The 123,674-nt window shown below is 45.3% G+C and overlaps 5 protein-coding genes across 13 annotated transcripts; 2 read left to right on the plus strand and 3 right to left on the minus strand.

Annotated features, from left to right (window-relative positions):
• Positions 1-7,643: 7,643 nt before the first annotated feature.
• Positions 7,644-28,505, minus strand: LOC125428688 (zinc finger and SCAN domain-containing protein 20-like). Of its 5 annotated transcripts, none has more exons than XM_048489215.1 (8): positions 28,410-28,505; positions 24,230-25,056; positions 19,301-19,397; positions 19,125-19,207; positions 15,319-15,433; positions 13,257-13,364; positions 10,936-11,064; positions 7,644-8,465 (listed from the first exon to the last, which is right to left on the minus strand). In XM_048489215.1, the coding sequence occupies exons 2-8, from the start codon at positions 24,806-24,808 to the stop codon at positions 8,068-8,070; spliced, it is 1,509 nt and encodes a 502-aa protein (XP_048345172.1). In that variant the 5' UTR covers positions 24,809-25,056; positions 28,410-28,505; the 3' UTR covers positions 7,644-8,067. The 5 variants fall into 5 exon arrangements, with proteins under 5 accessions (XP_048345172.1, XP_048345170.1, XP_048345169.1 ...); XM_048489213.1 differs by having other exon boundaries at positions 8,319-8,465; positions 10,302-11,064; positions 15,319-15,427; XM_048489212.1 differs by having other exon boundaries at positions 8,319-8,465; positions 10,302-11,064; positions 15,319-15,430.
• Positions 28,506-37,215: 8,710 nt separating this feature from the next.
• Positions 37,216-77,469, minus strand: LOC125428535. 3 transcript variants are annotated; one of them, XM_048488776.1, is made up of 14 exons: positions 77,264-77,469; positions 71,309-72,230; positions 68,317-68,437; positions 66,288-66,370; positions 64,596-64,722; positions 61,676-61,783; positions 59,020-59,154; positions 51,415-51,490; positions 46,345-47,062; positions 45,020-45,140; positions 43,706-43,788; positions 43,074-43,200; positions 40,705-40,812; positions 37,216-38,842 (listed from the first exon to the last, which is right to left on the minus strand). In XM_048488776.1, the coding sequence occupies exons 2-14, from the start codon at positions 72,017-72,019 to the stop codon at positions 37,935-37,937; spliced, it is 3,426 nt and encodes a 1,141-aa protein (XP_048344733.1). In that variant the 5' UTR covers positions 72,020-72,230; positions 77,264-77,469; the 3' UTR covers positions 37,216-37,934. The 3 variants fall into 3 exon arrangements, with proteins under 3 accessions (XP_048344733.1, XP_048344734.1, XP_048344735.1); XM_048488777.1 differs by having other exon boundaries at positions 71,309-72,235; XM_048488778.1 differs by lacking the exon at positions 77,264-77,469 and adding an exon at positions 76,950-77,051 and having other exon boundaries at positions 71,309-72,235.
• Positions 77,470-79,886: 2,417 nt separating this feature from the next.
• On the minus strand, positions 79,887-91,141 carry LOC125429927 (zinc finger protein 397-like). Its single transcript, XM_048491528.1, has 8 exons — positions 90,289-91,141; positions 88,043-89,004; positions 86,531-86,648; positions 84,655-84,737; positions 84,053-84,179; positions 83,145-83,252; positions 80,604-80,977; positions 79,887-80,538 (listed from the first exon to the last, which is right to left on the minus strand). Exons 2-8 carry the CDS (start codon positions 88,751-88,753, stop codon positions 80,155-80,157), a joined length of 1,905 nt encoding a protein of 634 aa, XP_048347485.1. The 5' UTR covers positions 88,754-89,004; positions 90,289-91,141; the 3' UTR covers positions 79,887-80,154.
• Positions 91,142-108,628: 17,487 nt separating this feature from the next.
• On the plus strand, positions 108,629-117,193 carry LOC125428805 (zinc finger protein 3-like). Of its 3 annotated transcripts, none has more exons than XM_048489468.1 (4): positions 108,629-108,747; positions 112,112-112,349; positions 113,921-114,050; positions 115,628-117,193. In XM_048489468.1, exons 2-4 carry the CDS (start codon positions 112,272-112,274, stop codon positions 116,377-116,379), a joined length of 960 nt encoding a protein of 319 aa, XP_048345425.1. In that variant the 5' UTR covers positions 108,629-108,747; positions 112,112-112,271; the 3' UTR covers positions 116,380-117,193. The 3 variants fall into 3 exon arrangements, with proteins under 3 accessions (XP_048345425.1, XP_048345426.1, XP_048345424.1); XM_048489469.1 differs by having other exon boundaries at positions 112,120-112,349; positions 115,631-117,193; XM_048489467.1 differs by having other exon boundaries at positions 108,632-108,747; positions 112,120-112,349.
• A 1,917-nt stretch (positions 117,194-119,110) lies between these two features.
• LOC125428848 (zinc finger protein RFP-like) lies at positions 119,111-123,660 on the plus strand. Its single transcript, XM_048489549.1, has 2 exons — positions 119,111-120,065; positions 123,321-123,660. Exons 1-2 carry the CDS (start codon positions 119,622-119,624, stop codon positions 123,507-123,509), a joined length of 633 nt encoding a protein of 210 aa, XP_048345506.1. The 5' UTR covers positions 119,111-119,621; the 3' UTR covers positions 123,510-123,660.
• The last annotated feature ends 14 nt before the right edge of the window (positions 123,661-123,674 follow it).

The following is a 123,674-nucleotide window of genomic DNA, read 5'->3' on the forward strand; positions in this document are numbered from 1 at the left end:
TGGCGGCTCGGAGGCTGGCAGCTCGAGGAAAAGCCCGCACCGGCTCCAGCGTAGGCGGGTGAGAGGGAAACCGATGGCTAACCCAGACGGCGAACTGGTAGTTGGGCGCTACCCGCCTACCAAACTGCACTGCAGGGCGGCGGCAAGGATCAGGGCGGCGGCTCAGCTCGTGGAGCTTCACAGTGCAAGGGTGGGCAAGAAGATTTTAGCCGCGTCTCAAACATGATTCCCTACCCTCGGTCCGCTAACCCAACTCACTAGGGGATGAAATGGGGGAGGTAAAAACTAGATATGGAGAATGGCAGAGTTTTAAAAACATGGACTAAATGGAGCGTTTTCAGAGGAGAGTGATGAGGATGATCGGGGGCGCTGAGACTCAGCAGAAGTTGTTGCCTCCGTTTGTTATTTGTTGTAAAAAAAAATTTTTTTTTGAAACCTTTAAGTGGAAGAACATATTTAAAATTCAATTTTATTTTGTTAAATGTAATCTGGAACCCACACTAATAATTTCCTCAGGACCACGTAGCCCAGTGATGGCGAACCTTTTCGAGACCGAGTGCCCAAATTGCAACCGCAAACCCGTTTATTTATCGCAAAGTGCCAACACAGCAATTTAATCTGAATACTGAGGTTTTAGTTTACAAAAAACTGTTGGTTCCGAGGCATGTGTTACTCGGGAGTAAGCTTGGTGGTAGTCGGTGGCTTGGCTTTGAAGCAACTGAGCAACTCTTCCAATGGGTGAATCAGGACCCTAGGAGGGTTTACTCAGAAGCAAGCCCCATTGCCAGCAACCGAGCTTACTCCCAGGGAAGGGTTGCGCTTTAGTTCTTCGCATGAAAATCAGTGGGGTTTAACAACACTTTACAGGGTTACCTACACTGCTTCCTAAAACTAGGTCTTAGGTTAAATGCTAATAATCGAGCCCAGTGGCCCAGGTCAGCCTAGATTTGGGGGGGGGGCACTCTGTTTGTGCGTGCTCACAGAGAGGGCTCTGAGTGCCACCTCTGGCACCCGTGCCATAGGTTCGCCACCACTGACGTAGCCCTTTGGAGCTGCATGTAAGCTTGGACACACTACTTCAGGAGGAAATAAAAAAAAGAATTTGGAATCAAATTCCTGGGGACAACAAACTGTAGACAGAGAGGAATAAATAGTATTTTGCACCTATTATGTTTATTTATAAAGAAATAAGAGAGTGGGCAAACCCTGACATCTCCATTTAAGGACCAGGCAGTAGGTGACGTGGAAAACTTCTACCTGAAACCTGGAGAACAGCTGTCAGTCAGAGCAGACCTGAACGGTTTGATTCATATAAGGTGTGTGTGAAAGAAAAAGAAGTTGAATCTTTACTGAAGGAAGGGGGGGGGGAGGAATATGGCTCCATGGTTCAGCATCTCCTTCGCATGGAGAAGGTCCCAGATCCAATCCCTGCCATGTCCAGCTACAAGGCTCAGGTAGGAGCTGATGTAAAAGATTTCCAGCCGAGATCTTGGAGAGGTGCTGCCAGCCTGAGCAAGCAATACTGCCCTTGATGGACCGATGGTCTTTTTCAATATAAGGCAGCTGCAGGCGTATCTTCACAAAACGCGCAAGCTTTTGACTTGTCCAGGACTCTTCGTCAGAGTAATTATTCAGCAGGGAACCACAGTGGCTTACAGCATCATTCTCCCCTTCCCCATTTTATCCAGGCAACAACAGTCCTGTCAGGTAGGCTGGAGTGAGAGAGACTGATGGGTCCAAAGTCAGCCAACAAGCTCCCATGGTAGAATGGGATTTCAAACGCAGGGTCTTCCGGATCTCACTCCAACACTACACAGCACAACGCTGGTTCTTAAAATGGCTAAGAATGCCAACAAAAAAGTCTTGGGTTCAAATTCACCTTCTGATGCAAGTTGGCTTTGCCCTTTGGTTCCAAATAAAACTGCAATATGGGAGGAATACCCTGTAGAAGATGTATAAAAATGCTTTGAACACCCCGACAAAGTCCTGTGCTGAATAACAAGTTTCACTCTCTTTGTCTCTTGTTCTTTCAAAACTGAAAATTCCTCTCAGTGGGGAAAGGCATCTGTGGTAACTGTTAGATTTTTAAACAAAATGAAGATTCGCAACTTGGAAAACCCCTCCCCAAGTTCTCAGAGCTTTTAGAGGTTTGAACAAGTCAATTTCTCCCTCTGCCCCTTTTCTTCCCTTTTTCTGATTCTCTGGTGCTCTCAATATTCTGTCCTTTCTGAAGCATGCTCAGTCCTAATCGGGCCATTTTAAGGGCTTTTTCACGCAGTTAATTTGTGAGTGTGTTCAGGACTGTCAAGTCGCTTTTGACCTGTGGCAACCCTACAAATTAACGACCTCCATAACATCTTATCATTAACAGCCCTGCCCAGGTCTTGCTGACTGAGGGCCGCAACTTCTCCTAGCGCCGTGGTGGCGAACCTTTGGCACTCCAGATGTTATGGACTACAATTCCCATCAGCCCCTGCCAGCATGGCCAATTGGCCATGCTGGCGAAGTATGAATCCATAACATCTAGAATATAAGGTCGCCACACCTAGCATTAGTGTCTTTTCTAGTGTGCACTTGTCTACTCACAATGTGACCAAAGTACGATATCCTCAGTTTAGTCATTTCAGCTTCTAGAGAGGGTATAGGTTTGGTTTGATCTAGAATCCATTAGTGGGTTCTAGATCAGTCATTCCCTCCACAATTCCCCCTCCCCCCTTCCAATTAGGTAGAAAGCTCTTGAACCTTTGATTTATTTTTATTATATTTATATGCCATCCTTTCCCTTGAATGCTTTCCGTTGGAGGTCCACTTTTGCATTTCGTATTGATGGCTTCGGCCTGATTGCTTACGCTTCATTTACTTTGATGCAGCTCACATGTTTCTGCCTCCTGATTTTCTCCTCTGGCAGCATAAGGTAGGTTAGCATGACATGCTCAAGGTCACTCAGCAGGCTTCCATGGCAGAGCGGGGATTATAGTTAGATACAGTATTTTCAGTGTTTACGACTCAACCTTTTTGGAGGGAGGGGTTTCCTTCCCAGCTTGCTGAAAAAGGATCGCACTTGGTGGCAGTTTGGAGATCTATGTCTTTATTGACCGAAAGTATTATTCAGGACATTTAAAGAGAGGGAGAGGCCCTGCCTTCAGGGCTACAGTCTAACCTATTAACTAGGCAAATGTTTTAAAACCACAACAGTTTATACAGTCTACCCTGCTCATCACTAATAATGGAGGGAAAGAAATGTGATTTCCCTATCTCTCCAATCTCAACAGATGTCAACAAAACCAACTCTTCTGCTTTGGAATGGATGGTATCGCACAAGCCCTGCAGAAACAGAAACCCCATGTTTTCCTTTCTCTAAGACAGGGGTCTGCAAAATACTGACCGTGGGCCACATCCAGCCTGCCAAATGATTTAATCCAGCTGGTGGCTGCGTGCCCTCCTCGTCTATCTCTGCTGCAGAACAATTGGTGGCAGAAAGAAGTCCATTCAGTGTTGAGCTTGGCCTGGCAGGGTTCAACTTTATATTGCTGGCTCTGCCACCAAAGTCCACATGACTTCAGAGCAGAGCCGTAGCGAGGGGGAACTGCACCCAGGGCACATGTGTGCCTCTGCGCCCCCGCCATGCCCCCGCCCCAGTGTGCGCCCTGGGCAAGACGCCCCCCTGTCCCCTGGGCGCTACGCCACTGCTTCAGAGGCAGAATTGCAGAACTGGAGTCAGCAGAATAAAGCTGGACCCAGCCAGGCTGAGCCCGCAGTTCAATGCTTGGACCTTGAATATTTGTAAAATATATGTGACCCCCATACTGAAAAGTGTGGAAACCCCTGTTTAAGCCCCTAATTACATAACAGGCTGTTCTGAGGTATGTCTCTACATCCACTCGGTGCCCTGCCTAGCACTCATGCTGGAATTTAGATTCTCAAAGAATGCGGAAGCACAATTCAGATCGGGACTGCAGAACATGAGGTGTTCGCTCTTGTCTTCATGCCATTTTCCTGATCTGAAACAGTCCCGGGGAACCGTGATTTGCCCTTTTGTGGATTCTTACATGTAGGTCATCTATACCTGTATAGTCCCAGTAGCAGCTCCCCGGAGCTATTTCAGGTTGGGAAAACAGCATGGAGGGAAAATGACCCCCCACCCCCACCCCACTGCCTTTCTAATATGAATCTGGCTTTCATGTATCTGGGAATTACATACCAATCATGAAACTCCCACTACATAGTGGGTGGGCAGTTTGAGGGACGGTTCTGCATAATATATAGTTATGCCTTAACTATGCAAACCAATAACTTCCAGGGTGGATGGCAATCTTCTGTGGTCTAACTCTTTTTTTTTTTCTAGCAACAGTGAATATTTGGATTCTCTTAAGGAACCGGCAATCCTGGCTTCATCTAGCATTTTCCTCAAAAGCTTAAGACACACGTTGCTTGACCAGTCTAATTTTCAAATCAGCAAGAGATTTTGAACAGAACGGAAGAAACATCTCTGAAGATGCCAGCCGCAGATGCAGGCGAAACGTCAGGAGAAAATGCTAACTAGAACAAGGCCATACAGCCTGGAAACCACACACATCACCCCAGTGATTCCAGTCGTGAAAACCTTCAACAATACAGAAAGGAAGAAACATCTCCATGCGGAACTCATCACCATCAGATGTGGATGTGGTTAACAGCCAGTTGCTTAGATGGTCTTAAAAAGGAAGGATTGAACAGACATCTGCCTGTCTTAGTCACGATGACTAAATGGAGCCTTTATGCACAGATGCATCCCAGAATCAGAGCTGGAAGGGGCCATACAGGCCAACCCCCCTACTCAATGCAACATCAGCCTAGAGCATCCCAGAAAAGTGTTTGTCCAGCCACTGCTTGAAGACTGCCACTGAGGGGCAGCTCACCCACCTTCCCAGGTAGCTGGTTCCACTGTTGCACAACTCTTCCTGTAAATTTTTTTCCTGATATCCAGTCAGAACCTTTTTGCTCGTGATTTATATCATTATTGCGAGTACTGTCTCCTTCTGCCAATGGGAACAGCTCGCTGCCCTCTCCAAAGTGACGTCCCTTCAAAAATTTAAAGAGAGCAATCATGTTTCCCCTCAACCTCCTCTTCTGTGGACAGAACATCCCCAAGTCCCTCAGCCTTTCGCTATAGGGCTTGGTCTCCAGGCCCCTGATCATCCTCTTGGCTCTCCTCTGCACCCGCTGCATTTTGTCCACATCCTTTTTGAAGTGAGGTCTTCAGAATCGTATGCAATATTCCAGGTGCAGTATTGTATGCAATACTGACCCGTGCAGCGAAGATGACTCTGACATCTTGCGATATGTGTGTTGCTAGAATTAAATCCTATAGTTTAATCACTGGGGTGTTGTGTGGTTTCCGGGCTGTATGTCCGTGTTCTAGTAGCATTTTCTCCTGATGTTTCACTGGCATCTGTGGCTGGCATCTTCAGAGGATCTGATAGCAGTAAAGAAAGAGGAGTATATATACCTACGGAATGTCCAGGGTGGGAGAGAGAACCATTTGCCTGTTTAATAAGTGTAAAGGGATTAAGTGTAAACAGTTGCAAGTGTAAACAGTGATTAACAGTTTAAGGCTAGCCTGAGCTCATCAGATTCAGGGTCTGCAACCTGTGGCTCTCCAGATGTTCATGAACTACAATTCCCATCAGCCCCTGCCAGCATGGCCAATTGGCCATGCTGACGAAACTGATGAAATATATGAGCTGGAAAACCACGGAATACAGGCTTAAACTAACGAGCTCGGCAGCTCACTTTACAGAAACTCCAGAAATGGGTTCAACAAACACGAACCATCGGGTTCGAACAAATTGGCTTTACCAAGGAAATCCCGCTGGATCGTATCGGGTTCTAGCCCACCTAGTAGCCAAATATGCAAGAAAAAAGAGCGGCTAAAGCGAACACCGACCTGTTGGAATGGGAGACCACCAGAGGCCACTACACAGAAGAAGGCAATTGCAAATCACCTCTGAATGTCGCTGGCCTTGAGAACCCCAGGAGAGGTTGTCATAAGTCAGCTGCAAGTTGAGGGCACTTTAGTATACACATAGCCCATTGGCTTCACTGGGCTTCCCTGAGTTCAGTACAGGGGCATGAAAAGTTCTCCCCATCTACTTTATCTGTTGGTAAGAAATGCTGTCAAATCACAGCCTTCATTGCTTATTATACCCGGGGTTTGTAAAAGGCAAAGAGAATGGACAAGAATTGGTTTGCCATGACTCCTCTGCATGCCCAACCCTGGGCTTTGTTGGTGGTCTCCCATCTGACACAAACCAGGTTGACCCTGCTTCGCTTCCAAGATTTGGCTAACCTGGATAATCCAGGTCAGGGTCAAATTTAGCTTCTCCCTTTATAATTTCACAAAGGACTTTGTGCTGGACCTGTTTGGCTTTTGCCAAACGGTTCCTCTGTAAATTTTTTACTGGGCTGTTCAATCACAGTTGCATTTAATTGACCTGTGGCATTGATCTGTGTTTTTTATTTGATTGCTTGAACATTACTTAAAAAAAATGTTTTAACTGTTTTATGGCGTAAACTATAAGAAAAAAGCAAGGAAAACCTGTCTTGCCAGTGTGAAAATTACAAAGTTTTTAATCAGCTAAGCGCTGCATCCACAACATTCAGGGAATGAATGTGGGACATATGTCCATAAAGAGAGGCGCAGGGCTCCCCTTTTCCAGGGTGAAGGCCACTGGGCAACTCAGTTCCAAACCATCCATTCTCAAGAGAGAAAGCCACAGGGAAAAAAGAAGAAGAGTTGGTTTTTATACTCTGCCTTTCTCTTCTGTAAGGAGTCCCAAAGCAGCTTACAAACTGCTTTCCCTTCCTCTCCCCACAACAGGCACCTTGTGAGGTAGGTGAGGCTGAAAGAGTTCTTTAGAAACTCTGACTGGCTCAAGGTCACCCAGCAGACTTCTTGGGGAGGAGGAAGAAGAAGAAGAAGAGTTTGGATTTATATCCCCCTTTTCTCTCCTGTAGGAGTCTCAAAGGGGCTTACAATCTCCTTGCCCTTCCCCCCTCACAACAAACACCCTGTGGTGGGTCAGGACTGAGAGGCTCGAGCTGTGAGGCCCCAGCCCAAAGGTCACCCAGCTGGCGTGTGTGGGAGTGTGCAGGCTAATCTAAAATTCCCCAGATAAGCCTCTAGCTCAAGAGCAGAAGCCGAGGAGAATCAAACCCAGTTCCTCCAGATTAGATACACGAGCTCTTAACCTCCTACGCCACTGCTGCTCCTGCTGCTCCTGGGAATTGAACCTGGTTCCACTGCTCATGTGAATGAGTGCGGAATCAAATCAGGATTAGAGCCCACCCTCTTAACTACTACTAAACCACACTGAACCTGAGAATGTGTCTGGTCTACAGTGTTATTCTAAGCGGACAGTTTCGAGTGGAATCATGTTGGTCTGTAGCAGAACAGCTAGATTTGTCAGATATGAATCTGATGAAGGAAGCTTTCGTTCTCAAAAGCTCACCCCCCCCCCCCCAAAAAAACCACCTGTGTTGATCTCTGAAATGCTACTGGACATGAATATAGCTACCTTACGCAAAGTTACCCCCTCCTTCAAATCGAGTGATTCTCTTGCTTGGGAAAGGATGCCTAAGAAAGTCAAAGACACCCGGGGCTCCAGACAGCTTTCTTTGACTAAAACAAATAAATAAATGCTTGCCAGTGTGAAAATTACACTGCTTCCACCACGCCTTGCATTCTCTGATGAGTAACAAAGATGAAAACAGCTGGCTTATTTCCACCCCCGCAGAACCCTTAACTCCCGCAGTCGAAGCTCTGCTGGTGTCCTGTGTGGGTTCTCTGATGTTTTACCAGTGTATCTTTGCGACTAAAGCTCCTTCCACACGCTGGACACTCGAAGGGTTTCTCGCCCGTATGAACTTTCTGATGTCGCTCTAGATGAATGCTCTGGTTGAAGGATTTCGCACAGTAGGAACATCCGTAAGGCCTCTCTCCGGTATGAATTCTCTGATGGGACTTGAACGATCATTCAGACATGGCTTTCCCGCGCAGTCAGAACATTCATACCTCTTCTTCGGTGTTTAGGCGCTGGTTTTCATCAAATGTTCTCTCTGCAAGAAGCTTCTTCTCCCATGGGGGAATTCATAGTGCTTCTCTCCTATAAGGATCCTCTGATGTTTATGGAGGTCTCCCCCAGGCATAGGACATTCTTGGAAGTTCTCTCCAGTAGGCATTGAATCATGATGATCTGCAACAAGATTTTCTCTCATACTTGGAGATCCTTTGGGACTTACAGACACTGCAGTTTCAACCCTGGCCCCTGCATAACGCCTTTGAGGTTTGGATGTCTGCTCGTGAATCTCAACAGTCTCCAGCACATTCTGTTGAGTTAAATGTAGCACAGTTCTGTGTGTTTCCTCAGCTTCTCTTCTTCCATAGTGGGCCTTCTGCACCTGAAGCTTAATTCCCTTCCTTCCACCTGCAGAGACAGAGAGAAGAGTCTTGTAAACCCTTGCTCAAGACCACTGGTTCCTGTCTCTATTCACAACACCCCTCTCTCTGTATTGCAGACTGGTGATTTCTTTGGGGCTACCTTTAAAATTCTGTTTCAGTGGTACTCCTGTGTCAAGGAATACTGAATTTTGCCACCCATCCTATTGCACAAGGGTGAAAATTTTATCCTATTGCACAGGAGTGAAAATTTTATTTTATACGGATGCCGCAATTGACAAATCATATACACTTGCTGATTCAAGGCACCCAAACCAGATCTTCTGTGTTTGGACTCATGAGTTCTCCCCAACACCACAGTTTCCCAGTTGGAAGAGCAACAGAGACAGTTCTGAGAAGTGCTGTGCTGTGAACCATCGGCGTCTAATTCATCTCTTCCGCGGCGGCCGTCAAGTAGCTTCCAGAAAGCCCACAAAAGCAGGGTGTGAAAATTAGCTTCCCATCTCTGAACTTGTGTTCTTTAGAATCTGGCATCAAGAGGCACACACTGCCTTTGAGGTTCTACTCAACTGTCATGGCTAATCACTGTTGGTGGCTCCATCATAGCTGCTAGCTGTGGTGATTAAAAGGAGCCTCCATATTCCGAGGATATCCATCTCTGAATGCCCACTATAGGAAATAACATCAAGAAGGAGGCCTTTTGCTGTCCTTCACGGAGAACAGGTTGAGAGATAAGATGCTGAACTAGGAGGCCTAATGGTCTGTCCCAATAGAACAGTGGTTCTCAACCTGTGGGGGTCGAACGACCCTTTCACAGGGGTCGCCTAAGACTCTCTGCATCAGTGTTCTCCATCTGTAAAATGGATAAATGTAAGGGCTGGGGGTCACCACAACACAAGGAACTGTATTAAAGGGTTGAGAACCACTGCAATCGGGCTTTCTGCAAACTATGCAAAACTGAATTGTTCAAGAGGGCTTTTCTATGCATGCAATAGACTTGTAGTGTACTAAATGATTCATAAAGTTATCTGGAAAACATTATTTAGGGTCTATGCTACTGCGTATAGTTGCCAAAACTAGGATCCTACTGTGTATTTTCTGCATCATTTATTGTGGCATATTAATACTTACCATTATTTTATTTCTGCGTTTTGATTCTGATTGGTTCTACAACCCTAAACCTACTGTATTGTTTACTGAATGTCCTAGGCCCGTGGTGGCGAACCTTTGGCACTCCAGATGTTATGAACTACAATTCCCATCAGCCCCTGCCAGCATGGCCAATTGGCCATGCTGGAAAACTGATAAGTATGATCCTGCTTTATCTGGGTCACTCCTATCATAATAAGCCGCTGTGAGTCCAAGTGAGAAAGATGGGCTATGAATAACATAGGTAAATAACATAAATGTTCTCTAGACCTCTCTGCTGTGAGTTTAAAGCCCAAATGGCCATGGCTAAAGTCAATGACAGCAAAATCCATAAATGAGCACCACAAGGAGAACTTTTAAAAATCTGTTCTGAATCCAATTTTAATTCATTATACATGGAGTTTTAGTGTTATGTCAAACTGGGGGAAAAAATCCCATCTGGCATAAAACCTCTACTATGTCCTCCCACCCCTACCAAATCGAGTCTAATTTTTTTCTTAATTGAAAACAGCTTCTCCCAGGTAAAGTAGTCACCACTCAGAAAGTAAAAACAGTTCATGGTCCTACACAGATAGGCAGAGGATTAATGGCTGCCATTCTTTCCTAAGGGCACCCTTGTGTTCTTCATCGCCGGTGAGCTTCCTGATGTTGGACCAGGGTGAATTTCCAAGTGGAATTCTTTCCACACTTGATGCATCTGAAGGGTTTCTCTCACCTGTGGGTCATCTTATGCCTCGTTAAATGATCTTTCTTTTTGAAGCATTTCCCACACTGAGGACATTCAAAAGGTCTTTCTTCCGCATGGGTTATCTTGTGCCTTGTTAATTCTTCTTTATCAAGGAAGATTTTCCCACACTTGGGACATCTGTGCAGCTTCTCTCCAGTGTGGCGTTTCTGATGATTTAGCAAATTTTGCCGGTATCGGAAACTTTTCTTGCCCTCAGGACATTCACAGAGACTCCTTTTGGTGTGAACTCCTTGGTGACTCTCAAACGACTTTCTAGAATGGATGCTTTCCCCACAATTGGGCCATCTGTCTGCTGCCTCACCTTGACTCTGATGTCCGGCCAAATTATCTTCCTTCACACATTCATAGAGTGTGCATTGCTTTTTGCCTATAAGAGGTACCGCATGTTGCTCAAGGACACATTTTTGCTGAAGGTTTGTCTCCAATACTGGACATTCACCAACATACATCTGAAAAGGTCCAAGCTTGTATTTTCTCTCACACTTGGAGAACAAGGGCTTCCCTCCCTCTGCCTCTACTCTGTAAGTTTTGCTAGAGGTAGCAGAAAGACCTTCTGAACACTCTGTGTATTCCTTCTTGACTTGTAGCCCTTGGGACTCACATCTCTGCTTGTGGACTTCAGATGTCCCAGGAATGTCCACTTGGGTTGCCTCTGTCGATGACTCCCATGTCTCATTTGGACCAGGTTCATCCTCCTCTGAGTACTCCTCCTTGATCCTCTTCACATCACCTGAAAGAGTCCAACAAAGGAATTGGTTCATCTTTTATATCAAGATCTCGAAGGGAGGGGAGGGGCCATGGCTTAGCGGTAGAGCATCTGGTTGAAATACAGGAGGTCCCTAGTTCAATCCACAGCGTCTCCAGTTAAAAGTGACAGAAAGTAGGGGATGTGAAAGACCTCAAGCTGTACCCAGAGAGGTCCTACCAGCCTGGGCAGACAATACTGACCTTGTTAGACAAAGTGTTTGATGCAGTAGAAGGCAGCTCCATGTGAGATCGCCTCCTTTCTAACCTTCCTGCCCAGCTGATGGTGGATCTTTCTGCTTAACTGATGTTTATCTATTTTATTTATACCCTCCCTTGCTCCCCAGTAGGGAACCAAAGCAGCTCCGTCATTTTATGCTCACAATAACCAATTGGCCTGAAAATGTGTGTCTGGCCCAAGGTCACTCAGCAAGCTTCCCTGCATGGGGATTCAAACCTGGGCCTCTCAGATTATGGGATGAAACATAAACACTTCTCCATAAATGCCTGGAGCTATATTGTACCTATTAAATTCAAAATAAAAAAAATCTGGTTTACATTCAAATTCATTTTTAACATACTTTTGATCACATAAAATATTTTAATCCAGGGCCCCTTCCGCACACGCAAAATAACGCGTTTTCTAACCACTTTGACAACTGTTTGCAAGTGGATTTTGCTATTCTGCACAGCTTCAAAGAGCACTGAAAGCAGTTTGAAAGTGCATTATTCTGCATGTGCGGAATGAGCCCAGAATATTTTAACCCTTTAACATGTCCACCACATATGCTTAAAAAGTCCCTTTTTCTTTATTACATTTCCAACAGGTTTGCAATATTCCCTTATATATCTTAGCCAATTTTGATGGAAATCAATACCATCGGTATAACATTTTATAATAATTTTCCTTTAAATTCATATAGCTGGTAAATTTTAAATTTCTCTTCCAGACTTTTTCCCACTCTTCCATAGTAATTGTTTTGTACAAAGTCTGGGACCACATGGTCATGCTTTCTTTTACTTGTTCAGACTCCATTTCAATTTGTTGCAACAACATATTTTTTTAAAAAATAAGAGATACTTCTTATTTACATATAGTATTCCATAATTGAGATTCTTTATCTTCAAAACCTATTTTTTAAATCTTATATGTATTTCTCCTTTAATTGACAATAAAGAAAACACTAACAGTGCCTGGAGCAGTCACTCAGTTTCCAATATATAAAGTTTTATAATTTATAAAATACAAGGTTCTCTGATATTTATTCACACCTGATTTTTTTATTATTTCTGATTATTTCTGATTATTTCACACCTGATTTTTTGCCGGAAGATTCCCCTTCTCAGCAGACATTCTGTGTATAGAGGGAACCAGAATCTGATTCCAGACCTGGTGATTTTTCCCATTTGCAGATCAAGAAAATTTAATGATTCCTTCCTACTCCTGTTCCCTGTTTCATTTTCCCTGCCTGCATGTCAGTAACTTAAGGGCTGGCCTGCTTAAAAAAAACTGGTCAGGGTTACTTGCTTCATATAGTTAATTAATTACAAACATTAACAGGAACTAGAAACTTTATTTATTTTGATAAGAAGGAAGCCCAGCACCATGTTTGGCAGACTTTCTGCACTGACATGAAATATCAGGACATATGAACAGACGTTTGGCTTGTTCAACATCATTCCGTCTCCCAGTTATGGTAGTAATTCAGAAATCTGTGCAAAATACTACTGCCTTGTTTTGTTTTTTTCAGGAACAGCAGCTGGAGCAGTGATTTTCAACCAGGGTTCCGTGGTACCCTGGGGTACCATGAGCATGTCCCAGGGGTACCGTGGCAATTCTAACCCCCCCCCTCACTTTTGTGGTGTCTCCTACCGGCGCCAGCAAGGACATAGAGCTGGCTCGGGGCAGGGCCTGCCACAAGATCAGCAGCCACTTCCTGCCCTCCCCCCCACTTCTTCCCTTCACCCTGGGAGGGGAAGTGGGGAGTGGTGCAAGCAGGGGCACTGGGAGGGGAAGGTGGGGGGGATGGCAGGGGTACCGTGAGATATGAAGAGTGAGGTCAAGGGTACCATGACATCGAAAAGGTTGGTAAACACTGAGCTGGAGGATTCTGCCAGCCTCCAAGACAATGTCAGAGTTTTTCCTGAATTTCCCAAATAACATTATCCGTTCCTTACCTGGATCTTGGCCAGGGAGTCTCTCTTTGTCCTCCAGGAATTGGACCAACATTTCTTCCTCTTTTTCCATGTGGGAGGCAAGGCCAGATTTAGGAACTAAAAACCCCTCTAGAGCAGAGAGATAAGAGAAAAACGGAGAATTATTCCTGACACATCTGTTCACTTTTAAATTCAATTTTTAATTCAAATACCGCAAGGAAAAAATAAAAAAGTAACACAAAATAATGTAACAAACAATAATTTTGTCCTTATTTATAACTAAATACCAGACAAAAATTATTACCTTTTCTATATGGCACGGTGACCAGACGTCCCGCTTTTGGCGGGACAGTCCCGCCTTAAAACAATTTGACCCGCATCCCGCGGGTTTTTTTGATGTGTCCCAATTTTTGGAAGGCTGCCGCACCGCCTTCTGGGGTGCTCCTGTTTCCCGCCCTGTCACAGGGGAGCACCCCAGAAAGCAGTGTGCTCCTCTGGCTGTGCGCACATGTGCGCGGGCGCGTCCACCCGCCTACCCACCCATCCTGGTTTACAAAGGTGACCATCTGGTCACCTTACTATATGGCAATCTGCAATGTTTAATCTAGATACCCCCCTGTGACAGCCACTACACCAGCTCATATCCTTCTCTCAAACCTATATGCATGCCTAGAAACCAAAACATCCCACCCTGGAACGCAAAAGCAGAGGGAGCAAGCAGGGAGGGGTGTCCAGCCTTCAGGTGGGCCTTAGAGATGTCTGGTATTACTTCTGATCTCCTGGCTACAGAGATCCATCCCCATGGAGACTATGACTGTTCTGTGGCATTATGCTCCATTTGAGTCCCTGCCCAAATTCCACTTACTGTATATACTCGTGTATAAGTCGACCCGCATATAAGTCGAGGCACCTAATTTTACCACAAAAAAACTGGGAAAACTTATTGACTCGTGTATAAGTCGAGGATGGGAAATGCAGCAGCTACTGGTAAATTTCAAAAATAAAAATAGATACCAATAAAATAACATTAATTGAGGCACCAGTAGGTTAAATGTTTTTGAATATTTATTTCAAAGAAAAACAGTAAACTAGCTCTATAAGTGGAAAAGAGGGTCAACAAGAACAATATGGTATCAACAATAACTTTAAAAGTACAAAAACCTTAGCTCAATCAGCAACCAAGCTAAAACACAAGAGTTAAAATCCTTCAAAACTGGATTCCTCCTCCTCATCTGTATGTCCAAATGTAACCCAACTTAGATTTAAAGAGGAATATTATCAGAAATGGAAAATCTATTCGCTTCCATTGTAAACAATGGGGGATGGGGCACCCACTTTGGGGATCCATAACTTTGATCCCCTGACCCAAACTTCACCAAACCTGGCTGGTATCATAAAGAGACTCTCCTGATGATACCAGCCAGGTTTCTAATTAGTTCGATTCGAAGAGGGTCCAAAGTTATGGACCCTCAAAAGGGTAGCCCCATCTACTATTAGCTCCCATTGAAAACAATGGGGAATGGGGGCACCTCCTTTGGGGGTCCATAACTTTGGACCCCCTAAACCAAACTTTACCAAACTTGGCTGGTATCATCAGGAGTGTCGTCTGAGGGTACCCTGAAATTTTGATGCTGCCAGCATAAGAACTGCGCCCTCTGCTGGCTGGCAAAGTAAAAACACACAACAAATTTTAATGACCCGAAGATAAGTCGAGGGGAGCTTTTTCAGCATTAAAAATATGCTGAAAAAGTCAACTTTTACACGAGTATATACGGTACCTCCAAGCTCTACCTCAAGTATCCAGGAATTCCCCGACCCAGAGAAGACAACCCAAGAAAGGTGAAGAACGGGCCATCAGCTGTCCATTCAGGTAAATTTCAAATGTCTACCCATCTTTTGGTGGGCGTGTCTGGGACAACATTTTGCCCACTGAATGTACTAAAAACCCTTAAGGACTTCTTCAGATCAGATGCATATAAGTGGACTCTGTCTATAGAAAGACACAGGCACACACAATGTCAAATTCTAACATTTATGGTGATGTTTTCTGGATGGACTGCACCTGAGCAGAAAATATCCTTACCCAAAGTATTTAGATTCTCACTGTCCTCCTGCAACACTTGCCAAAACATGGTCTTTGGGCCTGGCTCCGTCTGACTTGGCTTGACTACACCTGTGTCCCCAAAGGTCATCTGCTTCTGGGAATGGGGAAAAAAAACACCCTCACACAGATCTTGTTACATGATTAATAATGTAAAGCTCCAAACAGAAAATTGCACACTGGAACTCTGAAATCCAGAGCCTTTGAAATATACAGTCCTTAATCCACTCACAAAAGCCAACACTTCTAGCATCATCTAAGAACCAGAGTCAACAAAAGGCCTGTTGATAGTCACTCCATATGCGTGGGTGGGTGTGACTAAAGGGCCATCATGTGACAGCTGACCTAAGGCGACCCCTCATGAGGTTTTCAAGGCAAGAGATGTTCAGAGATGGCCTCTGGACTGTATTGATGGTCTCCCATCCAAATATTAACCAGGGCTGACCCAGCCTGAGCCACCTAGGTCAGGGCTACGTATTACATAAATCTACAGGTTGTGCAAGTGTAACCCGTGCCATTTTAGTATTTTATTTATTTCGTTGGATCTTAGGGCCCAGGGGATAAAAGCTCACTGAGCTGAGTGCAATTGGTAAGCTTGCTTGCTTATTACAAATTGCAAGAGCCCCACCCTCCTCAATTGATCTGGCGTGCAGTAGGAGAAGGAAGGCCTACAGCTCAATTGAGGGAATTACTTATTTTTTCAGGTCGAAAGTGAGGGAAGACCTGCAGCAGCTACATCAGACGCAGAAGGCCAGATGAGAGAAAGAAGCCCTGCTTTACTAACAGTTTGGACTTTATTGCTATTCTTTCATTACTGGACACTGTTAGTGGTAGTAACTGTTCTGAGTGCTTTTCCTTAAAACAGCACTGAAGATTTTGTACAATTGAGTTGTGCTGTATATATGTATGTATGTATGTATGTATGTATGTATGTATGTATGTATGTGTGTGTGTGTGTGTGTGTGTGTGTGTATACACACACACATACATATACATACATACATACATACATACATACATATATATATATGTATGTATATATGTGTGTGTGTGTGTGTATATATACGTATGTATGTATGTGTGTGTGGTGTGTGTGTGTGTGTATACACACACACACTCACTATATGTTCACTATTATTTATCCTTAAACGATAGAAAGTTGTGTTAAGATTAAAGGTTTGTTAATTTGTTCAAGCAATTTCATATTTGTTTGTTAAGTCACAGGGTGCTGTCATATATTATTTCCTAGGTCTCCTATGGAGATTGATGTGGCCAAGGATAAGTAGGTTACACAAGCACCAAATCATTGCTGACCCATGGGTTGACATTACATCACAACATTTACTAGGCTGCCTATGTTGGGGGGGGGGGGGTTGACACTGCCTTCCCAGCAGTGGTGGGATCCAAAAATTTTAGTAACAGGTTCCCATGGTGGTGGAATTCAAACTGTGGCGTAGCACCAATGGGGCTGGGCGGGGCATGACGGGGGCGTGGCCGGGCATTCCTGGGCGGGGCTGTGGCAAGGATTCAGCCACTGCGCCCGTCCTTGGGCGGGAAACGAATGCACACAGGCGCAGGCTGCCACGCACGCCGGTGCACCTCCTGCTAGACTGCTTCAAGTTCTGCACGCTACTGCTGAGAGGAGGGGCATAACTAAGGCAAAAATCACATGGCAAAATCACCAATTAGTCACCCCCTCTCGGCACACGCAAATAATTGGTAACCTACTCTCGGGAACCTGTGAGAACCTGCTGGATCCCACCTCTGGCTCCCAGCCATCTGCAATTTACCCTGAACAAGCTTGGGGTACTCGTTTTACCAACCTTAGTAAAATCAGTTTTCCTGGAGAAAATGGCTGCTTTGGAGTGTGAACTCAATGGCAGGATACCCCACTGTGGTCCGGGTCTTCCCCAGCCTCCATCCCCAGAAGTTTCCCAATCAGGCAACTTTGCCCCAATGGCCAGGGGAAACCTGGCAAGTCTACTTGTGGTTTATGCATGTTTACAGCAGAAGAAAGGGGACTACCCAGAGGTGGGATCTAGCAGGTTCTCACAGGTTCCGGAGGGTAGGTTACTAATTATTTGTGTGTGCCGAGAGGAGATTACTAATGGGTGATTTTGCCACGTGATTTTTGCCTTAGTTACGCCCCTCCTCTCAGCAGTAGCGCGCAGAACTTGAAGCAATCTAGCAGGATGTACACCGGTGTGCGTGGCAGTCTGCACACATTCGTTTCCCGCCCAAGGACTGGCACAGCGGCTGCGTCCTTGCCACAGCCCTGCCCAGGAATGCCCCACCCCCGAATGCCTGGCCACGCCCCCATCTTGCCCCGCCCAGCCCCATTGGCGCTACGCCACAGTTTGAATCCAACCACCATGGGAACCTGTTACTAAAATTTTTGGATCCCACCACTGGGACTACCTAATTTTTTTAAAACCTCAGGAACTACCAGTCACAAAAATGGCAGCTCCGTGAGCAGGCCAGAGCAGATAGCGGTGGGCTATCTCAGACAGGATTCTGCTCTGGTCCATGATATGAAGTGGCAGATTACTTGTTTGCATGGTAGATGATGAGTCGGGATCAGATATCCTTTATATAAGAAAGCATACTTTTCAAAGGCAAGTGAGATGTTGGCAGCTATTTCACGCTCCGTGAGAAAGGCGGAGGAGCCTCAAAACCCTTAGCATTCAGAGTGCATTTATTGCTAGAAGAATTGTCAGCAATTATTGAACAAGTCCTTTTTGAAAAAGTTGGCAGTTGGCACATATAACAGACATTTGAACCCGGAGGTCTGTCCAGGACTTTTATTACTGTGTGTGTATTTCTATACCGTGTCCATTTATGTTAAAAGGATACACTTCATTTGAATGTGAAATTGACTGTAAACTGGGGACTGATTTATGCTTTATTTGTACTGTACATAGGATGAATGCATTTCAAATATATTGATAAAAATGATAATTGGGCTGAGCTTCTATGTTTATGTGAAAACTAACTAGTTTGAACGCGCATATTAAACTAAGAAATATTTTAATGTTGTGATTGTATTTAGCATAGCCTGGTTACAAAGCTGGTGTAACCCCTCATTTTTTTAACCCCTCATTGTTTGAAACTCCATGGGTAAAGCCAGCCACAAAAATGGGTACAAAAATCACAGCTTTTCAGAGCAGGCCTGCAGTGCTTGGGTGAGAAGCCCTTTCTTTTGAAGTCTTCCCAAAGCAAATCGCTATCACCACCCAAAATTATAACCTCCCTCTCCCCCCACACCTTATATCTCCAAAAGACAAAATATATCATGACTTACCAGGGACAGATACCACAGATCAGGGTGCCCATCCTGGTTACCATGGTAACCATGGTAAAGGACAGAGAATAAATGCAAATTAAAAAAAATAAAAACAAGAAGAAAAAAATAGCCTCCCCAATTGTAGTAAAGAGATGAAGGAAAAGAAATACTCCAGTGGGAAGACAATTTTATTCCAATATACTAATAACCCTTACACATTTTTCCATTGAGTTTTCTCCTAAAGTGTGAGCATTGCAGCTTTTATATTTCGCAGATCTCCCAAGGAAGCTCAACGCAAAATGCATAGGGGTTGTTATTATATTGGAATACAATTGTCTTACCATCCTGGTTAAATCTGGAGCATTAGATTAGATTAATGCAAGTCATACTTGTTCTGGGAATTTTTTTTTTCAACTTGGAAGCTGAATCTAGTGGATTTCCGAGAGTCAGTATTTAAAACCTCTAGTTGAACAATAACAAACATTTATCTGGGACTTCAGCGTACCTTTTCTGGCCCAGCTTCACCTTTTCCCTGTCCTTCAGGAGAAAGTGGTAGTGAGAAGTGACCTGAGTGTTTGGTTTCTCTGCCTGAGAGGAAAGGAAGGGAGACTTTAGATGGGGAATCAGCCTGCTGTCCTCATGGTGACCAGATAGGGAATGAAGACTGAGTGGAAGCCTTACATAACAAATGGATCTCTCCTTTGCTGTTCTGCGTGTCTTCTTTGTAGACCTTCCTCTGCACAGAATCCAGGGATTCCTCATCTGCACTCAGAGAATCCTGAAACAGCAAAGAGGATCGCACTCAAGACAAAGCTGGGCGTGTAATGGGAAACAAGGGTCACCATTTGCTACCTCAGATCCTTTTGGGCATAACTCGAGGGAGCCATTTCTGAACAAATAAGGCTCTTAAGAGATCACTGATTTTATGCTAGATTGAAAACGGGTTAGAAGGATAACAGACAAATGCTTGATCCTGTTGTCAAAGATGAGAATGATATTTCAGTATAATTTTTATTTTGTGAGAAATAATCTTAGGAAGTGTTTTTATGTATCTGGATTATTAGAATTTATATTAAATACAGTTAGTATTGGTAACTGTTCTTTGATTGCTATATAATATAATATGTATAACATGGTTCTCTCTCTTGGTCTTTAGAACTAACTGTAACTATCATTTGATTTCTGGTTTCGTTTTGTCTGCTTTGTTAATTTCTGTTTATATTTTTTTAAAATTATTTTTAAAAAGAGGTCACTGAGCTGTGAGTTTCAAGTCTGACAGTGGAAGTGGGTGGTGCCTCTGGACTTTTAAGAAAGAAAGAAAGAAAGAAAGAAAGAAAGAAAGAAAGAAAGAAAGAAAGAAAGAAAGAAAGAAAGAAAGAAAGAAAGAAAGAAAGAAAGAAAGAAAGAAAGAAAGAAAGAAAGAAAGAAAGAGTTTATTTATTTATTATTTCTTTAGATTTCATAGACCGCCTCATCCCCAAAGGACTCTAAAAAGTGAGCTGGTTTTTATACCCTGCTTTTCTCTACCTGTGTCTCAAAGCAGCTTACAAAACAGGCTCCTTGTGAGGTGGGTAGGGCTGGGAGAGATATGAGAGAACCGTAACTGACAGACCTGTGACCAGGCTGCTTCATGAGGAGAGGGGAATCAACCCTAGTTCTCCAGATTATAGTCCACTGCTCTTGACCATTACACCACACTGGCATAGTGGGACCTGCATACTTTGAAGACTATATGCTCCCTAAAGAACCTACCTGACCACTTCAGTTATCTTTGGGGATCCTGTTTTAGGTGCCCTTGCCATTTGTGGGTAGGCGAGAAGGGACCTTCTTGGTCACGGTTTGAGAAATCTGTGCCCCTCTACCATTGTCTACTGCCATGAGGTTCCCTGATTCCCCCTTACTGGTTGCTGTGAATGTTGTTTTAACATAGGTACTGTTACTAAAGTTTATTTGTAATGTCTTTTAACTGTTCTCTGTCACCTTGAGGACCCTTATTGGGCAGAAAAGGGGGGTACAAGTGTTTCTCCTAGATGGCTCAGGCTAGCCTGATCTCATCAGATCTTGGAATCACATGGATGGGAGACCACCAAGGAAATTCAGGGTAGCTATGTAGATGCCCATTCCGCACAACACATATAAAACATTTCGAGGCTGGAATATAAAATGTTTCCTGCTGGAATTCCGCACAGCTTTTTCTTCAAAACATTCATAAGATATTTTATTTTCCCTCAAAAAGTTTATTTTGAAAACACCAAATAGCAATTCTTTCTCCCTAAGATGCTTTCAAAATGTTTCCTGCTTGCTGTGCAGAAAGCAGGAAATGTTTTATTTTTCCTACCCGAATTGCCAGGTCCCACTTTCATTTTATCTGCAGCTTGTGCTTGACATTTTGTGCTGCTGCAGAGATTCTCCATGCTGTTGGTCATTTGCGGAAGGTTTCTTACTGAGGTTTCTTCTGCTGGCAGTTCATCTGCACATGATTTCACTGTATAAAGTACATTCATAACGTTCGTTTGGACTGCGTTTCCATGCACGTGTCATTTTTCCTTTTTGTTTTCAGTGAGACATCTTCAAAGCTAAGACAATTTTGAGCCATCGTAGCGTCAAAGATGTCTAACTGAAAACAACAACAAAAATGACGTGTACAGGATCACCAGTCCAAACTGGCATCATTTGTGTACTTTATATGGTAAAAGCATGTGTGGATGAGCTGCAACCAGAGGAAACCTCTGTTGGAATCCTTCAGTAAATGGCCAGCGGTGTGGAGAATCTCTGCAGCAGAACAAAATGGCGGGTACAACAAAATGAAACTGTCAAGCTTTATCAGGCGGGAAAAAATAACGGTTTTGCCCTGAAACCAGTGGCGGGATTTAAATAATTTAACAACCGGTTCCGGTGGTGGGATTCAAATAATTTAACAACTGGTTGTTTACAAGCACCATTTTAACAACTGGTTCTGCCGAAGTGGTGCGAACCTGCTGAATCCCAATACTGCCCGAAACACTTTATTTTCCTGTGCTATAAGGGAGAAAAAAGCCTTTTAAAAAATGTCTGCAATACGTTTTAAAGGTTCTGTGTGGAATGGGCCAGAGACTACAACAGCAAAGCCCCTTTTGTTTGTCTCTAGCCTTGAAACCCCCACCCCAGGGTCGCTGTGATTTGACAGGGCTTCCCACCAGCACAAAGGTTTTAAATAAATGATAAAGTTGGAGACAGAATTCCAACAGGTGCAGCATGACCTCCACCGATACACCTGCCTGCTGGGAAAAGCTACCCAGGGAAATTTCAGTTCTGCCATGCGGGTATTAAAGCTTTCTTATCCTGCCAGATTGAAAACTCAGCAACCCACGGTTACCAGTTTTGGAATCAGACCCTCCAGCTGTCCCCTGGAGACCCCATTCCCATCCCTTAGCTCCGTCTCCATGACCATCCCCCTCAGCCACCAGAGGGCTTTTAAAACTGGAAATCGCTGGATGGCTTCAGTGTAATGGATAACAACACTGGAATTCCAAAACCCATAGTCTTTTAAAAATACAATTCTTAATCCACTCACAAAAGCCAACATTTCACCCTGATTGAGTGTCAACAAAAGGCCTGTTAATATGTATGCAATACATGTGCGTGTGCGTAAAATGCTGTCACTTATGGTCGTAGCTGACTTATGGCGACCCCTCATGAGGTTTTCAAGGCAAGAGCCATTCAGAGATGGCCTCTGCACAGCCTCTGGACTTAGTTGGTGGACTCCCATTCAAATATTAACCAGGGCTGACCCTGATTAGCTTCTGAGATCTGACGAGATCAGGCTAGCCTGAGCTACCTACGTCAGAGCTACTCAGTACATAAAGGTAAAGGTAGTCCCTGTGCAAGAAGAAGAGTTTGGATGTATATCCTGCCTTTCTCTACTGTAAGTAGTCTCAAAGGGGGCTTACAAACCCCTTTCCCTTGTTCTTCCCACAACAGACACCTTGTGAGATAGGTGGGGCTGGGAGAGGTCAGAGAAAATTGTGACTAACCCAAGGTCACTCAGCAGGCTTCATGTGTAGGAGCAGGGAAACAAATCTAGCTGACCAGATAAGAGTCCATTGCCCATGTGGAGGAGTGGAGAATCAAATCCAGTTTTCCAGATTACAGTCCACTGCTCTTAACCACTACCCCACACTGGGTCATTATTGACCCGAGGTGACATCAAATCACAACATTTACTAGGCAAACTGTTTATGGGGTTGTTTGCCACTGCCTTCCTCGGTCGCCTATATTTTATCCCCAGCAAGCTGGGTACTCATTTTACCAGCCTCAGAAGGATGGCAGGCTGAGTCCACCCTGAGCTGGCTACCTGAAACTGACTTCTGTTGGGATTGAACTCATGTCATGAGCAGAGATTTTGACTATAGCACTGCAGCTTACCACAGTATGCCACGAGACTCCTCCATACTCAATACATACATTTGGATTAATCTCTTGTGGCAGAATAAATCACTTTTAGGCAAGCAGGAATAAGCTGAATTTCTCTTTACAAGTTTCTGGCTCCTTTCATTGCTGAGTAATCAAGGGAAGTGTGCAGGTTTCAAATCTCTTGCAACTCTAAGACAAAAAGGGCTAGGGACAGACTTTTCTTTAATGAAAAGAGGAATGAGAACATTATTGCAACAGCTGACACAGCAATCTATCTATTGCCATTTTTAAAGCCTTAAATAAGTTCTCCATGGCAAGGAAACCAATGTGAGTAGCGAATAATGTCCATGTGGAAACAGATCTACCGACATCTACAGCAGCAAGCCAGGTTGGTTTTCTTCTCATCAGTGATTACTTTGAGGGAGTACTGTTTTCAGAAAAGGAACATATATAATATTTTAAATTAAACTCCGGTATAGTAGCAACCCTAAATCTACGTCAGAGGTTGTTGTGAGACTCAGAAGAACTGGAAAGGATTTCATGAAGGAAAAATAGCTAGAGGATTCATACACAATAGATGGGATTCAAGATTGCTCTGAACAAATCATTCGTGAAAGGTCAGAGAGGAGGATGAATTGAAACTTCATTACCAATTACCAATGCTGTCTCTTGTTTGTCATAAAATATTTATCTAATGTAAAACAAAAATACTACGTGGGTAGTTAATTTCATAATAATGTTAGTGCAAAAAAGAAAATTCTGCAGCACAGAGGTTCTGCCAAACTGCAGAATCACCAAAACATGAGACTGTCCTGAACATCTTCCTGAAATATCCAAAAGCACCTATCTGAAATGGCCTTCAGGAGAGTTGAGTTAAGGTGGTTGATACGCTGTTTCCCCTAATATAAGACATCCCCGAAAAATAAGACATAGTAGAGGTTTTGCTGAAGTGCGAAATATAAGGCATCCCCCGAAAGTAAGACATAGCAAAGTTTTTGTTTGGAAGCATGCCCGATGAACAGAACACAGATAAATAAGACATCCCCTGAAAACAAGACATAGCGCATCTTTGGGAGCAAAAATTAATATAAGACACTGTCTTACATTCGGGGAAACACGGTAGGAGCTCACCTGTCCTACTGATTCACTGGAAACCAACAGGCCTTCCTATCTTTTAGGTTCTGGGGAGGTTCTGGGGATTAAATATAAAGTCCTCACCTGCCATTTCCAGTTCTTAGCACCACTTTGATGGTTCATGACGAAAACATCCACCAGGGCCGCAGCTTGGGTGCCATTCTCGGGGCTGCTGGCTTTGATCCAGCTCCGCAGCTCCGGCGGCAAGATGGCCAGGAACTGCTCCAGGATCAGCAGTTCCAGGATCTGCTCCTTCGAGTGCCTCTCCGGCCTCAGCCACTGACAGCAAAGCTCCTGCAGCTGGCTGTAGATCTGGCGCGGATCTTCCACCTCCCGGGAGCGGAACTGCCGGAAGTGCTGGCGCAGGGTTTCTGTCCGGTTGGCTTCCCAGTGCAAGATGGCCGCCTTCACTTTCCTATAATCTTCTCGGTCTCTGGCCTCCATGTTGCCCAAGGACTGTTGGGCATCTCCACTCAGCGCTGGCAGAAGTCGGGCTGCCCATTCTTCCCTGGGCCACTGGCAAGCTTTTGCCACTTGCTCAAAGGAGGCCAGGAAGGCCTTGGCATCCTCCCAGGGGCTGGGCTCCTGAATTATCTGGATTGCTTCTCCAGCTCCTCTGGGTCCCTCTTCTCGTTCTAGGCCTGCAGAGTTTTGCTTCTTCATTACTTTGACTTGAGGCTTTACCACTGCAAATCCAAAGAGTTACTAAGAATCCTGCTTAGCAGGCTGATTACAGGCAGAAAACCGGTTTTGTTTTGGATCTTACTAGAAACGCAATTCAGGAAACGGATGAACTTCCGCCTTATTTCCTGGCTTTTATCTCTGCAAGAAGATGACAAACGATTTTCAACTGTCAGAGGCCACCAGCCTGTTCTGTAGTTCCTGATTTGCAAGGAGAATTTCTCCCTGGCCTAGAGAAATATCCAATGGAATGGTTAAAAATGATAAGCAAGCAACAAACCATTAGCACAGACCATCTCTCAAATGTATTCTTTTATCTTACCGAAGAGTAGGCCAATGACAAAAAACAGGACTACATAAAGAATTTGTTTTGCCATTTTTGAGGTCTAGAATGGCAAAAAGGTTGAGTCAAGAATTCAGAAGTCTCAAGTATCCCACTTTAGCCATGAATGCAGTAGAAACCCTTGACTAGATACTTTTCCTATCCAAAGGTTTTGAGAAGGAATGACACCTGGCGAGAAGATCAAATGCAGTATTGTATCTCCCGAGGGCAGCTGACAATTTAAAGGGCAAAATGTGCTATTCTTTTAATAAAGAATTTGTGGAAATGGGCAGTACAGCTGATCCATGACTTGAAGGCAAATCACATCATCTTGCAAATAACATCCCATTAAGCCTCTATTAAAGGGCAGGGTGTTTCCCCCCCCCCTTTCCAGGTTGTTGGCAACTCCACATCTCCCCCTCATAAGGCTAGGCCAGTGGTGGCGAACCTCTGGCACGGGTGCCAGAGGTGGCACTCAGAGCTCTCTCTGTGGGCACGCGCAAACAGAGTCGTCCCCCCCCCCACATCTAGGCTGGCCTGGGCCGCTGGGCTCGATTATTAGCATTAAACCTAATTTTGGGGAAGCAGTGTAGGTAACCCTGGGCCTTTCCCCACTTCTCCTGCTGCTGCCGTTGCTGCGCGCTGCTCTGAGCCCGCGGCATCCCTAGCGCGCGTCTGGGCGTCCCCACAACCCTGCGCTCTGCGCGGGGTCATCCAAAGGCGCCGTTTTCGCCAGCGCCAGGGATGCCGCGCGCTGAGCGGGCGCAAGAGCAGCAGCGTCGGGGCGGCTGCACTGTTGCCGCCCCTGACGTGGGGAGTGCAGTGGGACCCCGCGCTACTTGCGGAGAGTAGCGCGGGGCTTAAGGTAAGTGGGGAAAGGGCCCAGGTTAAGCGCTGTTAAACCCCACTGATTTTCATGTGAAGAACTAAAGCACCATCCTTTCCTGAGAGTAAGCTCGGTTGCTGGCAATGGGGCCTGCTTCTGAGTAAACCCTCTTAGGGTCGTGATTCACCCGTTGGAAGAGTTGCACAGTTGCTTCAAAGCAAAGCCACCGACTACCACCAAGCTTACTCCTGAGTAACACACGCCTCGGAGCCAACCGTTTTTTCTAAACTAAAACCTCAGCATTCAGGTTAAATTGCCATGTTGGCCCTTTGCGATAAAATAAATGGGTTTGGGGTTGCCATTTGGGCACTCGGTCTCGAAAAGGTTCGCCATCACTGGGCTAGGCCCAACTATGGCAGCCATTTTGTTCTGGGCCCGTCTCCCAGCAACATCTCCATCCTGAAGGCCTGGGTAGGCCATTGGGAGAGAGCCTGGGATGAATTTCTGTTACTTTGGCAATTCATTCAGGGCATGGTTGACCAGTGGATGAAGGATTGAAATGTCAGAGATACAGTGTCAGTTGGGACAGATAAGAAAAAAAAGGAAATGAGAGTGTGTGCATCAGTGCGAAGGAATAACTATAGGATGTGCGTTGAACCATCTTCATAAAAAAAAAAACTGATGGCTACTTTTCTAATTGTGCCACTATTGCACATGGGTCAAATTTGGTCAAGAAATTGTCTAAAGCTATCTAGGAAGTGTATAGCTGAAGTACATTTTGCACCAGAGGTTTTCAGGATACCTTCTTGGGATCTCTTTCTTAGTCACTTAAAAAAAAACAACACCATTTGACTGTTATTAGCTCCGCCAAACATAATTTTAGGAAAACACTGACAGTAATGTGAGCGCAGAAGAAGAAGAAAGAATCAGTAAGTTAAAAGAAAGTGTGAGTAAGTTAAAAGACAGTGTGTGCAAGAGAAAAAATATATGAAAGGAAAAAGGATTTTGAATTCATAAAAGGAGAGACAAACTTTTTTTCCCCTCCATTATTTTTTTTCTTATAATGGAGAGATGGCAACCACAGAAGCTGCTAACCAAAGAAATCATGCAAGCCTTAAAACCTATTCTTTCCCATAAACCTATTCTCTCACTAATAATGCTAACTCAGCTAGATAACCCCAAAAAGTGCCCCTTGGTTCAAAGTCATACAAAAGTGCAGACAGCACTGATTTTGAGATCCTGCAGTACCCAAGAGATACTTTAAAGGTTGCCCTTTTTCAATAAACAATAAGGCCTGTGAAAATGTTTAAACTCTTTGTGTGAGAAACAGGGCAACTTAAAACATACAGGATAAGGAGAACAAGGGTCTTTGGTTCATGTAACATCAAGGAGTGTAATGCTGACATCTTCCAATAAGGATGTTGGACAAGCCCAAAAGGCTGTGGGAACTAGGAAAATCTCCACTTTTTTGTGTGATTGATTGATGATGAAGGTTGCTCCCCTAATCTTGCCTTTTTGCCCAAGTTGGCTAAATAAAGTTAAAAAGCTTTATTTCATTTTAACTCAAGCCTTTTTGAGCTTTTATTATTTTATCATTACTCAGTAGTAACAGTAAGAGCGGGTGTTTATCAAACACTGGCCATTTGCTTTAACATCTCCATGCCGAACAGGACTATATCGAGTGCCATTTCCCTTCTGTAATTTTGTTTCCTTGCAACATGTGATGAATTTCTGCCTTTTTAAAAGCGCGTGAACCCCATGGGCAACTAGTTCGGCCAGTTCACACCAGACAAGTGGCTGTCACGCTTTACCCAACCTAATTTCAACTGCAGAAGTGTAATTAAATTAGGTGGGTCAGGGGTCACGAATGTGTACTAAATAATCTCAAAAATGTTGTTGGGGGGTGCAGGAAAAGCCCTGTGACTTTCTACAGCTTTCCAGTGATCTATTTTTAAGTCCCCTGTTCCTGCAAGGGATTTGCCCCCAGGGTCTATCAGATCTGATGTAACTACTACACCACCCTGGCTCTGTGTTTACTAGCCATTCATTATGGAAAAACCGGGGATTGTTATATGAGGTCCTCAAAGCCTCATTGTACTCCTCCGGGGCGACAATCTCCAGACAAAGATCTCTGCTCGGAGAAGTTTCCAATTCAGATGTAAACAGCGGGGAGATGTACGTGAGCAAATGCATCGATAGGTACATTTATAGATCCTGACTTCCCTTCCTTTGGGGATGGGGTATTAAGGGGTGAGGCTTGGGGGAGGGGGTCAAGTTTTGCATGCAAGCCAACCCTTTGCCTCCTGGCCAGGGACAAGGGAATAAGGAGTTTGTAGATCCACCTAGGCGGCTGGGGGGGATTCCTCTCCACTCTCCCCAGCTCTTCCTTCTCCCGGCTTCCTTCCCTCGGCCCCCGGGGTCCCCTTTCCGCTCACCTCTCTTGCAGCCATTCAAAAAAAAACCAGCCAAAGTCCCTCCAAAGAGGAAGGCTGGAGCCTCCGTTCCTCCTCCTCCTCCTCGTCCCCACCCCCTGCTCACATTTCCCAACTGCTTCCGAGAGCAGCAAGTAACCCTTCGAGTGTCGCCCGGCCGCGTGGGAAAGCGCTTGGCAAGGCTCCGGTTTGTGCAGATCTGCTGGTGTTGCAGCAGCTAGCCCGGCTGCAAAACCGGGACCGCTTGCCTGCCTGCCTGCCCCCCCCCCCACCCCCAACCCACCGATTTGAATCGAGTTTGACACATTACTATAAGAACCGAGTGCGACGCAAGACACAACAAAACCCCAACGCCCCCCGCCTTCTTCCCTCTGTTCTCCCCTGGTTGCAATCCGGCGCACAAGCCTCACTGGACAGTGCTCCTCGCCAACCTCCTGGAGGAGGAAAAAAACAATGCTTTCAGCCTCTCTTTAAGGCAGTGGTGGCGAACCTATGGCAGGGGTGTCAGAGGTGGCACTCAGAGCCCTCTCTGTGGGCACACACAAACAGAGGCCCCTTCCGCACGCGCAAAATAATGCGTTTTCAAACCACTTTCACAACTGTTTGCAAGTGGCTTTTGCCATTCCGCACAGCTTCAAAGAGCACTGAAAGCAGTTTGAAAGTGCATTATTCTGCATGTGCGGAATGAGCCAGAGTGTGTAACCTCAGCTTGTGGGTTCTGTGGGGCAGAACCTGGAATGAGTTTGCCACAACGAATTTTAAAAACAAAATGGTTTACTTTCTTAACACATAACAGTAAACATCAACATTTAACATCACACTTCAAGGTCCTGTTCAGGTTGCATTTTCAAGTCCTTCTAGTTACAGTCTTGTAATGCCAAGTCCATTTCTTCTTGCAAGTGGGTTGGCTCCTAAAGACTCCAAGGGCTTGGTGAACAGGATTCAACATGGTGAAGGTTTCCAGGAGAACTCCCACCCATTACAAACATAAAAAACCCTTAACAAGGTGTTAAGGGCTTATACAACCAAGGTCCGAGTCTGGTAGCCTTGTCTCCTCCACACTACATGAGCACTGCAGCCTTCTGCTGCTTTGAGTCTCCATCCCTTTCTGGGTCAACCCATTCTGAGCATGGGGGTTACAAGTGCCCCCCCCCCCACATCTAGGCTGGCCTGGGCATGATCCTTTACCTGGGAGTAAGCTCGGTTGCTGGCAATGGGGCTTGCTTCTGAGTAAACCCTCCTAGGATCGTGATTCACCCATTTGAAGCATTGCACGGTTGCTTCACTAAGCTTACTCCTGAGTAACATGTGCCTTGGAGCCAAATGTTTTTCCCTAAACTAAAACCTCAGTATTCAGGTTAAATTGCCGTGTTGGCACTTTGCGATAAATAAGTGGGTTTTGGGTTGCAATTTGGGCACTCGGTCTTGAAAAGGTTCGCCATCACTGCTTTAAGGGCTTTGGTCTAGGTTGTTGTTGGCAACCTTTCCTGGCATCAAGCAGACGTATGTTTGCACACCACTTTTATTTCTAATTTGCATCTATTATTCACAGGAATAGGCTTGATAAAGCCTGGGTGAAATAAAACAATCCAGGGGCGTTATTGCCCATTTTATATTTTGTTTTCTTTGTCAAGGCAGTTGGCCCACAACGCACTTTTCCTGTATATATTCAATTATTGTGAAGGCATCTGTGTGTATGCCTGATAACATTACATTGTATGCCAGCAGTGAGTAAATAGAAGTAGTTTTGAATTTGAAGGATGTTTTCATCTCTTAGTTTTCAGGTGCAGAGGGGTGTGATTGTAGCTTCGAGGTGGGGCCTGGAGTCCTCCAGAGTCTACAAATGACCTCCAGACCATAGAGATCAGTTCCTATGGAGAAAAATGGCCGCTTCAGGGGGCTCTATGGTATACCATAGATCCGTGGTGGCGAACCTTTGGCACTCCAGATGTTATGGACTATAATTCCCATCAGCCCCTGCCAGCATGGCCAATTGGCCATGCTGGCAGGGGCTGATGGGAATTGTAGTCCATAACATTTGGAGTGCCAAAGGTTCGCCACCACTGCCATAGATTCTGGGTGAGATCCTCCCTAAATCCCGCCCCCTTCACAGGAATATCCCATGTTGGAGCTGGCAACCTTAGAAGACACCATCTTTTTTGGGGGGGGGGGAATTGGTGGTGGAGGTGGGCTGCCAAGCAGTTTTGTTTCAAAAGTCTCCACATCTCAAAAAGGATATTGAAGAAATAGAAAAAGTGCAGAGAAGGGCAACGAGGATGATTGAGGGACTGGAGCACCTTCCTTATGAGGAGAGGCTGCAGCATTTGCGACTCTTTAGTTTGGAGAGGAGACATCTGAGGGGGGATATGATTGAAGTCTATAAAATTATGCATGGGGTAGAAAATGTTGACAAAGAGAATTTTTTCTCTCTTTCTCACAATACTAGATTAGAACCAGGGGGCATACATTGAAAATGCTGGGGGGGGGGGGGGGAATTAGGACTAATAAAAGGAAACACTTCTTCACGCAACGTGTGAAGTGATGGCCACTAACCTGGATGGTGGTGGTGATGGCCACTAACCTGGATAGCTTTAAAAGGGGCTTGGACAGATTTATGGAGGAGAAGTCGATTTATGGCTACCAATCTTGATCCTCTTTGATCTGAGATTGCAAATGCCTTAACGGTCCAGGGGCTCGGGAGCAACAGCCGCAGAAGGCCATTGCTTTCACCTCCTGCATGTGAGCTCCCAAAGGCACCTGGTGGGCCACTGCGAGTAGCAGAGAGCTGGACTAGATGGACTCTGGTCTGATCCAGCAGGCTTGTTCTTATGTTCTTATGTTCTTAAAGCTTTCAGTTGTGTATAAACTGCAGGTGACTTGGTATCTTTTGGGGGCACGTTTGGAGGGTTTGGGGGAGGATTAAAATCGTGACATTTCAAATCGCGCTTTGTGAGCCACTTGGCAACATGGGGAAAGTCAGGATCTGAATGTTTTAAATCAATAACCAAAATAAGCATTCTCCAGATTCCAGTCTATATGAACAGATCTCAGAAAGAGGTGGGAGTGCAGAGAAAGGTCATCAACATGATTACGGAACTGGCATTTTTGTAAAAAAAAAAGGGACAACCAACTGCTTACATGTTACAGAAGTTAATGAAATTAGGAATAGTGAAAATGCTTTTCCTTTCTCATCACACTAGGATGGAGAAAGGTTTTCACCCAGTTCCATTGACTGGCATTTGATTCTCCCACAAACTCATCTTTTGTTCCTTTAGTGGCTGTTTTCCGCCTTTCCGAGCTTTAATATACTATTATGGACAGTGCATTTAAATGAAGAGAGAACCTAGGCCAGTGATGGCGAACCTTTTAGAGACTGAGTGCCGGGGGCGGAGCGAGGGGAAACTGCACCTGGGGCACGCGTGTGCCCTGTGCCCCTTCCACGCCCCTGCCCTGGAATGCCCCCGGAATGTCCCAAAACACCCTGCCCAGCCCCCGGAACATCCTCGCCACACCCTTGCCACACCCCCACAGGGGCACGTGCCCAGTACGTCGCGCACCCCTCACCCCACTGCCGAATGCCCAAACTGGGGCGACAGCTCGCGTGCCCACAAAGAGAGCTCTGAGTGCCACCTCTGGCACCCGTGCCATAGGTTCACCACTACTGCCCTAGGCTTTTCCGCCATGAGGCGCCCCCAATCCCCCACCCTCACAACTAGAGGAAGATGGAAGAGTGTTTTAACAAAATTGAGCAAAGCCAACAACCCAGCCCAGCTGCTCTGCTGGCCCCACTCTCTCAGTCCCCCACCCCCTAAAGTCTAGCCAGCGGAGCCCCAAACTGCAAGCCAGCAGGAAGGGAGTTGGGGGAAGAAGCGAGCCCAAGTCCGTGTTCTGGGCTTGACACGCTGAGTCCAGTATGCAGGATCGAGCCCTCCACCTCCCTTCCGAAGATCTCTGTCCTCAGGAAGCGAGGCGGAAGGAGCAGGGAGGTGTGGAGAACAATCCTGCTCACAATTGATGTGGCTGGCTTCCACCTGGGCCAGGGCTTTCAGTGCCGTGGCCCCAGCCTGGTGGAACACTCTACCTTCGACCATCTTGAACAATTCCGCAGGGCCTGCAAAACAGAGTTGTCCCACCAGGCCTTTGGGTTTGGGGAGCCAGCCGCGGATAGTACCGTCCAGTGGTGGGATCCAAAAATTTTAGTAACAGGTTCCCATGGTGGTGGGATTCAAACTGTGGCGTAGCGCCAATGGGGCTTGGCGGGGCACAATGGGGGCGTGGCCAGGCATTCCGGGGGTGGGGCATTCCTGGCGTGGCTGTGGCAAGCATGCAGCCGCTGCGCTGGTCCTTGGGCGGGAAATTAATGCACGCAGGCGCAGGCTGCCACGCACGCCTGTGACCTCCTGCTAGACTGCTTCAAGTTCTGCGCACTACTGCTGAGAGGAGGGGCGTAACTAAGACAAAAATCAGGTGGCAAAATCACCAATTAGTAACCCCCTCTCGGCACACACAAATAATTAGTAACCTACTCTTGGGAACCTGTGAGAACCTGCTGGATCCCACCTCTGGTACCGTCCCCTCTGCTCTCTGTTGCATGCTGTATGCTGGTTACAAGGCATAAGATCTTTGATTGCTCTATTGATTATTGGTCGCTATCTGATAGAGATTTTAATGATTTTAGACTTTGCTGTATTTTTAAAATCTTGTGTTCATGATGCATTTCATTCAATGTTTAGATTGCACACTGCCCAGAGCCTTTCGGGGGTGGGCGGTTATAATAAGTTAAATTAATAATAATAAAATGTAAATAACAATTTCCCAAACCAGCTTTACATTGCTGGAAATATCGGCAAACAGCCTGTCGAAAATGGCTTAACTGTCTAAAGTGAGCAGTCAGTTCATGCTTGTATATTTTGATGTCTGTATTTGCAGCAATTTGAGTTTTTGACCTTTGCTTTCGTTTGACTTATTTTAATCCAGGGCCCCTTCCGCACATGCAAAATAATGCGTTTTCAAACCACTTTCACAACTGTTTGCAAGTGGATTTTGCCATTCCGCCCAGCTTCAAAGAGCACTGAAAGCAGTTTGAAAGTGCATTATTCTGCATGTGCGGAATGAGCCCCAGTAAGTGAAGAAACATAGAGGCCCCGAGGTGTAGAGTGGGAAGCTGCATAGCTGCAATCAAGGCTCTGCTCATGATCTGTTAGATCCTGACAGAAGTCGGTTTCAGATACTGGCTCAAGGTAAACTCATCTTTCCATCCTTCTGAGGATGGTAAACTGAATACCCAACTTGCAGGGGGGGGCGGATAAAGCGCAGACAACGGAGGAAGGCAGTGGTGAACCACTCTGTATATATAGTCTGCCTACGGTAGTAAACGACACCTCAAGGGTCAGTAATGACCCAGGTTTAAGTGAAGATGAACATAAGACATAAGAACATAAGAACTAGCCTGCTGGATCAGACCAGAGTCCATCTAGTCCAGCATTCTGCTACTCACAGTGGCCCACCAGGTGCCTTTGGGAGCTCACATGCAGGATGTGAAAGTAATGGCCTGCTGCTGCTGCTGCTCCTGAGCACCTGGTCTGCTAAGGCATTTGCAATCTGAGATCAAGGAGGATCAAGATTGGTAGCCATAGATCTGACTTCTCCTCCATAAATCTGTCCAAGCCGTTTTTAAAGCTATCCAGGTTAGTGGCCATCACCACCTCCTGTGGCAGCATATTCCAAACACCAATCACACGTTGCGTGAAGAAGTGTTTCCTTTTATTAGTCCTAATTCTTCCCCCCAGCATTTTCAATGAATGCCCCCTGGTTCTAGTATTGTGAGAAAGAGAGAAAAATTTCTCTCTTTCAACATTTTCTACCCCATGCATAATTTTATAGACTTCAATCATATCCCCCCTCAGCCGCCTCCTCTCCAAACTAAAGAGTCCCAAATGCTGCAGCCTCTCCTCATAAGCTCCAATCCTTCAATCATCTTCGTTGCCCTTCTCTGCACTTTTTCTGTCTCTTCGATATCCTTTTTGATGCTTACTTTGGGATATCACAACTTTTTGTAGTTCGCTTCAGCGCTGCCGGATGAGAGGACAATGGAGGGAGGGGACAAGCAAACCTGTTAACCAAGATTGTGTCCCTCAGTCAGAAACATTCGTGTTGGTATTTCTCTCTGGTAAGAGATACCTTTGCATTACAGCAAGGTGGACTGAGGCAAAACACAGTGGAGCTTACCCAGGTGTTCGTGTGTATGCTGTGAACAAAAGAAATTTGGAGCCAATTCATAGTTTCAGACTAATAGGAGTCTTTATTAACTCCGGATAGGAAAGAGAAGAGGTAGGGTCTCTGTTCTAACTATAGTCTGTCTCAGAAAAAGATGTTAGTGGGGTTACATATTCCTCTGCCACAGAACTCCACGTGCCAGACCTTCTTCATTGTAGAATGGTCTGCCTGGGTCCTAGTGCCTACCTAGCCCTGCTTCCCCCCAACTTCTCCCATTCATTTGAAAGTGTGAAACAAACTTGTATCAAACTACCATATTCAATAATGCACCAAATAATGGTTTTGATAAAGGTAAACATGAATGATAATTCTAATATTCGTTCGGGATTATATTCCAATGCGGAAGCATACAATTTTCTCAACCTCTGCACCTCAACTGACCGTACTAACATTTTTTTCATAGCTGGATTAGATGCTATCTGCATCTTTCCCCTCATGGTACAAGATGGAGAAGTGTGTACAAAGGTGGGGAATAAGGAAGTTCCCCTGAGAGTACCAAAGGAATAGTATCAGAGCAGAAGAAGGATGTTTTAACTCCTTTATCTCCCTGATCTTCTAGTCAAGTCCCCCTCTGTCACTGAGGCAGGAAACAACGCCAAGTCTTTCACTTTCAACAGTTTGTTGGCAAGGCATAATTGCATTCAAGAAGGACTGATGTGGCTTTTGGTCTTTGGTTTTTAATGTTTGCAGATGATATCAAGTTGCAGCTGACTTATGACGAACTAATAAGGTTTTCAAGGCAAGAGATGGTGGTTCACCTAACGGCTGATCCTTTTAACTGGACGTGGCAGGGGCTGAATGGGGGCTTCTGCATGCCAAGAAGATGCTCTACCATTGAGCCACAGCACCTTAAAGACCAACAGGATTTCTAGGGTAGAAACCTGTGAGAGTCAACGCTCCCTTCATCAGATATAAAAGGAGAGCTTTGACTCTTGAAAGCTTCTGTCTGGAAATCCTATTGTTCTTTAAAGTACTACTGGACTTGAATCTTCCTCCTTTGATAAGGGTCTGTATGGCAGTGCTAGAGTTCTACTCACAAGCAGTATGTTATGCAATCCAAAGATGGAATTGATCATGTAAATTCAGTGCAGGGCTCTGGCATGTCACATTTCCACTTCCTTTGCAAGTATGAAATCAGAAATTTGTCAGATAGGGAAAGGGACCCTAGGGTTGCCAGCTGACCTGGAGAAAAATATGCTTCCCATTTAGCAGAGGATTCATGTATAGAAAAGGGCCAAAGCTTTCCAGGGATATGGAAGTAAATAACATCACCTGGCATTTGCTGCAGATCAAAGTGATATTCAAGGGACAGCTGCAGGGGCCAGTTTAATAGCTGGCAATTCTAGGAGATTCCCCAGATGGCTGCAGACCCAGAGTAAAGAGAAAAGAATGGGGAAAAATGTTTCCATAGTGAGTCCATAAGACTGAGCTAGCAGTAGGTAAATCTCTTCTTGTCAAAGGCTTGTCTTGTATTGTCTTGTCAAAGGCTGGAATCAACTACCTGTTGCAAGTTTTCTGGCAGCCACAGATGTGAGTGAAACGTTAGGAACTAAAACCACCAGACCACACCCACCAAACCCACAACAGCCAATCAAATCCAAGTTTTGTCACCCTCTATTGGCCAAGAGCTGAACTTCCACCCTCTGCTTCCTTACTTAAAAGCACAGGAACATTTCAGGTAACAAACGCCCTAAACCTGTGGTGGCGAACCTTTGGCACTCCAGATGTTATGGACTACAATTCCCATTAGCCCCTGTCAGCATGGCCAATTGGCCATGCTGGAAGGGGCTGATGGGAATTGTAGTCCATAACATCTGGAGTGCCAAAGGTTCGCCACCACTGCCCTAAACGAATGCATGCACGGATGTAAGGGAGGAAAGTGTGGCTCTTATTATCATCTGGAAATAAGTGGGTTCTAGATCAAAACAAGCCTGAATTCTCACTGGAAGCTAAAATGAGCAAACTTTGCTTTTCATACATCATCACATCATGTAAAGACAAGACTCACAGGAAAAGGCAACCATGTTAGGAAAAGTGGAAGACAGTGGGAAAAGAGCAAGACCCAACAGGAGATGGAACTGCTTCGATCAAGGAAGACATAGCCTTTAGTTAGCAACATCTGAGCAAGGCTGTAAATGATCAGACAATCTGGAGGTCACTAATTCAGAGGGTCGCCGTAAATCAGAAGTGACTGGCAAGTACGTGACTCACACATGGCTTTTCTGCCTATGTGAGTTCTGGAAGAGTGTTGTAAGTTAGTGCAACTTTTTACCCCACTTTGGGATAAATTGCACTTGTCAAAATCCCCCCTTCCCACTAGCAAAGAGCCAGAAGCCCACCTGAAAAATTATTCATGTTAAGTGGTACCATGGGTAGAGGCATTTACCTCTGAACACTAGGTCTTTTTGGGATAAACCAAACCTTTATACCTATAAGATATCTCCTTTGGGCCTTCTTTTTGAGGCATGAAAGAAGGCACTCTATTGTGCCCTGTTGTGAGCAGGCGATACAAGATAACATTGAACTAATCCAGAGAAGAAATCGGGATATTTATTATTCTTTATATATTCACTCAGTTTGGCTATAAGCATAACTCATTTATCCAGCTCTTTCTTCCTGGGAAAAAAACAAAACTCCGAAGTGGGTCTCCCCAAAGATTTCAAAATATGAATATGCAAATTTAAAAATAAAAAAATTAATGTAACAGAAAAATGAAAGAGAAAACAGCCAAAACACACAACACATCTAATAACATACGTGGCAGGATAACATTGGGGGTGGGCGGGAGGGGGGAATACAGTGCCTGGGAGACATTGTGTTCTTTGATTGGGTCTGCCAATATTTTTGCAATGTCAGCAACACATAATCAGGACATCAATAATGTTTCTCTGGCCGCTGAATTCTCAGGTGGTTCATATGTTTGCTACAGGAGATTTTCTGCTGAAAACAGAATTTTCAGTCTAAACCTTGTTCATGCCCTATGTGGATTCTCTGGTAGCTAACCAATGTACCCCTGTGATTTTTTTTTGCCATACTTGGAGTATCCTTAAGTTCCCTGCCATGTATGAACCTGCCACGTTTGATCAAATATTGCTCCCACTGTCAGAAAAACAGTTAATCTCTCTTTCTCTGAATCCTCTAATGAAACATCAACGCATTTCACCCAAAGAAGTTTCTCTCACATTTGGGACACCTGAATTATTTATATAAGACTCTCTGGACCACCTGCTTGAGGTGGCTTCATTTATTTATTTAGCTTATTTGAACAGTTTTTCGCGTATGGGTTCTCTGGTGAGTCACCAAATGTTCTCTCCTCATGAAACCTTTCCCACACTCAGAACATTCAAAGGGTCTCTCCCCTGTATGGATTCTCTCGTGTCTTGTTAGTTCCCCTTTTGTTGTGAAGGTTCTCTCGCAAGAAGGACATTCGTATGGTTTCTCTCCTGTGTGGATTCTCTGATGTGTTCTTAAGGCTGCATTGGAAATGAAGAGCTTCCCACACACAACACACTTGTGTGCTCTTTCTCCTGTATGAAGCTTTTGATGTTTCCCCAATGTTGTTCTGTGCCTGAACCATTTTCCACAGTGAGTACACTCATAGGGTCTGCCTTCCGTATGAAGGCCTTGATGATTCTCTAATGATATCCTGCAACTGAAGCGTCTCCCACAATCAGGGCATTGATAAGGTCTCTCTCCCACATGGTTAGCCTGATGTCTAGTCATGCCCTCGACTTTCTCGTACTTGGAGATTTCATATTGATTCTCACTTGCATGGATTCTCTGATGCTTATCAAGACATCCTGTCTGCTGGCTGCTTTCCCCTAATGTTGGGCATTCAAAGGGGTTCTCGCCAGGACGTACCAGAACAATTCCTGGTTTGTAACGACATTTTCTCCCATACTTGGAAAACAAGGACTTCTTTCTCCCTCTGTGGTTGGGGCTAATTTTGTTTATTATTTCGGAGTGTTGGTTGCATTCATTCTCCCTCCCTCCTGGTTTCTTCTCCTCTTGCCAACTGGACTCCCATCTCTGCTTATCAGTTTCATATCTCCCAAGAATATTCCAGTGAGTTACTTCCAATGTTGTCTCTTGAGTTTCCTCTGGGCCTGCCTCTTCTATTTGCAAATCTTCCTTTTTAATCTGACTTAACTTTTCATCACCTGCAGAGACAGAAAGAGGAATACTGTCAATTTTTTGGGGGGGGGGCTTTAAAAAAGATGGGTGTAACCTTCCTATACCCTCTTGCCATACCTGGCTAAAACCATCTTTTGTCTCATGTTAAGCACTCTATCTATGGTGATGTGGTGGTGCTGTCCACATGAGGGGAGGGGTTTGTGTGGTTTCCCCATCGCTGCTGCAGCGGTCGATATAACACAGCAGAGTAGACTTCCACGTGATGAGCCCCACCCCTCTCCTTTCCCCAGTCCTCTGCAGTGGCCATTTCCCCTGCCACCAAAGGGCATTGTTTACTTTAAGTAATTAAACCTGATAACACATTCAGGAATGCATATGAAAGCTTATAGCTCCAGATGTTATGGACTACAATTCCCATCAGCCCCTTCCAGCATGGCCAATTGGCCATGCTGGCAGGGGCTGATGGGAATTGCAGTCCATAACATCTGGAGTGCCAAAGGTTCGGCACCTCTGGCTTATACCAAGCATAAAGATTTGTTGGTCTTAAAGGTGCCACTGGACTCAAGCTTTTAAATCTGATGATAATAGTAAACATTATATCATGACAAGTGGAGAACCCTCAAGGACTTGCAGGCATCTCATATCGGCTCATATTTCCTCTTTTCTTTCCCTGAAAGCCCCCATTGCCTCTCCCCTTTTCCTGTTACTTTCTTACCCACCAGCTGACCTAACTTTATCTGCCCCCTGGTCATCTTTTCCTCAGTCCCTTTCCTTGGCATATTCTCCGCAGGGAACTTCTGGCAAACTTGAAGGTGCCAACTCCCAGGCTGGGCTCAGTTGCACAGTGGGGAACCTGCAAAGACTTGGACAGGGTGCATCTAACTTTCCCTTGTATACCCCTCCCCACACGGTTTCTTCGTTTCATCTTCCAGGCAACTCCCAATTCCATCCTTTATCCTGCTTTCTTCTCTTCTTCCCACCCACCTTATCTTTATCCATCCCTTAATCCTTAGCTGTATTTATTTAAACATTTCCAGCCTATCTCCCCAATAGGGGCCTAAAGAAGCTTACATCATTTTTCTCTCCTCTTTTTTATCCTCACAGCAACCTCGTGAGGTGGGTTAGGCCGAGAACACGTTTTAGAAATGGTCACTCAGTGAGCACCTTGGCAGAGTAAGAATCTGAACCCGCGTCTCCCAGATCCTTAGTCAGAAACTAACCCGCTGCCTGACACCGTTGAACAGTAGCAGGCAGTTGGGCCTGGGTAAGTTAGGGACTCGTGTGCCTAAAAGCAAAGCGTGAAACGTATCAAAGGTCAAGAAATTTAACAAGAATCTAAATGGGAAGCCCCCTTTGTGTCTGGAGCCCAGGTCAAAGGGCAGTCCAAAATGCCCTGCCCATTGGTACTGCCACCTTCTGCAGTAGAGATTACTCTGCTTCTTCTAGCCAAGGAAGATTACAAGAATCAGTTTTAAAAATTTCTGGGAGGGAGAAGACACAAAGGTTGTTTGTTCCCTGGGTCTCTTGGGAGACTTTCTTCCCGAAGGAGCAGCAGTGGCGTAGGAGGTTAAGAGCTCGTGTATCTAATCTGGAGGAACTGGGTTTGATTCTCCACTCTGCTGCCTGAGCTGTGGAGGCTTATCTGGGGAATTCAGATTAGCCTGTACACTCCCACACACGCCAGCTGGGTGACCTTGGGCTAGTCACAGCTTCTTGGAGCTCTCTCAGCCCCACCTACCTCACAGGGTGTTTGTTGTGAGGAGGGAAGGGCAAGGAGATTGTAAGCCCCTTTGAGCCTCCTACAGGAGAGAAAGGGGGGATATAAATCCAAACTCGTCTTCTTCTTCAAACAAAAAGAGTGACCAAACGGGCTTATCTGGCCCCTTACTCAAATCTTGACTTGGGAGTCTCTTTGTTTCCTCTGGGATGTGGATGAACATCACTTCCTTTTTTCCTGGAGAGGACGAAAGGTCAGATCTGGGAACTAAAACCCTCTCTTGAGGATGGGAGCGGGGAGAGAGAGAGAACACAGAGAATTATTTCCACTGCCTTGGGATGGAAATATATTCACAAATATTTAACTTAATTGGTTGATCAAAAATGGATCCTCCATGCCCTTGTTACAGCTTAAAGACTCATATTACAACACTGGACAAACAAAAGCTCACCTCTGGTAAATCAACAGACTGCGGATCTTAGAGTACTATCAATATTTTAACATACAGCATATAGACAGCCATTGCACACAGACTTGTTTTTTTGATATTTGGAAACCATTTATAGAAACTTATATCTTGCTCCAGCACCACTGTTACTATATTTTTTTGTCTTTCTGTATATTTTTCTTAAGTTTTTCCTTTGCTTTCTTCAGGAAATAAAAGGAGAAAAAATAAAAATTAAATAAACTTTGTTAGCTGATTTGTAAGTGAAAAAAGCCAGGGAGGAAAAAAAAAACTTAAAGGTGATTCATGTGTCAAAAACAGAAAAGAATGTAATTGCTTTGAGTTTAAAAAAGAAAACAGGTGTTAAAATGGAATTGTGCTGACAGGCATTTTCTCAAAAGGTGTTAAAGGTGTAACTGCCTGGGAAGATTTTCGGCAGTTCTCTGGCTCCTTCACCTTCAAGGTGCCCTCATCTGGGAGCAGCAGTGGCGTAGTGGTTAAGAGCAGGTGGAGTCTAATCTGGAGGAACTGGGTTTGATTCCCTGCTGTGCCGCCTGAGCTGTGAAGGCTTATCTGGGGAATTCAGATTAGCCTGTGCACTCCCACACAGGGTGTTTGTTGGGGGGGGGGGGGGGAGGGCAAGGAGATTGTAAGACCCTTTGAGTCTCCTACAGGAGAGAAAGGGGGCATATAAATCCAAACTCCTCCTCCTCCTCCTCACTTTCATCAATGAAATCCAGTCCACCTGCCCCAATACATTTTTGAAATCCAGGCCTATTGTATACATTACACTGATTTATTCCATTGTTCTTTAATTCCGAAGCACAGCTTGATGAATTGTTTATTGCAATATTATACCGGTATTTTTTCCGACTGCTCTTATAAACTCTGTTATCTGCCTTAAAGCTAAGCCAGAAAGCTGTTAATGACTGGAGGTTTTGGAGGGTGTTAATGCACAGAGTCACTATCAGTCAAAAATGACCTGATGGCACATAATAGGCACAATAAATAAACAGCATGTGAAGAACCTGGACATAAATAAACAAATAAACAGCATGTGAAGAACCTGAAGCTGTTTACATTTAGCTCAGATTATAGAAAGGCTCATAACCCCCCTCAGGGCTTCTGGGGGTAGGGTTTGAATGATGCCACACAGCAATGCTGTGATGTCACTTTGCCTAACCGGAAGTGATGTCACATGTCACCAGGACACTTCAGTAATTCTCCAAAACACTTTGGAGAATTGCTATAGCATAATAGCAATGTGTGATGTATTTCTGGTTAAGCTTTGGAAAGTGATATAGCAGAATTACTGCAATGTTACTCCAGCCCCCCATTCCTCCTGCTGGGGGTGAGAGGTCAAGCCTTCTAAGAACTGTTCTGACACATATGTCTTACTTTGTATCAAACATATTTAATAGTTGAAAGAGCATCATATCCTTCTGAAGATATAATTTTTGATTTCAGAATTGAATAGAAGAATTTTATTTCGTGTTGTGGTCATGAGCCTTGACAGCACAAAGTAAGTAAGTACTACAATACAACACACATACAACAATGCATTTTAGGTAAAACCCAATAAAACAATTTAAAAAGAACGTTTGAATATGACATCACTTCAACTTAGGATTCCACCAGCATGAGCCAGTTTCTTCCTTATGATTGTTGATGCAAAAGTAAAAGTGGCAACATTAAAAGGAGTAGATCAGATCAGCCAATAGGAAATCAATGTGATCCACATGGGAGCCAGAAAATTTAGTCCAGCCTTGTTTCAGTTTAAGGTCAACAGACGTATATGACAACAAACAGTATAAAATATAACGAATGAGATCCTCGATCTGGTTGGGGCAGCACGGTCAAAAGCACAAATCTGGGGGGCCATTACTAAATGGTCCCTGTAAGAATGCAGAATTGAATGCTTGTGAAGGCTTTCCTTGAGGAATTAGTAAGATATGATAGGTAGCAGGAGAGAGATTTAGTGGATTTTTAATGTGAAAAATGAGGGCAGAAAGGCAGGCAATACAGTTTGTAAAAAAAAATGGCAATCAGATCGGGTGATATTTGCGTACTTGCCCCAAGTGGAAGAACTGCTCACCTGAAGACGCTACGTCCTTGCTGTCTCCAGGTAGCACTTGCCAGAACATGGTGTTTTGGCCAGGTTGAATTCGACCCTTGCCAACCGTGGGTGAAGACACGCCTTTCTTCTTGAGATCTGTCAGTCCCTTGAAAGAGGAAGACAGACCCAACCCCAGTTGGAATAGACTGCACTAGAAGCAGCATGAATGCACTGAGGAGCTGTTCACAATATACGGCCTAGGATTTCCCAGGGACAGGTGGGGGGAAAAATCGGGGCTATTTTGCTAACTGGCGGTGATCAGAGCAGAGGTTGTTTGTCTGACTCAAATGGAGAGAAAAAAGAACAATTATCCTTAACTGTGTAAAAACAGATTGTTACTAAGCTCAGCAGATGTAACTATATCTTAACAAGAGTGAGCCACTGGCAAGAGATTTGGCATCATACCCACAAATTAAGTCACCGCTGTTACAAATATTCTTTTTAAAAAATATTTCCAGTTAAGGGAAATTGTTCTTTTTCATTTTGTGGCCTCTGGTACACGGCATCATTTGTGTTTTCTTACAGAGGTGGCCCTCCTTTTCCCCCACTCAAATGGACCCCTGGTCTTGTATGTTGGAAACTGCTCCTCCCACTCCCAGAGGGTAACATACCTCAGTCTGCCCAACGCCAGCCGTTTCTTGCTTTTCGGGAGGAAGCCGTGAACTGGAGTGATTTTGCCATTTTGTTTCCCTGCCTGGTAGGAGTGGAAGGGAGATTTTAGAAGGGGGAATTGCAGCTTGCTTCTTCACCACTGGGCTGCCCAGCTGCAAGGAAAAAGAAGTTTCCTGCTCCCTTTAGCAGCTATACATAACACAGAGGGAATTAGGACATAGTTGTCTTGTGGGGAGAGAGGGGGAGAGAAAGAGATGTTGGACAGGATTCTCTCCTGCTTTGGTTTTCAGCATCCTGGATCGTGAAAAGGTTTTTCCCCTTAATGATCTGGAAAAGCAAACATTGCAAAAGATGGAAGCATCCCACTGAAACATGCTGTTGAAAAGTCAAAGAATGAGGATTAGAGGAGACTTTTGCTTTGTTTTACTGCACGATTGTAATGATTGACTGACATTACTGGATCAGGCATTTTTAGGATGAACAGATGCAGAACAGGAGGTCACCAAGGTAGAGATGGAGGGACTTTGCCTGGACTTGCTCTCCTCTCTCTGGCCTGAGATTCTGCAACTGCCAAAATTCCCTGAACTGTATAATTATTGAAGGTGCTTTCAGGTGGGTAGCCATGTGAGTGTGCAGAAGAAGAGCTAGATTTGAGTTTAGTAGCCACTTAGAGACCATCATGATTCTTGGGGTATCATCTTTTGAGAGTCAAAGCTCTGCTCATCAGTGCGAAGGTAGCCAAGACCTACTCCCTTCATTTTGCAGCTGGAAATCAAACCCATTAAATTCAAGGAGTCACTGTGAATTCTGGCTCAGCTGCAAAGTTCAGATCTAAGGCCACTTTATCTCAACCTGGCTTATCTCAGAGGGGTGATGTGAAGATAAAACAGAGGAGGGTCAAACTATCTGGAGCTCTGTGTTGAAAGAGGTGGACAAACTGCAAGATGTACCTTTTCAGGTGCAATTCCTGTTAACTGCTGAGTTTTGAGCTTTCATAGTGTCTTCTCAGGTTGACTGATAACATACTTAAATATGCTTCTCTTTAAAATACAAAGTATTAGGAACAGATCCTTATTTGGGGGACACCTGTTCTAATTTAAAGACAGCCTTTCGCATAAAAGCTAGCTTATTTCAGTAGCCTGTGGGGAAATTCTCTCCTTTTGTACCCCCTCCTTTTGATTGGATTTTCCAGATGGAAATAAGGGACTCATACATGGCAAACTGCATTTGTTCAAACTTCCTCTTTTGTGTAGCAGCTGAAGGCCCACAGACAGGTAAGATGCAGAATTCTGAATAGCTCCGTGAATCCTTACCGAATAATTTCCTCCCCCCTTGGATGCTCTGCCTGGCTTCCTTGTGAATCTTTTTCTGTGCAGGGCCTAAAAGATCCTCTTCTGCTCTTCTGGACCGCAGCCACCCCTCCTGCGATGGTCCCTGAAACAGGAAGAACGGTCTCAGAACCGACTGAGAAAGAAGTTCTGTTCCCCCACTTGAGTTCATACCCTCCCAAAACAAGCAGTGTCTTGTGTACCTTGAACACTACCATATTTTTATTCTAGCATCAAATTCCATAGATTATAGCCCACTTCTTCAGTGGCTATGAGCAGATCCACTAACAAGGGAGTGTAGGATAGATCAGTAAAGAAGAAAATTTGCCTTCCTTCAAGAACGATGAATGTTGTTTGTCCACACTAATTTAGTACCCAATACATTAATTTAAATTGTGACCTTTTATACGTTCTTTTAGTTGTTTTATTTATATTGCAAATCACCTTGAGTTCCCCAAGAGAGTGGCTTATAATTTTTTTAAAATAAATAAATAAAAATAACAGGGAATGTTTCTATTACACAAGCTATGAACAGAGATAAATCAGCATAAATTCTGGTACAACGTCTGAAAAGATTTTGGGGAGGCTAAGAAGCACTATTACTTATTACTCAGAACATATATGGTAGCCATGATCCTAAACAGCAGTGTTTAACAAAATTTTTAACACTGCCATCAGCTGTTAGAATAATAACAGAGCAAAGGTGGATGTTGGGGGGCACAGCGCCCAGGGGGCTCCCGAGTACGGCAGCCATTCTGCTTGGAAAGGGGTCTCCCACGTTCAACTGACCTTTCCTTCCCAAATGTGGTTTCGGAGAAAACTGCTGACATTGCAGACCTTCTGGCTCCAATGTGTGTATGTGCAAATACCAAATCGTCTGCTCAAACCCCTGTGCTCTTTGCCCTGTCCATTGTATTGTGTTTCCCCTGCCTGCCTGCCTTGTTTGTTTTTCCTCTTGTAAACTGTCAATAAAAGGGCTTGGGGGGAAACAGGACGCCAGAGTTGCCCCCTGCATCTCTCACTTGCCGAAACGACATGCTGTCTCCGTTGCTGTAAGACAACAGGTGGAAATTCTGTATGGCTATTGTGGAAAGGTGGAATTTTCTTCAACTTGAGGGTCACCAAAGTGCAAGTCTGAGCATCTTTTAGAAGATGCTGCTATTCGGAATGAGCTTCTGGGGCAAGGTTGGAGTACTTAGGAGGGAGTCAGCCATTTCCTGGGGTTAACACTTCTACCCCGTTTTAATTGAAAGACACAAATGGTGCTAACAATCCCACCAACACTGAAGATCCTAGTACTAGATTCTCACCTGCTGTTTCTCCGCTTCAGTTGCTTGCTGGGTCAGGAGGAAAATATCCACCAGGGTGGCAGCTTGGGCACAACTCTCAGGAGCGCCTGCCCTGATCCAGCTCTGCAGCTCCGGCGGCAGGATGGCCAGGAACTGCTCCAGGATCAGCAGCTCCAGGATCTGCTCCTTCGAGCGCCTCTCTGGCCTCAGCCACCAACGGCAAAGCTCCCGCAACTGGCTGTAGATTCGACCCGGGTCTTTCACTTCCCAGGAGCGGAACTGCCGGAAGTACTGGCGCAGGGTTTCTGTGAGTTTGGCTTCACTGCGCAAGATGGCTGCCTTCACTTTCCCATAATCCTCCCTGTCTCTGGCCTCCAGGTGTGCAAAAGCCTGCTGGGCTTCTCCGCTGAGTGCTGGCAGCAGCCGGGCTGCCCACTCTTTCCTGGGCCACTGGCAGGCTTCAGCCACTTGCTCGAAGGAGGCCAGGAAGGCCTTGGCATCCTCCCAGGGTCCGGGCTCCTTCCCCTGCCTTATGTGAGGGAAATCCATTCCCCGCAAGAAATCTGGCCATTGGTCTTCCCAGCACAGTGACTCTCTTCCGTCCTGCCATATTTCCCGTGTGGGCGGCCCTGCCGTATCTTCGGGCTGAAGTATCTGGATAGCTTCTCTTTGTTCCACTTGTGGGCATGCAGAATTTGGGTCCATCCTCATTTTTGCTGCTGGCTCCACACCTGCAAATCTAGAACAATGATCCTGATGGCAAATAGATTCTAGGCATAACATCTTTGCAGTCACAGCTTAATCCAAAGGAGGAAAAAGGCCATCTTTGTGCCCTCCAGCAATCTCAAACCATTGCCTGAAAGCATTTCTGATCTCAAAGGGAAAGCTCTCCTGGAGCAAAAGAGATGCACAATGCTTAAAAAGAAAGTGAAGTGGGGTAGGAAGACTCTAGACTGCCTCAAAAATAAAGTCCCTTCTGAAAATGTAGGCCAAACGGAAAACAATCTCCCATGAGGAGAAACTATGCCCTTGACAACTCTTGACTTTTTTGAAAACTGATCTTTTTGACAATTTTTCCTAACGATCCAAATGGAAAGCAAGTAGGGTTGCCAGCCCAGTAGTGGCCACTGGCAGGAGGTTTCAGGGGCGGGGACATGCAAATAGGTGCCATTCAGACATGGTGACGTCACTTGCAGCTTCAACCCAGAAATGAATGCCTTATTACCGAGTCAGGCTCTGGTTTATCACAGCCATTACTGTATACCTTGCCTGGAAGCTCAACAAGATCTCAAGCGGAGATTCTTTCCAATAACCGATTCCACTTTTAAGTGGAGATGGTGGGGATTGAACCTAGCACTTCTTTTTTTAAAAAAATTCCATTAAAGAAAAGCTTTATTCAATGTTAACATATCCTGTTTCCCCGAATATAAGACATCCCCGGAAAATAAGACGTAGTAGAGGTTTTGCTGAAGTGCGAAATATAAGGCATCCCCCAAAAGTAAGATGTAGCAAAGTTTTTGTTTGGAAGCATGCCCGACGAACAGAACGCAGAAAAATAAGACATCCCCTGAAAATAAGACATAGCACATCTTTGGGAGCAAAAATTAATATAAGACACTGTCTTATATTCGGGGAAACACGGTAATACATGTAAAGAGAGCAGCAGTGGCGTAGTGGCTAAGAGCAGTGGCTAAGAGCAGGTGCACTCTGATCTGGCGGAACCGGATTTGATTCCCAGCTCTGCCACTTGAGTTGTGGAGGCTTATCTGGGGAATTCAGATTAGCCTGTACACTCCCACACATGCCAGCTGGGTGACCTTGGGCTAGTCACAGCTTTTCGGAGCTCTCTCAGCTCCACCCACCTCAAAGGGTGTTTGTTGTGAGGGGGGAAGGGCAAGGAGATTGTAAGCCCCTTTGAGTCTCCTACAGGAGAGAAAGGGGGCATATGAATCCAAACTCTTCTTCTTCTTCTTCTGAATATTATTTGGCATCACACTAATTTTGTGGGCTACTTTCCTTTTAAATTGCAATATCCCAATTCTCAAATTTGTAATAAGGGAAAGAGAACATTTGTAACTGAATCCTAGGAGAGAGCTGCAAATGGAGGGAAAACCAATCCAAAAGACATTAGGAATCATATTCCCCCCCTCCCCCCCGGAAAAGAACATAAGAACTGATAACGTAAAAACGAAAAGAACGTGAGAACTCTTGCTCATTCATTTGCATGAGGGAGGGAGAGTAATGGCAGCTGCGCCAAGAGTGGAGAATAATGAAACAAACGGGAATATGGATGTATTGTTGAAGGCTTTCACGGCCGGAATCACTTGGGTGCTGTGTGGTTTCCGGGCTGTATGGCCGTGTTCTAGCAGCATTCTCTCCTGACGTTTTGCCTGCATCTGTGGCTGGCATCTTCAGAGGATCCTCTGAAGATGCCAGCCACAGATGCAGGCAAAACGTCAGGAGAGAATGCTGCTAGAACACGGCCATACAGCCCGGAAACCACACAGCACCCAAGGGAATTTGGATGTCAAAACACCTGAGGAAACAACCACAGATTTTGACCAGAAATTAGACTACCTAATTGAGTTAATGCTTTCCTTCCGAAATGAAACCAGGGAAAGTTTTAACAAATTGGAACTACAATTATCTAAAATAGGGAAAGACACGGGACGAATAAAAAAGATAGCAACATCAATTGAACAAATAAAAGAACTTCAAAAAGATGACAGAGAAAGGTTGCAAGCGCTGGATGACAAACTTGATGTACTTCAAAAGCAAATGGACATGCAAAAGGACATCCTAGCAATGGCTGAAATGAAACAGAAGGAGTCTATGTTAAGAATAAGAGCGCTGGAAGAAGAAAAAGATGAGAATCTTCCCAAAAGATTTATGCCCCTATTTACCCAAGCTTGGACTATTGAAGAAGACAATGCAATCAAGGAGATTGATACGATCTGTAAACTCATGCTTTGCTAAAGAAAAAAAACCTGCCTCGTGATATCATCATAAAGTTTGTGAGAAAGAGAATGAGAGATGCTATATTAAAGTATCACACACAATCCAAAGCTAAGATCGACGAATGTGAGCTAATGGTGCTTAAAGAAATTCCAATTCACCTGCTGTGAAAGAGGAAGAATTTATGTGTTCCTGACAGAAGTGCTGAAAAAAAATTGAGATTATTTTCAGATGGGCCCCAATCGAAGGGGTACTCTTCACATATAAAGAGGAGAACATTTGTATCAACACAGTAACCAAATTTATGTTGAGGAACAACATGGATTTAAAAATGTAATTGGAAGAGGAAAGCAGGAAAAAAGAAGACCCGTGGAAACCCCTGGAAGAATTCTTTCTGAAGTACTACATTAATTCCCAGTTTATATGAAAAAATATTTAATAGTTTATTTTTTTCCTTGATCTTGTATGTATAAGGGAATAATATTGGAATGGAACCTAGCACTTCTTCGTGGGACTCAAATGCGCCACGACGTCATCAGGGGCCAACTTGTGAATAGGATCAAGGCTACACTCACACGCAGCAGGGACCTGGGGGAAAAGCCTCAGGGAAACACAGAATTCACTCACACAAGTTAGGCAGTGCACAAACTAGCATGGGTTAAAATTCACAGCAGCGGACACATGATGGGACACACTTACGCAGCTTGGAGGAAAAATGCCATGAGAACATTTTAAGTATGATTGTAGGTCTACACAGAGAAGTCCCAAAGCCAAGCAATATAAGAGAGAGCCTGGGGCATGTGGGGGATGCCAGAACCTTTCAGCTGAGTAAAGTAACACCGAGTGCTTCCATTGTCCACAGTCCCTGTGCATTTTGCAGTTGTGGCAGAGGGAATTTTTTTGCCAAGGCAGCTTTGCCTCCCTCTTCTGAGCAAGTTGCAATGGCCAAAATCCTCCCTCTGCCACAACCCAAGGCACAAGAGCCGCACTAGAAGAAGAAGAAGAGTTTGGATTTATATCCCCCCTTTCTCTCCTGTAGGAGACTCATAGGGGCTGACAATCTCCTTGCCCTTCCTCCCTCCCTCCCTCCCAACAAACACCCTGTGAGGTAGGTGGAGCTGAGAGAGCTCCGAGAAGCTGTGACTAGCCCAAGGTCACCCAGCTGGCGTGTGTGGGAGTGCCCAGGCTAATCTGAATTCCCCAGATAAGCCTCCACGAGCTCTTAACCTCCTACGCCACTAGCTTTCTTTTCAAGATTGTCAAGCTTCCTGCAATGATGGGAAGTGTTCCACCAGGCCTGCCGACACTGCGCACAGTGGGAAAATGGGAGGGAAATAGGGCATTACACCTACATTGCAATGTCACTTCCAGTGCAAACCCCGAATTGGTGTCATCATGTCAGTGCTATGATGTCACTTCTGGGTTCCAACTGCAAGTGATGTCACCATGTCTGAGTGACACCTATTTGCATGTCCCTGTCTCTGAAACCTCCTACTGGTGGCCAGCCCTGGGTTGGCAATCCTACTTGCTTTCCATTTGGATCACTAGGAAAGGCTGCCAAAAAGGTCAATTAAAGGGATAAAGAGGGCTAGAGCCCTTTCCTTGTAAGGAACTGCTAAGGAGGTGGGGGTCTCCTGAGTTTAGAGAAAGGCCAAATAAGGTGAAGCAAATAAAGATCTGGGAAGTTATTCACAGTTTGGAGAAAGTGAATAGAGGTCATAGTTTGTGTACTTGGTTATTATAGTAAACCTTGATAGGAGTGGGATCATCCCACTAAATTGATCAGTAGTTAGTTCAGGGAAGGGCCAAGAATTATTTTTTGCATGTTTCTGGAGCTTGTTAACACAACTTATGAAGATTACAAAGGGCTTAGGGGGGCTTTCAGGGGCTGGTAGAGCTACTAGCAGTTCTTAACCACAGAAGGCAAAGAGAAGCATAACAGGAACATGGGAATGAACTGCAGACATTTGCAGAAGCATGTAGTTAGCACACGTACAGCTGGGTGAACATAATGTGATGTGTTTTTTTAATAGCGTTAGCATGTTACAAAGTGATCATTAGCTGTGCTTGTGATTTTAGCTTCCCCCCCCCCACTGCTGTAGATAAATAGAGCCTCCAGCTACAGAGGAAGCCTACCTCCAAATACCAGATGCTGAGTGAAGACCAACAGACATCACTTTCGAGCCGTTGTTCTGAAGCTTCTGCTTAACAGCTGTGAAAAACACAACGATGGATTAAATGAACCCGGTTCTGTTCCAGTCGCACATTTCTGAGGGTTATTGATAACATTTTTAATTCACCCTTTCTCTAAGGAAGGGGTGTCAAAAATGCAGCCAGGACAGATCAGGAGTGAGGGTTTGGGTTTGGGGTTTTTTTTGCCTCAGCTGTCATGAGTCTGATAAACCCTCTCAAAGCAGCTACCCCACCCCACTGTGGATTAGTCAGTCCAGGCAGGAACCCCCCCCCCCCCCAATATTGGACCAGTCAAGACAGTTCCACCCCCTGGGGCCAGGCCCGACCAAGTCACATTTACGTCATATCCAGCCCTCATAACAAGTGAGTTCATCACTCCTGTTTTAAGGATTTTGGGCTGGCACCTAAGGCGCTTCCTCCAATCTAATCCCAACAACAACTCTGTGAGAAGGCTAGACTGAGAAGACATGGCAGGCTCAAGGGGACCCAGTTTCATGGCAAGTGGGGATTTGAACTTGAGTTTCTCCAGTCCTAGTCCAACCGTAATATCACCCACGTTTATTCCGACTGACTGAAGACCAATTATTTAATTTAATTTTCCCATTTGAAAAATATTTAGTTATTAAAAGATAGCCCACCATTGCTCAAATCCAAAGTGGGTGACAAGTAAAAGTTAAAAAAGGGGAGGAGGAAATAATATTTAAATATCAATTTATTTTTAAAGTACACACAAGGAGCAGGACAATAAAGCAGAGGAACAGCCAACTATCAGCACGTGGTAAGACATACAAAACATTAGGACAATATGTGAGATTCTCTGTTGTCTGATCATGTGTATAAAAGCTATATAGGACACTGAAAACATTTTTCCACTGTTCAGAACCTCTGGCATGTAAGACAAATTTGTGCTGTTGGGTTTTCCATAGAATTGTCTAAAAAGTGTCAGCGCATTCCTTGGATTCTCTAATGGTAATAACAGATTTCCCCCACACATTCGGTTTCTCCCTTATATGAATCCTTGATGTGTTCTATCGGTTCCTTTTCATATTCTGTGTCCTGCACAAACTCTTGAAAGTCCCTTTGGATTTTCATATTTGCTGAAGTCACCACCACAGGGCCATTCACAGGGTATAAGAATCCTCTAACGCTTGGTTTCTCCTTTCAAGGGAAACCTTATTTCACAAGCGGGGCAGATAGACAAAGTAATACGGCATTTCTAATGTCACCGTTAATGGATTGTGTATAACACAGGGTATCTCCAGGACAAATTCACAGATGCAGAATTGGTTTCTTGTCCACTTTCTTCACAGTCAGGGCATTTATAAGTCTTTTTTTTTGTCCATGTACTCAGATGCTCCCTTAGATCATCTTTGTGGCCAAAGCTTTTCCTTGCAGAATTTGCACATGTTCTCTCAGGCACGAATTCTAGCATCTTTACTGAGATCTGGTTTCCGTCTGGTTCTTCCCTCTCCACAGGACTTGCCTTGGAGGTTTTTCCTCATGTGCAGCAAATCAATTCCTAATCTAAAATGGAGGCTTCTCACTCTGGAGGTCAAGGGTCATTCAGGGTTCAGAGGTACTGCAGTTGTGCTACTACCAGAAGGTATGCCCCTTTCTGTGGTTCATTCCCTCCTTCCACTGGTCTTGTCTGTTGCTTTTTGGAATTGTATCTCTGCTTTTGAACCTGGGCAGTTACCAACACCTCCCTTTGGGTTAAATCCAGCACGGTCCTGTAGCTCACTTCCTCCATACTGAGAATTCTCTATTTTGAGCTTAATCTCCCTCCTGCCACCTGCAGAGGCAGAAAGAGAGGAGTTCTTCACCACATACATACAAACCAATATTTGCTTTCGGAGCAAAACAATGGTCAATTTTGCAATTCTTGTTTTCTTATCTTACATAATTGATTCTGTTCACATTAGTGGGGAGATTGACCTTTTTTTGGGTGAGGTGTAATTCTCAATAAATAAATAAAAAATAAGTAAACATGATGCTCTAAAGTACAAAGTTGTCCCATCTGGACTAACAAGCCATGCTTGAAATCACATTCTTGCTGTGGGAGAGGAAGGAGATGACCCTCATCATGCTCCACGAGTGGACTTAAGTGGACTGAGTTCTGATTCTAGTTGTTATGGGTGACCCATCAAGTGCTTCTAAGAATCCAATAAGCAAGGGCCCACTGATGTTCCCCCAACCATTGGCAGCACTGTTATTTAACTAGAAGAAGGCAGTGAACAACCCCTCCTCCCCCAAACACACAATTGTGCAAGGTTCCCCAGTTGCGAATGAGACTAGACTACTGTAACACACTCTACATTGGGTTGCCCTTGGAGACAGCTCAGAAACTCCAAAATGCAACAACCTGATTATCATCAGGAGATGTGTGGTCATACAATGTCTTATTTTTAAGGTCCTCATATGGCTAGATGCATTTAAGATGCATTTAAGATGCGGATACTTCCATTTAAAGGCTTTATAACAAAACCTCCTTGCCGATCTCTCTAGCACGACAGTTTAGAACTGCTCCGATAGGATCTCAGGCATTTCAGGAAAGATCAAGAAATGATCTACTCTTCTTCTGGATTTTAGGCTGCACAAAACTGAACTATCTGGGACAGAATGTGATGGTGATCAGAGGGAATTTTAAAAAAGTTTTGCTGCAAGTCATTTTTATTGTTATGATTATTGTGGTTTTATTTTTCATCAAGCAGCCATTCTGGGGATAAATGCAGGGGTAGATGCGGCATAATATTATTGAGAGAAAGAGGACTCTGTGGCAAGAGTCCCTGGAGGTAGCTCGTGTTACAGCTTGGCAAGATCTATCCACCTTTCGCTTTTCAAATGGGAGTTCCAGAAAAAATACTCACCACCCAGGGAATCTGAACTGTCAGTGTCCCACGTGGGTGCTCTGGTGATTCATGAGCAGAGATTTGTGACTGAAGCTTTTCCCACACTCAGGGCATTCGTAATGTTCCTGTGTTTTATGTGTTTCCAGATGGACAATCAACTTATTCCTCCGGTGTAAGTTTTTCCCACACTCGAGGCACATGAATGGTTTCTCTCCTGTATGAGTTCTGTGGTGACTCATCAGGTGGACCCTCTGCCTGAAAGACTTCCCACACTGAGGACATATGTACGGTTTCTCTCCCGTGTGGATTCTTTGATGCCTCATTAATTCCCCTTTTGAAGTGAAGACTTTCCCACACTCAGGACATTTGTGTAGTCTCTCTCCAGTATGGATTTTCTGATGCTTCAGTAACGTCTGTCGGTGTCTGAAGCGTTTCCCACACTGTGAACACTCATAGGGTCTCCCTTCAGTATGGACACCTTGGTGACTGTCTAAGGACGCTCTACAATTGAAGCTTTTCCCACACTCGTAACACTGGTAAGGTCTCTCTGTTGTATGTCCAATCAAACCATGCCTTTTCCCATACTCTGAGAGTTCATATCGCTTTTCCCCCACATGGATTCTCTGGTGCTGTGAGATGTTCTTCCCAAGCGTGGGACATTCAAAAGGGTTCTCACTGGCATGGGGCATAACAAGTCCTGATTTGTAGCGATACTTTCTCCCATACTTGGAGAACAAGGGCTTCTTTCCCTCTACGTGAACTGGGCTGGTTTTGCTAATTCCCTCTGAATGCTGGCCACATTCATTCTCTTGTTCTGTTGGCTTCTTCTGCTGCCAGTTTGAGTCACATCTTTGCTGCTGGATTTCCGATGTCCCCAAAGTGTTCCACGGGGTGACTTCAGCCAGCGTCCCATGAGTTTCCTCCGGGCCCATCTCTCCCTCTTTCAATTCCTCGATCTTGATCCGACTCCTCTTTTCCTCACCTGAAGAGACAGAGAAAGGAATTTTGTCCACCGCTCTGGAGATCTCTCTCTTTTTAAAAGTCTCTTTTTGCTGGCCTTCCGCCATACAGCATGCTCCTCCTAAACTCCTCAATCTTCGCCTGTTTCTATGAACACATCGCCCCTCTCCTTATAGAGCTGAGTGTATTCTTGGCGTGAAGAAATTAAAAAGGCAGAAAAGTTAACCCTGATTCTGCTCCTTGAAAAAAAGCGTGCCTTGTATAAATTCCGGAGATTAGTTACCTACAGTTTAATCCAACTAGTCCCAAGGAAGTATTGGTAGAGAACAGCTCTGCTGTGTTCCGTTGTGACAGACGCTTCTCACAACATGATTTTCCTGCCGAAAGGGATTCAAAGCAGACCCAACCCCTGGGAACCGGGTTTTCTGAGAGAATCCCAGAACTCTATTATCTTCCGCACTCTCACAATGAGACCTGCCCAGGGAACTCGGGGGGGAAAAGCAATGGCAAGAACAATGGGGTAAGATATATTGATCGCAAACATGATTACTTGTAAGGAACTCCTATTAAACCCAGTAGGAAGTATATCCACTATGTTTACAGGGCAATCCTAAACAGTGTTACACCTAAAGATTACCAAATGGCCTAGGAAAAGTTACTGTAAAAATCATACCAGGAAAAGCTTTAAGTGCCCTTTTTTACACAATAAGCCCCTATTAAAGAGGTACAGCGAGAGGTGGGATCCAGCAGGTTCTCACCAGTTCCCGAGAGTGGGTGACTAATTATTTGTGTGTGCTGAGAGGGGGTTACTAATTGGGTCTGCTTTTCCATCTCCACGCCCTCGCGTACTGCCTTTGAACGTGAAGGTTCCATATAGCAATTGCGACTAATAATGTAACTCCCTGAACTGGGTTAATCCCTTTCAGGTACTGCAATTCATTGATTCTCAGCCTTTCGTACCTTTTATCTCACCAGTCTCTATCAAAGAACTTGTGTGTTTCACCATTGCTGTGTTCAGATTTGTGAGTTGGGGCATTTTCTATAATGTGATGATGATTTAGAAATGACCTGGTGCAAAAAAAATTTGGGGGGTCATGGTGGGGTGGCTGCCCGGGGGGGGGATCCAACTCAGGTTTTGCCCAGGGCTCAGGTTTGCCTAGGTTTGCCTCTGCCCCCTTTGCTGAGGGGGGGCTGGCGAGGGAACCTGTTACTAAAATGTTTGGATTCCACCACTGGGTACAGCATTTTTTCCAGGTCGGTTGGCAACCCTTCTTACACCTGTCTAAATCCACTGGAGTGAAGGGTGTAACTCTGCTTAGACTTGCAGTTAGTTACTACACAGTTTGGCACCATCAAACTGACAGGGTTTCCAGTGTCCCACTTTCAGCAGCAGAATTCCTGCTGGTGCGCCCTGTCACCCTGACAGACCTCAGTGAAGCAGCTGGAGAAAAACATGTGTGTGGGGGGGATGGGGTAATGGAACGGTAGCACATGATACTGTTTTTGGCTGAAAAACTAGAAGTGATGTCACTGCATTGTGTAGTATTCCAGGAATCTCCCCCCCCCCATCTCTATGGTTTACTACAGAGATTGGAGGGATTCCTAGAACATCATGATGATATCACTTTCTCTTTTTTTTGGCCAGATATGAAATCGCAGCATCACAGAATAACATTCCCACTTGTCTTCATCCTCCCGATCCTTCTGTAACCCTACAAGACTAGAATGGTGGAATAGATCTGAGCAAAGTTTGAAGAACATCCTCCCTCCATAAAAGGAGAGATTTTGGGTATTTGTGTGTGAGATTTTCAAATTGCCCTTGACACCTGTGATTCCTCCCAGTTTGTAGCAGACTGGAGAAGGGCTAATGTTTTTGCCATCTTTGAAAAGAGGAAAAAAGAGGACCCAAACAATTACTGCCCAGTCAGCCTAACTTAAATACCAGGAAAGATTGTACAGTGGATTATTAAACAGTCTGTCAGCACTTAAAAAGGAATGCCATGATCATTAAAAGTCAACATGGGTTTCCCAAAAATAAGTAGACAAAGGAAATGTTTTGGACATACCATATCTTGATTTTAGTAAAGGCATTGACAAGATGCCCCATGATATTCTTGCAAACAAGCTAGTAAAATGTGGGCTAGACAATGTGACTGTTAGATGGATTTGTAATTGGTTGACTGACTGAACCCAAAGGGTTCATCAATGGCTCAACTTCATCCTGGAGACGGTGACTAGTGGGGTGCCACAGGGTTCTGTCCTGGGCCCAGTGCTGTCCAATATTTTTTGTCAATGACTTGGATGATGGAATAGAGGGCATGCTAATAAAATTTGCAGACGACACCAAATTAGGAGAAGTAGCTAATATCCCAGAGGACAGAGTCAGAATTCAAAATAACTTGGACAGATAATAGAGCTGGCCCAAAACTAACAAAATGAATTTCAGCAGAGATATATGTAAAACACTGCACTTAGGCAGAAAAAATGAAATGCACAGGTACAGGATGGGGGATACCTGGATAGAACTAAATGTGAAAGGGATCTGGGAGTTTTAATAGACCACAAACTGAACGTGAGCCAGCAATGTGATGTGGCAGCCAAGGAAACCAGTGCAGTCCGGGCTGCAACAACAGGAGTATAGTGTCTAAATCAAGGGAAATAATAGTACCTCTCTATTCTACATTGGTTAGACCTCTGGACACAGTTCAGGAGGGATATTGACAAGCTGCGGCATGTCCAGAGGAGGTGACCAAAATGGTAAAAGGTCTGGAATCCATGCCTTACAAGGACAGACTTAGGGAGTTGCATATGTTTCGTCTGGAGAAGAGAAGGTTAAGGGGTGACGTGACTTCTGTGTTCAAATATTTGTTGTCATGTTGAAGAGGGAGCAAGCTTTTTTTCCCCCTGCTGCTCCAGAGACTAGGATGAGGAGTAATGGATACAAGGTACAGGAAAAGAGATTCCACCTCAACATTAGGAAGAACTTCCTGACGGTAAGGGCTGTTCGATAATGGGACTCACTGCCTTGGGAGAGTGGGGGAGTGTCCTCCTTTGGAGGTTTTTAAAGCAGAGGCTGGATGGCCAACTGTCAGGAGTGCTTTGATTGTATATTCCTGCATAGCAGGGGGTTGGTCTTGATGGTCCTTGTGGTCTCTTCCAGCTCTATGATTCTAAGTGTGTCTTTCTTGCTCATAGCAAAGAGATGTTGATTATTTTTTTATATCAAATGTTCAATTCCCAGAGTATAAACACTGCTATTTTTAATGCTTTTGTGACCAAAATATCTCCACGACCTGGGCAACTGTGAGGTCTCAGTGAATTCTCCGAGATATGATTCTTCCCAGCAGAGTTTGTTTCACGTTCAAGAGATTTGTATGGTTTCCCAGATGTCTCATTCATAGTTGTGAAGTGAAGTATTTTTCACGCTTGGGACCATTGTAATTTTCCTCTCTTTTTACTGATGTTGTGAGGTAACCAGGTTTGGTCTCTCATGCCAGCTGTTCAATCCTTTGAACAATCTTTTTTTTACAGGGAATCTCTCATCTTTATCAAGGTCTGATTCTTTGCAGGAAGGTCCCCCTCAATAGATACCCAGACATTCATAGCTGTCCTCTCTATGGTGTTTTACAACAAAACATTTCTACTTTCTATCATATCAGGAAAACAAAGGCTCCCCATTAAAACCACTACTAAGCATCCTCAAGTAATTCTTTCTCCTGCAGCACCACGATGGACTCACATGTTTCCTTGTTGATCTCATCCAGCACCAGGATATTCCCCTGGGGCACCTCTGGATTCAACCCAGGAGTTACTTCTGGATCATTTCTTCCACAGAGGGAATTCTCCATTTTGGCTGGTCTTCTATTCTGGTCACCTACAGAGACAGAGAAGTAGTTTGTACAGTGCCCTATGACCTTTGAATACCTATAGCAGCGATGGCGAACCTATGGCACGGGTGCCAGAGGTGGCACTCAGAGCCCTTTCTGTGGGCACACGTGCAGAGTTCATCGTGTGGGGGTGGGGTGGGAAAATCACCCCCCCACACACACCTAACCTGGCCTGGGCGTGATCCTTTACCCGGGAGTAAGCTTGGCTGTTGGCAATGGGGCTTGCTTCTGAGTAAACCTTCCTAGGGTCATGATTCACCCATTCAAAGCGTTGCATGATTGCTTCACCACGCTTACTCCCGAGTAATGTGTGCCTCGGAGTCAACTCAGTCTCGAAAAGGTTCGCCATCACTGACCTATAGCCTCCTTATGTCTCTTTATTTCCACCAAATCTCCTTCCTCACCTTAACATCTCTGCCACACATCCTTTTTATTCCTGCCTCGATACCCAATATTGCAAATATCTGTTGATGAGGCAGTTCTGCTCAACACAGCGATGCCTTCTAGGAATTCCAAACATTGCAAGAGTTTGCTCTTTTGGTAGCCGTTCTAATGCTACAAAATGCTGTCCCAATGACATCCTGCAGTTCTGGAGGGAATGGAAAGCTGAGGTTTTAAGAATGGCCTTTGGTTTGTTCTGATTAGTGTTTTAACCACTCTGGCTTTGAAGGTCTGCTGCTATTTACATGGGCTATTACCAGCTTTTAATAGTCATTCTTTTCATGATGGATCGGTTTTCTTTTTTGCTTCCTGTCTTGGGTCTCAGTTATCCAGAAGGCAGGTCTATAAATGCCTCCAATAAATAATAAAGTGTATAATCTTTGCCCTTTGGTGAATTTTTCCTACTGTAATGATGTTTTGGGGCATTTTAACCTCTCCTTTCCAATTTTAGTATTCTTCCCTGCTTCCAGTATCTCTTACTTGGCATGTATGTTTCCTGATTTGATTTTTTTAAAAGCCAGCAGCAAGGACCATTTTTATTTTTATTTTAAATAAACATAGTGCCTAGTAGGATATTTGTGCCTTACAAATAAGTAAATCCACCAGTACTGATAAGGGCTGAATCAACTTTTAATGATACTATACCAGAACCTCACTTCACAATTTTTCAGCAGTGAGAGAAAACAAATAAGGGAGAAGATAGAATATTTTATTTACCGGTTCCATTACAACCTGCCTTTCTTCCACAATTTGAGGTTATCTGACCAAGTGAGCTTTGACTCATGAAAGCTTAATATCCAGTGAAATTTTATTGGTCTTTATGGTGTTTTTGGACTTAAATCATATTCTACTACTACAAACTAACACGGTTACTTATCTAAACCTTTCTTTCATCATGGAATTAAAGGCAATTTATGGTAGTTTGTCAGGTGGTGTCTAATTAAGGCTGCTAAACGCTCATTCAGGGTTGGGGGATCTTTTGACTCCTGCTCTGAGTGGCAGCAAGAGAAAAAAAACCCTGTGATGGCATGGCAGCTATGCCATCATGTCACTTCCAGTAAAAAACTGAAGTGATACAGGGTAGCTCTAAGAATCACCAGAAACTATGTTTTTATAATAGAGTTTCGAGTGATTCCTAGAACTACCTATGTTACTTCCATATTTGTAACTGGAAGTAAAATGTCATTGCAACCAGCACCGTGGGTCCTCCCACATCCCCTGACTTGGCAACAGTGACATGTGAAAGGGGTCTGGGAGTCTTAGTAGATCATAAACTGAACACGAGTCAACAGTGTGATGTGATGGCTAAGAAAGTCAATGTGATTCTGGGATGCAACAGAAGGAGTATAGTGTCTAGATCAAGGGAAATAATAGTATCTCTCTATTCTACATTGGTTAGAGCTCACCTGGAATACTGTGTCCAGTTCTGGGCACAATTCAGGAAGGATATTGACAAGCTGTGGCATGTCCAGAGGAGGTGACCAAAATGGTAAAAGGTCTGGAATCCCTGCCTTACAAGGAGAGACTTGAGGAGTTGTGTATGTTTAGTCTGGATAACAGAAGGTTAAGGGGTGATGTGATGCCATGTTTAAATATTTGAAGGGTTTTCATGTTGAAGAGGGAGCAACCTTTTTTTCTGCTGCTGTGGAGACTAGGATAAGGAATAATGGGTGGTGGAGTCACCTTCTTTGGAGATTTTTAAACAGAGGATAGATGGCTTTGATTGTGTGTTCCTGCATGGCAGGGAGTTGGACTGGATGCTCCTTATGGTCTCTTTGAGCTCTATGATTCTGTTATCAGACCCAGTCCTAACCAACTCCAGCAAAATGGCTTGCTGACAAGCTCTACTTACATCCTGCTTAACATAAGACAAGGCAATGTCAACTGGTTTTTCTTATTCTGTATGGTTTATTCAGCTTCCACTAAACAATCAATAAGAAAACTATGTAAAATGTTTCAAGGAGAAAAGCAACAGAGGCTGGGGTGTTCTCCAATCCTCTGGGGAAACCAAGACTTCTTGAAATGAAGGGGAAAAAACACACCAAATGGGTCCTTCCACTCTCTTACCTGAATTTCTGCCTGACATTCTCTCTCCTTCCTCCAGGTACTGGACAAATATCCTTTCTTTTTTTTCCGATTCGGGTGTGTGATCAGGTTTGGGTGCAAAATGTTCCTCTTGCATGTGTAGAGGAAAGAACACAATTGTTTCTATATGTTTTGATTTAAAATTTCAAGTAATATTCATATGCTGTATTTTTTTTTTACATTCGGATTTTAAAAAAAACGAACCCATCAACAAGAAAAGAAAATTCAAAACAAGGAAGCTTAAAATCATGCCTAACCATGGTCTACCCATACGTGAGCTAATAGAGCGTATTTGACAAATCTATACTGTGGGAGAGAGCCCTTCACTTCTCAAATGCTTCATTCTCTACAGGGAAATAATGATTCTTTTGGAAAGGTTTTTATGATAGCAGCAGCTAATTACTTCCCTACCTGCATGCTTAGCAAACCAAGGCCCCACAGACTGTGCAAGTCAAGGGTCAGAATGCTTTCTAACAAGTGATGCTAGTTCACGAACTGTGACAATGCCAAAAGAAAGCTGACCTGGCCATATTTGACTACTGTAACATGCTCTATGAGTGGCTGCCCTTGAGGATGGTTTGGAAATGCCAGTGGGTCCAAAAGGTGGTAACTAGGGACCTTACAGGCACTTACCAGAGTGACTGCTTTAAGCCAGCACTATATGATCTATACTGGTTTCCAGTATGTTTCTGGGCTCAAAACAAAATGCTGGATCCGAAATGACTTAGACCCCTTCCACACACACAAAATAATGCGTTTTCAAACCACTTTCACAACTGTTTGCAAGTGGATTTTGCTATTCCGCACAGCTTCAAAGAGCACTGAAAGCAGTTTGAAAGTGCAATATTCTGCATGTGCGGAATGAGCCTTAGGTTCAGGGTATCTAAAGGTATGAGCTAACACAATACTTGATATTGGCTCAGAAAGTTGGCTTCCAGGAAAGTAGCCTTAGCAGAAGTTCAGTTGGTGGGAACCTGGGGGGCAGAGTGGCTCAGTGGCAGCACAGGGACTATGGCTCATCAGCAAAGCATCTTGCTTTGGATCCAGAAGGTCCCAAGTTCAATCCCTCGCACTGCCAGCTAAAAAGATCAGGTGGTGGTAATGTGGAAAATCTTTGCCTGAGACCTTTGAAAGCTGCTACCAGCCTGACCGTAAAGACCCATTCCATAAAATACTGACCGTGAAGACCCATTCCATAAAAGGCAGCTTCATATGTTCATGCGTGTGAGTTTGGAGGGCAGCTGTTTCGTGATATATAGATACAGGATACCTTGATTTCCACTCAGGGACATCCTGATCTCAGAGGAAAATTCTTTCTCCGTTACAGAGAACTATAAACTTCTCAGATTGCAGCATAAGTGGAGATGAGTTGTCTTTATGAAGACAAATAGGCAGGACAGAGCAAACCATGTGCTCACTCGCCAGGCAGGAGCTAGATAGACTATTATTTGGATACCCTGAGCTGAGTCATAAAAGGTTTGGGATATACACCTCCAGACTGCATGATAGCTTGAAGTGAAACCCATCCCGCTGGGACAGGAAGAGTTAAAAGGTCTGGACATTCTGCCAGAAATGTGTTGCAAATGGCCACGGGACCTTTTTGTTGAAAAGCAGCCGATAAATCAAATAACTAAATATCTCTCACTTTTTTAACATATGAAAGCTAGAATCTCTGCCTCCGGTGAGGGAAGGGAGCATGGTACAGCCTGATATTGTTGGATGCCAAAAGCTAAGCAGGGTCGACACTTGGAAGGAAGACCACCAAGCAGAGGCGTAGCTGGGCCAAATGGCGCCTGGTATGCAGTGTGTTTTTTCTGCCCCCCCCATGGGCCCCCGCAGCGCCCCCCCCCCGCAGCGCCCCCCCTCACGGCACCCCACCCCCTTCCTACACTTACCTTAGTTCCTTTTCTTTTTTTAGTGCTTTTTCAGGCTGAAAAAAAGCGGCCTCTTCACAGTTCAGGCTAAAAACTGCCTGAGGAACTCTACTTCCCAGAAGACCTTATGAGCCCCAAGATCATAAGTTTAAGTTTTATGTTGTTTTGAGTTGCTGTTTGGAGAACAGCCATTTTGTGAGCCGCCTTGAGCCCTCTGGGGAAGAGGCGGCCTATAAGTTAAATAAATAAATAGATAGATAGATTGAATGAAAGATTAGATGAATGAATGAGATAGATAGATAGATTCTCCTGGGAACTGTAGTTCCTCAGGCGTTTTTGCAGCCTGAACTGTAAATAGGCCGCTTTTTTCAGCCTGAAAAAGTACTAGAGAAAGAAAAGGAACTAAGGTAAGTGTGGAAAGGGGGCAAGGAAGGGGCGCCACGGGGGGGGGGGGCCCAAGGAAAAGGGGGAGGGGCCGGGGACGATTTTTCACACGCGCCCCCCCACGCGTGCGCCTAGTACACAACGCACCCCCGCCCCCTTGCTGCTTCGCCGCTGCCACCAAAGAAAACTCTGCAGAGGAAGGCAACGGCACACCACCTCTATTTCTCACTTTCCTTGAAAGCCCCTTGCTGGGGTTGCCATAAGTTGACCGAGACTGGACAGCACTGCACACACATCTCTGCCTCTAACATCTGTCTTGTCTTGCAGACATTTAAAATCTAAAAGAGGCCACCATATGTTTGTGTCTTGAATTTATTCTTTCAAATTCATGGGGAGGAGCTGAAGCTCAGGGACACAGCATCTGCCTGGTGTGCCGAAGGTCCCATGTTCAATCCCCACCACCTGCAGTTTAAAGGATTAGAGAGCCAGCGATGTGAAAGACCTCTCTTTGCCTGACACCCTGAAGAGCTACTGCCAGTCTGATTAGAGACAATACTGACTTCGAGAGACCAAGGGTTTGATTCCATCCAAGCCAGCTTCATACGTGTGTTTTAAAAATGGAACCCAGAGGCAGAGATCCTTACCCAAAGTGTCTGCATTCCTACCATCCTCCTGCAGGACACGCCAAAATATGGTTCTTTGGTTTGGCTGTGTCAAAGGCTCCTTTGCCACATCTGAAGATACGCCTGTCTCCTTGAGGTTCAGTGGTGCCTGAAAGAGAGGAAAATGCGCCCAATTTCCAATCAACACACAGTGTAAAGGCACAGACCTCAGATCACAACTTGTTACTCAACTGGTGTCCAAATAGCAAACTATTGTAGGCCGATTACCTGCTGCTGGTGCTCTCTGGCCTCGCCCAGCTCTGCCGTGAAAAGTTGTGCCAAGAATGCTCTTGCTTTCCCCAGGGAAAGTGAGAAGCACGCGCAGGGCAAGAGGAAGCGCACTGGAACAAGAAATCTTACCCCAATGCTCCTCCTCTCTCGGTACGCTGCAAACAGGAAGCATGTCAGGACAAGATTTCTTGGCCCGACGCGCTTTCCGTCCCACCGCGCACCAGAGCATCAGTGAGTAATCAGACATATAATAAGTTTGAAAGAGAGAGGAAAGGACAGAGATGTTCAGAGGTCCATTTCATGTTTTGTATTAGTTCCAGGATACTACAATCTGGAGTGGATCCAGCCCTGGTTTCACTCACAGCTGGGTAAGCTGGCCAGAGACCTGATAGGAATAACTCTGTTAGGCCTTGTCTTCCTTAAATTGTTTCTCCTGTGTGGGTTAAAAAACACCTTCTGCACATTCCTGAATGACTAGGGAAGGTATTCCACTTACAGAACACTGATGCAAAATAGAGGTTTTGCTCCAGGATTACATGTTTGAAGTGTTAGTGATGGAGATGCTCCCAAGATTTTCTTTAAAACAAGGAAGTTAATTTCTGCTTTGAAACAACAACTACCATTTGTGGGAGATCAGCAAATCAGCAGCCAAATGGCTCAGGATTCACCCCACTAGACAGCATCTAGACAGCTTAAGATTCACCCCACTAGACAGCATCTAGATAGCATCTATCAAGATGGCGGAATGGGCATTATACAGATTTGATCCCACTCCTCAGCTCAGCAAAGTTCAGGGTGTCCTGATGGCAGAAGACAACTTCCCCCAGCAGAAGTTACTCCTCCTTCTGGAGGAAGACCTCTTGTGTGGAAGGAAGGCCCCCTATCTAGCTGAGCACACTGCTCAGATCCACCCCATGGTACTTTAGCATTTAGGCATATTTTACAGACAAGTACATGAGAGATGAGATTCATGCATTTTAAAAATTTCTATCCAAGTTTTGTCCCCAAAGCAGTTTAGTGCATCATTCTACCTCCCCCATGTTCTCACAACAATTACCCTGTGGGATAGCTTAAACAGAGAGAAGATGACTGTAGAGAAGGTCACCTAGCAAGCTTCCATGGTAGAAGTGGGGGTTTGAACCCAGGTCTACCAAAATCCAAGCCTGACACACTATCCACTACACTGTGCCAGTTCTTGGCATTTGATCCCCATAAACAGCTTTAATTTAAAAAGGGGGGAAATCTAAATGGCAGCAACTCCAGTGTACAAGTGTCTAAAAAAGCAGAACTTCCCTGCCCAAAGTTCTTTAAAACACAAAATAGGGATCAGGGACAGTTGCCAAACAACCAGAGTTGTCTGCAGGGTCGATTAGAGCCAGGGTGGCTTTTCTGGCTCATGCAGAGCCCTGGCCACACAAACTGCCTCAGCACGTCACCACATACCTCAGCTTGTTCACCTTGAGCCATTTCCTTTCCTTCCGGCGGTAGCAACGAACAGGGAGAACTCGAGCATTTGAATCCACTGCCTGTGAAGGAAGCAAAGAAGGGAGACCTCAGCAGGAAAATTGGTCCATGTTTTTAAGGTGACCCAGGTGCAAAAGAGGACATATTTCTTGTCCCATTAATACTTGTAAGCAACAGGGAACTCCAAAAACCAGGAAATCATCTGCTGCTCAAGTCAGGGGAGAAAACTTAAGAGAGGGAGCACACAGCCATGCCCACAGGCCACATGTCTGTCTGCTACAAACAAACGTCGGGATGCAGCCTCACTGATTTTTATCTTGTGTTGTAACCCACTCAGACCTTCAGGTATAGGGTGGGCTGTAAACAAACAAACAAATAAATTTCTTGGTGGGGCAGTTCCTTCAGAGTGTAGATTGCTCTGCTAAGTTAAGTATGGCCATTTATGCATGAACTACTTATCCCTTGGTTGTTCACTTTGCGGTGAGGTTCCCCTGTGTTTTTTTGTTCACACAGGGATTCTCCTCCTGTGAAGTTTCCCGAATTGAGCCAATTCACCTTTTTCCTAACCCCCTTGTTTGCTTGTTTTTTTTGTACAACCTCCATTTGGGGAAGTTGCCTGCTGCCTGTGTGTGTGTATGTGTGTGTGTGTGTGTGTGCGTGCGTGCGTGCGTGCATGGGTGCTGTCTAGAGTTAATTTCACCAACCCATGTTGGGCCCATTCCGCACATGCAGAATAATGCACTTTCAAACTGCTTTCAGTGCTCTTTGAAGCTGTGCGGAATAGCAAAATCCACTTGCAAACAGTCGTGAAAGTGGTTTGAAAACGCATTATTTTGCGTGTGCGGAAGGGGCCATAATTTCACATGGTCTACGAGCCCTTAAAAGCCCTTCCGATCATTTTGAAATGGTGGCCTGAACAATGGGAAGTACTGCTATTGTGAGTACAGGAAAAGGCAGGGAGAAGCAAGAAAATCCAAAGAAAGCCTAAAGCGCATGGTTGTCCTTTGCTTTCCCTGTTAAGGGAGAGAAAAAGTTACACTTAAACTGGTTTCAGAAACTGTGGGGATTCTCTGATTTGAGGTCGGGGTGACTGCTGAAGAGAGCAAAGCATTGCATAATAGAGAATCAAAGCCAAGGGGAATGTATGCTCAATGAGGAGGAGATGACACATATGTAAAAGCTCTGTGGGTCAGCATGTACCATGGAACTTAGGCTTTCCATAACCTGGGCTGTGGCTCAGCAGAACATCTGCTTTGTGTGCAGAAGGTCCCAGGTTCAATTCTTGGTGTCTCCCAGTAAAATAATCAGGCAGCAGGTGGTGAAAGAACTCTCACTGGGACCCTGGAAAACTGCTGCCAACCAGAATCAATAAAAACTATTTTTCCAACAGAAATATTTTTTTACTTGCAATTTTCTTACATACTGGGAAGCTCTATTTCAGGGGTAGGGAACCTGCGGCTCTCCAGATGTTCAGGAACTACAATTCCCATCAGCCTCTGTCAACATGGCCAATTGGCCATGCTGGTAGGGGCTGATGGAAATTGTAGTTCCTGAACATCTGGAGAGCCGCAGGTTCCCTACCCCTGCTCTATTTGAAGAAGAGTTTGGATTTATACTCCACCTTTCTCTCCTGTAAGGAGTCCCAAAGCGGTTTACAAAATCCTTCCCTTCTTCTCCCCACAACGAACACCTTGTGAGGTAGGTGGGACTGAGAGAGTCCTGAGAGAGCTGTGATTTGCCCAAGGTCACCCAACTGGAATGTAGGAGTGGGGAAACAAATCCAGTTCACCAGATAAGAGTCTGTCAGTCATGTGGAGGAGTAGGGAATCAAACCTGGTTCCCTAGATTAGAGTCTGCCCTAACCACTACACCACGCTGGCTCTCTTTGTCTAAATTCTCTTATCCTGTACCACTATTAAAGGCAGAAGAGCTTTGATCTTCCTTTACAACTGATCCTCTGAATAATCCACAAACATGAAAGATACAGGACCATTAGCAGAGTACTGACCTGGTAAACCGATTGGCCCACCATTGCTCTGCTTGGCGTCTTTGTAGATGTGCCTTGGGCCAGGATCCAGGGTTTTCATCTCTGCATCCAGGGAATGCTCATGCATCTCCTGCAATGAGTCCTGAAAGAGAGAGGATGATTCCATTCAGAAGGAGGGAAAGACTAGACAAGAGGTTTCACCGATAATTTCCACTGATACAAGGGATTTTTTTGTCAGCCGTATAAAACTTGCTCTATTTTCACCATCTGTTGGAACTCAATACACTACTGCTGTGGGAGAGGAGTTCTCCCTAAGGGAAAACATGAGAGTGTCTGTAGCAGAAGAGGGGGACTGGCCAGAAAACCTCAGGTCAGATTTTATCCCAAGGACCGACTAGCTCTGTGGTTTTTTTGCTATTGTCACTCCATTGTATGTTGTTGGATAACACTGAATATGTATTTCAAATTGAAACTCTGTTCTTAATTTTGTTGCTGAAAGCACAGTGGTGCATATTGTTTGAGTTTCATATTTATGTATATACTAGCAGGGCCCGGCCACGCGTTGCTGTGGCTTATTGTGCTGAAATGGGAAAGGAACAGTAGCAGCAAATCAGTTGCAGAGGCCAGCAGTACGTGCTCATGCAAACACGCAGCCTGATACTGTGCGATGTCAGTGATGTGTGTGCCCGCATTCCTTGGGTGGGGGGGGGAATGGAAAGGCACCCCTCCCACACATCTAGGCTGGCTGGTCATGATCCTTTACCTGGGAGTAAGTGTGGTTGGTGTCAATGGGTGTCGCTTCTGAGGAAACCCTCTGAGGGGCGCAACGCAGCCATTCAAAGTATGTCATGGTTGCTGTACTGAGCTTACTCCTGAGTAATGCATGCCTGGTTTTCTTAACTGTAACTGCAGTGTTCAGGGAATCTAGGGTGCCTGGCCCCTCCCTCCCATCCCTTGCATGTCGCCCCTCACTCTCTTCCCTCCCTCACTTTTCTTCCCTTGCATGCCACCCCTCCCCCTCCTTCCCTTCCCTTTCCCTCCGCTAGGGTGGATGGGTCATATCAAGATGCTGGGCCCCCTGCCTCCCCTCCCTTGCATGCCACCCCTCACTCTCTTCCCTCCCTCACTTCTCTTCCCTTGCATGCCACTCCTCCCCCTCCCTCCCTTCCCTTTCCCTCCGCTAGGGTGGGTGGGTCATATCAAGATGCTAGGCCCCCTGCCTCCTCTCCCTTGCAAGCCACCCTTCACTGTCTCTCCTCTCTCAGTTCTCTTCCCTTGCATGCCTCCCCCACTGTCCCTTTCCTTTCCCTCCCTCTCTTCCCTTGCATGCCACCCAGTGGGGGGATCCAAAAATTTTAGTAACAGGTTCCCATGGTGGTGGGATTCAAACTGTGGCATAGCGCCAATGGGGCTGGGCGGGGCACGACAGGGGCGTGGCCGGGTATTCCAGGGGTGGGGCATTCCTGGGCGGGGCTGTGGCAAGGACGCAGCCGCTGCACCGGTCCTTGGGTGGGAAACGAATGCACGCAGGCTGCCACGCACACCAGTGCACCCCCTGCTAGACTGCTTCAAGTTCTGCGCGCTACTTCTGAGAGGAGGGGCATAACTAAGGCAAAAATCACATGACAAAGTCACCAATTAGTAACCCCCTCTTGGCACACACAAATAATTAGTAACCTACTCTCAGGAACCTGTGAGAACCTGCTGGATCCCATCTCTAATGCCACCCCTCCCTCTCAGTGGCAGTGGAGGTTAAAAGCTCGTGTATCTAATCTGGAGGAACCGGGTTTGATTCTCTGTTCTGCCGCCTGAGCTGTGGAGGCTTATCTGGGGAATTCAGATTAGCCTGTACACTCCCACACATGCCAGCTGGGTGACCTTGGGCTAGTCACAGCTTCTTGGAGCTCTCTCAGCCCCACCTACCTCACAGGGTGTTTGTTGTGAGGGGGGAAGGGCAAGGAGATTGTCAGGCCCTTTGAGTCTCCTGCAGGAGAGAAAGGGGGGATATAAATCCAAACTCCTCCTCCTCCTCCTCTTCTTCTTCTTCTTTTTCTTTTTCTTCTTCTCCTCCCTTCCTTCCCTCTCTCTTGTGTGTATGTGTGTGTATGTGTTTCACTTCCACTCGAGTTACTGCCTATGTACTGTTTCCACTGCTCATATCTGGCCATCTGAGTGAACATTCTAAGCAGCACGAACATTCTAAGGGTGACAGTTACACACAGGCAGCTGCATGTCCTTCACCAGGGAGCGCCAGGAAAAAGGCGTTTTACCTGGGCCAGGTGTGACATTTCATGTATGTGAACATCTAAAAACACTCTCGCCTGGCTGACTATAGTGGGTGGGAATTTTCAGAGGAATTGGCCTAGCAGTTACTGAGGTATACTATCATCAACAAATACACGGTTAGCTTTTTATATATATAGATAAACATAACACACTTTTCCTGGATGTTGTGACTGATGCATTACAGGTGAATCTATATTTAGTGCAAACTCTGTGTGTTGCTACTGAAGCACTAGCCCCCAAATTCTTTTACTATGGCTGATTCAGTATAAGGGACTTTCACGTGTGTTCATGGGTCCTGCAATCTGCAGGATGACATTTCGGGTAAGGGGAACAGTATGGCCTGCTAGAATAAAGAGGAATGCAGGAAAACGTGGGCCTTCTGTGATAGTGGAGACAGGCCATCATGGAAAGGGGGACTTATGAACACATACAGTAGTAAACAAAACTACTACAATGTCTAGAAACAGTGATTACTCCATTTAAGTGAAAGTTATGTTTAATCATGTTAATGGATATTCTCCCAAGCAGCACCAGAAAGTAGGGGATTTCCTACAGCTGGAGATTCCCTAAAGTCTGAGCCTGTGCATCTATGAGTAGGATCCAAAAATGCTTTTGTTTTTTAACCGACTTCATGGATGTAGCTAAGCTGCTGAGGAAAGTTTCAGCCTTTCCCACATGCTATAATTTCTGTGTATTTATAATGGGAGATGAAATGTTGGTTCCTCACCTGCTGTTTCCTGCTCTTGGCCTCCCCTTGCAGGCGCTGCAGGAAATCGTCCACCAGGGTTGCAGCTTGGGTACAGTTCTCGGGACCACTGGCCTTGATCCAGCTCTGCAGCTCCGGCGGCAGGATGGCCAAGAACTGCTCCAGGATCAGCAGCTCCAGGATCTGCTCCTTCGAGTGCCTCTCCGGCCTCAGCCACCGGCAGCAAAGCTCCTGCAGCTGGCTGTAGATCCGGCGTGGGTCTTCTACTTCCTGGAAGCGGAACTGCCGGAAGTGCTGGCGTAGCATTTCTGTCCGGTCAGCTTCACTGTGCAAGATGGCTGCCTTCACTTTCCCATAATCCTTCCTGTCTCTGACCTCCAGGCTGCTAAAGGCCCGCTGGGCTTCTCCGCTGAGTGCTGGCAGGAGCCGTGCCGCCCACTCTTCCTTGGGCCACTGGCAGGCTTCGGCCACTTGTTCAAAGGAGGCCAGGAAGGCCTTGGTGTCATCCCAGGGCGTGGGCTCCTTCCCCCACCTTGCATGACGGGAATCCAGATCCTTCAAGAAATCCTGCCATTGGCCTTCCCAGTGCTGGCAGAGTCCCTTGACCGGCTCCCCTTTACGTTCTTGTAGAGTTCTCCATCCAGGTCGTTCCACCATGACTTCAGGCTGAACTATTGTGGGTTTTTTTCTGGTTCCTTTTTCAATTTCTGGGCCAGCAGAATTTTGCTCCATTATCTTATCCCTTAAATCCCAGAACTGAAAGGAGGATCCGCTGGGGAATCAGTTTGAGGAAGAAATGCCTTGTTTCCCAAATACTGATTTTCCAAAAAGACACTAAGGAGGAAAAAAGCCCAATCTCTGCCTCTTGCATTCCCCCAAGTCAATGACCCTTCCCTAAGGCTGATGAGAAAGTCTTGTTGACAGAGGCATGGGAAATTTCTTCCTAGGCTGAAGAGAGACACAATAGAATGGTTAAAATACTGGGGGTAGGGGTGGGAATGGACAGTTTCAAAGAACCTACAAATTATATTCAGCATTCCGAAGGTTAGGCAGAGTGGGGAAAAAATATCTCATCTATGGATCCACCAGTAGGAAATGTGGCTAAAAGTCTGAGCTCCACACCAAGGTGGTCCCTGGTTCAAATTCTGACATAAATAAAAATTAGGCCTCCTTTCCCAAAATGTTAGAAAAATGACTCAGAAAGGAAGCCCTTGGAGTACTCTGTAAGCAAAGGCGCTCTAAGAACGTGATGTCCTATTTTGTTATGGTTTGACATATATATTTTATGTACACAATTTTTTTTAATTTAAAAACAACAATAAGAATAACAATTAATTTTGAATGTTTCTTTTAAACACATTAACACTTTTTATATTTGAAATTAGGAAATAGATATGTAATAGATTAATTAATCTTAGAAGTAAGTTTAAAGATAGATTGAAAGGGTTAAATACAAATGTATAAAGCACTTAAGAATGTAACAATACTATTGAAGTTGATCAAAGAACTTATCCATTAAGGAAGGATTAATGAATAATCAAAGGAAAATTACTCCTGAAGTACAGCAAGGAAGTCCTTTAATTTTGTTGTATAAAATGAGAGCTATAATGTTAGATATTTGTGTGGTATTGTAACCAAATATGGCATAAGTTTTTGTTACATATCTGTGTAAACCACCTTTTCTTTTTAACATTTCAATAAATTTTATTAAAAAAAAAAAGAAAAAAGAAAAATGACTCAGAAAGGAAGCCCTTGGAGGAAGATGCTATTTCTATGCAGAGTGGCACCTCCTCTTGCGGCTGCAGGCCCAGTGGAGGAAATCCATTTTGTTCGGGCCTGTCTCCTAGAAACACCTCCATACTGAATGCCCTTTGGAGAATGGGGAAGTTGAATTCCTTTGGCCGCTGGCTGTTTGCTTTTTACTTTACCGGAGGATACTGGAGTTTCAAGCACAAGGCATTAATTTCTTAAAGCTACAATTGATACCAAGATTCAAAGGACAGGACATTTTTTTCCCAGGAGAAAATAAAAATAAGAAGAAGAGGAGGGGAAGGCAAGTTAGATTACTATCGTCATTACCCTCTGCCATAGGTACGGTGGAATATCTCAGTCTCACAAGCCTTGAAGAATTGTACCAAAATCATGCAGGGTCCAAGTCTCACTTGAGAGGGAGTACCGCCAGACTGGTGCCACAGCAGAAAAGCTCTGGCTCTGGTTGAGGACTCAGTTTGAGGAAGAAATGCTTTGAGGGCCAGGGACCACCAGTAAGTTGCTTTTGGGGTCAGGGACCACCAGTAAATTGCTTTTGGGGCCAGGGACCACCAGTAAGTGGCTCTGGTTGAGGACTCAGTTTGAGGAAGAAATGCTTTGAGGGCCAGGGACCACCAGTAAGTTGCTTTTGGGGCCAGGGACCACCAGTAGTTACTTTTGGGGCCAAGGAGGACCACCACAAGTGGCCAATCTGGTTGAGGACTCGAGTTTGGAAGAAGAAATGCTTTGCAGGGCCAAGGAGGACCAACCAATGGATAGTTGCTTTTAGGGCCGGGGACCTGGGGTGGGGCCAGTGCCAGCTGGAGTGTAAAAGCTCTCTGGGAGGTTTATTGAGAGAGCAGGTCCCACAGATATGTTCTATATATCACCAAGCAGAGACTTGCTGGGTCCGGGTCCCCAGTATCCCAAAATCTGAAATTCATGGGGTGGGGTGGGGTGTCTAGTGATGTCATAGGGAGAAGCTTTGTGATATCACACTGAGTAATGGCAATTCAAGACTGCCGTTAGGATGGTACCACATGGCATCTGTGAGTGCATGTAATCACAAACACATAGCCTTGAATAGATTATTTACTTTATTTATATCCTGCCTTTCTCCCTAACAGGAACCCAAAAGTGGCTTACATAATTAACATCTCCTCTGTTATATCCTCACATCAACCCTGGGAAGTAGGTTAGGCTGAGAGAGTGTCACCCAGTGGTCACCCAAGGTCACCCAGTGAACTTCCACAGCATTAGCGGAGATTTGAACCAGGATATTCCAGAAACTAGTCCAGCACTCTTAACTACTCTTAACTACTGTACCACACCGGCTCTAGATGGCCTATTCGTCACTAGAGGTCTGGAACAAAGGCACCCTGCCCCCTTAACAGAGACTTAACAGGCTGTTATTTAACAGGTGATGTGATTTTCCTCAGTGCCATGAGACACAAGGTATTTCTCTCCAGGCCAGTCAACAACACTGCCCTCACCCCCCAATGTGTGCTGAAAGAAAATTAAAGATAATAACTGGGCTGTGAGGAAAGGGCTGTCCAGAGTGGGGAATAAGTTCCTAAGAGCAGATCGGAGCTCCCAGCATCTTCATAGAAAGCTTGGCATCATCTATCTATATCTATATATATAAAGCAAACAGTGACTTTGTTAGTCACTCCCTAACTTGCCAGAAACAGGCTGGACCGGGATTAAGCCCCCAGAATTTTCACATGGCGCGTTTCACCTCCCTATTGCGGGCAGGGTAATGGGACAGCTTCAAATCGCCCGAGAAAGTCCATACGCCTGGGCCAGGTAAAACATCTTTTTCCTGAAGCGCGCAGGCACATGAAACTGTTTGACGTGTTTACGGCTGCGTCCACCCTTAGAATGTTCGTGCAGCCTGTCTGTGGCCTGAGGGTATGAGGGCTTAGAATGTTCATGCAGATGCCGGGCAGAGATGAGCAGTGGAAGCAACGAAGTAAAGCAGAGTAATTTGGCTTGCCTTTGTTGGAAGTAATACCACTGGAAGTGAAACACATACACACTTTGCTGTGTGAGACGTCAGGTGGGGTTCCCCCCCCCTCACACGCAGGTAACTTTCACTCTCTGTGCCTCACTCACTGCTACCACATAACACACCTACTCTCATACACATCCAGCTCATCCTCACACACCTCACTCTGCTCTCCCTCACATCCAACCACCACTTACCCACTTCCTCACCCATATTCACCACAGCTCTCTTTTACTAAAAGCGAGCTGGAGTTTGCCTTTTTCTTCTAAGAAAATCCGCGGGGTGGGGGAGAACCAACACTACCGGTTCAGCTTCTTTTGCACATGGCCCTTTAAGAACCCAGGGAGCTGGCCTCGATCTGAGTGCCTCACCACCCTGCCTCTGCTGCCTGACTGGGATAGCCTCCTTGCCCCAGTTCTGCCTTACCCAAGCCAGGACTTTGCGTGTCAACCAGCCTCATGGACAGCGGGATTCGCACTCTGGACAGTTCCGTTGTGGAATGGAAAGGCTTACATTATACTAAAAAAAAAGACACCACCATATAACAATGTGAATTGAAAAGGGAAAGAGGGATTCCATTTGACCACCCTAAAAGGCTATGCTGGGGATCATTGGACCTGCATGGACATCTGTGTGGGTTGCGGACTGTGATGAGAAGGACAATTGTCACAGCAACGCGTGGCCGGGCCCCGCTAGTAGTTAAATAATATTAATTTTTAAAGGTAGGAAAAATATATACACCTGGCCTATGCATGGACTCAAGGAAACCACAAGCCCTCATCTTGCATTGTCGCACACTGCTTTGAGTCCCCATCAAATCACTGGATCTTTGGGAGGTCAATTAATTCACAGGCTCAACACCAGTTCAAAGCAAATTGACAGCTGGGTGTTGTGGGTTTTCCGGGCTGTGTGGTCATGATCTAGCAGTTTTTGCTGCTAATATTTTGCCTGCATGATGGCTAGCCTCTTCAGAGGCTTGCCATGGAAGATGTGACAGCATTTAACACACTCACGTTGCATTCACCCAGTCACCAAAATGTTGGAGAAGTCACAGGTGCCAGTGGTGACCACAATTCCACGTGACAATGAGTTCCATTGGACAAGCAAGGAAATGCTTCCAGAGGAAGAGAATGGATGAACCTTAAATTTTGCTTTGGGAATCCAAAAGGTGAGCCACGCTTTAAGAAACCAGGGATCTCACAGGATCTGTCCCGCCCGCCCCTTCTGTCTCATGCATAGAAAAACCAGAAGGGTTTAAACCCGGTCTAGACACGCTGCAGCAGAATCGGGAAAGGGCTGCGGCTGCAGGATGGGCTGCGCCACTTCAGACAGCAGGGGGAGACTCCTGTGGTTCAAACTTCCTTCCCATAAATAATTTCTTGCATGTGGAAAACTAGTACCTGAAGCGGTAGGGCGCACTCATGCTCCTTGCAGGACTATTTTGCTTTTATTATTTTTTTAACTCGGGAGGGATTTTTTTCTTTTGCTTGGAGAACATGGGAAACGCGACCCTCCTGCAGTCGGAAATGGTACAGCCCACCCTACCCGCTCTAGTCCAGGCCTTCCTACCGCTCCCAAACGTGCCTGGGGTATTGCAAAGTCGTCAAAGGCTCCCGATCTGCAGCGGAGTCCCTATTTCATTGCATGCAAGCAAACGGCGCGGCTCCTTAATCCGTTTTAGATATCCGCTGCAATACACAGGGGTCAGGCAGGGGCTTCCGTGGCCAGACATCCTCCCGTGGGAGAGGGGGGGGGGGAGCGGAGGAGCGCAGAAGCGAATGCAGCACCGGTTTAGCTTTGCATACGTTTATATACGCCGAAGTGCATCGATTGCCCTTTGCAAGAAACCGTAAAGGAGCAGACCACTGCGGTGCAAATTTACATGGGGGGGGGGGGCACACCTACACTTTTTTGCAGGGGTTTTACTGCCCTTGGCGGGTGTGAAGGCGAAAGGGTTAAAAAGGCAAAGGCTTTCTGGGAAAGACGTCAGGGTTTGAATGAAACCAGCCCCTCCACCGACCTCAGGTGGGGGTGGGGGGCAGGATCCAATCCAGCCGGAGAGAGCCATCTTCCTGTCCCCTTTGCTCAGGGGGGTGGGGTTGCAATTCAGCTACCCAGTCCCTCCACCCTGCTTTAACGCGCGCCTCCTCTCTTGGATCCACCCCCCTTTTCTTATCCCCCCTTCTCCCCCCCCCCCCCCCGGATCCACCTTAACTTACCTCTCCTGCAGCCATTCCCAACAAAAGTCCCTCCAAGGAGAAAGGAGGGCTTCCCCATTGATGTCCCCGCCCCCTTCTCCGATTTCGGAAAGGCTGCCGGGCTCAAGAGGTTTAACCTTTCAAGCGCCTGGGGGAAGGAGGATTGCCCCTTGCAATTGCAAGCCTCTCTTTTGCATTCCGAGTCGACCCACAAACACACGGGGGAGGGAAAATCCGGAAAGATCCTACAGCGAATTGCTTTTATGCTGATGCGACTCTGTGAAGATCCAAGCACGCGAGAATTACAACTCTTTCCCTGGAGGAAATCGCAGCTTTGGGACTAAGGCTCCAAGGAATCCTATCCCTGCTAAGATCCCTCTGCTCCCTCAACTCTTAACTCTGCACACTCTACTATCTGAATCTTCATACATTCCCCAAGTCAGAGCTTGGGGCAACCTTGGGCAAGCCAATATAAAACGCGAGATCCAACCAAAATGTTTATAGGTATTTATACCCTGCATTGTGCAACAATGTTGTCCTTTGCTCTGTTTTATCCTCCTAACAACCCTGTGAGGTAGGCTATAATCAAAAGAGTAATTGAACCGTGTAAAATGATAGCACTGGAGGAATCCTGTAACAGTTGGATAGTGTGAAAAATTCATCATGCCTTTTCGGGAATTTCAAACAAACCCTGTCTCACTCAAGAGATATGAAGATAATGCTGGCCAAACTGAAATATGTTTCCAACCCCGCTGGCCAGGAAAAGCTTGAAAGTAGCCACTGACTGGATCATCTGGGTAAAGTTGAGAGGTCTTTCAACCCTCCAGCTGGCCTGGAGGGGAAAAAATATCCTTTCTTGTTCAACAAAGTCTTAGTGGGATGTTATATACCAGGGGATATTTACCACCATGCCATGGAAAAGATGAAGCTGCCGGTTTCCATTCATAAATCCTCTATTAAAGGGGCAGGACATTTTTTGTTTGTTTTGTTTAAACTTAAATTACCAGCTTGTAGACAGGAATGGATTTTGACTCCATACTTCCTTCTTAGCCCAAAATGACCCCCCAGAGTGACAATGCCGAGCTCTGTCTTCACAGTATCTGTACCACTGGTGGGAGTTGGTCCAAAACTTGGTAGAGTAAGGAGCAGCAGTGGCGTAGGAGGTTAAGAGCTGGTGTATCTAATCTGGAGGAACCCGGTTTGATTCCCAGCTCTGCCGCCTGAGCTGTGGAATCTGGGGAATTCAGATTAGCCTGTACACTCCCACACACGCCAGCTGGGTGACCTTGGGCTAGTCACAGCTTCTCGGGAGACTCTCCTCGGCCCACCCACCTCACGCAGGGGTGTTGCCTTGAGGGGGGAAGGGAGCAGAGAGATTATGAAGCCCTTTTAGAGGAGGTCTCCCTGCAGGAGAGAAAGGGGGGATATAAATCCAAACTCTTCTTCTCTTGGTAGAGTAACCCATCCCAAAGCACCTCATTGCCTGCAGGGGTCCCCAATTTGGCACCCATGGGCATCATAGCACCCAGTGACACTGTTTCTGACACCTGCCAAGTGTTTTTGGGAGGTGGGTTGGGCCAGGCAGGGCTTTTGCACAGTATGGCCTCTTGGACTGACTACTGGAGCTCTGATTGGCTTTGCAGGTTGTTAAAGATCTGCACTGTGTTACTGAAGATAAGCTGTGGCAGTTCTTTTATGGCGGGCTTCCCCTTCTGCAGCAGTCGTTTTGTGTCAGCCATTTTGTTGCCGTGCCCACTGAGCCACCTCAGAATTCCAAATGTGCCTGTAGGCTCAAAAATGTTGGGGAACCCTGACTTACAACCCTGTGAGGTAGGCTACCCCCATCTACCTCCCACATACACTACCATACAAAGGAGATTTCACATTTATTCATTCGTGACAGATATTTCTGCCCACCTTTTGACCGTACTGTCCCTCATGGTGGTTTACAATTCATTATTTACTGCAATATCCAAGGGCTGAGGGCCTGATTCATTATTAGCCAGCTCCGTGTGTAGGCACGTGGGGCTCTTACCTCACTGCAGAGTCAAATAAAATACCAAAAAGGGCAACCCAAATGACTGAGGGTTTGGAGACAAGGTTGCCAGCTGCCTAGAAGTTTAAAAAATCCTGTCCTCAGAGGCTTACTGACTAGAAGACAATCTTTACCTTCACACCACGAAAAGCTTCAGCTGCCCATCATTTTTGAGGCCTATTGGCAATCCTATTTGGTGCACTACAAGGAAAAGTTGAACAGTTTGGGGCTTTTTTTAAGGAAGAAAAGATGACCACTGTATGTGTATGCTGGAGAGAGAGAGAGGAAGAGACAGTGAAGCATTATAAAATTATAAACAGTGTGGAGAAAAAGAGACACTTTCCCTCTCTTGGAATATTCAGAGACACCCAAATGAAACCGATCATTAGTCAAGTCTGAAGGGCACAAGATGTTCATATAATAAAGAATTTCGGGGAGGGTAGCTCTAGCGTCATCTGTTAACTCATACAGATATGTAAAATTGCCCTGTATAGAGGACGTTTGCCCCTAAATATCAGATTCTGAGAACAAGCAAAAGGAAACAGCCCTCTCCTTCAGGCCTCCATTCAACTTGTTGGGGTAACCACTTTTAAGAAACACCACACTGGGTTAAATGGATATTTTAATACAATGGACAGCAACGATTTTGTCCTCTTTTGCCACCCTCCCTCACCGCCCGTAGCAAATTAATGATTCTACTCTGAAGATGTCTTTTGTTCACGTCAGTTGAATATTATTGTGGTATCAGCATTACACTCAGTTTTTTTTTGTAAAAACAAAAGGCTTCTCTGCCTCTTGGATTTTCAGGAGTGTAACAATTAGATTTGCTATTGAAGAGTTTCTGATGAAAAACCAAACATTCCCAATCTCAGCCCTGTCAATGCCCTATGTGGATTCTCTGGTGGCTGACCAGCGTGCCTCTGTGGCTAAAGCTCTTCCCACACTGAAGACACCCATAAGGTTTCTCCCCTGTATGAATCCTCTGATGTTCGATGAATTTATCACGCCGGTAAAAGGTTTTGCCGCACTCGGGGCATTCGTAGAGGCTCTCGCCGGTGTGAAGTTTCTGATGCCGCTTCAAATTCATGCTGTGGCTGAAGAATTTCCCACAATAGGAACATTCGTAAGGTCTCTCCCCGGTGTGGATTCTCTTATGGGCCTTGAGTGTCCTTCGGCAAGATAAATTCTTCCCACATTCAGAGCACTCGTAGCCATTTTCCACTGGATAGGTGCTCGGATGCCCGAGAAACTGCAGCATACTCTCCCTGGTTTAAAATTCACTCTCAGCCATGAACGAAGCTGGCTTTGAGAAACAATCTTTTGTTACTTGTTATGAAGGTATGGGTTTTGCTGGAATTCTTCCCCCCACACAGGGCATTCATAGGAGTCTTCTTCAGCACGGATCATGACAAGTCCTGATTTGTAGTGGCATCGTCTCCCATACTTGGAGTCCGAGGCCAGCTCGGGCCCCGGGTGCACTGCAGTTTCGCTGTCGGCCACCGTACGAATTCTCGTGAGCGTGCTGGACTCATTCCTTCCCTTCGCGAGCTTTCTTCCAGGTAGCCTTTCGAATGTGTATCTTTCCTCTTGGATCTCTGGAGATGCTGCCAGCTCATGGGTTAAATCCAGCACCGTTTCCTCTGGCCCGCTTTCCCCACAATGCGAATTCTTTACTTTGACCTTAATCCCTCTTTTGACACCTGCAGAGAGAGAGAGAGAGAAAAGGGGTCTGTTTGCGGCCTGGTCCTTGCTTTTCTAAAATGCCGCCACCTCCTTTATTATTGCTTGAAGTCGTTACGGACGACGCAATGAAGAGACGAGACGCAGTGATATCAGGATCCGGTGGAGAGAAGCCAGTGGCGATCTAGCGTGATCAATGGATCTGGCTAATCTGCCAAGCTGGGGTCCCTGGCACCTTTTATCAAGGGTTTGGGAAGGCGGGAGAGCGGGAGAAGGTTGCACAACACATGACTCATTGGGGCTGCGTACGTGCGGGAGGAAACGTTCCTGTTTGGCCTAATCCATACCTGGAGGTATTGAGACCCTTTGTTTGGGGTATCTTGTGACCCGTGAGTCAGAGGGGTCTTGTGATGGGTGTGCCTGTGCGCCCAGAAGGGAACAGATGGCGCAGGCATTCCTATGCACTTTCTGAAACTCTGCTGGGATCGCTGGCTCACCCCTACAATTGCTTTATTAAAATATGTAAACTGTGTCTTTGTTTTTTGGCCCAAGGCAGTTTACCAATCCAAATTTAAAGTGTACAGGGCACCACGAAACCCTCCACCACACGTCTTTCCCCCAAACACCTGCAGCACAGGCTCCATGCCCAAGCCGACAAAAAAGTATTCCTTGCCCCATTTACCTCTTTTAGGGAGCCCATTCCACTGAGCAAGAGCTGCAGTGGAAATGGCCCTGGGGCTCTAGCTCATGTTGCCAGGGCTATCCTACATAGGGCAACATCCACCAGGTGGCTTCCTGAGGACCAGAGTTGGCTACATAGGGAGATACGTGGGCTATAGGCCACGAAGGGCCTGGCACTTTGAAGTAGACTTGGAAACAAAATGGCAGCCAATGAAGCTGTTTTAGAATAGGCAAAGCATTACCACCAGCTAGCCTCGGACCAAGAACATGCCTTATACCGAGCCAGACCTTTGATCTCTCAAGGTTTGTACTGCGTGCTTTCCATTCCCATTCCTTATTATTTGGGCTGGTGATGCAGGGGATTGAACCCAAGACCTTCTGCGTGCCAAGCAGGGGATCTGTCATTGAGTCACAGCCCCTCCTTTGCCTCTGGAGGGGGAAATGAGCATGAACCAAGACTTGGTTGCCAGGCTTCTGCATTCCCCAAGGCTTCTGGTTGCCAATGATGTTATCAATGCAGATGTGAAAGTTAACCAGAGCTAGTCCTAGAGGCGTAGCTGGGCCAAACCGGGCCCGGGATGGATTTTACGTTTTCTGGGGGCCCCCATAGCCCCCCATGCCCTCCCCCACACTTAACTTTGTTCAGGCTGAAAAAGTTGAGGCCTGTTCAGCTCAGGCTAAAAAAAACCTTGGTGGGAACTACACTACCCAGGAGACCTTGGGGCTCGCAAGTTTATAGTTCCCACCAGGGGGGCCACTTTCGAGAGCAGCTTTCCGGCCCCGAACATTCCAGCGGGAGCTGAGACCAAGGTAAAGTAGAAGGGCATTGCCGGGGGTGCTGTGGGAGGAGGGGCAATTGCCCCCACACACACACGTACGCTCAGTGCAATGTGCATCCCCCGCCCTCTTGTAGCTCTGCTACTGGCTAGTCCCCCCAACACACGCACACATGCTCACCAGAGATTTATGAGCATGGTTCTGTATAGGGTAGTGTGGGCAGATCCCAAATAACCAGGATGCTGGCAAATCACACCTCATCAGTAACCAGAGTTGACTGTCAGGCCTGTATTTGGGACTTTGCTTATGCTGCTATTTCATTGCATTGGGGGAGGTTGGTAAGGGTTAACTGTATTTCTAACTGTCTTTTCTCTGTTGCTGTAGAATGTGTGGTGATGCCAGGTGGCGTCAAGGTCATTGCTTACCCATCTCCTGTTATCTCCTTGCACTTACCTTCTGGCGGGCTTTCCCAGGCTGGGGGGTGGGGGGTGGTACCAGTTCTTTTATTATTGCAGTTTGCGTGGGTTTTCTCCAGTCTTGGCTTTGCCAAGGAAGACCCCTGAATCAATAAAGCTGCTGTTCTACAGCAAGAGTTTTGTGCGTTTTATGGGGTTCTGACATTGATTCAGGGACAGATGAAAGGGAGGCAGGGGTCTTTGTCAGCCATCGAAAGGAAGCTAAACTTCTTTCAATAAAAGAATTACCAAATCAGATCCGTCGGTTCCTTACCTGAACCTGGACCAGAAAGCCTCCCTCTTTCCTCCGGGAACTGGATGAACATCACTTCCTCTTTTTCTGGATGAGAAAGGAGGTCAGGTTTAGGAACCAAAAGCCCCTCTGGAGAGCAGAGAGAAAAACAGAATTATTCCTGGTGCTTCAGAGCTCACAAAAATATTTTTGGTTTTTTCACTCTTCTAAAGGATGAGAGGCAGACATAATAAAAACATCCGTAGGTTTGGAAAGCAAAATCCTGTATTTGAGAAAACTGGAAGTCAACATTGCCCCTGTGACAGCTGCTGTGACAATTCTTACCCCCCTCTCCGACCTGTTTGCATGCCTAACAACTAAAATAGATCAGACTGCAGGAAGAGACAACCAGTACAATTCTATGGAGAGTTACTCCAGTTCAAGACCATTCGTTTAAATGGGCTTAGACTAGAGTAACTCTGCATAGGTTTGTGCTGAAAGAATACCATAGCAGCTTTTGAAGCAAAAGAAGAGGGATGAAACAAATGGGGTAAGGAGAAAAAAGGTGAAGTAAAAGCTGGTACTCAAATGTGCATTCCAGCAAATTCCAAATGCCTAAGCTTTTTTCCTTTTCAGTAGAAGATGACGACTTTGGATTTATACCCCACCTTTCTCTCCTGTAAGAACAGACAAGAAATGACACAAAAGGACAGTGGGATCACTAACCTGACAGCCTATCTAGCTGACCAGTTGCCAACTCCCTGCCGAGTCTTCTTCTCAGTTCCTTTAAACATTAGACATTCCTACATCCAACATTAACCACTATACCACTCTGTCTCTCAAGGGATATCAATGCTATGCACATAAACACACAGTTTCATCTTTCCAGGTGTAACAGATACAGAAATGCACACTGGATTGACTGTACCTGAGTGGAAAGAGATCCTTACCCAAAGAACCTACATTCTTCCCGTCCTCTTGCAGGACTTGCCAAAACATAGTCCTTGGGCCAAGCTCTGTTGGGCTCTGCTCGATCACCTGGACAGCCACACCTGCTTCCTTAAGATTCTTCAGTCCCTGGAAAGAGAGAAACATTCCCAGCTGACAGAGTCTTTTGCTGGCCAAACAAGGCACAGTTAGCAAAAAGTGTCCTTCTACTCCCAGAGCTAGAACTATTTACAATTACTATTATAAAATTGAAATGAAACCACAGTGTAAATCAACCATTCCTACCCTGGACCTACTATATATATAAACATTGATTATATTAAGCCTGCACTGGGTGTATATTAAAAAGTCCACTGTTTGATCACCAGTGGCGAGTTAAAATTGCCTTCAGGTGACCAAGAACAACACAGGGGAAGAAAGTTATATTTATTCCTTTGGCGGTAGAAAGTGCCATCAAGTTGCAGCCAGTCCTGGAAGGTTTTCAAAGGAAGAAATGAGCAGAGATAAAAAATAGGTAGTAGACAATCAAGGTTTGCGACAGGGATAATTACAACACTGGCTGGCTCACGCAGCACCTGGCCCAGCCCACAGGAACATCACATACCTCTGTCTGCTCCGTTCCGGCCACTTGCTGTCCTTCAGGTGAATGCAACAGACTAGAGCTATTCAAGCCTTTCGCTCCCCTGCCTGCAATGAACAGAAGGAGGACTTCAGAAAGGGAAATAATTCCATCTGTAGTCTGATCCAATGCAAAAGAGAAGAGAATTGCTCAGGAGGGAACTTGGGCCGAGATATGCAGGGGCGGAAGAAACTGCCCCTGCCAAATTCTCTCTTCTTCAGGTACAATGTCTTCGTTCATATCTTTAAGATTACCAGGCTCAAAAAGAGGGAAGAGGGAGTTCCCTCACAGAAGAGGGAATTTCAATTAGGGCAGCTTTCCTCTTCACTGTGTAACAAGATACATCTGCCAGAATGCCATCTTTCACATAAGCCTGGGAAGGCACAGAGGTCCCTGCCATCTTTATTTATTTATTTATTTATTAAATTTATAGGCCGCCTCATCCCCGAAGGGGATCTTCCAGTGCATGTCTCTCCATATCCATTCAATACACAAAGTTTCAGTAAAAAAATCTTGCTAGCCTCTTTCTTTTACCTCTTTGATAGGCTTTTTGATAATATATTCCAACGCAGATCTTTCTCTCATTGGGAATGAATTAGGAACTCATTCGAACCGGGAAAAGTGCATGCACAAATCAAGGCAAGACACATGAACACATGAAATTGCCTTGTACCGAATCAGACATTTTTGGTTAATCAACATCAGTTCTGCTACTCAGACTGGCTGCAGCTCCCCAGGGTTCCAGGCACAGTTCCAGGGGTGGGATCCAGCAGGTTCTCACAGGTTCCCGAGAGTAGGTTACTAATTATTTGTGTGTGCCGAGAGGGGGTTACTAATTGGTGATTTTGCCACGTGATTTTTGCCTTAGTTACGCCCCTCCTCCGCTCCTCAGCAGTAGCGCGCAGAACTTGAAGCAGTCTAGCAGGAGGTGCACCGGCTTGCGTGGCAGCCTGCGCCTGCGTGCATTCGTTTCCTGCCCAAGGACCGGCGCAGCGGCTGCTTCCTTGCCACAGCCCCGCCTAGCAATGCCCTGCCCCTGGAATGCCCGCCCCCGCCGTGCCCCGCCCTGCCCCATTGGCGCTACGCCACTGTTTGAATCCTACCACCATGGGAACCTGTTACTAAAATTTTTGGATCCCACCACTGCACAGTTCTTTCATGTCAACTACTACTTGGTCTTTTTAACTTGGGATGCTGAAGATTAGAACCTGGAACCTTCTGCATACTAAGTAAATGCTCTGTCACTGAGCCATGCCCCCTCCCATAATATAGCCATGTGAAATAATACCCATGTTTCTCATAAATATCCTACCCTCCAGTTGTAGTTAAAAATGGCCAGAAAGAAAGATAGACAGAAAAGTTAGGCATAGAAAAATTAAAATTATTATGATTGGACTATAAAAGAAACAACTATACTTGGGAAAGCAATCTCTCTTTTCAGTTATTAAACTTTGGCTAAGTGGGACGAACGGTGAAAGATTGGTCTCTTCATGGTTCGGTGGGAAATCTGTGTGAGTAACAAATCAATTTGACTTGCTTTATAATGGCATATAATGTTACATTTTGAGTTTTGATAAGTTATTGATTAGCTGTAATTGTAAGCTATCGATTAACTGTAATTGTAATCTTTATTTTTAACATGTACCAATAAAATCATCTTTAAAAAAAAAGAAAGATTAGGCCTCGGATTCTAAAAGTGGAGAATTTTGGCAGATGCAGCTTTTCACATCTCCCATCTGACAAATTTCCCTCTTCCAAGCAACTTAATAGCACAAGAGCTCTGTCATTCCTTTTTATCTGGGCTCCAGAACCATCTCACAAACATGAATGAGGCAGAACGAGCATCTCCATGACTCCTCACCTAATGGGCTGCTCTCCCCACCGCCGTTCTGTTTGGCATCCTCGTAGATCTCTCTCGGCACGGCATCTGAGGACTCATCCTCTGCATCTGGGGAACCCAGGTAGACCTCCTGTGGAAGCTGCAGGAAAAAAGAACCACCCGACTCAGAATCGAGGGGGCAAGGCTGGGTGTGCGTGACTGCAATGGCCAGTTTGGCCCTACCCCAAATCCCAGTCCCTTTCATTTATAACCCCAAACTCTCAGAAACTCACTGTTTCCCATGTAGATGTTCAAAGGCCGAGGAAAGTGACATAAGGCGACATATATATACAACATATATTTATTGTTGTAAGCTGCCCTGAGGGGAGCCTATAAGTCTAAATAAATAACTGCTTTTGTGACAAGGCAGAAGGGTGTGGCAGGCAGGATTCCAACTGGAGAAGCTCCCTCCGTCTATCTACTAGTTAAAGCTGCACCTCAGGCTTCTCTACATTTTGTTTATTTATACTCCTCCCCACTTTACGGACTTCGGATACTACTGTTGAAGATCTAGGTGCCCCTATTGGAAGAAAAAGACAGCAGATAAAGCCCTGGTGAAGTCCTGGTCGGGGGGTGGGGGGGGGGGAGAGAGAGAGAGAGAAACCACCTACAATGCCATCCTGTGCAGCTAAAAGCCTCTGATTTAACACTCACAATTGAAGGGTTTTTGCTTAATCACGTGCCAATAGTTTTTCATAACTTGCATCCTATTTTGTTACATCTCATCCCAGCTGCTAGAATCGCAGTTGCAAGTCATTGGAAACAAACTACTCCTCCCACTATTTACAGATGGGCACAGAAATACTTAAGAGATATATCAATTGCTCAGATTGGTAGTACTGAGGAACAGGAAGGACGTTCAACAGGTAGAGTTGCTTTGGAGTAAGTTAGGTTATCTAAGTTATCCAAGTTAGGTTATCTCACAAAGTCGGTTAATTATCTTGTTTGCATTTCATATCATTTTTTCTGTACATTGTATAATATATTACTACGGGTATTCTGTATGGCTGTACCAGAAATGTGACAGTTCCTTCAAGTGGAGCCTCAGCCAAGTATGACGATGATGAAGAAGAGTGATGGTAGTATAAGTAGTCGTTTTAGATTTATATCCCCTTTCTCTACTGTAAGGAGTCTGAAAAGGGCTTACAAACTCCTTCCCTTTCTCTTCCCACAACAAACGCCCTGTGAGGTAAGTGTGGCTGAGAGAAGTCAGAAAGAACTGTGACTAGCCCAAGATCACCCACAAGGCTCTGTGTGTAGGAGTGGGGAAACAAATCTAGTTCACCAAATAAGAGTCTGCCACTCATGTGGAGGAGTGGGGAAACCAAGCCCAGTTAACCAGATTAGAGTACACTGCTCTTAACCACTACACGACCGTGGCTCTCTTGAGCTTGAGCATGTCCTGGCTGTGTTCCCTTGGCCTTCGGTGACCGGCATTAAGCTGGATATTAGCTCTTCCAACACATTCCCAAACTGCATAAAAGAGAGACCCACCTGCCATTTCTCTGCTTCGGCCTCTTGCTGGCTCAGCAGGAAATCCTCTACCAGGGCCACAGCCTGGGCACAAGTTTCTGGCTCTCCAGCCCTGATCCAGCTTTGCAGCTCTGGCGGCAGGATGGCCAAGAACTGCTCCAGGATCAGCAACTCCAGGATCTGCTCCTTCGAGTGCCTCTCTGGCCTCAGCCACCGACGGCAAAGCTCCTGCAGCTGGCTGTAGATCCGGCGCGGGTCTTCCACCTCTTGGGAGCGGAACTGTCTGAAGTGTTGCCGTAGGGTTTCCATGCGGTTGGCTTCCCAGCGCAAGATGGCCACCTTCACTTTCCCATAATCCTCTCTGTCTCTGGCCTCCAGGCTTGCAAAGACCTGCTGGGCTTCTCCACTGAGTGCCGGCAGGAGCCGAGCGGCCCACTCTTTCCTGGGCCACTGGCAGGCCTGGGCCACTTGCTCGAAGGAAGCCAAAAAGGACTTAGTGTCTTCCCAGGGGCCAGGCTCCTTCTCCCACCTCAAGTGAGGGGACTCCAGCCCTCCCAGGAGGTCCTGCCATGGGGCTTCCCAGCGTGGTTCCTCTCTGTCCGCTCGCCACACTCTCCATCTGGGCCGCTCCACCATATCTTCAGAATGAACTATCCTGATAGTTTCTCCTGCTCTGTCTGGGCCCTCTTCTTGTTCTGGTCCTGCAGATATTTGCTCCTTTGTCACGTTCATTCTTGGCTCTACCCCCCAAAATCCAGAACCAGAGATTAAGTGTTGGCTCTCCAGTCAGGTTGATTCCTAGGAAAACTTCTCAGTTCCAAACAGCCTTCTTGACTTGTGGTACATTGCTCAAAGAGGATGCCTCAGCCTCCAGCTTGAAGGGATTGATACTTGCTTATCCTTCTTCACTGACAAAAGTTACTGATATCCGAAGGCCATTCCCCAGAGCCTTTTCTGTTTACCATGGGGAGTTCCTCTGTGGGCTAAAGACAAACACAGTTACAGTACAAGGAACATGCAATCTGAATTGACCACTTCAAAAGTACATTATCAGAGAGTGGGAAAACGCCAAAATATACCCATACATTTTGTGTACTTCGTCAAGCGGGTTTCACTGCGATCTAGCATGACTAAGTTTCACTGAGATCCAGGATGACTAAGAGGCTGAGCCATGAAGCCCCAAATTCAAATCCCAGCTCAGACAGGTAGAAACTTTAGGCAAAGGTACCCCTTTTCTTCTGAAAAAGTCGGGGAGGAATAAAAAGGCCACCCTCATAAAAAGAACTTTTTCAGATGACGAAATTGTATCCAACCTTCTATGGGCAGCCATTTTGTTCAGTGTCTGCCTTGTAGCCACACTACTTCCTACAAGGTTTGAATGGACATTCAGGGTTCAGGCGAGAAGAACTGTTCTTTGGGCTCCTGGACTGGGTAGGTGATACATGGTTGGAGGAGGAAGTACAGAACAATATTGATATTTAAATGTCACAATATTTATATATAGCAGTGATGGCGAACCTTTTTGAGACCGAGTGCCCAAATTGCAACCCAAACCCCACTGATTTATCGCCAAGTGCCAACACGGCAATTTAACCTGAATACTGAGGTTTTAGTTTAGAAAAAACGGTTGGCTCAGAGGCATGCGTTACTCAGGAGTAAGCTTGGTGGCAGTCGTTGGCTTTGCTTTGAAGCAACCATGCAACTCTTTGAATGGGTGAATCACGACCCTATAAGGGTTTACTCAGAATCAAACCCCATTGCCAGCAACTGAGCTTACTCCCAGGTAAAGGATCACGCTCCAGTTCTTTGCATGAAAATCAGTGGGGTTTAACAGCGCTTAACAGGGTTACCTACACTGCTTCCCCAAAACTAGGTCTTAGGTTTAATGCTAATAAATAAATGCAATAATAATGCAATAATAATGCAAAAAGAAATGCAATAACAAATAAATAAAAATAAATAAATAAATAAATAATCGAGCCCAGTGGCCCAGGCCAGCCTTGGTAAGGGGGTGATCCCCCCCCCGCATGACGAATTCTGCGCGTGCCCACAGAGAAGGCTCTGAGTACCACCTCTGGCACCCGTGCCATAGGTTTGCCACCACTGATACATAGCCTCTTCTTGGGGTTGCCAACCTGCAGGCGAGGCCTGGAGGTCTCCCAGAATTACAGTCGATCACCCGACTATGGAGATCTATTCTCTTGGAGAAAATCAGCACTTGAAAGGGGGGACTTTATGGAATTATACCCACAGTTCACATGCCTTACTCTGAAATCTCCAGGTGTTTCACAGCATAAGGAAGGAGGCGGCGAAGTCACATTTTTGGGGGGTGGGGGAAAAGGTGAAAGGAACTTAATGAAAGGAACCCTTTGCTCCCCTCAGAGCTAAGCAACTGTGATCAACTTCAGAGAGACTTTCCAGGGTGCCAAGTCCGGGTTGAGGAATTCCTGAAGAACTGGGGGCATTGCCAGTGAAGAGAAGAATTTGGAAGGGGTTTCGCCTAGTTGCTATAAGTTTTACAACTACTAGTACTAGTAGTAATAATTTCATAGGGAAACAGATCTCTGTAGTCTGGAGATCAACTGCAATTCGTGGGGGGGGGGGGGCGCTTCAGCCCCCACTTCTTGTCTATATTTGGTGTTCAAGGGCCCTCTGCCTCTCCCCCTCCATCTTTTGAAAAGCGAGTGTGAGAGCAAATCGCTTGCAAGAACCCCGTTTCGTCCTCCCTTCTCCACACTGAACAGCGGAGCGGCGGAAGAACGGCTGACCACAGCCCTGCACGGTAGTCTCGGGTGTTATTTACACGTGGGAAAGAGGGTGGGGTTTACAGGTAACCCCTTTATGTAGTTGACGACAATAACAGGAGGAAGGGCTGAGCTTTTATCCTGAAAACCCTCGCCAAAAAAAAAGCACTGGATAAATCAGAAGCACCCCTCCGTCCACTGGAGATGTCACAGAATTTTGCACCCAGCTGCACAGAAAGCAACCTCTTGGGCCTTTACTTTAGGAAGGCTTAGGATCCTACGTCACCCTTAGCCTTCCCATTATCACTTGTAGGGTTCGGTTTTGCGCAGCAATCCTCCAACAGCCCTGCAAGGTAGGCCAATTTAATTAATCTCCCCTTACATATTGCCGGGAGGGGGGAAGGGCGCAAGAGTAAATGGCTTGCACAAAGCCACTCAGTGAGTGGCGGGGCAAGATCTGAACTGCAAACCTCCCGGATCACAGTTTCTTCTCTCCACCGCCTTGCTAGGCGAGGTCCCCTTGTGCAGCATTCCTGTTTTGCAAGGCAGAGTGAAGTCCAATTTCCAGCTACCCGACTGCAACCATTGGCATGCACAGCGCATTGCGCGCACTTACCACTCTGGGAAACGATCTATGGAGTATCCAAACAAAACCGGAAGGCAGTGGGGCCGAATGCATCTCTAGTCTTTTTCTATCTCTATGATGGGAAAAGGAAGTACAGATAGTGGCGTTCTAGCCTTGTGGCCACTCTATGGGCTTTCACACTTCACAAAACTACATTTCCCAGGATTCCAAGAGAGAGGGGGGGCGGAAGCATATCAAGAGTAGGGGTGTTTTTGAGACATTTACAGCTGCCACCTATCATCACTTTGCCCCTCATTGTCTGTAACTGAGCCTTGTTTATGATCAGCTGGTAAAAGTTTTCAGGGATGCAGATGGTGTGTGTGTTTGTGTATAGTAGAACAAAAGAGACAGATTCTCAATTGCTTTTTATTTATGAGTTTACTAACTATAAAGGGAGGGTTACATGGAGATAAAATAAGAAATCATTTCCTGTTACACAACTACATTACTGTACATTTGGTTACATCTTGGTACCTATCTGCTGCCTAGTGGTAGTGGTGGTGCTGATGTGCTCAAACAAAGACACAGAGTTAACTTTCTAACTTCAGACGTATGTGCTCACTAACGTGTAAGCAATGGCTACCTCACTGACCAATAGCTAATCAATAGACCAGGTCATATTGGTCAGTTGAATACTGTGCTATTGCTATTATGTTATACTAATGGCTGGTTCTCTGAATTTGCAGCTTGTTTTTTAAAAAAGTAGCTAGCCCCTTTCATTGTGGAGAGATGACTTTCCCCTTATATCTCCCCATTGAAAGAGGCTACAGATTTATCTGGAAATTCAGAGAACTTCCGTATACATTGTTATAATATTATATCAACATAACAGCATTCAATTGACAATTTTAAGAAGCCCACCAATAAGAGCAGGAGGCCTTCTTGTGAACGGAAAGGGAATGGAAAGGCAGCATAGTAGTCCCTGGAAAATCCCAGTCACCAGAAATCTTCAAGCTACAGTGTGAGATTTCCCAGCCTTACAGTGACTGCCTTTTCAATGTGCATGCAAATTTGGACCTATATATGCTTAAATACCTTTTTCTTATTTCCTTCAATAAACTCTAAACCTTGTTTTGCAAAAAAAAAAAAAAACCTTTCCCCCCAAAACACTGTCAGCTTAACAGCCTCTAATAGTAAAGATTAGTAAAGATTTCTAACTAGCCACTTCTAAGCCACACATTCTGTTCTCCCTAACTGGGATACATGTTAATTTTCCAAGCCAGACAAGCTGTGGAAGTGGGAACAGGTTCCCCAGAGCTTAATCCCCCAAATTGGTTACGATTCTAGTCAAGTGTCTGAACCCAAGTTAGAAAGTCCACACACGGCTAAGGTTACACAGGAAAAGAAGCACATATAATAACAACAGTTCTGCCTTGGAGCGAAGCAAAAAAAATGTTTTTAATGGATGATACCCCAGGATTTTGTAATGTTGTGTGTTGCTGGACCCTTCCTCAGACGGGGAGTTTCTGCCAGTAGAATCCATTGGTGGTAGTAATGAATGTGCTAGAGCAGTGGTTCTCAACCTTCCTAATGCTGCGACCCTTTAATACAGTTCCTCATGTTGTGGTGACCCCCAACCCTAGCATTTATCCATTTTACAGATGGAGAACGCTGATGCAGAGAGTCTTAGGCGACCCCTGTGAAAGGGTCGTTCAACCCCCAAAGGGGTCCCAACCCCCAGGTTGAGAACCACTGTGCTAGAGGATGATTACCCTTTGTCAAATGACAAATACTTGGAACCAAAGCCATGCTGGAAGCAGAAAAATTAACCCCATTTATGTGCAGGTGTAACGTTTCACCAGTTTCTCCCAACCTTTAGCATCTCTATTAGTGAATGTCCTCCGAAAGTCCTATCGTTGATATCCTTGCTCCAGTCTTGTTTACTGAGGCCCATGGCTTCCTAAATTGGATCAATCCATTTCATGCTGGCTCTTCCTTTTTTTCCTGCAGCTTTAGATTTTTCTAACAAGAATTTGGGTAGCCCAATCCAGAGACCTGAGTGGCCAGGGATGGTGCCACAGCACCAAGTGCTGTCCTGCTGCCTTCAGAGGGCTTTTCAATGGCATGGGAAAGGCAACAAACCTCAACCCACCTCCTGCTGCCGTTAAAACCCTCCATAGGGCTTAATGGACCTGCCACCCAAAAGGGTGAAGTATGTCCAAGGGCTCGGCAGCACAACTACTGCAAACTCAGGGTGGAAGCTGACTAAAGTTGGCTCCAATCAGAGGTGGGATCCAGCAGGTTCTCACAGGTTCCCGAGAATAGGTTAGAAGACAATACCACCCCCTCCCATCATCATGACAGCTGACAGCCGCAGGCGGCTGTCCTGTCCACGATCGTCCCTAGTTCAGTTCTCTCCCTTCTCCCTCCCAGGTGTCAATCTGCGCAACCCTAGAAATGCTATTCCCTAGCTGGCAACGGTGTATCTGTGTGTCATTCAGAAAACTGTTTTGTGTGTGTGTCATTCACTTTGGAAGTTGGCTCTACTCTGCAAGACCAGGGGCGTTTCTATGTAGCTTTTCTAATCTGTGTTCATCAGGCTGGCATCCCCCGCCCTTCCCCAAGCCCTGCTGTGTGTGTGTGTGTGTGTGTGTGTGGAGAGAGAGCCTTGCTCGTTGAAACTGCAAAGAAGCTAACGGGTGGGGTGTTCCCCCTCCCCACTTATCAAACGCCTCATCTCTGACTCTCCTTTCTCCTCGGAGGGTTCTTGGAATAAGTCCTCTGTGTGCAGCGCGCCTGTTTCCAAACGTTGTTGTAAAAACAGACCCTTTCTCCCCTCCCAAAGCCATGGCGCTTGGAACTGTGCATCTTTCCCATCTCCTGAGCGGTGTTGGAATATTCCCCTATGTTTGCAGGCTGCTTCTTCCAAACGTTGTTGTAAAAGCATCCTCCTCCCTAAAGCCAGAGGGTTTTGCTGGAAAAGCCGGTCGCGTGCCCTTCCCTCCGTCTCTGGCGAGGTTTGAATACATGAAAGCCCCGGCAGTCTGGCATTTTAGCACTATTTCTGCAAAAGGGAGCTCACCTCTTGTTTCCTTGAAGTGTATTGTGAAAAGCATTCTGCCCTCTGTGTATGCATTCGGTTTCTGAAAGCAGAGTTCAGAAAAATAAAAAAGGAGCACAGAGCGTTTGGCAGAGTTTTTTTCCCTAAAAGCAATGTGACTTCCTGAAAGAGTCCTTCCTGTGTTTCCCCCTCCTCCCCCTCAGGGCAGCAACATGTGCCGAGTCCGGGGAGCATAATAGCGACTGGACCAGCTTGTGCACCCTGCATGGTGTTCCTGACAAAACCAGGAAGCATACTTTTAAGAAAATAATAAAGTGCTTTTTCAGGCAAGAGCGAGGTCGCCTGGCTCTGCTGCTATACAAAGCACCGCTGTATACTCTGTCACCCTTTCCCCAGCTTACAGCAGCCGCAGCCTGCAAAGTTTTCAGATTTCAGTTATACACGCCAGCCGCAGAGCGGGCTAGGCGGCAGGAAAAGGCATGCCCGCGCCGCCTTTTCAGAGTGCTTCGAATGAAGGCTGCAGAGCTGTCTGTCACCCTTGGGCTTATAATTTAACGGCAGGCAGTCCGCCCGTGGCTGGGGCTGGGGATGACGCTGCAATTTTTGATTTCACGGGCGCACACCCATCAATCAACCCGGCTCGCTCGGGCAGAAGCCCGGCGATGTCATTTCTAGGGCGGTAAGCGATGCTCTTGGGGCTCCCCTGGAGATTGGGAACGCCGCATTTGGCCCCAAAAGGTGATTTCCGCCATACGACGTGCCAGTCAACCAGGCATGATCGCAGGCCCGCAGTCGCTTTAGGGCGAAGCGCGGGGCTCTTTGTCAGTATCAGCCGGGCCGCCATGGCGGCTGGTCGGGTATCAATTTTGATTCCGTACGGTGAGACGCCAATCAACTTCGGCCTGACGAAGAGCGATTTAAGGCGCACTCAATGAGAGCTACTGACCTCTGGGGCATAAATATGGGTATTCTGGGCTTCGGAGACAGCTGCTAAAACCAAACCTGTTTCATAGCTGAGCATGGAAACTCCCTGCAGGGGAGCCTTTTTTCGCTTTCCACCCTCTACATCTTTCGGCAACACCTGACGCACTGGCAGGTGGATCTTGACGCATCAGTTGTTCAACCCAAATAGAAAACACGCCACTTAATAAACAGCAAACTACAATTAAGTGCTCGGTTTGTTAATTCTCAAACATAAACGTCCATGATTTTAAAGGGGACAACTAGGTATTACTCCATACATTAAAGCATCTTATTTTTCTCAATTTTACTGCATATTAACAATTGCAAGAAATTATTGACCTAATTCACTGTCTTTGTATTCTACATTGACACTATGCCTACCACACATCAAGCATGATTAATAATCTTTTATATCATGTGATCACTACACAGCAAATACATTACTGATTTATTAGCTTTTATAACCAGCGATGTGAGACTGGATACTTACTAAAGATTCTCAACAGGATATTATGAGTGCTGTCAACTCAGATTTTGCCCTTGGTTCCCAAAATTAAGAAAAAACAGCAATCAGGCCCTTTACCTTTACACTGAACAAATTCAAATTTAAGAAAAGCACTCACCAGCTGAAGATTTCACACTTTTCCATCAAATTATCTCTTTGGTAGATATAATAAGTAACCCAAGGAACAACGTATTTGTGATTGTGGCACAAACCGGATAGAAGATGTAAAACATAACATTTTGCATTGCCCTATGTTTGATCCCAATAGGAACTTATCTTAAAAATATTCTTCACAACATATCTGGTACTGAGGAGAATAAAGTGTGTTTCTTGTTGGCTGACATTTTTGAGGAAGTTAGACATAGGGTTGCTTCATTTACATTCCTTTCTACTAAACTTAGAACGCAGAAAGGTTATAGTTTAAAGAATAGATTATAAGATGGAAGATCTGAAACTTTGTAAGAAATGATGTAAGATCTGAAAAGTTGTAAATTCTTAAGGTCATGTTACCACCATTTGTGTATATAGTTTGGTTTTAATATGGTTTCTATTGTAATTTGTTGATCTGTCATGTAATTTGAAAGGCCCATGGCTAACAAATAAAGACTGATGATGATAACCAGTGATATGACACATAGTGCTTTATAGTGCACTTTTATATCTGTTGCATCTTGTACATTCTATTGTATTATTTGGTCATTGCTAGAAATACTATTAATATTATGAGTGGTAAAATACCCAAATTACAACCTCTCATTATTATAATAGAAGTAACGCACCATGTGCTCATTTCCCATATGTTCAATACCCATAGTTCAATCCAGAGCTAAGGTGCGTGATGGTGCTACTTGAGCTGCTGCTCTTCCACAGGACTTCCCCACAGTGTGGGAAGCCCAAAAAAGTGTAACAAACCCTCCTTCTAACTCCCCCTCACACAGGTGAGAATAGAGATCTGCCCTGAAAATCATGGTGTATCTCCTCTGGCAACCTCGGCAGGCATCACGGGGCCAAGAGGGTCTGAGGGCAGCTAAGGCTAGGCTCCACCCTGGAACGCCCTTGAATGCCAACGAGGCTGGGGACAGCGTGCAAGTGCTGGCTATTGGCATCACAGCCAGTGTTGTGGGACACTTCAGCCAGGTGCTGGCATATTTGCCTCCCCGCCAGCATAAGTGCTCTGAGAGGCATCGCACGACAGAAGCTCATGCTGCATTCAGAGTGGGATTCTGGATTGCGCTGCCCACTGGGGCCCTGTAAGCTTTTCAGCAATCTAAGATCTGGTTTAAGAGCACCAGGTCTCTTTTTCACAATAAATATGGCAATGATTTTTCTAAGACAGTACTCGTCGTTAATTCTAGTATTTGGAAATGCATAGAATTTAAAGGCCCTGTACTTGACAAACTTGTATTTACAAATATGGCACTTTTATAAAATGTAAAGCTTTCTCAAAATTACTGTGTGTTGACTAAATGCACAAAATTCTCAAAATTATCTTGATTTGGGTAACATATAGATTAACAATATATATATAGACATAATCATTAAGTACCGTAATAATTTATAAACTATGACCAGCGATCACTTTACACATTGAGTAAAATACTGATTTGTAAGCTCCTATGACCAGTTATATGACTTTTAGTGGCTGTATCTGTGTTTTCACGTCGTATGTATGTTAAAAGCACAAGCCTGACAAAATTCTCCGGCTTTGGATTCTACATTAACATTATACTGATCACCTTACACAATAAATACATTGCTGATTTAAGCAATTTTATAACCAGTGAAGGGGCACCTGTTCTTGTTTTGCTTTTATGCTGCTTCATTATTAAAAGCAAAAATTTTCTACATGGTTCATATGAATTTGTTTTTCTTTTTGATTATGTAGGAGTAAAGAAACCTAATGTGTTATAGGACATGTGGTATATGACATGAAAGCCAATAGGGGAACAGTTACCGTTGCTTAGTGCTGTGGAATTTAATGAAGGTGTAAACACTGTATTTAATTAGCGGAAGATTGTGATGATAAATGGGAACGTGCCCATAGATTGCCATTCGCAATCCCTAACCATACAACATAATGGATGCCAATTGTAAGCCCAAAGCGATGGGAAAGCTTCTGTCACATGGGGAGTTCAATAAGTAATGCACCTAGTTCAGTATTAATGTCATATTTTTAATGGTGATGGTCGCGAACTTCATTTTGTGCACGTGACATCTTTTTCTTGTTCAGTGGCTTTGTCTTCATTTGAAAATCTTTATCACAAAGAACTTTGTGTTTCTTGCTTCTGTTTCCTTTTGATTGGTTAAATAACAAAAAAGTGAACAATGTGCTATTTTTTTGTGGGATATTACTATAACTATATCTGCCTTAATTTTTTACCAAGGGTTATCTTCTACTTTTAGAACTAACCTGCACATAATTATATAACATATAACTGAATCGCTTCTGTTTTATATATACAATCGGACTCCCCAGCATTATTTTGAAATAGTGGTGTTTTTAACTATATTGACTAATCTGGTTGAAAACTAGAATTTTAATAAATAAGTTTTAATAGTAGACTCTGGTGTACAGCTTGATTTTGAAACATTGGATGCTATAACTGGTGCATCCTTCTGCAATATTTTTCTCAAACCATATCATATCAATTGCAGTAGAAAAACTACAAGAAGAAATAGTTGAATAGTTAGGATTTTTTCTTTATAAAAATCCTTCAGCGTGTAACAAACAAAAATCTTAGTAAATTAAAATTTCAATAGCAGGATCCAGTACACACCCGGTATTGTGACTATTAGTTGGGCATATTGTCCATGTCTTACAATCCGATCCAAAATCATGTTTTCTCGGTTCTATTGTACTTTGTGCAGCATACTCCTAGGTAAATATGAATAGGATCACAGCCTTTGTAACATAAAATATCCTGATAGCCTTCATAGATGGCTATAGATGGCTGAGATGGAAAAAGAAATTAGAGAGGCCAACAAAAGCAAAAATGTCGTGGTAATGGGCGATTTTAACTATCCCCATATAAACTGGAAAAATGCATGTTCAGGTCATAGTAAGGAGAGAACATTCCTGGATATGCTAAATGACTGTGGCTTAGAGCAGATGGTTGTAGAACCAACCAGGGGAGATGTGATCCTAGATCTAATTCTATGTGGGACCCAGGACCTGGTGCGGGAAGTCAGTGTTGTTGAGCCGATAGGGAACAGCGACCACAATGCTGTCAGATTCAGTATCTCTGCATGCGAACAAGTGACAACTACTAATGTAGTTACATTCGCCTTCAGAAAGGGAAATTTCTCAAAGATGAGGGGGATAGTGCGCAGGAAGCTGAAAGGGAAAATCAAGAGAGTCAAAATGTCCAAGATGCTTGGAGGTTAATAAAACACAGTCTTAAAAGCTCAACTGGAATGTGTTCCACAGGTTAGGAAAGGCAGCTTCAGTCCAAAAGAAAGCCACCATGGTTAACAAGGGACGTTGAGGAAATTATTAGGAAAAAAGATGTCTTTAGAAAATGGAAGTCCAACTTAACTGATACAAAGAATACCAGAGAGAAACACAAATGGTGGCAAAAGAGAAGCAAGTTAGCTGTAAGGGGAGGCAAAAAGGATTATGAGGAACGCATGGCTGTGAACATCAAAACCAGCAACAAACAGTTCTTCAAGCACATCAAAAGCAGGAAGCCAGCAAGGGAAGCGAGAAGCCCGTTAGATGACAAAGGAACAAAGGGTGTGCTAAAAGATGACAGAGGAGATTGCAGAAAAGCTGAATGAATTCTTTGCATCTGTCTTCACTCCAAGAGGAGGTGAGGAACATTCCTGCACCTGAACCAAGCTTCTTAGGAGGCTTAATCCGAGGAACTAACTAAGATAGTGGTAGACAAGGCGAAAGAAGTTCTGGCAGCCATTGATAAACTAAATGCTACCAAATCCCCTGGCCCAGATTGCATTCACCCAAGAGTTCTTAAAGAGCTCAAGCTAATGAAATTGCTGATGTTCTCACCTTTAATATGCAACTTATCCTTGAAATCAGGCTCCATCCCTGAAGACTGGAAGATGGCCAATGTCACACCAATCTTTAAGAAAGGATCTAGGGGACCGAAATTACAGGCCAGTCAGTTTGACATCTGTTCCTGGTAAATTAGCAGAATCTGTCATTAAAGATAAAATTATAAAACATGTACAAAAGCAAAACCTGCTGAGAAAGATCAGCATGTATGGTAGAGGCAAATCCTGTCTTACAAACTTACTAGAGTTCTTTGAGGGTGTAAACAGGCATGTGGACAGGGGTGAACCGGGTGACATTGTCTACTTGGATTTCCAAAAGGCTTTTGACAAAAGTTCCTCACCAGAGACTGTTGAGAAAAAACTCAGCAAATGAAGGAATAAGAGGGGAAGTCCTCCTATGGATTAAAAACTGGTTGAGAAACAGGAAACAAAGAGTGGGTGTAAATGGGAAGTTCTCACAATGGACAGATGTAAGGAGTGGTGTCCCCAAGGATCCGCTTTTGGGACCAGTGCTCTTTAACCTATTCATAAAATGACCTGGAAGTAGGGTGGGTAGTGGTGGCCAAGTTTGCAGATGATACCAAATTATGTAGGGTGGTGAGAACCACAAAGGATTGCGCAGGAGCTCCAAGCGGACCTTGATAAATTAGGTGAGTGGGCTAAGAAATGGCAAAATGCAGTTCAATGTAGCAAAATGCAAAGTGATGCACATAGGGGCAAAATCCAAACTTCACATACACGCTTACAGGGGTCAGTGCTATCAGTCACAGACCAGGAAAGGGATTTTAGCGCCTTAGTTGATAGTTCCATGGGAATGTCAACTCAATGTATGGCAGCTGTGAAAAAGGCAAACTCTATGCTGGGGATAATCAGGAAAGGAATTGATAGTAAAACTGCAAAGATTGTCATGCCCTTATATAAGCAGTGGTGCGACCGCACTTGGAGTACCGTGTCCAGTTCTGGTAACCACATATAAAAAAGGATATTGAAGAGATAGAAAAAGTGCAGAGAAGGGCAACGAGGATGATTGAGGGACTGGAGTACCTTTCCTATGAGGAGAGGCTGCAGCGTTTGGGACTCTTTAGTTTGGAGAGGAGACGTCTGAGGGGGGATATGATTGAAGTCTATAAAATTATGCATGGGGTAGAAAATGTTGACATAGAGAAATTTTTCTCTCTTTCTCACAATACTAGAACCAGGGGGCATTCATTGAAAATGCTGGGGGGAAGAATTAGAACTAATAAAAGGAAACACTTCTTCACGCAACGTGTGATTGGTGTTTGGAATATGCTGCCACAGGAGGTGGTGATGGCCACTAACCTGGATAGCTTTAAAAGGGGCTTGGACAGATTTATGGAGGAGAAGTCAATTTATGGCTACCAATCTTGATCCTCTTTGATCTGAGATTGCAAATGCCTTACCAGTCCAGGTGCTCGGGAGCAACAGCCGCAGAAGGCCATTGCTTTCACATCCTACATGTGAGCTCCCAAAGGCCCCTGGTGGGCCACTGCGAGTAGCAGAGAGCTGGACTAGATGGACTCTGGTCTGATCCAGCTGGCTTGTTCTTATGTTCTTATGTTCTTATGTTCTTATGTTCATAGGCTTATTTAATGAATGACTAACATGAGCCAAGCAATCCTTATATCAACATCTTAAATAGACTACTTTCAACAAGTATCCCTATCAAATAGCTTCTTTTCCTGGTTAAAATCCCTATTCTGGTTAAAATCCCTTTTCCTGGTTAAAAATCCTTCCTATTCTGATGTGAAGCTTACCGTTGAACACAGGGCACCACGCCTCTCATCTTCGCCTATTTTATATCTTACAGGTTGTTCTTAAGATTCAGTAAGGAAGGCAGAACCATGTGCGATGCTTTGAGTTGAGCTCTATAGAAGGAACCCACCCCTCAAACCTACCATATGCTCCACAGGAGTATCCTTTAGAAACATGTTCAGATTCAATACTCCCCATCAGGAAGTTATCCAGAAATCTGCAGACCACTACAAGGAAATTATTTTGTCATTCAAAAAAGAAAAGTGGTAGTGGTTCTGTAGGCACATAGTCCTGTCAAAAGGATTTTTTCACCAATCTCTATAAAGTAACCTAGAAGTAAGATTATTTCCCTTCCCCCATTATTCTTTCTCCTTGTAATGGGGTGTTGTAATAAAGCTGCTAAGCAAGAAACATGCAGGCCTCATGCTCCTCCAGCTCTCACAGTTTGTTTAAAGGCACCCTTCAAGCTTTTCAGGGTGCATTTGAAAAGGGGGATTCTGTAGGCGCAGAAGGCATATAAAGGATATACTTTGTTATATGCAAAGGTTTTTTCTTGCCCCATTACTTTCTTTCTGTAATGGGGAGTTGGCAACCATAATGCAGCTGAGCAAAGAAAAGATGCAGGCCTGAAAGTCTATTCTCTTTCTGTTACTAGGCAAGCTTGATAGTTTAAGCAGAGTGCCCTTTGTCCAGAGTTATACAAAATGTGCAGATTCAACTGTTTTAAGGCCTTACAGTTCCTAATCAGACACCTTGAATTTTCCCTTCTCCTAGAGACAGGAGAAAGAAACATAAAGATGTTTAGGCTCTCTTTCTGAGAAGAAGAAGAACACAAGGCAATAGAGATAGGAAAGAAACAGGTCCTAGTTCATCTTGCGTCAAAGGATCAGATGCTCCCATCTTCCAATAAGGGTCTTAGAATACTCAAATGTTTTAGGGAAAGGGAAAATCTCCACCTTTCTTTATGACTGATTGATGATGATGAACTTTGGGGTGTATTCTTTTTATTGCTATTCTGATGTAACCTATAAAAGTAAGAACACACTGTCATCTTGTGTGGTTCTCCTGATGCTGTTTGCCCGGTTGTTGGCGTGAATAATCCTGCTATTGATCCTGCTATTGAAATTTTAATTTACTAAGATTTTGTTTGTTACACGCTGAAGGATTTTTATAAAGAAAAATCCTAACTATTCTTTATTTCTTTGTAGTTTTTCTACTGCAATTGATATGATATGGTTTGAGAAAAATATTGCAGAAGGATGCACCAGTTATAGCATCCAATGTTTCAAAAATCAGCTGTACACCAGAGTCTACTATTAAAACTTATTTATTAAAATTCTAGTTTTCAGCAGATTAGTCAATATGTAGTTAAAAACACCACTGTTCAAAATAATGCTGGGGAGTCCGATTGTATATATAAAACAGGAACTCGATTCAGTTATATGTTATATAATTATGTGCAGGTTAGCTCTAAAAGTAGAAGATAACCCTTGGTAAAAATTAAGGCAGATATAGTTATAGTAATATCCCACAAAATAGCAAGAAACACAGAGTTCTTTCTGATAAAGATCTTCAAATGAAGACATAGTCACTGAACATGAAAAGATGTCATGTGCACAAAATGAAGTTGCGACCATCACCATTTAAAAATATGACATTACTCGAACTAGGTGCATTACTTATTGAACCCCATGTGACAGAAGCTTTCCCATCGCTTTGGGCTTACAGTTGGCATCCATTATGTTGTATGGTTAGGATTGCAAATGGCAATCTATGGGCACGCTCCCATTTATCATCACAATCTTCCGCTAATTAAATACAGTGTTTACACCTTCATTAAATTCCACAGCACTAGCAACAGTAACTGTTCCCTATTGGCGCTTTCATGTCATATGCCACATGTCCTATAACACATTCTCGCTTCTTTTTTACCCTCCTACATAATCAAAGAAAACAAATCCATGTGAACCATGTAGAAAATTTTGTTTAATAATGGTGCCACAAGATAAAAAAGCAAACCAAGAAACAGCCCTTCACTGGTTATAAAATTGCTTAAATCAGCAATGTATTTATTGTGTAAGGTGATCAGTATAATGTTAATGTAGAATCCAAAGCCGTGAATTTTGTCAGGCTTGTGCTTTAACATACATAATGAATACGGAACACACAGATACAGTTTCACTAAAAGTCATATAACTGGTCAAGTAGGAGCCATACAATCAATATTCTTACTCAATGTGTAAAGTGATCGCTGGTCATAGTTTATAAATTATTACGTACTTAATGATTATGTCTATATATATTGTTAATCGATATGTTACCCAAATCAAGATAATTTTGAGAATTTTGTGCATTTAGTCAACACACAGTAATTTTGAGAAAGCTTTACATTTTATAAAAGTGCCGTATTTGTAAATACAAGTTTGTCAAGTACAGTCCCTTTAAATTCTATGCATTTCCAAATACTAGAATTAACGACGAGTGCTGTCTTAGAAAAATCATTGCCATATTTATTGTGAAAAGAGACCTGGTGCTCTTAAACCGGATCTTAAATTGCTGAAAAGCTTACAGGGCCCCAGTGGGCAGCGCAATCCAGAATCCCACTCTGAATGCAGCATGAGCTTCTGTCGTACAAATGCCCTCCAGAGCACTTATGCTGGGGAGGCAAATATGCCAGCACCTGGCGCTGAAGTGTCCCACAACACTGGCTGTGATGCCTGGCTTCTTTATGCCAGCACTTCTGCACGCTGGTCCCCAGCTACATTGGCATTCCAAGGACGTTCCAGGGGTGGGCCTAGCCTTAGCTGCGTCTCCTCCAGACCCCTCTTGGCCCTCCGTGATGCCTGCCGAGTTGCCAGGAGGAGATACAATTCATGATTTTCAGTGGCAGATTCTCTATTCTCACCTGTGTGAGGGGAGTTAGGAAGGAGGGTTTGTTACACTTTTTTTGGGCTTCCCACACTGTGGGGAAGTCCTGTGGAGTGGGAAGAGCAGGCCAAGTAGCAACCATCCCCGTGCATTCCTTAGCTCCCCCTTGGATTGAACTATATAAGTATTGGAACATATATGGGGAAATGAGCACATGGTAAGCTACTCTGTTATTATAATAATGAGGACAGAGGTTGTAATTTGGGTATTTTACCCTCCCGCGCATAATATTAATAGTATTTAGCAATGACCAAATAATACAATAGAATGTACAAGATGCAACAGATATAAAAGTGCACTATAAAGCACTATGTGTCATATCAATTGGTTATCATCATCAGTCTTATTTGTTAGCCATGGGCCTTTCAAATTATACATTGACAGATCAACAAATTACAATAGAAACCATATTAAAACCAAACTATATACAATAAATGGTGGTAACATTGACCTTAAGAATTTTACAACTTTTCAGATCTTACATCATTTCTACAAAGTTTCAGATCTTCCATCTTATAATCTATTCTTTAAACTATAACCTTTCATGCTCTAAGTTTAGTAGTAGAAAGGAATGTAAATGAAGCAACCCTATGTCTAACTTCCTCAAAATGTCAGCCAACAAGAAACACACTTTTATTCTCCTAGTACCAGATATGTTGTGAAGAATATTTTTAAGATAAGTTCCTATTGGGATCAAAACATAGGGCAATGCAAAATGTTATGTTTTACATCTTCTATCCGGGTTTGTGCCACAATCACAAATACGCTTGTTCCTTGCTGCTTATTATATCTACCAAAGAGATAATTTGATGGAAAAGTGTGAAATCTTCAGCTGGTGAGTGCTTTTCTCTTTAAATTTGAATTTGTTCAGTGTAAAGGTAAAGGGCCTTGATTGCTGTTTTCTTAATTTTGGGAACCAAGGCAAAATCTGAGTTGACAGCACTCATAATATCCTGTTGAGAATCTTTAGGTAAGCATCCAGTCTCACATCGCTATTATAAAGCTAATAAATCAGTAATGTATTTATTTGTGTAGTGATCACATGATATAAAGATTATTAATCATGCTTTTACTCGATGTGTGAAATGAACATGGTGTCAATGTAGAATACAAAGACAGTGAATTAGGTCAATAATTTCTTGCAATTGTTAATATGCAGTAAAATTGAGAAAATAAGATGCTTTAATGTATGGAGTAATACTAGTTGTCCCCTTTAAAATCATGGACGCTTATGTTTGAGAACTAACAAACCGGAAAGCAATAATTTAATTGTAGTTTGCTGTTTATTAATTGGCGAGTTTTCTATTTGGGTTGGAAACAACTGATGCTGTTAAGATCCACCCTGCCAGTCGCCAGGTGTTGCCGAAAGATGTGGGTGGAGAAAGCGAAAAGGCTCCCTGCAGGGTTTCCTATGCTCAGCTATGAAACAGGTTTGGTTTCGCAGAGCTGTCTCCGAGGCCCAGAATACCCATATTTATGCCCCCTTAGAGGTCCGGGCGCCATTGGTCGCGGCCTTAAATCGCTTCGCTAGATCGAAATGAAAGGATTGATCGCCTCACACGGCACACGGAATCAAAAATTGATACTCAATTCACCAACATGGCCGACACGGCTGATAATCGACCAAAGAGCCCCCCAGACGCTTCTAAAACGACTGCACGGCTTTGCCGATCATGCCTGGTTGACTGGCACGTCAGATGGCCCGGAAATCACCTTTTGGGCCAAATACCGCCGTTCCTAATCTCCAGGGAGTCTCTAAAGAGCCGCAAGACCGCCTCTAATGACATCGCCGGGCTTCTGCCGCGAGCCGGGTTGATTGATGGGTCGCATTCGCGGAAATCACAAATTGTCAGCCAGCCCCAGCCCCAGCCACGGGCGGACTGCCTGCCGCAAATTATAAGCCCAAGGGTGACAGACAGCTCTGCAGCCTTCATTCGAAAGCATCATTCTAGAAAAGGCATGCCCGGTATTGCCTTTTCACACGCCTGGCCCGCCTGCACGGCTGGCGGTATACCTAAGTCTGAGTTCCTTTTGCAGCGACTGCCGCTGCTGCTTCGCTGGGGAAAGGGGTGACAGAGTATACAACGGTAAGCTTTGTATAGCACGCGAGCCAACGACCTCGCCTTTGCCTGAAAAACACGTTATTCTTTTCTTAAAAGTATGCTTCCTGGTTCTGTCAGCAACACCATCCAGGGTGCACAAGCTCGTCCAGTCTCAATCATGCGCCACGGACTCGGCACATGTTGCTGCCCTGAGGGGGAGGAGGGGGAAACACAGGAAGGACTCTTTCAGGAAGTTACATTGCTTTTAGGGAAAAAAACTCTGCCAAATGCTCTGTGCTCCTTTTTTTATTTTCTGAACTCTGCTTTCAGAAACCAGTACGCACACAGGGGCAGAATGCTTTTCACAATACACTTCAGAAACAAGAGGTGAGCTTCCTTTTGCAGAAATAGTGCTAAAATGCAGACTGCCGGGCTTTTATGTATTCAAACTCCTCGCCAGAGACGGGAAGGGCACGACCGCCAGAGACGGGGAAGGGTACGACCGGGCTTTTCCAGCAAAACCCTCTGGCTTTAGGGAGGGAGGATGCTTTTACAACAACGTTTGGAAAGAAGCAGCCTGCAAACATAGGGGGCTTATTCCAACACCGGGCCAGGAGATGGGAAAGATGCACGGTTCAAACGCCATGGCTTTGGGGAGGGGAGGAAGGGTCTGCTTTTACAACAACGTTTGGAAACAGGCACGCTGCACACATAAAGGACTTATTCCAAGAACCCTCCGGAGAAGGAGGGGCGGGGTGGGGGAGATGAGCTGCTTGATAAGTGGGAGGGGAACACCCCACCAGTTAGCAGCTCTTTTGCAGTTTCAACGAGCAAGGGGCTCTCTCTCTCTCACACACACACACACACACACCAACACACAGCAGGGCTTGGGGAAGGGCGGGGGATGCCAGCCTGATGAACACAGATTAGAAAAGCTACATAGAAACGCCCCTGGTCTTGCAGAGTAGAGCCAACTTCCAAAGTGAATGACACACACACAAAACAGTTTTCTGAATGACACACAGATACACCGTTGCCAGCTAGGGAATAGCATTTCTAGGGTTGCGCAGATTGACACCTGGGAGGGAGAAGGGAGAGAACTGAACTAGGGACGATCGTGGACAGGACAGCCGCCTGCGGCTGTCAGCTGTCATGATGATGGGAGGGGGTGGTATTGTCTTCTTAGGTTACTAATTATTTGTGCGTGCCGAGAGGGGGTTACTAATTGGTGATTTTGCCACCTGATTTTTGCCTTAGTTACGCCCCTCCTCTCAGCAGTAGTGCGCAGAACTTGAAGCAGTCTAGCAGGAGGTGCATTGGCGTGCGTGGCAGCCTGCGCCTGCATGCATTCGTTTCCCGCTCAAGGACCGGCGCAGCGGCTGCATCCTTGCCACAGCCCCGCTCAGCACTGCCCCGCCCCCGGAATGCCCGGCCACGCCCCTGTCATGCCCCGCCCAGCCCCATTGGCGCTACGCCACAGTTTGAATCCCACCACCATGGGAACCTGTTACTAAAATTTTTGGATCCCACCACTGGCTCCACCCCAGGAACACCTCTGCCATACCCCCACTGCCCCAGCGTGGGAGACTGACCTAGTACTGGGCACCACATCGGGGATTTCCAAGTGACTGTCCCAGCGGTGTATCCCTGCATTCCCCCCCCCCCCTCAGATGTATTAACCCCCTCCTTTGGATTGGGCTGTAAATGTTGTATTTCTATAGATATTGATCAATTATTTCATTAAAAAAATTTCCCTTACACTCTTAGGCTAGAGCTAGAAAGTTCCCAAAGCGGTTTCCAAAAATTACTTTTAAAACAATGTCAAATAAATAGCCATATCAAACAAAAAATGTCAGAAAGTATTATCATGGACTGTTTCAGGAAAAATACTTTAATAAAGGGAATGAGCCTGGATTTCACTACAGTTTATAATACAGAGTATCAGTTGCTGTATATAGCTCATGTTTTGCTATGGAGAACCACAATTCCCAGAAGCCCCTGCGAGTCCCGGACCTCGCAACTCTGCATCGCTTTTTCATTTCAATGGATTTGGGAAAGGTGCGCTGCCCTTTCCTTCACTTCCTGATTTTGGTTTTCTTGGGTTGAAGTGGAGGTTTTGGCTGCTACGGGAAAGGTGAGTTTGCCAGGAGATCCTGTGGACGTAAATAATGGGGGAGGGCAGGGGCGTAACGAGGCAGCCCTGGGCAAACTGTAGCCCTGGGCAAAACCTGAGTTGGATGCCCCCCCTCCCCCCATGGGCGGCCTCTCCACCACGACCAAATTTTTTTGCACCAGGACATTGGTGCCTGCAGGGGGTGCATTTTTAGACATATCAGCACCAACATTTCAGCATATCATCAGGTGACTGTCCTTATGCTACTCCCCATGTTTGGTGAGGTTTGGTTCAAAGAGTCCAAAGTTATGGACTCCCAAAGGGGGTGCCCCATCCCCCATTGTTTCCAATGGGAGCTAATAGGAGATGAGGGCTATAGTTTTGAGGGTCCATAACTTTGGCTCCCCTGAACCAAATTGCACCAAACCTGGGGGGTATCATCAGGGCAGTCTCCTGATGAGACCTTGAAAGTTTTGAGGCTGTGCATTCAGAAATGTGCCCCCCTCAGCCTGCAACCCCCATTGACAGAAAACTCAATGCAGAACAAAGATTCTTGGGCAAATTTCTGGGATGTTCCTGAAGGGGGCGCATTTTTGGATGTATTGGCACCAAAATTTCAGGGTGTCATCTGGAAACCGTCCTGATGGGACCCCCCATGTTTGGTGCAGTTTGGTTTAGGGGGTCCAAAGTTATGGACCCTCAAAGGGGGTACCCCATCCCACATTCTTTGCTAAGGAGAAGGGGGATACCCTTTTGAGGGTCCATAACTTTGGACCCTCTGACCCAAACTGCACCAAACCTTGGGGGTGCCATCATGACAGTCTCCAGATGATACCCTGAAGTTTTGGTGCTGATACGTCCAAAAATGCGCTCCCTGCAAGAACATTCAAAAATTTGCCCAAGAATCTTTGTTCTGCATTGAGTTTTCTACATTGCTGTCAATGGGGGTTGCAGGCGGGGCGGGGCACATTTCTGAATGCACAGTCTCAAAACTTTCAGGGTCTCATCAGGAGACTGCCCTAATGATACCCCCCAAGTTTGGTGCAGTTCGGTTCAGGGGGGCCAAAGTTATGGACCCTCAAAACTGTAGCCCTCATCTCCTATTAGCTCCCATTGGAAACAATGGGGGATAGGGGCACCCCCTTTGGGAGTCCATAACGTTGGACTCCCTGAACCAAACCTCACCAAACTTGGGGAGTAGCATAAGGACAGTCACCTGATGATATGCTGAAAATTTGGTGCCGCTAGCCTAAGAAATGCGCCCCCTGCAGGCCAAAAATGGAAAACCACTAAAAATACCCAAAAACGAACCCAGCATTTTGATGCCCCCCACAAGGTGATGCCCTGGGCAGCTGCCCACCTTGCCCAATGGGCATTACGCCAGTGGGGGAGGGTTTGTTTGTTTTTCCAACCTCCAAGTGGAGGCAGGGAATCTCCTGGAATTAGATTCGATCTCCGGACCGACTTCATAAATCAGTTCACAACTTTCCCTGGAGAAAAATGGTTCATTTGGAGGATGAACTCTGCAGCAAGCCCTGGTGCCACTGCCAAATCTCCCGGAATTTTCCAACGCGGAGTTGGCAACCCTAGGGGAGTGCGGATGCAAGGAGAGGCAGAAAAAAATCAGGCTGCAACAAGATAATAATAATTTTTCATTATTATTTTATGGCTGTTATTTTTATGCAGTCCTGCTTATTCTCTTAGATACCACAGCTAAACCCTTGATCTAATTAATGAGGAAAATGCCTTCTGATAGCCTCCTGAAATCTGATAGGTCTCCTAAAAGCATCCTAAAAGCCAGACCTTGTTTTTGGGATCTGGGAACCAGCCCCACGGATATAAGAGCAAAACTTGCTTTTTCTCCAGGAGGGAGAAAGCTGCTAAGAAGTGAAAGCCCTTGGGGGCCGGTTGGAGGCGACTTCTTTATACTTTTGTGTTGTGGGGCTAGCTGTCTGAGATATCTCTGTGCATTAAAAAAAACCTAACTGGAAACCATTTGACAAAATTTAGGCTTGTGCAGTTAGTACGTCACACAAAGCTTGTTCCTGTTGGTTCTTTCAGCTCTGCTCTTCATCTGTCCTGTAGAGGGTAGTTTGGTGTAGTGGTTAGATTAAGATCTAAGAGCCCCTGGGGTTGGATGCCCACTCTTCTGTGGAAGCCTACTGAGGACCTTGGACCAGTTACTCTCAGCCTAACCTAGTTTAGGGAGGAGTTGTAAGAATAAGATAGAGAAGCAGAGAACAATGATGTAAGCTGAATTGTGTCCCTGCTGGGGAGAAAAGCAGGCCATAAACATATTAATCAATCAATAATAGATAGATAGATAGATAGATAGATAGATAGATAGATAGATAGATAGATAGATAGATAGATAGATAGATAGATAGATAGATAGATAGATAGAAGATTAAGATGTATTGTCGAAGGCTTTCACGTCGGATCATTGGTTATTGAAGGAGGGAGAGTTGGTAGCTCAGTTAACATTTTTCTCTCCTGACGTTTCGCCTGCATCTGTGGCTGGCATCTTCAGAGGATCTTCAGAGGATTCAGAACCTCTGAAGATGCCAGTCACAGATGCAGGCGAAACGTCAGGAGAGAATGTTGCTAGAACACGGCCATACAGCCCGGAAACCACACAGCACCCAAAAGAAGAATTAGAGTTTGGATTTATATCCTGCCTTTCTCTCCTGTAAGAAGTCTCAAAAGGACTTACAAACTCCATTCCCCTTCCCCTCCTACAACAGACACCTTGTGAGGTAGGTGCTGCTGCTAATAAGATCCCCTGTGGCCAAACAGAAGCCTGGCTGGGAAAGAAGAGGAGGAGGATTTATCCCCCCCTTTCCTCTCATATAAGGAGTCTCAAAGCAGCTTACAAATTCCTGCCCTTCTTTTCCCCACGACAGACACCTTGAGGTAGGTGAGGCTGAGAGATTTTTGAGCGAACTTTGACTAGCCCAAGATTACTCAGCAGGCTTCATGTGTCGGAACAGGGAAAACCCAGTTCGCCAGATCAGAGTCCGCCCCTCATATGGAGGAGTGGGGGAATCAAAGCAGGTTCTCCGGATTAGTGTCCACCTGCTCTTAATCCCTACACCATGCAGGTAACTCCTGGTTTCATGTTAACACAACGACAAACTCAAAGTCTCTAGCGCCACTTCATGTCTGAGTCCAGATTTGAATGCAGTTTCCCCCGATCCTAGTTTGGCACTTTGGTCACTCCTCCACGCTGACCTGCTTTGTAATCTAGTCCAGGGCAGACTTTTGCAGAGAAACGAATGAAAGTATGGCAGGGAAACAAGATCCAAGAGCAATGTGTGATGCTGAAAGAGGGCATTCAAGGGGCAACCTTCTGGAGGGAGGATTTATTTATTTATTTATACTTTAGTTTTATAGGACACCCTCCCCCGAAGGGTTCAGAGTGAACAGTGGTGATTATGTGAGAGTCTTCATTTCTGAAATTGTGGATCTGTGACGTCTTCCGAAGTAGAGATATCAGAAGAGAAATTACGCCAAATGGTGCAGAAAACCTCTCGGACGTTGAGAATATGTCTTGGTTTCCAGGCAGCGGCTGTGGCAGAGGAGCACCTCGGGAGACAGGAGCAGTGGCCATGCTGGAAGGGCAGGTGAGATTTCTGACTTGTGGCAGCCACAATTTGGCATGCTGGTTTCAGCTGTGAAGTGAAATTCAGCCCTTGCCTTTGAGAGTGTCTCTCCCCTGGTTCTGCGGTTCACAATCCAGCCATATTCCTGTTGCCTGTACATTGTAGTCCTGATAATTTCATACGGCCTCTGTCTTCTTCAGGATGCCCTCTCTTCTTTTCGATGGCCTCTCATTTGTTCAGCTCTTTCTCTGCAGCCCTTTTCCTTCGCTTCTCCCAAGCCAGAGGGTTGGATCCAGACTAAGCTGGTGATTTCCATCAGTTCCTCCTTCCTGCTGTAACTCCTGCCCTGTATCTGCTCTGTCTTTCAAGCACAGCATTTTGGGGAGATCTGAGGGCCACCGTGTGAGGGGGGAGGCAGGAAAGCGCTGTTCTGTGAATCGCAAATTTAGTTCGGATCTCTCCTTCTCCTTCACCACCCACAAAAAGGTTATCACATTTCCCTTTTGTGTGGCCAGGCCAACAGAAGCAGGGCCAGGGCCAGCAAGCATGCTGATGACAGTGAAAAGCAGGTCCCTGTGTTAGCAGTCGGATTCCTCCTCCCATTAAGGGCTTCTTAAAGGCAAGGAAGCCTCTGTGGTGTCATCTTAAAAGATCACAACGCCTCCAAGACTGGCATTCAGAGGAGGGCTGCTCAAAATGGATTCTTCTCAGAGGCTGGGAGTCATTTTGTTTCAAGCCTGAGCAGGAAGGGGTTGGCAGCTGACCTCCCTCCCTTAGCCTAGTGGTGTGACTGGCTTAACAACTGGGACCAGTTAAACCCCATTGTGTCACCTTAAGGTGATTCAATTATGGCTGCAAGTCACCCTAACTGCACCCACCTCTCGAATAAATCAGCATTTAAGGAACAGTCCAGGCATTCTCTTGGGGCCGCACCATTATCAGCCAAACAGTTCACAAACCATTAAACTTCTCCTACCCCTTTGTCAAACCTCAGGAAAAGCAATCAGTTTTTTTTAATGGCTTTTCTGCCAGAACACCTTATAAAGCCTTCGGACTCTTTTTAGGATATAAAACAGCTCCTTTGGCTCACTATGTGTGTGTGTTCTTGGATCCATCGTACAACCCCTCTATGTTCTGTGGGATTCCGCTCACTTCCAGAAACATGGGTTGTTTCTTCTGCTCTGCTTTCATGGATGTCTTCTTCAGGACTGGCAAATATCACCCCATCTCCTTAAAGCAACTCTTGCTTTTCCTTAATATCTTAAGTTTGTTTTTGTATGCATTTATGTGTGTCTGCCAATCTGTCCATCGTTTTCTCCAGCAAAGTGTCTTCCAGATGGACATCAGCCTGGTTGATTTAGAGAGTTTCGCTGAGACAGTGCCGTAAACTTTGGTCTTTTGGTCTCGGGTTACCCTCTCTCATACAATCTCTCATTCAGTCTCCAAGCTAAGCCCCTCCTCCTGCCACTCTCAAGGAGGATAACTACTCAGGGTAACATGTGAAAGAATTTTTGTGGTGTTGTTCATTCAAAGTTACTTATTCTAAGGAACAGCACTTATGTTACAAATCACTGAAATTCTTCCTTTTTCAGGGACCCCCAGTGTCCTTTGAGGATGTGGCTGTTTTCTTCACAGAAGAGGAATGGGCTTTGTTGGATCCAGACCAAAGAACTCTCTACTTGGAGGTGATGGAGGAAAATTATGAGACGGTGACTTCTCTGGGTAAGGGTCGTTGCCTATTTGCTGTGAACGTGGAAAAGAAAGGAGGCCGGCAGCTTCTTCCACAGGCCTTCTTTAATTTGACAGCATTAAATGTCTGGCCATAGAGAGAAAATCCTACCTTGCTTCTGTCTTGCTGTGGCAGTGGATTGGAGTGAATGCCAATGTCATATAGCCCTCCTCTCTCAATACCTCTATTGACGGAGAGGGCGTTGCTTCAAGGAAGTAATTTTTGTCCTATTTGGAGGAGTTTTTTGATGACAGGTCCATCGGTGCCATTTAGCCAAGATATCATGATGGGAATTCCACATTCAGAGGCTGATCCTGTTTACCATCCAAGATTTGACCAAATCGTGCTAACTTGGGCCATCTAGGTCAGCACAATACAGATAATATAAAATGAAGTCTGTGAAGAGAGTGAGGAGGGGCTGAAGTAAACAGAGAACAGAATGATGTTAACAGCCTAGAATTTTTACTAGAATCCTTCCTAGTATTATGTAAAGTACAAAACTGCCCAAATAAATAGGCAGAATACCTGTATAAGACTTTGGGAGACCAGAAAAGCAGTCAAATCCTAATATGGTCACAGATTTAGAGAGACTGAGGGGGCAGATCTATGTGAAGTGAAAGATAGTGAATAACTATATGTGAATGTGGGGGAAATGAAGTTTGGCAGGTCATGAACAGAATTTGGATTGCAGTATGGCAGTTTACCATGTTGTTCCAGGAGGCTCTTTCTCTTAGTTAAGGGCTAAGCTAAGTCTTAGAAAGGGGTAACTTGGCCTCCTCCTAGGGAAAAGGGAAAATTAAAGCTCCAAGAAAGAGAATTTTCCAGATCCACTGTTAAGATTTTCTCTATTATTTCATTTTATTTTGCTTGTTTTTTCTTTATAACCTGCTTCCCCTCCCCCAAGCAGCTTATCATATTGTTCTCCATGCCTCCTTCCCTGCTCTTCTCAACAGCTTTGAGAGGTAGGTTAGGTTAGGTTGAGATACAATCAGTGCAGTCCTGAAGAAAGTTATTTCAGTCTAAGCCTATTCATTTCAGTAAACTTAGACTGGAGTAACTCTGCATAGGATAAGTCTCACTGCCCCAAGATCACCCAGTAAAGATTTGAATCTGGGTCCCCATATCCCAGTTTGACATTGAGATACCTGTGGATACCAGTGGAATTTTGAGAGTGGGAAACACCACTCCAAAATGGCTGCCACAGGAGTCAGAACCTAATATGAAAATTGCTGCTGCAAAATGACCCTCCCTACTTTGCAGCTATGGCAAACCCTTCCATTTGAGTGAGGGGCGCCATTAAGCAAGACCTGCCTTTCAATGGTTCCACCCATTTTCTGAAAAGCTTGCTGGGTGTCAAGGGAAGTATTGGCTGGCAGAATGGTGCTACAATCACTATGTGGCAGTCTCATCTGAATATCTTTCCTTCACATGTTTATCGGTTTGTCTGAAGCACTCTTAGCTTCAGTTCAGCATTTTTAGCAAGAGGTGCCTATTTCATTGAGATTCAGGAGTCTCTTGTCTTCTGGGGGTCTCAAGACTCATCACTGTGTTTCTCTCTTTATTTCCACAGCAGGGTTGATGAAAACAGAGAGTGAGGGAGAAACAGGTGGGGGATCTTCAGGAAGTGATGTGGGTCCGGAGGTTGAAGAGAAAACTAAGAATCAAAACAGATCGAAGAAGCAACAAAAAAAGAAACCCAGTTTTAAGAGACATCAGAGAATTCAGACAGGAGAGAAACTATATAAGTGTACCAAACATGGAAAGAGTGTCAATCAAAGGAAGCCCCTTACTTCACAACAAAAGCATCACACAGGGGACAAACGATACAAATGTCCAGAATGTGGTTTGTGCTTCAGTCAGAATAGAGATTTTGTTTCTCACCAAAGAGTACACACGGGGGAGAAACCATACGAATGCTTTGAGTGTGGAAAGAGCTTCCGAAGGAATGACCACTTGACGTCCCACCAAAAAGTACACACTGGGCAGAAGACATATGAGTGCTTTGAGTGTGGGAAGTGCTTCTTCCGGAGCACGAGCCTTACTTCACATCAAAGGATGCATACAGGTGATAAACCGTATCAGTGCCCAGAGTGTGGAAAGCGCTTCAGTCAGAATGCTCACCTTTTTTCTCATGAAAGAATCCACAAAGGGGAGAAACCATATAAATGCTTGGAGTGTGGCAAAAGCTTTATTTGGAGAGCACACCTTTTCTCACATCAAAGCATCCATACAGGAGAGAGACCTTATAAATGCCTTGAATGTGGAAAGAACTTTCGTCGGAGTGACCACCTAACATCACATCAGAAAGTCCACAGAGAGTAGAGGCTGTATCAAGAAAGGTTTCCTCCAGATACTGAGCACTCACATCTTTTGTTGGGTCAAAAGTTTTTTGTTTATTTTGGAGAAGAAGAAATGCTTGGACTGCTAAGATGTCTATTTTTTAAAATTTACCTTTATTTTAAACACAGTTTATCTACAGCCTTTGCTCCCTCCCATGGGTTCTTAAAGCATCTAATAATTAAACCATACACAATAAAATCACATTTAAAAATGATTAATAACAACCAAAAGGAACACCACATTATTAAAACAATTTAAATCAAAGCTAAAATGCATACAAAGACATAGGAACAACAGTGAAAACATTGGGCAGGGAAGGAGGATCACTGAGGTACACCAAGCCAGATATGTCTTTGCCTGCTAGCAGAAGGAGATAGGTAAGTCTCTTGGGGGGTAGAACTTCAGAATTTTGGTGTCACAAGAGAGCAGGCCCACTCCCTAGTCTGGGACAAAGTGTTGCTCAGTAGCAAATTTGTCCCACTGTGACAGCAAAGCAAGATTTGAATCATGCTAGAATTAGTGTTGCTTACTGCCAAGAGAATGGAAAATGAAAGTGGAACTCCAGGAAATAACGTCCATTCAAGAAATCTTGCTGTGATGGACATTCACCCCTATTGCGCAGCAGACACCTTGTGCATAATCAGTCAACATATTTAGTACAAGGGCAGAGTAGGAGTTTAAACTCCTGTATAATCCTGGTTAAGAATCCCACGTTGGACGGAACACACTCTCATTTAATCAAGTGTCTTTTGTTCCCCTGTCAAAATAATTAGTTAAATAAAAAGCTTTTTGGTTAGGATGTGTCCAGTTGTTGAGTTCTGAGTTCAGGAGGCATAGAGAGGGGAGAAGCAGAAAGGGAACCTGCGAGCATGACAAGCTGAGTTTGGGAAAGAGGCATCAGGATGCTGTTTCTTGCCTGTTGGCCCACACATGACATGTGAGGCTGCCTAAAATGTTTGGCACTTTGGAAGCTTTTGAAATGTCATATGGAAAAGGGATATTTGGGGTGAGGGGATTGAAATAAATGCAATAAATAACCAGTTGAACAAAAGGCATGAGTACTCACCTAGCCTATAAAACTGTACTGTTCATCGTATTTATGGGGAACTGTATAAATCTCTTTTCTATGAGAAAAATTGACAAGTATGCCTAATACCAATCCAAACCAAAACCTTTATTAGGCATAAAACTGGTGTGTGTCAAGAATTCCAAATACAATAAGTATGCCCAATACTTGATGAACATTTGCAAACTGCAGCACGTTATACTACCAAAGTAAACATATCTTTAATTTTTGTCATTTGTGGGCAAAAGTTGCAAGTAGAAAAGAAATTATGAATAAACAAAAAGAAGGTATTATTTGGATAGAAACTTTCATAAGTAGGACACGCAGCTTATTTGGATGTTAAGAAAACATTGAAATCTTGAAATTACTGAGATCTTTAATAATGTATTTCTCATAAGCATATTGTTGCCAAAATAATTTACATTCAAACAAAAAAGCTTTCAAAAATGTTGCATATGTCTACAGTATATCTACAGGAATTATCATTATATATTCAACCAGGACCCTCCATTGTGGTGGTTGAGTGTTACAGCACCTGCCGATACCATTTCTTGTGTCCAATGAGTGTTTTTAGGGAGTGGGTGGGGCCAGGTAGGGATTTGGCCAGCCAGGTTTCGGATTGGCTAACAGATTTTGTTCTTGCCTTGGCAGCAGCTGCCCCCCATAGCGCAAAAATTTGCACTGTGTTACTGTAGCTAAGCTGTGGCAATCATTTTTTGGCTGGTTCAAACTCCGGCAGCAGACATTTCACGGCAGCCATTTTGTTGCTGTGTCCATCCAGCTGTGTCAGAATTCCAGATTTGCCCACCGGCATAAAAGGGTCGGGAAGGGGTGGCATGCAAGGGAGGGGGAGGGGGCCGGCATCTGGACATGGCCCACTCACCCTAGCAGAGGGCGGGGTGACCCTCCCATGCAAAGGAAGGGGAGGGAGGGGCGGCAATCAAGGCAGGGAAGGGGAGGGAAGTCAATACCGTACATTTGGAGAAGAAGAAATGCTTGGACTGCTAAGATGTCTATTTTTTTAAATTTACCTTTATTTTAAACACAGTTTATCTACAGCCTTTGTTCCCTCTCATGGGTTCTTAAAGCAGCTAATAATTAAACCATACACAATAAAATCACATTTAAACATTATTAATAACAACCAAAAGGAACACCACATTATTAAAACAATTGCTGTCCATGGGGGTTGCAGGCTGGGGGGGGGGGACATTTCTGAAGGAACAGTCTCAAATCTCTCAGGGTCCCATCAGGTGACAGCCCTGATGATACCCCCCCAGGTTTGGTGCAGTTTGGTTCAGGGGGGCCAAAGTTATGGACCCTAAAACCGTAGCCCCCATCTCCTATTAGCTCCCATTGGAAACAATGGGGGATGGGGCACCCCCTTTGGGAGTCCATAACTTTGGACTCCTTGAACCAAACCTCACCAAACTTGGGGAGTAGCATAAGGACAGTCTCCTGGTGATGTGCTGAAATTTTGGTGCTGATATGTCTCAAAACTTCACCCCCTGCAGGCACCAATGTCCTGGTGCAAAAAAAAAATTTGGTCGTGGACAGCCTGCAACCATGGTGGTGGGGGGCATCCAACTCAGGTTTTGCCCAGGGCTACAGTTTGCCCAGGGCTGCCTCGTTATGCCCCTGGCCACGGGGCAAGGCAAGGAAAAAAGAGGTGGATTCGCAGCCAAACCGTTGAGCCATCTTTTAAAAAATATATCAGCTTCTAAGGGGTAATGGGTGAGTTTTTGCCACTTCCGCCCCCCCCCCCCCTTGCCAGGTAAGAGCAGCGGCGGAGATCTGAGGCCGGTTTTTTTTTCTTAAAGGGGCAGGTGCTGGGGGTCCCTCCCCTCTGCAAATCTGCTCAGCTGGGCCCCCTCCAGTTCCTTCCAACTTTCCCCAGACTTTGCACGTGGAGGCCCCCCGGAGGCGAAGGGGCAGCGTCTCCCTGCCCTCCAAGGGTCTTGCAGAGGAGCGGGAAGGGGGTCGACCCTCCCCTCGCCCCTTCTGCCGGCGCCTCCTCTTTTGCCCTGTAGCTGCCTGTTAACTATGCCGGGTGGGGCCAGCAGCAGAGGCGGGAAGGGAACCGCCCCGGGGCTGCTCCGGGAAGCGGAGAAACGAAACCAGCTCCTGCTCCTCTCGCCCCATTAAGGAGGCTGCAGCCATGGCCGAGGAGGGTCCCGTCCGGGAGCTCTGCGAGGAATCCACTTGCTCCGTCTGCCTGCAGTTCTTCAGGGATCCCGTCATGATCCCCGAGTGCGGCCACAATTTCTGCCGGGCCTGCCTGACCCACAGCTGGGGGGCCTTGGAGGGGGCAGAGGCTTCGTGCCCCCAGTGCAGAGGGAGAGCCCAGGAGGGGACCCTCCGGCCCAACCAGCAGCTGGCCAACTTTGTCGACATAATCCGGAAGCTCCGTCCGGAGAAGGGCCTGGGAGAGGCAGGTGTGATGGAGGCAGAAGGGAAGGGGGGCGTCTGCGAGCTGCACCAGGAGCCCCTGGAGCTTTTCTGCCGCGAGGACGAGGCCCCCCTCTGCCTGGTCTGCAGCAGATCCCAGGAGCACCGAGACCACCAGGTGACCCCTCTGGAGGAGGCAGCCGGAGGGAAGAAGGTGAGACCAGGGGCGTAAAGAGGCAGCCCTGGGCAAACTGTAGCCCTGGGCAAAACCTGAGATGGATGCCCCCCCCCCCCCCCATGGGCGGCCACTCCACCACGACCATTTTTTTTTGGTGCCTGCAGGGGGTGCCCCATCCCCCATTGTTTTCAATGGGAGCTAATAGGAGATGGGGGGCTACAGTTTTGAGGGTCCATAACTTTGGCCCCCCTGAACCAAACTGCACCAAACATGGGGGGTATCATCAGGGAAGTCTCCTGATGAGACCCTGAAAGTTTTGAGACTGTGCCTTCAGAAATGTGTTTCTCAGCCTTGTAACCCCCATTGATAGTAGTAGGTACTCATCGTAGAATAAAGATTCTTGGGCAAGGTTTCTAGGATGTTCCTGAAGGGGGGCGCATTTTTGGATAATCAGCACTAAAATGTGTCAGGGATATAATCTGGAAACTATCCTACTGGGCCCCCCCCCCCCCCAAGGTTTGGTGCAGTTTGGTTCAGGGGGTCCAAAGTTATGGACCCTCAAATGGGGTACCCCATCCCACATTCTTTGCTAAGGAGATGGGGCTACCCCTTTGAGGGAATCCATAACTTCAGACCCCTGAACCACAAATTGCATCAAACCTTTGGGGTGCCATCATGACAGTCTCCAGATGATACCCTGAAATTTTGGTGCTGATACATCCAAGAATGCCCTCCTGCAAGAACATCCCGAAATTTGCCCAAGAATCTTTGTTCTTGCATTGAGTTTTCTGCATTGCTGCCTCAATGGGGTTATGGTACAGGCTGGGGGTACATTTCTGAAGGCACAGTCTCAAAACTTTCAGGGTCTCATCAGGCGAGTGCCCCAATGATACCCCCCAGGTTTGGTGGCAGTTTGGTTCTAGGGGAGCCAAAGTTATGGACCCTTTCAAAACTGTGTAGCCCCATCTCCTATTAGCTCCCTAGTGGAAACAATGGGGATAGGGGCACCCCCTTTGGTAGTCCATAACTTTGGACTCCCTGAACCAAACCGCACCAGACTTGGGGAGTAGCACAAGAACAGTCTCCCTGATGGATACGCTGAAAATTTGGTGCCGCTAGCCTAAAAATTGCGCCCCCTGCAGGCCAAAAATGGAAAACCACTAAAATACCCAAAAACGAACCCAGCATTTTGATGCCCCCCACAAGGTGATGCCCTGGGCAGCTGCCCACCTTGCCCAATGGGCATTACGCCAGTGGGTGAGACATCTCCGCAGGTCTGGCTGGGGAGGAGCCCTGGTTTCCTCTCGGCTTCCCTGCAAGTTCGGCCCAGTGAAAAGAGTCTCAGCAGGAGTTCAAATGCTGGTAGTTACTGAACCAATTTACAGTCAGCCTTTCCTGTGTCTCCATTGGGTCAGCCAGAATTGGAAACAGGCCAGAGAGATTCCTCCTCCGGTCTGATCCAGCAGGCTTCCTACTGTGCTGTGTGCTCCTACTGTGTTGCACCAGGAGAGGAGACTTTTCTTGCTTCTTGGTCCCTGACTCACCTTTTCCCTTTGGAGCAAAGCATCCTTGAGCGGATCCTGGGATCCTGGGCCAGAGATGTCCCTCCTTCGGTCTGACCCAGCAGGCCTCCTGCTGTGCTCCCTTTCACCAGGAGAGGACTCCTTTCTTGCATCTTTGTCCCTGGCTCACTTTTTGAGCAAAGCGTCCTTGAGCGTGTGGGGCCTCCTTGCAGCTCCTTTGCTTATAATGCCGTCTTTATTCCTCGGTTCAGCTGCAGATTGGCTGCCCAAGGAGTTGGTGGCACCAAGAACCATTCAGAGGTCATGTTCTCCTTGGAAGCCCTGCCATCCGTCCCACCGGGAGATGCCTCTGTGCAGAGTTTGATTGTTGAGGAGGCGCTCTGGATCTCCAGCCTCTCACCAACACGATGCATTTCCCTCCAGTGGAGCAGAAATGTCCCCCACCCGATACTTAGAGCAGGACACCTGTTTCCTCTCCTGTATTGAGATCCAGCAGGATGGCCAGTTCATAAGGTGTCACTGCCAAAGGGGAAATATCCAGAGCAGGGGTCCCCATTCTGTTTGAGCCTGTAGGCATCGTTGGAACAGCTTCCGCAGAAAATGGAACCACCCACAAAATGGCTGCCACACCTATTTAACCACACTGCGAGGATTCTTGTACTGTGGTAGAAGCTGCTGCCAAAGCAATGTTTTTAAAAATCTGCACAGCCAATCAGCTGTGGGATGCCCCATCAGAAGTCCTTGTGGGCAAAAGCTCCCCCTAATCTCTGAAACACGTGGCAGGCACAAGGAAAGGTGTTGACAAGCTCAGTCGTTCCCACAGTACCCTGTGAGGAAACCCTGATCCAGAGGAAGCATTCCCGTGCCAAAATGCTCCCTGCCCCCTTGCCCTTGGTGTAGAGGGGGATTCCAATATCCTGCAACAGTAATTGTGAACCTGGAATGAGGTGGGAATGAGTCCTGCAGGAGCTGAGAGAGAGATGATTATGTCACTGACAAAGTTGGCTGGATCAGGGGCTAAAGCGCTTCAGCCTTGAGACCCATTGTTACTACCAGGACAATAAGGCTGAAATGTTTCAAAAGTATCTTCCGAGCGATCTCCATAATCACGATGGCCAAACCTCCTCAAAGGATGTTGCCTGAAGATCTGTTGGCCGAAAGGCTGCCTTGAGGGCAAATTCATTTGGGAAGTCTGTGAGATTCAACTGGACAGTTTAGGAGGGAAGGTTGGGAGGACTACTGCATCTAGACTTAAGAAGGGAGCTATTTTTATCTGACTCTGCCTGCTATGGCAGCCATTTTGGGTTTGGCTCCGCCTCCTGGTGCAGTCATCTTGGGGTGGCACTCACTACCTTCCCTGAAAATTGCAAAGGTACCTGCAGGCTTTAAAGGGTTTGGGGAGGAAACCATCACTTCCATTGAGAACAACATGGGGTTGTTTTGAAGATTATTTGGGCCATGATGTTCCAATCCCCTTAATTTTTGGTTCCTCCTTCTGCAACAGCCCCAAATCTTGTTGCTAGAGGAGAGGGGTCTGAGGGTGGATTTGCCAACTGGCAAAGAAGATGCAGGGAGTGTGTTGAATTGTTATCATATCGAACCAGGAACTGGTTTCATTCCACTGACTTTCAAGTTTGAATATATCTTTTTTTCCTCTAGAACATATTTTTTTTCTGAGTGACTCACTGATTTTGTCTTTTGTTTAAAAGTACAGAGTTCAAAATATGGGGAAAAAATAAAAGAAATTTCCTTTTGTTTTTGGTGTCAGACATCTATTGCAGGTAAGAAGGAGAGAGTTTGCCAGAAACACCAGAAGCCGCTGAAACTCTTCTGCATGGACGATGAAGCCCCCCTCTGCGTGGTCTGTGACCAGTCCTTGGAGCACCAATATCACAGAATCGTTCCTGCGGAGGAGGCTTCTCAAAAGTACAAGGTCAGAAATCGACCAGGTGGATGATGGTGGGGAAGATGTGAGATTCCTTTCGAGCTGGACTCCTGGGTGTCCCACTTCACTTTTCATTGGGAAACGCTTAGGCCTCCTTGTGTCCAAACAGGGAGGACAATCTCTCTTTGATGCCTGTCTCCTGGTTTGGCTGCTCCCTTCCTGAGGGCCCTCCCCTTG

This window comes from Sphaerodactylus townsendi, linkage group LG03, assembly GCF_021028975.2.
Source record: "Sphaerodactylus townsendi isolate TG3544 linkage group LG03, MPM_Stown_v2.3, whole genome shotgun sequence".
NCBI lineage: Eukaryota > Metazoa > Chordata > Lepidosauria > Squamata > Sphaerodactylidae > Sphaerodactylus > Sphaerodactylus townsendi.

What these genes read in the sequence shown, in the direction of transcription:
- LOC125428688 (XM_048489211.1), bottom strand. Translation starts at nt 24,808, where the DNA reads ATGAAGAAGCAAAACTCTGCAGGCCTAGAACGAGAAGAGGGACCCAGA. An exon ending in AGGAGAGATCCATTTGTTAT is followed by an intron (nt 19,208 to 19,300) that starts GTAAGGCTTCCA and finishes CTTTCCTCTCAG; the next exon opens with GCAGAGAAACCAAACACTCA. An exon ending in ACTCCCTGGCCAAGATCCAG is followed by an intron (nt 11,065 to 13,256) that starts GTAAGGAACGGA and finishes GGACTCTTTCAG; the next exon opens with GTGATGTGAAGAGGATCAAG.
- LOC125428535 (XM_048488776.1), bottom strand. Translation starts at nt 72,019, where the DNA reads ATGGAGCAAAATTCTGCTGGCCCAGAAATTGAAAAAGGAACCAGAAAA. An exon ending in CCAAGAGCAGGAAACAGCAG is followed by an intron (nt 68,438 to 71,308) that starts GTGAGGAACCAA and finishes TCTCTCTTTCAG; the next exon opens with GACTCATTGCAGGAGATGCA. An exon ending in AATGTCAGGCAGAAATTCAG is followed by an intron (nt 59,155 to 61,675) that starts GTAAGAGAGTGG and finishes CTGTCTCTGTAG; the next exon opens with GTGACCAGAATAGAAGACCA.
- LOC125429927 (XM_048491528.1), bottom strand. Translation starts at nt 88,753, where the DNA reads ATGAACGTGACAAAGGAGCAAATATCTGCAGGACCAGAACAAGAAGAG. An exon ending in CCGAAGCAGAGAAATGGCAG is followed by an intron (nt 86,649 to 88,042) that starts GTGGGTCTCTCT and finishes TTTTTCCTGCAG; the next exon opens with CTTCCACAGGAGGTCTACCT. An exon ending in GCTTTCTGGTCCAGGTTCAG is followed by an intron (nt 80,978 to 83,144) that starts GTAAGGAACCGA and finishes CTCTCTCTGCAG; the next exon opens with GTGTCAAAAGAGGGATTAAG.
- LOC125428805 (XM_048489468.1), top strand. Translation starts at nt 112,272, where the DNA reads ATGTCTTGGTTTCCAGGCAGCGGCTGTGGCAGAGGAGCACCTCGGGAG. An exon ending in TGGCCATGCTGGAAGGGCAG is followed by an intron (nt 112,350 to 113,920) that starts GTGAGATTTCTG and finishes TTCCTTTTTCAG; the next exon opens with GGACCCCCAGTGTCCTTTGA. An exon ending in TGAGACGGTGACTTCTCTGG is followed by an intron (nt 114,051 to 115,627) that starts GTAAGGGTCGTT and finishes TTATTTCCACAG; the next exon opens with CAGGGTTGATGAAAACAGAG.
- LOC125428848 (XM_048489549.1), top strand. Translation starts at nt 119,622, where the DNA reads ATGGCCGAGGAGGGTCCCGTCCGGGAGCTCTGCGAGGAATCCACTTGC. An exon ending in AGGCAGCCGGAGGGAAGAAG is followed by an intron (nt 120,066 to 123,320) that starts GTGAGACCAGGG and finishes TTTTGGTGTCAG; the next exon opens with ACATCTATTGCAGGTAAGAA.